The sequence below is a fragment of the Mesocricetus auratus genome, unplaced genomic scaffold (genome assembly GCF_017639785.1).
Source record: "Mesocricetus auratus isolate SY011 unplaced genomic scaffold, BCM_Maur_2.0 Super-Scaffold_100004, whole genome shotgun sequence".
In the NCBI taxonomy this organism is placed as follows: Eukaryota; Metazoa; Chordata; class Mammalia; order Rodentia; family Cricetidae; genus Mesocricetus; species Mesocricetus auratus.
Window position 1 is genome coordinate 96,251,250 of NW_024429189.1, and position 144,179 is coordinate 96,395,428.

At 42.8% G+C, this 144,179-nt stretch overlaps 1 protein-coding gene, 1 long non-coding RNA gene, 1 other non-coding gene and 1 pseudogene across 4 annotated transcripts; 2 read left to right on the plus strand and 2 right to left on the minus strand.

Annotated features, from left to right (window-relative positions):
- Positions 1–15,500: 15,500 nt before the first annotated feature.
- LOC101839810 lies at positions 15,501–16,221 on the minus strand (annotated as a pseudogene).
- Positions 16,222–65,470: 49,249 nt separating this feature from the next.
- Positions 65,471–84,725, minus strand: LOC121140518. The gene is made up of 3 exons (XR_005877404.1): positions 84,641–84,725; positions 80,734–80,844; positions 65,471–65,604 (listed from the first exon to the last, which is right to left on the minus strand). It is a non-coding gene; the product is annotated as an uncharacterized LOC121140518 (long non-coding RNA).
- Positions 69,950–70,055, plus strand: LOC121140643. The gene has a single exon (XR_005877560.1). It is a non-coding gene; the product is annotated as a U6 spliceosomal RNA (small nuclear RNA).
- Positions 84,686–115,904, plus strand: Stk35 (serine/threonine kinase 35). 2 transcript variants are annotated; one of them, XM_040746280.1, is made up of 4 exons: positions 84,686–85,142; positions 85,694–86,297; positions 94,661–95,410; positions 111,435–115,904. In XM_040746280.1, the coding sequence occupies exons 1-3, from the start codon at positions 84,837–84,839 to the stop codon at positions 95,371–95,373; spliced, it is 1,623 nt and encodes a 540-aa protein (XP_040602214.1). In that variant the 5' UTR covers positions 84,686–84,836; the 3' UTR covers positions 95,374–95,410; positions 111,435–115,904. The 2 variants fall into 2 exon arrangements, with proteins under 2 accessions (XP_040602214.1, XP_040602215.1); XM_040746281.1 differs by lacking the exon at positions 94,661–95,410 and having other exon boundaries at positions 84,697–85,142.
- Positions 115,905–144,179: the final 28,275 nt, after the last annotated feature.

The following is a 144,179-nucleotide window of genomic DNA, read 5'->3' on the forward strand; positions in this document are numbered from 1 at the left end:
CACATATCTGAGGTCCCAGATGAGCAAACACAAATGACCAAGGATTGTTATAACCTGGAGGCTTCACTCATGTAGTCCCAGATAGGAGTAACTCTAGCCCTGGGCTCAGTAGGTAATAACTAGAGCATTTACTTTTGGCCTCCCTAGCACAGGGGCTCAGGATTCTTAAAAGCTGGTGTTGCAGAAAAAAGTAAAAACTATACAACTTCTTATACTTAGCCCTAGAAGTCATATGTCATCACTTCATGTGAACTCATTGAGGTAAGTCCATCACAAGTCCACCCAGATTAAAAGGAAGGGACATATATCCTACCTCTCTATGGAAAGGATATATCTAGCCAAGTTTTGCTGGCATTGTGTTGTGTTTTGTTTAAGATCAACTCCAGACTTGTTATATAATCAAAGATGACCTTGAACTTGTGATCCTACTGCCTCTACCTTCCAAGTGCTGAGATTATTGGTGTGTACCATTGGTTTATTACGTGCTGGGATTAAATCCAGGGCCTCATGCCTGTTACAAAAGTACTTGGTTTTATTTAAGTAGGTAGATGGATTCATGAGTAGCTGGTTCTGCTATGGCAGAGGATCTCTTCAAAATTAAATTTCTGACTTAGTCTTCTTTATCTTTATCACATCCACCTTTTCCAGGGGTTGCCTTAAGATATCTACAATGGCCTTGAACTCACAGAGATCCGCCTGCCTCTGCCACCTGAGGGCTGGGATCAAAGGTGTGCACCACCACCACCTGCCTTGGTCATTCTTCACTTTATATTTTCATTACATTTATTCATGTATTTACCGCGTGTGTGTGCGTGTGTGTGTGTGTGTGTGTGTGTGTGTGTGTGTGTGTGTGTGTTCCTTGCAAACTCTAATTGGAGTCTGAGGGTCACTATAAGGTATTAAGAGTAGAACTTAACCCCAGCCCTTAGGAGGTCATTAGGATTAGACAAAACTAGCCCAATGGCATAGCTTAGTTGGAAAGCATGTTCTTAACATGCATAAGAATTTGTGCTCAATCTCCAGCACCAAGGGGAAAAAGGATTGGACTAAATTAGCAGGGTGAACACTCACCATCAAATACTGGTAGCTTCTTAAGAAGAAAGACCAAAGGCTCCCTGACTTTTACCATATTGTGGTAATATTTTGTTTATGATCTAATAAAGTTTGTCTGAAGATCAGAGTACAAAGTTAGTCACAGCCATAAAGGCCAGGCCATGGTTGTACACACCTTTAATGTCAGCATTCAGAAAGCAGATGGATCTCTGTGAGTTCTAGGCCACCCTGAGCTACATGAGAATGAATGGTCTAAATGAGAAACAGAGCTCACACCTTTAATCCCAGCACTAGAAGGTGGAGAAAGGAGTGATATGACTGGGAAGAGAGAGGACTATAGGGGGGAGGAGACATGAACTCACTGCAGTCTCAGTGAGTTCCAGCAGCAGTGCTGTGAGAGCAGCCTGAGGTTCGGTGGATCACCCTTTTGGTCTGAGCCTTGGTAGAGGTGAGAATTCCCTAGTGGCTTGGCTGCTTTGCTTTTCTGATCTTCAGCTTGAACCCTCCCCCCAAAAAAGATATCTACAGTTTCCTTGCCTGGATTCAGAACCCCCAAATCACCAAGAGACCCATTCTGATACAAAAGTAAAGCATCTTTTATTGTTGTTTAATGAGCTAACTGCATTAACTCGGGTCCTTTGTCTGTTCATCACAGAGAATGGTGTGAGAAGGACCTGGAGAAATGGTGAAGAGGGAACTTATTGGGCAGGGTAAGGGAAGTGTCTAGTAGTATGCAACAGTCTCGGGATTGGTGCTTTTCTGGGCTTGAGCGGCCTGTCCTGTGTTGATCGGTCAACTGGTTGCTATGGCCTATAGCCCTCCCAGGGTAGTTGCTATGCTCTGCATGTCACTAATGTGCTTTTTTATCATAAAGCATGCCCAGAGCCACAAAGCACATCCAGAGTCTGGCCAGTTAGCTTTTGATTAGTTCCTTGCCTCGAGGAGTATCTGACCTAGTGACTAGGGCAGGCCCAGTAAGGTCAGACATGGGCTGAGTCAGAGGCCTACATGTCTTTTCTGCAGTCTGTCATGGCTGCTAAAGCAGGGGCTGGTGGTCCCTTCAGATCTGCTGTAGGGAACATACAAAACATGGTTAAAAAGAAGTGCTAAGCTGATGTTCTCAATGGGTCATGGAATGAGGGATTCTAAGTAGATGCATTAAAGACATAGGCTTAGGCCAGCCTGGTCTACAGAATGTGTTCCAGGACTCTGTTACACAGAGAAACCCTGTCTCTAAATAAATAAGTAAATAAGAAAGAGACAGGCTTTTCCCTTTACTGCCTAACTGATGAGGTGGTTCCTGGAGCTTCCCAGGGGCTGTTGTGGCTAAAATGGGACCAATGTATGTTTGAGTTCTGTTTAGTAAGATTTGCTGATTGTGTTCAAAGAACTTAATAAATGATTTCAGAGAGCCAACAAACAACAAAAATGGAACAGAATAGGTACAGCTTCAGGTAGTAAAAAGAAGGAGGAAGAGGAGAAGCAGGAAGAAGAGGAGGAGGAAGAGAGAAAGAGGAAGAGGAAGAAGAAGAAGAAGAAGACTCAAGTACTAGGCAAGGAACAGGGCTGGGAGAACCAGGTCTCCACGAGCTGTAATCTTGAATCTGTCACCTCCAAAGCAAACCAAAACATGAACAAAAAATTAAATGTATCTTTGTTTCAATTTCTTGCTCTGCAGAAAGGGGCACAGAGCAATGGGTGCCAAGGACTCTTCTAGTTTGGCAGACATAAGAACCTCCTTGTTGATAGATTCAAAGGGCCCTTCTCAGTCCTTATCTTGACTGACCCCTTGTAAGTACTTTACACTGTCAATTACTCTCTCTCTCTCTCTCTGACTCATTCATTTTCTGGGTTTTCAAAAACAATTTTCTGTCTCTCTGAGCATCCCTCTCATACTGCAGACTCCTTCACCACTTGTCATTTAAAGGGGGTCCCTCTTTTCTTAATACTGACACATTCATATGCCGAAGTTTCGTTCGCCACTGTGGCTCTCATATCCCCTTGATGTTCATATGTCAGTCAGAACTCTTCCACTAGTACCATAGAGTGTTAGTTACTGTCCTGTTACTAAAATACAGCCAAGAAAACAGTTTAGGAAATAATGTTTTTATTTTGGCTGACAGTTCCAGAGGGTTAGAGCCTGTCATGGTGAGGAAGGAAGGTGTGGCAACAGGCAGCAGGAACAGGAAGCTGACTGACCACATTTTCATCCATACCCAGGAAGTGGCGAGGGGCAACTGGAAGGGAGGTGGGGGTATAAATCTCCAACCCCCCCCCCCGTGCCATACTTCCTGCTGCAAGGCTCTATGTATGAGAGCTTTGTTGTGTGGCATTTTCCTCCTAATTGAAGCATCCCCCTTTTGGAGGGAGGGGGATGCTCATGATACTCAAGGAGAAAACAAAATTCACATAGCCAGGAAAACATAAACTTGGGAAATTTGGGGGAGCCCCCTCCCAGCAGTGTAGAAATGAGTCAACAACTGCTGTGAGAGGCTTCTGGCCAACTGAACTGCACAGAGGAGGGATTGTCAGCCGGTCAAGTGGCCTGCGAGCTGCGCCGAGGCCTCCGGGTGGCAGAGGTGTTTTGTAGTTTTTTGTTTGTGAGTTCTCACCTGTGCTGGAGTGGGATTTTTAGTGATTCAGCAGCTTTTGAGTCATCCCTGCTCCTTGTAAGTAATCTCCCATACATACTCCTGTACTAACTCTAATGAAAACTCATTGGTTCCCCAAGTTGGATATTGGTATAGTTGTTACTTTGGTCTGTGATGGGTTACCTTTGTGGGTTGAATAGGTAGGGGTGTGCGTGTGGTGTGTGCGTGTGTGTGCGTGTGTGTGTGCGTGTGTGTGTGTGCGTGTGTGTGTGCGTGTGTGTGCGTGTGTGTGCGTGTGTGTGTGTGCGTGTGTGTGTGTGTGTGGTGTGTGTGTGGTGTGTGTGGTGTGTGTGTGTGTGCGCGTGCGTGTGTGTGTGTGTGCGTGTGTGTGTGTGTGTGGTGTGTGTGTGTGGTGTGTGTGGGTGTGGGTGTGTGTGTGCGTGTGTGTGTGTGTGGTGTGTGTGTGTGTGGGTGTGTGTGTGTGCGTGTGTGTGTGTGTGTGCGTGTGTGTGTGTGCGCGCGTGTGCGTGTGTGCGTGTGCGTGTGTGTGTGTGCGTGTGTGCGTGTGTGTGTGTGTGTGTGTGTGTGTGTGTGTGTGTGTGTGTGTGTGTGTGTGTGTGTGTGTGCTGCATCTTGCCAGGAAAAGTTTGTCATATAACAATGTTCCATAACCTCCCTCAAACAGCACCGTTAATCAGGAACCAAGTGTTCAAATACATGAGATTATAGGGGGCATTTCTCATTTAAACCATCACCCACAGCAAACAAATCAATATAATCTAGTTTAGGATACGTGATGTCTTAGTTAGGGTTTCTACTGCTGTGAAGAGACAACATGATCACAGCAACTCTTTTAAAAGAAAACATGTTTTTCTAGAGCATGTCTTTTTAAAAAATATCTATCTATCTATCTATCTATCTATCTATCTATCTATCTATCTATATGAGTGCTCTGTCTACATGTTCCTCTGCTTGCCATTATAGACAGCTGTAAGCCACCATGTGGGTTCTGGGAATTGAACCCAGGTGAAGGAATACATTTAATCGAGGTGACAGCTTACACTTAAGAGTTTCTGTCCATTATCATCATGACATAGGCAGACATGGTACTGTCTACATCTTGATCAGAAGGCAACATGAAGTGGACTGAGACACTTCATGATATAGGAGCATTGGAAATCTCAAAACCACTCCCACAGTGACACACTTCCTCCAACAAGGCCATGCCCACTCCAACAAAGCCACATCTCCTAATAGTCCCTCTCCCTATGAGATTGTGGGAGCCAATTACATTCACACTACCACACATGGAAACCACTGGTTCAAACAATTGAAAAGTCCAGAAAATGAGCACAGTTTGGTGCTGTCATGGGTGCAAGAATAGGCTCATCTGTGCCGATTAAATTAAAAGATGGGAAAGAAGAATTATGGAAAATTTTGGGGAGTCCCAGCAGAGACATCATATGGAACCTAGGAAATTGTGTTCCCCAGTTTGAAGTTCTTAGTCTCAACCAATAAACTTAAGAATAAGCACAAGCAAGAACTTTTAAACTGAAGGAATTTGAAATCATGTATCAAGTTAGTGAGAAACAATGAAAGAGGTGTTCAAATGAAAAATGTGTGTAATTAAGTGCTTATGTTTGAAAATAAGACAGTTGTCAAAAGTCTGCAATGTTATCTTGAAAAGCTAGGGAAAAAACTCAAAGCAAGCAGAATAATAAAGGACAGAAATTAATGAAATTGCTAACAGAAAAATGGTAAATCAAAACACAAGATGCATTTATGAAAAGGCCAGTAAGATTGCTAAATCTCTAATGAGTGTAAGCAAAACATGGTATTTACTCACTCATATATGGATTTTAGACATGAATCAGGGGAGTGCCAGCCTACAATCCTACTGCCAGAGAGTCTGGGAAACAGAACCTTCATCCAGAGACTGATGGAAGCAGAGACAGACACCCACAGCTAAACACTGAACTGAACTCCTGGAATCCAATGACAGAAAGGGAGAACTGATGAGCAAAGGAGTTAAGACTGGGCTGGTTAAACCTGAACAAGGGGGAGCTCTTGGACCCCAGATTGGTGGCTGAGTGGACAGCATGGGACTGACCCAGACCCCCTGAATGTGGGTGTTAGTGAGGAGGCCTAGGTAATCTATGGGGCCTTGGGTAGTATTTATCCCTGGCGTACAAATAGACTTTGAGTGCCCATCCCACAATGAGGGATGCTTTCTCAGCCTGGACTCTTGTGAGAGGGCCTAGACCCTGCCCTGGATGACATCACAGACTCTGGAGATCCACCACAGAAGGCCTCACCCTCCCTGGGGATCGGAGTGGAGATTGGGTTGGGGGACTGGGAGCCTGGTGAGGAGGGTGAGGAGGAGGGGGAGGAAGAGGGAGCTGGGGTTGACATGTGAAGCAAGTTCGTTTCTAACTTAAATTTAAAAAAAAAAGGAAGAGGGAAAAAAAGATTGCTAAATCTCTAGCTAGAATAACAAGGAAAGATAGAAGACACAAATTCCCAGTATGAGGGGTGAAAACGAGGCTGCTTCAGAGTGTAGTCACGAACCAGAAAGGAAATGCCAGGGTGGTCAGAGAAATGACTCAGCTCTTAAAGCACCTTGGCTTTCAGAGGACCTGGCTCTGGTTCCTAGAACCCACACAGTGGCTCACAACTCTCTGTAACTCCAGGGAATCTGAGGGGCTCTTCTGATCTCTGTGAACACCAGACACACATGACACACATGCATTTGTACAGGCAAAACACTTCTACACATAAAATAAATAAACATATGCTTTAATTTGAAGAGAAAATACTATGAACAGTTTTACTGCCACCGCTTTACAGGTGACAGGACCTGTGAGAATGGAGTTGATTGATAGTGAAGTGAACTAAAGTCTCATGCCACAGCCAATTTTATTCAGCTCAATTTACACTCCAAGGGTTAAGAAAGGTCACATAAGTAAAGTTCTCATGAGTTCAAGCTGTACACAATCACAAGGACGAGCCACATGTGGCCAAAACACGTTTATCCACAGAGGCATAAACATTTAATTGAATAACAGCTGCAAGCCACAATGAGTAATCTGAGGAAGACTCACTCCTATCCGATACACCTGGGAGGAGCCGAAATCACTCCAGGAACAATTCCATGGTAGAAGAAACTGAAGTCACAAGACTGTAGTTTTGTTTTCTTGGAGAATCCTCAGAGGCACTCAGAATTCTCCTCACACAACTCAATTCCTGGATTGTGTTCTCACAGTGTGTGACTAAAACCTACAACTTACTGGAAAGCAATAGATTTCTTGAAAGTCACAAATTATCAAAGCTCGCTCTATAATGCCTGAAATATTTCCAAGTCTACAAAATAATCAAAATAGTATCAAGTAGAATATGTTTAACCAGTATGAAAAAACAAATACAAACATAAAATCAGTAGTTAAAAATATTCCCAACAAATATAACTATAGGCCCATGCATATAATTTCAACAAAATAATAGAAAATCATTTATGTACATATGCAAATCTCCTTTTCTCTTTGGTCTCTCTTCTCCCTGTCCCTCCCCATCTCTTTCCCCTCCCCCACCCCCACAGAGACACCTCTTGACCTAGTGAGATGTGCCTTAAAAGTACAAAACTGGCTCAACATGTAAAAATCAATGTAATTAACCACATTAACACAGGAAGAGAAAAAAACACAAAGGTCATTTAAAAGTATTTAGTTATACTCAGAATCCAGCCATAATTCATTTTTAAGATCTTTCAGCAAGCTGGAAGTAGAAGAGAGCTTCCATAACCTGAGAAGTGTTTCTATAAAGCACACCACAGCTCACATCTCCCTTCGTAGAATGGGAGCAAAGCCCACACACACTGCACCATTTCAATGTTCTATTGTTAGCCTTAGCCACTGGAATAAGGCACATTGAGGAAATATAGGACACACATATTGGGAAGTATGTATGTCCCTATTCACAGATAATGTGTCTGCCTATATAAGAAATCCCAAGGAATCTATAAAAAGAAAAAGGTCCTGGAGCTAATAGGGGAGTTTGACAAGGTTATAAGACCCAAAGCCGCTGGGTAAAAATTAATCATATTTCTGTGTACTACCAGTGCATTATTAGAAATTGAAGATTATAAAATAGAAGCATGGGGGCTGGAGAGAAGACTCAGCATTTAAGATCATGTACTGCTTTTGCAGAGACCTGAGTTCGGTTCCTGACACCCATGTCTGGCAACTCACAACCACTTATAAATAAAATGCCAAGGGTTCTGACACCTCTGACCTCCACATCCACTGCACGAGCATACACACTCATACAACAGATGCACACACATATACATACTTTTAAAATAAATATCACATATTACAGTTTAAAACGTGCAAATACAAAGCATCACACAGCTAATTTAATGCAGCTCCTCAAACAAGAACGCGCCCATACCTCAAGTCAACACATCTCACCATACCTCAAGTCAACACATCTCACCATACCTCAAGTCAACACATCTCACCATACCTCAAGTCAACACATCTCACCATACCTCAAGTCAACACATCTCACCATACCTCAAGTCAACACATCTCACCATACCTCAAGTCAACACATCTCACCATACCTCAAGTCAACACATCTCAAGATCTTCCTCATGTTTTGAATAACCATTCTGAAGCCACGAAGCTTCGTTTGGAATTTTGTGGTTTCCCATTTTTATGTGCTTCTCTACCATACACAAAAGAGAAAAACCCATGACAGTTAAAACTAGAAAAAGTGCTTCATTCTTTTTTATAACTCATGTATCCTTTGCCTGCATCCTATCCTTCCTCATCATCTACTATTGATCCTTTTTTCTCCTTTCTACATGCTAGACTATACCCACACATGCATTTGTTTATGTCTATACATCTATACACGTATGAGGAACATTGGGTTTTTTTCTTCTGATATGGATGCCCTCACTTAGTATACCCACTAAGACTACCCATTTTCTGTAAATTTTGTGATTTCACTTTTCTTTAGAGCGGAATAGCATTCTATTTTATATGGCTCAGATTCCTACTGTCCATTCAACTATTGATGGACAACTAGGTTAGTTCTGTTACCTTTCTATATCCCCTTGCTATATATTTATAGAGCAGCAATAAACATAGAGATGCAACTATTTCTCTGGTAGGGCGTAGGATTTTTCTGGCTTTACACCCAGAAGCAAAATATCTGGTATACTGGCTGGTTTTGTGTCAACGTGAGACAAGCTTCAGTCATCGGAGAGGAAGGAGCCTCCATTGAAGAAATGCCTCCATGAGATCCAGCTGTAAGGCATTTTCTCAATTAGTGATCCATGCGGAAGGGCCTAGCGATGACATCCCTGGGCTGGTGGTCTTGGGTTCTATCAGAAAGCAGACTGAGCAAGCCAGGGGAGGTAAGTCAGAAAACAACACTTCTCCACGGCCTCTGCATCAGCTCTTGCCTCCAGGTCCCTGTTGTTTGAGTTCCCATCCTGACTTCCTCCAATAATGAACAGCAATATGGAAGAGTAAGCCAAATAAATCCTTTCCTCCCCAACTTGCTTTTGGTTATGGTGTTTTGTCCCAGCAATAGAAATTCTAACTAAGACAGCTGGGTCATATGGAAATTCTATTTTCAATTTTTTGAGGAATCTCCAAACTGATTTCTATAATGGCATTTTCACCCCCCAACTGCTTTCTCTACATATTATCCAACATTCGTTGTCAGATTTCTTAATAATAGCCATTCTAACTAGGGTAAGATGATATCTCAAAGTAGTTTAATTTGAATTCTGGATGGCTAGGGAAGCTGAACACTTTTAAAATAATTATTGGTCACTTATCTTTTTTTAAAGCTGTTTAATTCATTAACCCATTTGTTGATTGGCAACTTTAGTTCCTTGGTATTTAATTTCTACAATTTGTCATAAATTCTGCATATTGGCCCATTTGAAGTGTAGCTGGCAAAGTTTTTTTTCCACTCTGTGGCTGCCGGTGTTCTGCTGGTAGTTTTCTTTGCTGTGCAGAAACGTTTAAGTTCATATAGTTCCATCTGTTGACACTTGAGACTGGTGTCTGTGCTACTGGAATTCTGCTCAGAAAGTTCATGGCTACCCAAGGGTCTAAAGAGTAATCTCCATGTTTTCTTCTAGCACTCTCAGCATATCGGCTGTAAATTAAGGCCTTTGATGCATTTTTAATTGTTTTTGTTTGCTTTTGGGGTTTTGTTTTTCGAGACAGGGTTTCCTCTGTGTAGCTTTGAGCCTGTCCTGGCACTTGCTCTGTAGACCAGAGATCTGCCTGCCTCATTGTTGGTTAATTTTGAGAAACTCTGTTCTATCCACTGGTCTAGGTGTCTATTTTTGCAAGTACCAGGCTGTCTTTATCACTTAGCTATATAGTATAATTTGAGGCTGGGTACTGTGATAACTCCAACTGTGTTCTTACTCCCTAAAATTGAGTATCCACGCTCTTTTATGGTTCCATATGAATTCTTAGATTTTTGCTAATATCTCTGGAATGTGACATTGTATTTTGGTAGGTATCATATTAAATCTATTTGTAAGATTAATGTTGGTAGTATAGCCATTTCCACAATATTAAGTCTGCTAATCTGGGGGCGTGGAAGACATTTCCCTTACCTAGTAGCTTCTTTGATACGCTTATATTCAATGTCTTGAAGTTTTCACTGTAGGTCTTCTTTCTCTTCTTTGGTTAAATATATTCCTAGACATTTAATTAGTTTGGAGTTATTTTGAATATTTTTTCCTAATTTCCTTTTCTGAGAGTACATTGTGGGGATATGTGAAGGCTACTGGTTTCCATGTTGATTTTGTATCCTGCAACTTTACTGGGTTTATTAAATCTAAGTTTTCTAGTGGATCCTATGGGGTATTTCAAGTAAAGACTTAAGCATGCAGAAAGCAAATCCATATAGTTAGACTTCTTCCCTTCCTATTTTTACTCATTTTCTTTGTCTAGTCTAACTACTATAGCTAAGACTTCAATCACTAAATCAAATAAGAGGGAGTGAGTGTCCCCATCTCTTTTCTGATTTTAGAGGAAATGCTCTGAATGTCTCCATTTAGTGTAACACCGGCTATAGGTTTATTGTACATAGCTATTGTTAGTGTCTCCAGGACTTTTTATCAAGAAGACATGTTGAAGTCTGTTAAATGCCTGTTCAGCAGCAATAAAGATTACTATATTGAGCCAACTTTGCCATTCTTAATTGGATCTCATTTGGCCATAATATATAATCTTTTTAATGTGTTCCTAAATTCAGTTTATACTGTTTTATTGAGAATTTTTGCTTCTATGTTCGCAAAGGAAATCAATCTGTAGTTTTCTTGTTGTGGAGTAACTGGTTTTTGTATCAGAATAACACTGGTGTCACAGAATAAATTTGGAAGTGTCTCTTCTTTCTATGTTGTGGGGTAATTTTAAAAGGACCAGTTTGAGATCGTCCTTGAAAGTCTGATAGAACTCAGCAGTGAATCTATCTGGTCCTGGGCTTTTCTGTGAGGGCAAGGCTTTTGAATCTCACTTTCTTCTCATTGCTTATACTGAGCCTGGTTAAGTTATTTATATTAATTTTGGTGGATGATATACATTTAGAAAATCTTCTATTTCTTTTAGAATTTCAAGCCCTTTAGTGCATAATTTTTCATAGTAATCTCTCAGTTCTTTCTGCATGATATTGGGGTCAGTTGGATTGCCATCCTTTTTTTTTTTATTTTATTTTCCAGTTTAAATTTAGATAAGAATCAAGGTTGCTTCACAAGTCAGTTCCAGGTCCCTCTCCCATTCCCTCCCTTCCTCCCGTGCCCTCCCCCCCCCGTTATCCCCTCATTTCTCCAGGGAGGGTGAGGCCCTCCATGGGGGTGTCCATAGTGTCATTTCATATAGGGCAGGGCCTAGACCCTTTCCCAAGAGTTCAGGGTGAGAGTGCACCTCACATTGTTCTATTGGAGTCCAAAGTCCGTGTGTATACTTGGGATGGGTACTGATCTGCTGCCCAAGGCTCAATAGATTCCCTAGGCCTCTTCACTGACACCCAGATTCAGGGGGTCTTGATCAGTCCCATGCTGGCTTCCCAGGCTAATGCCTGGGATTCAAGAGTTAACCTTTGTCTGGTCAGCTGTTTCTGGGGGTTAAACCAGCCCAGTCTTAATCCCTTTGATCATCAGTCCTCCCTCTCTGTTACTGGCTTTCTTGAGTTCAGCTCAGTACTTAACCAAGGGAGTCTGCCTCTTCTTCGATCAGCCACTAAATAAAGTTTCTGTTTCCCAGACTCTCTGGCCATAGGATTGTAGGCTGGCACTCCCCAGATCTATGTCTAAAATCCATATATGAGAGATTACATGCCATGTTTCTCTCTTTGTGACTGGGTTACCTCACTCAGGATGGTTTCTTCTAGTGTCATCCATTTGCCTGCGAATCTCATGATTCCATTATTTTTTTCTGCTGAATAGTACTCCATTGTGTAGATGTACCACATTTTCTCTATCCACTCTTCAGGTGAGGGACATCTAGGTTGCTTCCACGTTCTGGCAATTACAAATAAAGCTGCTATGAACATAGTGGAACAGACATCTTTGTTGTATGAATGGGCATCTTTTGGATATATGCCTAAGAGTGGAGTTGCTGGGTCTTGTGGTAGGTTTATTCCCATTTTTCTGAGGAATCTCCACACTGATTTCCAAAGTGGCTGAACCAGTTGGCACTCCCACCAGCAATGGAGGAGTGTCCCCCTTTCACCACATCCTCTCCAGCATAAACTGTCATTGGTGTTTTTGATTTTAGCCATTCCGACAGGGGTGAGATGGTATCTGAGAGTTGTTTTGATTTGCATTTCCCGGATGGCTAAGGATGTTGAGCACTTTCTCAAGTGCCTCTCAGCCATTTTAGACTCCTCTATTGAAAACTCTCTATTTAGTTCTGCAGCCCACTTTTTAATAGGGTCCTTTGGTGTTTTGGAGACTTGCTTCTTGAGTTCTTTGTAAATTTTGGAGATCAACCCTCTGTCAGATGTGGGATTAGTGAATATTTTTTCCCATTCTGTGGGCTGCCTTTTTGTCTTGCTGACTGTGTCCTTTGCCTTACAGAAGCTTCTCAGTTTCAGTAGGTCCCATTTATTAATTGTTGATCTTACTGCCTGTGCTACTGGTGTTATGTTCAGGAAGCTGTCTCCTGTACCAATTCGTTCAAGGGTACCACCCACTTTCTCTTCTAAGAGCTTCAGTGTGGCTGGATTTATGTTGAGGTCTTTGATCCATTTGGACTTAAGTTTTGTGCATGGCGAAAGACATGGATCGATCTGCATTCTTCTACATGCCAGTCTCCAATTATGCCAGCACCATTTGTTGAAGATGCTTTCTTTATTCCATTGTATATTTTTAGCTTCTTTGTCAAAGATCAGATGTTCGTACGTATGTGGGTTAATACCCGGGTTTTCAATTCGATTCCATTGGTCTACCTGTCTATTTTTGTGCCAATACCAAGCTGTTTTCAGGACTATAGCTCTATAATAGAGCTTGAGGTCAGGGATGGTGATGCCTCCGGACGTTGCCTTGTTGAACAGGGTTGTTTTGGCTATCCTGGGTCTTTTGTTTTTCCATACAAAATTGATTATTGTTCTTTCAAGGTCTGTGAAGAACTGTGCTGGGATTTTAATGGGGATTGCATTGAATCTGTAGATTGCTTTTGGCAGGATTGCCATTTTTACTACATTGATCCTACCTATCCAAGAGCATGGGAGATCTTTCCATTTTCTGAGGGCTTCTTTAATTTCTTTCTTTAAAGATTCAAAGTTCTTACGATACAGGTCTTTCACTTGTTTGGTTAGTGTTACCCCAAGGTATTTTATGTTGTTTGTGGCAATTGTAAAGGGTGATGTTTCTCTGATTTCTCTTTCAGCCCTTTTATCATCTGTATATAGTAGGGCTACTGATTTTCTTGAGTTGATCTTGTAGCCTGCCACTTTGCTGAAGGTGTTAATCAGCTGTAAGAGTTCCCTAGTAGAGTTCTTTGGGTCATTGATGTAAACTATCATATCGTCTGCAAACAGTGAAAGTTTGACCTCTTCCTTCCCAATTTGTATCCCCTTGATCCCCCTTTGTTGTCGTATGGCAATAGCCAGAACTTCAAGTACCATGTTATTTTGTTAATGTTAATCTTACTAACTTTTTCAAAGAACTAACTGTGATTTTGTGTATTTTTGTCACTATTTCATTGATTTCTTCCCTAATCATTACTATATTCACTTTGGATTGGCTGCTTGTTATTTTGTGGGAGCTTTGAGGTGCATCATTGGGTCGCTTATTTGATATTTCTGATTTCTTTAATGTGAGTGCTTACCGCTGTAAACTTCCTCTTAGGGCTGCCTTGGTTGCATCCCAAAGATTATGCTCCCATTATCATTTGTCTCTAGGTTATGCCCCCATTATCATTTGTCTCCATGACTCTTGGATAACCCAATTTAAAAATGTATTGTTTACAAGTATTTTGTGATGTCTGTAGTTCCTCTTATTGTGGACTCCTAGTCCTATTCCAACATGGTCTGATAGGATGTAAGAAATTATATTAATGTTTTGGATTTTTAAAATTATTTTTATCTTATTTCATGTATATGAGTGTTTGCCTACATGTTTGTCTGTGCACTACATGTATGCCCTTGGAGGCCAGAAGGGGGTATCAGGTCCCCTGGAACTGGAGTTACAGATGGCTGTGAGCCACCATTTGGGAGCTGGTAATCAAACCTGGATCCTCTAGAATAGCAGTCAGTGCTCTCAACCACTGAGTCATCTCCTCAGGGCCTACTTTGTCTTTTTGACATCCTGACTATGATGTATCATGGAGATGTTCTTCTCTGGTCATGTCTATTCTGAATTCTTTTTTGTTTGCTTGTTTTATAAAATGTAGTTTTATTTTATGTTACTCTGCTGTTAAATAGGGCATAGCATTTTCACAAGGCTTTTTTGGGACTACAGTCAATGATTAGCAAACACAATATAGTGGGTCCCTCTCTCTAAAGAACAATCACTGGACAAACTGGACACCCTCTCACATGTGTATGAACCTGCATGGAAAAGTACTGAAGTTTAGACCTGGACTTGTGTACTTTATTTCCCCTTTCTAGGGTATCAAGAAAGGACATGCTCAAAGCAGTGCTTGTTTTCTGGCAGCAACATGCTACTTCTATTACAAGGTAAAGTGAATACCAGAGCTATGAAGGCAGGAAGTGTAAGTGAATTTTTATTGGGAAGGAAGTTGTCAACTCAAACAGACAGACGTAACCTCCAGAATGTGTGACATAGGAGATATTTTGATCTATGACCCCAAGACCGGATGCATTAAGAGCATCAACACTTCTGAATTCCTACAAAAATGGAATATGCAGTACGAGTATGGAAAAGTTGCTTCTGAAAGGAAACCCCCAAAGAAGGGTCAGAGAGGGAATGTAGAAATCAGGAAGTTATTATCACAATTACTTTAAATTGTGATGTACTACATTTCTATATCTTCACAGTAATACAAAACACAGCCACTTGCAGAACTGGTTCAGATTACTTAAATACCAAAGGCACTGCCAGTCCTCTACAAGTTACTAGTGTTTATATGAAATGAAGCTATTGACACTTGTCCATAGCAGTAACTGCACACCAGGAAGGCCGAGACAACACAAATCAAGGGATGGAGTTTCCCAAAGCTGCAGTGTGAAAAGACAATAAACAGGTGATCCTACATACATGGATGGGCTTCCTTGCTAGAGGAAATCCAAGTGGAGTAAGGAATGGAGATGTAAAAAGGTTTTCTTGAGGGATGGAGGACGGCGCCCTGCATTCCTTTAGTTTTCAGCCCCCTCCGCTGCATCACATTCTTCTCCTGCACTGATGTCCACAATGTTAAGTTGTCTCTAAGCAACCGCATGATGAGGGTGCTGTCTTTGTAGGAGTCTTCACTCAGTGTATCAAGCTCTGCGATGGCCTCATCAAAAGCCGTTTTGGCCAATGTGCAAGCAAGCTCAGGATTATTAAGGATTTAATACAGAAAAGTTAAGAGCCAGTCCCAGGCGGATTGGATGCGTAGTTTGCATCTCTTTCTTGTTTATATAAAACACCTCTTGGTACGCTCCTTGAGAATTATCTATCGTTTGTTTTCGATCGTCACCACATGCTACTTCAGCAAGATACCGGAAATAATCTCCCTTCGTCTTCAGATAGAAGACCTTACTCTCCGGATTAGTTGCATCGGCTATTAAATACTTATCCAACAATTCCAGGACCGTGGTGCAGATGGACCTCAGCTCCGACTCCACTTTCTCTCAATAGTCCTTGAGCTGTAACTTCTTGTCAGAGATGGTGGTCTTCTGCTCGATGCTCGAAATGACCCTCCAGGGGCATCTGCGCCCCCGACCACGTTCTTGTAGGCCACCAAGGGCAGGTTGCGCTCCTCGTTGGACAACTTGGTGCCCTGCTCCTCAAGGCTTTCATGCAGGTGGCCATGTCGTTGTAGCGCTCGGCCTGCTAGGCCAGCTTGGCCTTCTGGATCAGTTCGGTCTTCTCCATGGTGAAGCGAGGGTGAGCGCCGAACCGGATCCGGAGTCCTCCTTCTAGTCTCTGCGGCGGCGATGCGAGTCCCACCACTTTGATCTGCCTTGGGCTTTATTCTGAATTCTTTATAGATCTTGCGTTTAGCTGTCTACTTCTTTTCTAAGTTTAGGAAGTTTTCTGCTATAATTTCATTAAATAGTATCTCTACTCAGATTTTCTTTTTATCTCTGTTCCTTCTACACCATGGATTCTCATTAACTTCTTAAATTGATATTTCTCTAAATTTTTTTAACATAGTTCTATAAACTTTCATCTTACCACTATCTTCATTGAGTCCCATAGGTTATGATGTGTTGTATTTTCATTTTCATTCAATTCTAGGAATTTCTAAATCTTCCTGATTTAATTCTTCACCCATTTAATATTCAGTAATGTGTCTTTAATTTCTACAAACTCCTGTAGTTTCTGTAGTTTTTATCACTATTGCTATCCAGCTTTATTTCACTGTGGTCAGATAAAATTCAGGAAGTTTCAATTTTTCTATATTTCTTGAATATTGCTTTGTGTTCTAATATATAATCAACTTTGGGGACAGTTCCATGGGATGCTGAGAAAAACATGTTCTTTAGTGTTTGGGTTGAATGTTTTGTAGGCACCTGTTAAGCCCATTTCATTTATAGTGTCATTTATTTTCATAGTTTCTCTTTCAGCTTATTTCCAGATGATCGGTTTGTGAGAGTAGGGTATTAAAACCACTGTCACTCTGCTGGGGTACAATGTGATTTATATTTAACAGTTTTTTTAATGAAATAGGGCTCCCCTGTGTTTACTGCATTTATCTTCTGACTAGTTTTGATTTGAAGTTATTTTGTCAGTTATTAGAATGTCTTAGTTCCATTTGCTTAGAATACATTTTCCCATCCACTTACCTTAAGGGGATATTGCCTTTGTTGGTGAGGTGTGTTCCTTTGAGACAACCAAGATCCTGTATTCCAGCACAATCTGTTAGTCTGTGTCTTTTTATTGGGGGAGTAAAGAACCATTAGTATTCAGTTATCATTAAAAGATGTATATTAATTCCTGCCTTTTTTGTTCATACCACCTTTCTTCTTCCATTAGAGGTGTTTATAGTGTTCAGGATGGGGCCAATTCCAAGCAGGCTTGGATTCTCAATTTCTCTGTTTAACTAGTATTTGGGGATACAGCCTCTATCCAGGTCTTCAGTTTCTCAGAGGTTTGGTCAAAGAATCTGGAACAAGTTTCCTCTGGTAGTGTTTCCTGGTTATATTTTTCTTTCTGTGTGTTGTTGTTGTTGTTGTTTTGAACTGGGTGTCTTTGTGTAGCCCTGGATGTCCTGGAACTCTCTCTATAGACCAGGCAGGCCTCCAACTCCCAAAGCACCACCACCTGACTCTCAGATTATGGTTTTCAATGCTGGATGGGACAACTGAAGGGTCCCAGTCAGTCAGATGACAAGGCTCTCAGACTCTTGGTCATACACAATAGATGAAGGATACTGAGTTGGGATCTGATGAGTTCCAGAGGGAGGGGGATGGCTGAGAGGAGGTGGATGATTGTGGCAAGCAGCCAAGGGGCTTAAGCAACTCTAAGGAAGGGAAAGGGAAATAGAATGTTCATAGTCTGTCTGGGTCTGCACCACAAGATGGTAGCTACAAGGTCCCTGGTAGCAAGTGAAGCTGGGATCTAAAACTAAATCTTTAAAACTAATAATAAATAATAAATTGCCTTTCTAGTTTAAGCCACTAATATTTCAAACATAAACATCCTAAGTCATGCACTACATGCTGCCAAATTGTTTTTTAAAAGACTTGCCAACATTTGTAATTAGGGAGAAGTTTTTAACTGGATAAGACAGCTGCTTCTGAGAATTCAGTGGTTCTGTACATTAGATGTCATAAAGATACTAAAATACTGACCTACTCTGGCCTCTCACTCAATCAAGAAAATATGAAGCTAACCATATCTCTCACCCTATCCCCACCTGGAGAAACACGTAGACAGGAGAGAAAATTCAGTTCCAGGAAGGATCTTTCCACCAATGATGCTACTTTTTTCTTGGGCCAGTCCATGGTAGGCAGGCTCTTTTAGACAGTCACAAGAAGGACACAACAACTTGATACATGTATGGTCTTTGATACTTGAGCCTGTGAGTTTGAGGCCAGCCTGGTCTACAGAGTAAGTTCTAGGACAGCCAAGGCTACACAGAGAAATCATGTCTTGAAAAAAAACACAAAATAAAACCGAAAACCAGAAACATATGCACACACACACACATACACACACACACACACACCACACACACACACACACACACACACACACACCGCACACCTTACTGTTTTCAAATCATCTTCCTACTTCCACCCTCTTCTTCTCCTGCCTTGTTCTACATGTTTCTGCATTTCTTTTAATGTTAGCAGGCCATAGTCTCTTAATATCCCAATGTCTGTTGTACAAATAGACCTTGTTCCTAACTGGCACTTGAGAAACAGAGCTAGAGAGAACATCAGTCATGGGGATATAGTCTAAGAAAGGTAGGACCCTGAGACCCCTCTCTCCAGCACCCCAGTGCTCAGTCTTAGAAAAGGAAGACATGGGGCAAATCTGGAGCAGGGCAGGCCACCTGAGGCACAAGCAGAGATGAGCCTGCAGTACAGTTGACAACTGACTCATTCCTTCAACACTTTCCTATCCCCCAGCTAAGGAGGTGTCTGATGCGAACATGTTCTGCCTCTTTGTTTGCCTGCTGTTGGGGGCGAGGGCTTTGGATAGATTTTGAAGAGCAATTATGCTTATTACTAGTTAGGATTTCTCTGTTTGCTGAGTACATTAATTTCCAGCACTTTCTGTCAGTCATTCTTCCTGACAACCTCCTTGCCAGTTATAAATGTGTAGGTAGAGAGCAATAGAGGAAAACCACAATAACAACAACAAACAAACAAACAAACCAGCAGAGAGATACTCAAAGATGGCAAAAGAGATAGGCCCAAGAGGTATCTGTGGAATTCCCAAGGCTTCTTTCTGGATGTAACAGTTACAGGGCATCTCTCCTTTCAGCCAGCTGGAGATAGCTTTGTCTTACTTGAGCTCAGAAGGCACCACATAGTAGCAGTACCTTGGATGTCACATCTTTAAAAATGAGACGGATTTTTACTGTCTCTTAGTGTTTCACAAACTACAGAAAACATAGGATCAAACAAAGCTATTAAAAACTAGGTTTAAGATTAAGCAAAACCAGTGAAGCACTTGGTTGCCACTGTACCCTGTCAAATTTTCATTTTACAAGATTCTACTGATTTGCATTTGCCGCAATAAAAAGGGAAAAAGGGGAGTGCGATCCACCTGAGCCACTTGGGCAGGTGACTCAACCTCTCCAAGTGCCTCATCTTCCTTTGTTGAGGTGGGATAATAATAGAGCCTACCCTGTGAGGCTGTTGAATTAAGTGAGATGAGGCCTATGAAGCACACATGTCTTCACTCCTGACACTGTAAATGGGGACTGTCAGTGTCACCTACAGCATTCTCTTTAATGAATACAGAGTTACATTGTTTTGAGTTTCTCTTGGTTTGATGGCAATGTGCTCTGCAATTCTTTAAAGAACTATTTATTTTTATTTTATGTGTATGAGCTTTTTGTCTGCACACATGTATGTATATATGTGTGCATGTATGTATGTACACTAGTAAAGTGTCAAATCACCTACAACTGGAGTTACAGATGACTGTAACTGCAATGTGACTACCAGAAAACTAACCTTGGTCCTCTGCAAGAGCAGCAGGTGCTCTTAACCTCTGAGCCAACTCTCTAGCTCCTATTTCTGCAGTTGTTTAGTCAATGAGAAAATGGGTAGTGGTTGCTTGTCCTACTGGTTGGGGCGGAATGAAAACCTGCCTACTGACTAGGAAACCTGACATCTATGTTTAGAACCCTTCTCCTACCACACCATAGACTCCTCCATCACCACACAGATGACCCCTCTCCCAAACCCACTTAAAGTTCCTTAAAATTTTGGTTGGTCAAGTGAAAGAGAGAGAGAGAGAGAGAGAGAGAGAGAGAGAGAGAGAGAGAGAGAGAGAGAAGAAATACTTTGATAGAGAGAACCACAAGCATGACCCCAGCTAAGACTCCTAACAATAATGGAGAGGGTGCCCAAACTGGCCTTCCCCTGTAATCAGATTGGTGAATACCCCAACTATCATCATAGAGCCTTCATCCAATAACTGATGGAACCATATGCAGAGATCCACAACCCAGCACCAGGTCAAACTCTCGTAATTCAGTCGAAGAGAGGGAGGAGGGAATATATGAACAACGGAGGCCAAGATCATGATAGAGAAATCTAGAGACAGCTAAACCAAGCTTGTGGAAACTCATAAACTCTGGACCAACAGCTGTGGACCCTCCATAACACCAAACTCATGTGGGAGACAGTTGTGAAGCTTGGTCTATCTGAGGGGCCCCTGGCAGTAGAACCAAGATCTAGCCCTGGTACATGAGCTAGGTTGTTAGAGCACATTCCCTATAAGAGGATGCCATGCTCAGCCTTAACGCAGAGGGGAGGGGTTTTGTCCTGCCCCAACTTAATGTGCCAGATTTTCTTGATTTCCCATGGGAGCCCTTACCTATTGAGAGGAATGGATGGGGGGGGATTAGAGGGGGAGGAGATGGGAAGTGGGAGGAGGGTGGGAGTGAGAACTTAGGGTAGAATGTAAAATGAAATTTAAAAAATAAAAAAAATCTTATTTTACAAGTATGTGTGTATCTGTGTGTGTGTGTGTGTGTGTGTGTGTGCGCGCGCGCGCGCACTGTGGCACATGTGTGAAAGTCAAAGAACAACTGAACAACTTGCAGGACTCTTGTGTCTGAGGGTCTTTGGGGTCACCAAGTCTGGCAGCAAGTTCCTTTACCTGCTGAGACTCAGAGCTCCCATTGGAGTTACTGAACACTCGGGCACCATCCCAGACAACATCTTCCTGTAAGACTGGTCCTAAGGGAGCCTTAGAAAAAGAGGGACATAGCAGTTTTGCACATCCAAATCCTAAAAGTATCCCCAGAAAAAAAGGACCTTTTTTCTCCATTTCTTTGCCATCCTTTTGAATAAAACAGCAAAACTGAATGTCTCAGAACCCACTCTGTCTGCAAGGGCAGAGGTTTAAGGGTCACCCAGAACCACTTAGGGGAGTGATTTCCTCCTAGTACCACTGGATTCTCATCAATACCATCCCTTTGGGAAACCTTTAATAGAGGACAGATGGTAGCAGATAATAAGGTCAGAGAACCAGAGCTATGAAATGATGTCTGGAAATCCCCGAGGTTTAATGACAATGCTTTTCCTTTGAATCTCAAACTTCTTTTTATTTTTAAGCCCTCTCCAGTTATTTCATTTTATTGTACTCAGACCATCCTTTGACGCAAGTAGGACAAATATAGTCCTATCCATCTCTCTGATGGCAGAGGAGGTGGGCAGGGTGCCACTGAGAGAGACATGGGTTCTGGCGGCAGGCTACCTGAGCTCACTCTTGCCTCTGCCAATCACTACCCATTTTAAAGCTTCAGTTCCCTTGTCTGTAAATTGAGGGTAAAGTGGAGTTACCTCGTAGTGTGGGAGTAAGACTGAGGTGAGACAATGGACTTAGCACCTGGGAATGAGTTGGCAATAATCAGTCATCTCTGCTGTTGACAGACCAGAGTGATGATGGTATGCAGAAATGACAGAGAACACTCAGTAGAAGCACAGGGTAAGGCATGAGAGCAGACACCAAGACTAAGAGAATTGTCCCTGTCCTTGAAAATCACACAGCTAGGGTAGGGAAGGGGGACAAAATACAGGGGCATGTTTTTTTTTTTTAAAAAGACATGCATCTTAAGACACAGTCAGACTGCCACCACTATTCAGGACAGTATTAGGGCCTATGATGGAACTTCACAAGGCAGGAGAAGGGTCTCATTACTTCATCTGTGGCCAGGAATCAACACAGGATCCAGCCTAAGGAGACGCTCAGGTGACTATAGAAAAGCTCAGATACCCAGGGTGAGGACATATCTTAAAGAGAACCATGGTCTGACAAAGGAAGCCATGTTGTGGTGAGAGAGTTGTTTGCTCTAGAATCAAACAACTGGATACCTACATTCCTCATAATCCCATGATGGGTGGTAGGGAGATAGCATGGGGCACAGAATTTCTTTATACTTAAAGTGTTACAAAGTAGCATCTATACATTAGATACCATGTAGGATGAAGGAGGCATAAAGAAGCAAAGAAATGTCATCAGGTACTTCAGAGCCCAGTTACTCTGTATACAGTAACAGCTTCTGTGGGGCTGGAGAAATGTCTCTGTGGTTAAGAGCGTGTACTGCTCTTCCAGAAAATCCAAGTTCAGTTCCCAGCATCCACACTGAGCAAATCACAACCATTTATAACTCCAGTTCCAAGGGGATCTGACACCCCCTTCTGGCCTCCAAGGGTACCCAAAGACTCATGGTATACACACACACACACACACACACACACACACACACACACAATAAAAATAAATAAATATTTAAGTGGAAAAGGCTGTGGCTCATTTGATTGTGCTTGCCAAACATACACCAAGTCATGAGTTTGATCTCTAGTATTTATACATAGGGTGTGGTGGCATATGTCTGCAATCTCAGCATTCAGGATATAGAATCTGGAGGACCAGACATTTAAGCTTATTCTTAGCTACATAATGAGTTCAAAGCCAGACAGGGATACATGAAGCCCTGTCTCACTCCTACCTCACAAAGCCCAGCTTCTATTTGGAACACTAGGGGAAATTAGATGAGGGTAGTGGCAGATGGATGTCAAAATACATTATATAAATATGTGAAATAAATAAAAGTATTACTTAAAAAGCAACATAATGGATCTAGAAAGATGGCCCTGTGGTTAAGTGCCTTGGCTACTGTTGCAGAGGACCTAGGTTGAAGTCCAGCAACCACATGGCAGCTCACAATAGGCTGTAACTGCAGTTTCTGGGAATCAGATGCCATTGTCTGGCCTCTGTCGGCATTGCACACACATGGCACACATTTATACATACAGACAAAACACTCATACACAATTAATAAATAAATATTGCATCCCCCAAAACAGGATAATAGCTTCTAAATACTGGTCATTAGGAATGAGTACTATAATTCAGTTCTTACTATAGGCTAGGTCTGTGCTTTATTGAGATCCGTGCCTACTATCATCACAAAACTCAGACCATTCATCTCATACTGCATCAGAGAGGCAGGTCTGCAAGAAACACAGTCAGAATTAGAACTGAAACTCAGACTGAAGGAAACCTGGTGTTGGCTCTTACCTGTGTCACACCTCCGAAGTTTACCTTAATCTCCACCGAAACAGCTCATGACACCACCTACGAATCAGGGAGGATCTTCAGAGGAGATCCCAAAGCTGAGTGTTTCAGGTCAAGAAGGTCGCCTGGTGCGGAAGTCCTTCCCCAGATCTGGGGATGCTGAAACAGGGAGACCACAAGTCAAGGCTAGCCTTGGTTATAAAGGAAGGCCCTCTGGGAGGTGAGACTTTTAAGGCATAAAGAACCCTAGCACTGGAGTATGGGAGAGTAAGGTAGGAATAGAGATAAGGCTAGGTTTGTAGGTTCAGAGCAAATCCTGGCAGGCTTGAGTATCATAGAATAATTAATAAAAATATTACACGATGAATACTGAACTTGGCACCATCCTTTCATTTACAGAATTTCATCCACTTCTCTCCAATGTGGAAAATGGATAATGCTCAGCTCCATTGTGACTATGGAGCATCTTACTGGAGATGACACAGCTGATCATTACAGAGCCAATATATGAGCCCAGGTCTCTTTGGCCCCATAGTCAGTTACTCTGCCCTGAGTGAGCTTGGATTTTCTTCAATGCACACGGTTTCTTACTTAAAAGGGAGCCAAGGAACACAAGACTGGTACCTTCTGCCTGTTCACCTTTGCTGAGATAAGTTGTTTCTCATTTCCTAGGTCCCTGAAGAGTCCAAGATACTTGGTTCACTGTAACTTTCAACAGGCCCAGTTCCTAGGTAAAGTAAGATTAGCCTGGGCTCACAGGTCCCTAAGATCTTGAAGACTAAGGAAATAATGAGAGGACATTCTGATTACGTATCTATGAGCATGCACACTATACATGTAAGTGCCCTTGCCCTTGTGGGTACATGTGGAGGTCAGAAGTTGATGTTACGATGTCTTCTTCATTCACATTTCCATCTTATATTTTGAGGGGACTAAATGTCTCAATGAACCCAGAATTCAGTATTTCAGCCAGCCTTGCCGTCCTCTTGGATCTGCCTGTCTACCCCACAGTCCTGAGGCTACAGATGCCTACTATAGCATACAATATTTACATGGGTGCTAGGGACTCAAACTTGCTCAGCAGGCACTCTACCCATGGAGCTATATCCATAACACACATTAGAAGTTTTGTTTTGTAATACTACCCATTCAAAGATTCTTAAAACTTGATAGTTACCGAGAGTGGGAGAGTCAGTCATGTTTCAGGGTGTCAGCCCTGGTAGGTCCACCACCCTCTGGTAGAAGGCCACACATTCAAGAATTATGGGCAGCACAAGTTGTACTTGATGGGTTTATAAACAAGGGGACAAAAAGGAGGGAAAGGAGGGATCTGGGGGGAGTTGGAGGAAATGAGTGACTATGATCAAAATACATTTATGAAATACTCAAAGAACTAACACAAAGAAAAATTCTGAACTTTTGCAAATGCAGAAGAGACATGCAGTAATAAGGTCTCCACATAGGGTGAGTGTTAATACTTTGAAAAACAATTTTAGCACACTCTCACCATCTGTGATAGTTCATGGACATTGTCATCTTGAGAGGGTTTAAAATCACCTAGGAGGCAGACCTCTGTGTAGGTCTGTACCGGCATGTCCAGAGAGGTTTAACTGGGGTAAAAATACTCTCCCTAAACATGGGCAGCAGCATCCCACGCACAGGGGTTCTGGTGAACAAACAGAAGAACGTGCACTGTGGTGAAACGAACACTCTGGTAGGCAGATGCTGAAGAGGCAGTGGTAGAGGGATCATGAGCTTGAGGTTGATCTGGGCTACACCGTTTAGAAAAGGAAAGTAGATCAAGCAGCATCCATCGCTTCTGCTTGCTGACTGTGGATGCAACGTACCCAGCTGCCTCACACTCCGGCCGCCATGCTTTTCCTGCTGTGATGGACTGTATCCTCAAGCATGAACAAAACCACACCCTTTTTATTTAAATTGCTTGTGTGTGGTATTTTGTCACAGTAAAAAAGCAACTAATATACCATCCAACCCTGAAATGGATTTCTAAGACTTAAGTGAAATGCAAATGTGTGTCCACACACACACACACACACACACACACACACACACACACACACACACACACACTATAGGATAGTGTTTGTAGCAGCTTCCAGAAACTTGGAAGCAAGTTCAGGCCATTGACTAGAGAAAGCATCAGCAAACTCTCCATTAACTAGGTGGAATTCTACTTAGCAACAAGAGGAGCAAACAGTACCCAGTACAACATGGCTGGATAGAATAGGACTCATTTGGGGAATGCATGAGGCCATCTGTAAAGTACCCACTGCTGTAAAGAAATACTCACTATATAATTCTATTTTGCATGATATTTCTAAAAGGCTAATTCTTATGTGGATAGAAAACAGATAGGTGATTGTCAGTGCCTAGAAATGGAAAGAGGCACTTACTGCAAAGGGTTCTGGGAGAGCTTTTGGGGTATCAGAGTCATGCTATCTCTTGATGGTAGTGGTTATTTGACTGCGCTTGTCAAAATTCACAGAACTTCACACCAAAAAGTGAACTTTCTGGCCGGGCGTTGGTGGTGCACGCCTTTAATCCCAGCACTCGGGAGGCAGAGGCAGGCGGATCTCTGTAAGTTCGAGACCAGCCTGGACTACCAAGCGAGTTCCAGGACAGCCCCCAAAGCCACAGAGAAACCCTGTCTCGAAAAACCAAAAAAAAAAAAGGTGAACTTTCTGTATATAAATTATATCTTTTAAAAAATTCTCCTATGCAAGATCTTGTGAGCACATTGGGAACATCAGGGAGGGGAGAGGGAACCAAGAAAAAGAGAGGGGGATAAGAGGAGGGGGGAAGAAGGCATGGGGAGCAGGAAGGTTGAGTCAAGGTAAGAATAGAGAAGAGCAGGATGAGAGATACCATAATAGATTGAGTCATTAAAGGCTTGAGGAGTGAGCTGACTCTAGTGAGATCTCCAGAGATCTCCAAGGATAACACCAACTGGCAAACTAAACAATAGTGGAGAGACTACACTAATAGCTCCTCCTTGATGGTAAGGTTGATGACTATCCTATATGCCATCCTAGAACTTTCATCCAGGGACTGATGGAAGCAGAGACAGATACCCATAGCTAAAAACTGAACTGAACTCCTGGAACCTAGTGACAGAGATGGAGGAGTGGTGAGCAAAAGGGTCAAGACCATGATGATGAAATCCACAAAGACAGCTGACCAGATAAGGGGGAGCTCTTGAATCCCAGACTGATGGCTGAGATGCCAACAGGAGACTGATCCAGACTCCATGAATGTAGTCTCAGGGAGGAGGCCACAGAAATCACTGGGGCCTTGGGTAGTAGATCAGTGTTTGCCATGGTTTATGAATGAGCTTTGGGAGCCCATTCCAAATAGAGGGATGCTCTCTCAGCCTGGACACACGGGGAAGGGCCTAGGTCCTGCCCAGGATGAAATGACAGACTTTAGAGATCCCCCCAAGAAGGGTCTCACCCTCCCTGGGGAATGATGTGGGGATTGGGTGGGGTCTGGGGGGCTGGTGGAGGGACAAGGGAGGAGGGGTGGGAGAGGGAGCTGGGACTGACATGTGAAACATTCAAGTTTCTAATTTAAATAAAAACATATATTGAGAAAAAAATCTCCTAGAGGAGAATTGGTTAGACTAAAGGACAACTCCATCCTAGCCCCATGTTGATAAGAGACAAGATGGCAGCCAGGCAGCAACTGGGAGGCAAAAGCTGGAAGATATCTGTAAGTTCAAGAGCAGGCTGGTCTACACAGCAAGTTCTAAGCCAACCATGAATACATAGTGAAACACGGGGGGTGGGGGGAGACACACACACACACAGAGAGAGAGAGAGAGAGAGAGAGAGAGAGAGAGAGAGAGAGAGAGAGAGAGAGAGAGAGAGAGAGGACCAGGTATAAGAATAAGCGAGTGAAGATGGAGGTATAGGCAGAGTTGGGAGCTTTTTAGGAGAGGACTATGGTACAGGAAATACAATGTAGCACAGACTGCCACCTCATGGGCTCATACTCACATAAACCACATTTACAGGTGGATTACTTTCACATTTGTATGTCTGCAATTTCAGCAAATTACAGTATTTTCACAAGGGAAAGAAGGCATGGACATTAGCTGAGTGGACACAGACACCCCTGGAAACCCAGAGGAATAGGAAGTAATAGGACCACAGGGTAGGCTGGAATCTAGGAACAATGAAGGCATGAGCAGGGTCCCGAGTAACAGCTGCAAAAAGACAACCAACCAACCCATCTCCATAAATAAGGAGAACAAGTGATTCCGCTGAACTTTTGGGGCTGAATGATGCCTCCCTCTACCTGACCTTCTCATCCCTATATTTAGAACTCAGAAGAGAGCCATGAATCATGGTTAACTCTCTGGTCTAATTATTTCCTTGGTGATGTCACCTTCGAATCTTGAAGACAGGCAGTAAATCCTGTGCAGTGAGACCTACAAGAGGAGTCATGAGACCTGCGTCATCATCGCAGCTATGATTCTGTGTCTAGAAGTGATTGGTTTCATTAACTTCTTATTTGGAAAATAAGAAAGTTGATTACTTAAGGATCCATCCAACTTTAAAATTAAGTGTCCTCTGCTTAGGAGGTTTTCATTTATCTATTCTAATCTTGAGATTCGTGTTTTAAAATGAGATTTACTGAAGAGAATTCAACAGAGAAAACAAGCAGACTAGGAAATTGTGATTAAGGAAAGTGAAATGAAGCTCTCGTCCTTTGAGGAGTGCCTGGGCTCCGCTAGACAGCGACCTTGTCTTTGGCCTTGGAGACTGATGTGTCTGTTTCCAAGCTTCCCACTGACCAGCAAAGAGACAAGTATGAATCGTTAGATGAGCAAAGAAGGAAATTACACATTCTAGTACAGTAGCCACTACCCACATGAGGCAACTAAGTTCTTGAAATGTGGCCTTGTGTGACTAGATACTAAAAATATAAATGTTCATTTGATTTTATTGAATACGAACTAGAATGGCCATGTGAGGCTAGTGGAGCACTGTACTGGACAGTTCATTTTCAGATAATTCAGTGTTTGTTCAGTATGTCAATTCACTCTACTGTCTCAGATGCAAACTTATCCTTTCCTGCCAACTGTGTACTAGCACTGCTGGGCCTTGTAATAACTTCTCCTTTGCCAACTGATAAAATCTAAAGTTTGTCAGGAGCCTAGAGAGGCTCTGAAAGAGAAGCTCCATCTTCTTGCTTTGGGTAAGCCTCTCCTCTAGGCTGCTACAGCTTATGCATCTTCAGGCTCAGGTGAGCAGGAGACTGTGGGTACCACATGCAGCAGCATTCTGAGATGCTCGTGTGTAATATCTGAAGCACCCAAGCCCAGTTACGCACACAATTCCTCCCATATCCAGATCACGAAGGGCAGACACCAGGTCCTCAGAGTGCTGTAGCCAGCAGTTCCCAAAGGCAAGCAGATTCCCCCAAATTTCTGGTACCTTCAGGGGGGAATGTCATTGAAGAAGTACCTCCTTGTGAGAAACCTCTCACAGTGTCATGTCAGTCAGTTTTAAACAAGTTTCAAGGCATGGCATTTCTATGTTCCCTTTGGAATCCCACAGGACTGACTTCCCAAAGTACTGATGGTCGGTACCTTAAATGCATAACTATTTTGCCTGCCAGCAAACTACCATGCTCCTGCCAGCAAAGCCTTGGTTGCAGCTGCCGAGGGCTTAGGATCTCGTTCTTGGGCATGCTGTTTTGGTTCTAAGGGTAATGAAAACTATACAACTTCTGCTTCTACAGTTTTAATTTTACAATTCTTTGCTCCATGGTAAAGCAAGTCTTTTTTATTTCAGTTCTCTTCTAGAGTCAATAATGTTCATGTTAAACTTTCCTGACGCAAATTGCCACACATAAGAATATTTATTTGTGTGCATACATGCCACAGTGTGTATATAGAGATCAGAGGACAACCAGCAGGAACCAATTCTCTCATTCTACCAGGGATCGAACTCAAGTCATCAGACTTGACAGTAAACACCTTTATCTGCTGAGCCATCTCATCAGTCCTGCTATATGTGTTTTGTCTTTGAGTGAACTCTGGTTCATCTGAGATCAGCTCTGGGGATAAACCTGTAAGGTCCAGTTTTGAGCCCTGGCTGGTCAGTTTTAGTTTTATAATTCTTTGCTCCATATTTGCTGAATATAGGGACATCTGAGGGGACTTGAGTGAAACTGATAACTCCTAAATCATTGCAGGTATCCTTTCCTGGGCTTGAGCAGAATAACAAGTTCCCTCCTAGTAGGAAATGAAGCTAGTGTGATCCATGATGTGTAATGCCAATCAACTGATCATCTGTGCTGGGATCAAGAGACCCAAGGAGCCCAGATAGGTGCTTTATCCAGCTTCAGTGGTAGTGATGATGGCAGCAAGAACTGTGGTGTAGTATATATTCTTTTGAGTGTACTTGAATACTTACTAAGAGAACCTCTCGTTTAGTTTAAACCATGAGGTGAGAACCATAATGTTAAAAAGAATGAGTTGATTTATTATAGATAATGACTGATACTGCTGAGAACAGAATGAAAATTTAATTCTGTGAATTGCTGACTTTTAGTGTCAGTCAAATTACCCTTAGAAAGAAGCTCATGTGAAAATTATTAGGAAAGAATGAGGTGGCTGAATATAGGGACATCTGAGGGGACCTGAGTGAAACTGATAACTCCTAAATCATTGCAGGATTCCTTTCCTGGGAGAAGCAGATGGTTTCTGGTGCATTCGAACACCAGCATCTCTTTGCTTGACAAACTAAGGTAGCCTTATCTGAGGCAAATGGCTCCTGAAAAGACAGTTCATTCTGTTTCAAACACACACCTACCTACCCTTATCACTACTGGACTCCAAACTAAGAACAAATGTCAGCATGGTCTAAGTGAATGTAATGAACTTGAGGGAAATAGCACGAGACTTAAAAGAACTACAGAAATTTTCTAGTGTGTAGCAGCATAAACCTGGGGCCATGGTGAGGGCATGTTTGAGGGGTATCAGATCTACAAGGGTGAGTCATAAACACTATCAGGAGGAAATTCATCGTCACAAGAGAACTTAGCAGACACTCCGGATTTTTTTTGTCCAGCTGCTCAGTGGGTGGTTGACTAAGACTTGAGCTTCGTGTGACTTACATCTAGTGAGACCGAGATTTGGGGCCTTCCTGGGAATCACACGGAGGAAGAAGGTTCTATTCCATCAGGTGAACATCCAACAGTCAGGGGTGGCAAACTGCTGTGGAAGGAGATATACATATGCTCCTAGGCAGGTGTTGACTCTTGAGGGGCCGATGAGGTAAAGACGGGAACACTTAGGTGAGGGCCTGAAGTGTACGTGTACAATGCTGCAGCTTCCTTCTCTATGACAAGACAGGCCAACCTGAATGAAGATCAAAGATAACTTTGGTCCTGGTGTGTACTGTGCTGATTCCACTCCTTTCAAAATGTAGCCAAGTATGCTCCAGCTCGCCAGAGGCCGAGACAAGCTGATCTCTGTGAGATTAAGACCAGAAAGGGCTATGTAGTGAGACCATGTCTTAAAAACAAAGCCAGGCAGTGGTGGTGTAGACCTTCAATTCCAGCACTTGGAAGGCAGAGGTAGGCGAATCTCTGTGAGTTCAAGGCCAGTCTGGTCTACAGAGCGAGTTCCAGGACAGGCTCCAAAGAGAAACAGAGAAACCCTGTCTTGAAAAAACCAACCAACCAACAAACAACAACCAAAACAAAAATAAAATGAAACAGCTTCCCGTTCCCTAAGATCTTGGGCAGATGGTCCAACTTCACTCAGGCTGCTGTTAGTTAAGCAGTCACTGAGTCTGCCCTGCTGACAGGAGTAGCACACATTCTCCTCTTGAATTGAAAGTGGATAAAATAGCTTACATTCATTTTCACATGCTACAGCTGTTTTGTGTTCACACTCAAGGTCACTGGTTCTCAGTGTCCTACCTAGACATGATACACTGCTTCTCCAAATCTAGGAAAAGGCAACCAAAAGAATAGAGGGCCCTTCACCTAGCCAGCAAATCCTACTTATAACTAAGATTTAACAAAGAGGGATCTGAAGATCCATCTCCAAAGATCCCTGAATCAGGTACCTGCTCTCATCCAGGTGGCCCTGCTTCTCTCTCCCTGGAGCTTCTGGTCATCAGATAGACAACAGCTTCATTTTAGTATGTTCCTACATAGTAGATGCAAAACTGTAAGTCAGGATGGAGAGAAACACAGGCTGCAGATCCGGGTATGGTCTTCCAAAGTCTTCAGTATCTCACTGGGAACGGGGTCATGAAGCCAGGAATGGTACTAGATGTCTTGTCACCTCAGAACTCAGGGAGTTCATTCAAGTCCATCCTGGGCAACACAGCCAGACCCTGCCCGAGGAGGCAGGGGAGAGTGTCCCTATGTGTTGAAGTCATTCAGAGAATTGATATTACAAGTAGGTTGAGCAGAAGCAAGTCAACAAGTGACAATTCAGATGAAGTTTTAGAAAACAGAGTGTTGTTGTTATAGACACTGAGCAACTGTCCATCCTGGTAGGCTGTGGTAAGTCAGCAGTGGTCAGGAGACTTTAAATAGCCAGTGTAAATTATGCCTGAGATAGGAAACAGTGAAGAGTGTAGTTTTTCCTTGCCAATCACCTGGGCCCTGTTTTATTGCAGTCCCCCAAATAACACACAGGACACTATATTAATTATAAATCTGTTGGCCGTTTGCTTGTTTCTTACTGACTAGCTCTGACTTAAGTATTTAACCCATAATTGTTAATCTAAGTATTTCTCTTACCAGAGAAAGGGTCTGGACCTTTCACTCCTATGGCAGCTAAATCGTGTCTGCCTGTGTCTCTCTTTCCCAGAATCCTCCTCAACTCCTAGTCCCACCTATCTTGCTACCCTATTGGCCAACAGTGCTTTATTGACACATACACAGGACTTCCCCATCAAAATAGCATGTGTATTTAACATGATTTCAGTCAGACCAGAAAGAACAACACTCAAATGTTAACAATGGCTGCCATTAGCAGGTGGGGTCTCAGGCAATGTTCTCTCCTGCTGTTCTTGTATGGTACATCTTTACATCCAGTGATTTATGTGTAATTTTTATAATAAAACAGATGTAAAGGATAAATACGTGGCAGCACCTTGGGTGTGTACACCCACACACTCCCTCACAAGTACATCTTCCTACAGGACGATTGTGCACAGTCCTGGCAGACAGTCTGACCTTGGGATGAAGTGACACCAGGCTGTAGAACTCAGCCTCTCTGGCCCTGGCCCACTTCAATGCCAATAACACTCACCAGTGTCAACCAAGAGTGCCCCATAGCATGCAGAACTGTATGGTTGCTTTTTCAGGGATGCATGTGGGTGAATGTCAGGATATTTGTGATTTATTTCAAACTTCTTCAGAAAAGCAATTGAGTGCCTAAGTATGGACATCAACTCTTCATTGTCTTATTCTTTCCACTTTCCTGCTGGAGAGGTTCTTGAACATACTTTTAAAATACGCATGGTGTTGAAGAGATTGCTCAGTGGTTAAGAATCCTGGCTGCTCTTGCAGAAGATCTGGGCTCAATTCCCAGCATGCACATGTTAGTTCACAACTACCCTGTTCCAAGGGATCCAATGTCCTTTCTGAATATATGCAGGGGAAATGCCTATACACATTAAATAAAACAAACAAATCTATTTTAAACTTATGTATTTGTGTGTGTGTGCGTATGTGTGTGTGTGTGTGTACATTTCTTTGTTCAAGATGGCCAGAGAGGATGTTGAATCTCTTAGAACTGGAGTTCCAAGTGTTTATGGGAAACCCACCTACTATATGGGCAAAGAGATCCAAACTCCAGTCTTCATGATTGTGTGACAAGCGCTCTTAACAACTGAACTATTTCCCCAGCCCCTGCTTGAGTAATTTTGCAAGTTAAGAAAGCAGTGGGAAATGCTAGACCTGTTTCCAAGTGTCCTCTGTTGGTGTGGTTCCACTGTTTGAAGCCTAACTCTTCAAAATTGTGTCTGAGTATCAGCTTAAACACCTATAGATAACAGGGGTGATGTACATGCCTGTAATCCTGACTTGGCAGGAAATTTGAAGCCAGCCTGAACTACATATGGAGAATCTATCTAAAAGAATAATAATTAAAAAATCAAAAATCCTATAGAGCAGTGTCTCTCAACCTTCCTAAGGCTGAGACCATTTAATACAGTTCCTCATGTTGTGGTGACCCCAACCCATAAAATTGTTTCATTGTTACTTCATAACTGTAATTTTGCTACTATTAGAAATAATAATGGAGATATCTGTTTTCCGATGTTCTTAGGCTACCCCTGTAAAAGAGTTGTTTGACTCCAAAGGGTTGCAACCCACAGGTTGAGAAACAATTCTCTGCAGAAAACAATACATTTAGCTTTATTTGGATAATATTTATTTTTCTGGTGGTCTTCCAGATAGCTAGTGATGAATAGTCATGATTTACTATGCATAGAACACCGGCCCAAATATTTTACACACTGGTACTACTATTTAGTGACAGTTTTAATGTTATTGTTCCCATTTCACACATGAAGTTGAGGAATAGAATTGGAACAGCTTGTTAACAGTTACACAGGGAGTAAGTGACAGAATGTGCACTCAAACCTTGGGCTCCAGAGAGGGAAGCTTAACCCTCCCATACTGCCCCTGTTGTAGTCATTATCCTTGTAATGGATTACACAGAGCCCCAATGAAGCACCATGTCTTTTGTCTGCACATCTTAATTTTAGGAGGGCTTGGTGGGAATAGCTTGTCTCTGTGTCCCATAGCACCACTGGGTGGCTGGAACACTGGTCTGAATCATCTGGACAGACACTATTCTTTCACTTGTCTGGCTATTGTTGCAGACCCACATTTGGAGTCCCAGCTGGGCTATCAGCCAGAACATTTGCATGTGCTCTTCATGTGGTCTGGGTTCCTTACAAGGTGTCTGTAGTGGCAGGCTTCCCAGGGTGAACACTCCAGAGAAAAAATTCCAGGTAGCCAAATTACTTTTTTGTTCCATTCTGTTCTTTGAGGTAGAGTCTCATTATGGTGGTAGATGTCATTCTGTAAATCTGTCTCTCTTATTGGTTGTTGAATAAAGCACTGTTGGTCAATAGGAAAGCAAGATACGTGGGACTAGGAGTCTAGGAGGATTCTGGGAAAGAGAGGAACAGACAGACACAATGTAGGCTGCCAGAGGAGTAAGAGGTCTGGACCCTTTTCTCTGGTAAGAGAAATACTTAGATTAACAGTTATGGGTTAAATACTTAAGTCAGAGCTAGCCAGTAGGAAACAAGCAAATGGCCAACAGCTTCATAATTAATATGTCTTGTGTGTTATTTGAGGACTGCAACTGTGGCAGGGCCCAGATGACTGGCGGGGAAAACTATATGTTACATCATTATGTAGCCCAAGCTGGACTAAAACTCACTATGTAACCCAGGCTGGCCTTGAACTCATGATCCTCTTGCCTCAAATTCTCAAGTGCTAGGAAACAAAGAGTAAGCTACCATGGCCAGCCCCCATTATCTTTTGTGACCTTAGTATTCACACAGCCTCATATCTGCCACTACTATCTGTCAAGGCAATCACAAAGCCCTTTTGTGTGTATTGGTTACTTTTCTATTTCTCTGACGAAACAACATAGCCAAGGCATCTTAGAGAAGAAAAAATTATTTGGGTTTATGCTTACAGAACAGAGGCAGCAGGCAGCAGGCTGGAGCAGAAGCAGAAAGCTCACGTCTTAAACTGTGGCTGTGATATCCAGGGATTACATGTAATCAGCATTATGTCTTGGGTAGGAAAACACCTACCCTTTTCCAGTGTCTCTTTTTGAAGTGTTTTTAAAGTTTTATTTATATGTATGAGTATTTTCCCTGCATGTGTATATGTCCACCATGTACATGCCTGGTGCCTTCAGGTGAGGAAAACTCACCTGTAACTAATCGTCCTCCTCCTCTGTCTGTGTGGGTTCAAACCCCACTCCTGGTACCATATGTAACACGTTGTCTTCCCCGACAGCACCTGGGCCCTGTCTGAACCCCAAATAACACACAGGACACTATTTAATTATAAAGCTTTTGGCCATTTGCTATTGTTTCTGATTGGCTAGCTCTGACTTAATTATTGACCCATAATCACCAATATATATTTCTATAAGGACTTATCTTTCTGAGAATGCAGACTTGCATCCCCTCTTCCCAAGAATCACATGGTGAAGGCTCACTACATTTCCCAGAATCTTCCTAGACTCCTAGTCCCACATATCTTGCTTCCCTATTGGCCAACAGTGCTTTATTGACATATACACAGGACTTCATGGCTATCAATTTAGTTTTCAATGTTTCTTTGTATATAGCTCAACTTATATATTGTCCTAGTCTGGTTTCTGCTGCTGTGGTGAATGCTATGACCAAAAGCAACCTAGGGAGGAAAGGGTTTATTTCATATAACACTCCCTAGTAGCCGTCCATCTCTGAGGGAAGGAACTCAAGACAGGAACCTAAAGACAGAAACTGAGGAATATTCCTTAACACTGTGTGAATATATGTTGGTGTGATTGGTTTAATAAAGAAGCTGTCTGATCAATAACTAAACAGGATAAGATTAAGCAGGAGAACCAAACTGAAAATGCTGGGGGCAAGAAGGACGGAATCAGGAGTTATTGTTAAGAATAATGTGCGTGGGGAACCATGGCGGATTCCATAGCAGGTGAGGATGACTGAGGCAGAGGGACGAACATGCCAGGAAGACAGAGCTTAAGTGAGAAGTTTTATTAGAAGGGGGAGGGAGAAAAGAGGTGAAGAGACACAGAGACAGAGAGAGGACAGAGGAGAAGAGGGAGACAGGAAAAGTCCTGTGTGCCCCAGGGGAACAGCAGGAAAGAGAGCAAGAAAGAGAGAACAGAAAGAGAGCATAAGAGGGTGGAGATCTTTCTTTTAAAGGGGTCCTTTGCACCTGGGCTGACCAGGGTACTGCCTGAGTGCATTCTACCAGGTCACAGGTGCAGGCCACTATCATGCCTGAATCCTTACAGTCATGAACAGAAGCAGAGAGAAGCAAGAAAAGGTACCAAGGCACATGACAAAGTTCAGAGAGGAAATATGGGTTAATTTAAAATGTAAGAGTCAGCTAGTAACAAGCTTGAGTACCAGCTGAGCATTTACAATTTATATTGTTTCTAAATGATTATTTGGGAGCAGTTCTGACACAGGAAAAGTCTGTCTACAAAAATCCAAAGGGGAACTTTGGTTATAGGTTTGCTTTTCCTGGCTTACTCTGCTACCTTTTTTATATAGCCTGGGTCCACCTTCCCAGGGGTGACACTATCCACTGTGGGCTGGCCCTCCCACATCAATCAGCAATCAATAAAATGTCCCACAGACCAGTCTGATGGAAGTAATTCAACCGAGACTCTCTATTCCCAGGTAATTCTAGTTTGTGTTAAGTTGACAAAAACGACTTAGCACATATCTAATCCTACAGATATGCTGAGTATGTCAAACATGAGAATTTGCCTGTGCAACAAATGCTCTCCAGTAATTTTTTTCTAATAATCATGATAGTCTTTGGGTGTTTAGTGACCAAATGCTTTGAGAAACATGGCCCTTCATTTGGCTCCTAGGAGTGAGTTATGACCAATGAAAAGAGTGGTTCTGACTCTGCTGTCTTTCAAAAGAACCTAGAGAATTTTAAATGCCCACAAAACCTTGGTCCCACCTCGGGGTATGCACTACACTGTTCATTGGACTCAGGAATGAAGAGTTGGCAGATATTGCTAGTGTTCTGCTGGGTTGAGATCTACTTGCCACAACTCTTTGTGATCCTACGATTCCCTTCATCCCTGGCCTACTTGATAAAGGGGCATATGATCCTGTGCTAGCTGCAAGTGACAAAGAAGAATCTGACAGATGCCTTAGGAAAGTTGTCCCTAGTCTCAAAAAGGGGTGCAGTTAGGTCCTGTGATAGTTTGAATGTAGTTGGCTCCATAATCTCATAGAGAGTGACACTATTAGGATGTGTGACTTTTGTTGGAGGAAGTGAGTCACTATAGGGGCAGGCTTCGAAGTTTCCTAAGCTCAGGATACCAGTGTGTCAGTCAACTTCCTGTTGCCTTCGAGATGAGCACTCTCAGCTCCAACACCATGTCTGCCTGTACTCAGCCATGCTCTCTGCCAAGATGATAATGGACTAGAATTCTAAAACTGTGAGTGAGCCCCAATTAAATGTTTACTTTATAAGAATTGCCATGGTCATGGTGTCTCTTCATAGCAATAGAAAACCCAACTAAGACAGGTCTTTTTGGCCTCTTTATATTGCCAGTAACACAAGATTGCTGCAACAATGGCAGCCATTGTGGGTCCAGGGTAGCATGAGACTAAGAGGATGACCCTGTAACCTAGGGATAGTAAAGCAGGTATAGAAAGAACTTGACTATTTGATAATATACCATGAGGCTGAATCAGCCACCTCCAGAAACACTATTTCTGTTCTTAAATGAAAGAACATTTCAGTTTCACCAGTTGAGCTGTGCATAGCCAAAGCTTCCTAACTAAAATAGTATAAAATTTGTTTATGACATGCTTTTTAACTTAGTGTAAAGTGTCTCCCATTTAATGCCATTCAGATGTTTCTCTAAAAAGCATGTTCTTGGTAGAAATGCCAGAAGGGGACTCGTTATATTAAATAGGAAAAAATTATAATGTATTACATCAGTCAAAAATCTAGCCAATTTCTTAAAGCTTTACTGATATTTCAATATTATGCCTATAAATATTTTTTAAAAACCTATTCTATAAAGCACAGAGGAGTTTCAAGGCAGCAAAATTACACTATGTTCCTACTGAAGATTTATGCAAACCTTAAAGTCTGCAAACCCAACAGTGAAGACTAACATAGACCTCAGTTGATTAAGATGTCTCAGTGAAGATTCAGCTGTTATAACAAATACATCACCTCTGCCCTCCTCCCTCTGCTTGAGATGAGTGAGGGCTCTGCTCAGGGCCCAACTCCCACCATCCTCCCTCCTTGGATCTTCCTGGGCTTGCTCCTTGTGTAGAGTGGACACACCCCAGCAGGACAGACCACTCTGAGTCTAGCCACACCTCAGTCTTTGTTCCTCCTCTGCCCTCTGCCCTCTGCTTGAGTCTTGGCATCCCTATGCCCTCCACTTAAGTGAGAAGAACACCAGGAGAGGCCAGACCATCCAGAGTTGCAGACACCGAAGTCTTGGCCCACCTACACCACCAGGAAACAAGAGGAGAGAGAGAGACTCCACCTGCACCCACTCAAAGAAGTGATGGGAAGATGACAGCATAAGAACACACTCAACAACAGAAAGGCCAGTATGACAGCACCACAATCTAGAAACTCTATACCAGTAAGACCCAAACATCCCAAGGCAGATGAAACAGAAGAGAAGGATCTTAAAGACAACTTTATGAAGATATTAGAGACCTTCAAAGAAGAAACTAGAAAATCACTTAAAGAAATGGAAGGAAAAAACAAACAAAAAATACAGGAAATGGAGCAAAAGACAAACCAAAAAATTCAAGAAATAGACAAATCCATTAAAGAATGCAAAAAAAGCCAAGAAAAAACAACCAATCAAGTGAAGGAAACAATTCAAACAGTTCCAGGCTTGAAAGCTGAAATAAAAACAATAAAGAAAACACAGAATGAGGGGATGCTGGAAATAAAAAAACTGGATAAACTATCAGGAGCTACAGATGTAAGCATAAGCAATAGAATACAGGAGATGGAAGAGAGAATCTCAGCTGTTGAAGATTCATTAGAGGAAATACAGTCATTGACCAAAGAAAATGTCAAGTCCAACAAATCCCTAACACAAAATATCCAGGAAATGTGGGACACCATGAAAAGGCCAAACCTAAGAATAATAGGTATAGAAGAGGGTGAAGAAATACAGCTCAAGGGTACAGAAAACATATTCAACAAAATCATAGAAGAAAAATTCCCCAACCTAAAGAAGGATATGCCTATGAAAGTAAAAGAAGCTTACAGAACACCAAATAGTCTGGACCACAAAAGGAAGTCCCCTTGCCACATAACAATCAAAACACCAAACTTATAAATAAAGAAAATAATTAAGAGCAGGAAAGGAAAAAGGCCAAGTAACATTTAAAGGCAAACCTATCAGAATTACACCCGACTTCTCAAGGGAAACTCTGAAAGTCACAAGGTCCTGGATAGATGTTTTACAAATGCTAAAGTAAATGGATGCCAGCCCAAACTACTATATCCAGCAAAACTTTCAATCACTATAGATGGTGAAAACAAGATATTCCATGACAAAAACAAATTTAAACAATACATATCCACAAATCCAGCCCTACAGAAAATACTAGAAGAAAAACTCCAACCCATAGGCAAGAGAAAATCCCACATTATCAACCACCAAAAGAAAAAAAAGGGAGAAATCTACACACAATACAAACAACAACAACAAACCCAAAAGAAACAAGTTAACAATCAATGGTCATTAATATCCCTCACTGTCAGTGGTCTTAACTTACCTATAAAAAGATACAGGCTAACAGAATGGCTACAAAGACAGAATCCATCCTTCTGCTGCATACAAGAAACACACCTCAACTTCAAAGAGAGACGCTACCTCAGAGTAAAAGATTGGAAAAAGATTTTCCAATCAAATGGACCCAAGAAACAAGCTGGTGTAGCAATTCTAATATCTAACAAATTAGATTTCAAACTATAATCAATCAAAAGAGATGAAGAAGGTCATTTCATATTCATCACAGGAAAAGTCCATCATGATGAAGTCTTAATTCTGAACATCTACGACTCAAACACAAAGGCACCCACGTTCATAAAAGAAACATTGCTAAAGCTCAAATCTCACATAAAACCTCACACACTTTTAGTGGGAGACTTCAACACTCCACTCTCATCACTAGACAGGACCACTAGACAGAAGCTTAACAAAGAAACAAATGAACTAACAGAAGTTATGTCCCAATTGGGATTGACAGACATTTCATCCAAACACAAAAGAATATACCTTCTTCTCAGCACCACATGAAACCTTCTCTAAAATTGACCAGATACTTAGCAACATAGCAAACCTCAACAGATACAAAAACAATTGGAATAACCTCCTGTATCCTATTGGATCACTGTGGTTTAAAGTTAGAATTCAACAACAACACAAATTGCAGAAACCCTACAAACTCAAGGAAATTGAACAATGCACAATTGCAACATTCCTAGGTCAAGGAAGAAATAAAAAAAAAAAAAGAAATTAAAGACGTCCTAGAACTCAACAAGAATGAAGACACAACATATCCAAACGTATGGGACACTTTGAAAGTAGTGCCAAAAGGAAAGTCATAGCACTAGGTGCCCACATGAAGAACTGGAGAATAGTCATACTAGAGGATTAACAGCACAACTGAAAGCTCTAGAACATAAAGAAGCAAACTCACCCCAGGAGTAATAGACACCAAATTGAGGGCTGAAATCAATAAAGTAGAAACAAAGAAAACAATACAAAGAATCAATGAAACAAAGAGTTGGTTCTTTGAGAAAAAGAACAAGATACACAGACCTTTATCCAAACTAATTAAAAGACAGAGAGAGAGCAGGGCAGTGGTGGTGCACACCTTTAATCCCAGCGCTGGGGAGGCCGAGGCAGGCAAATCTCTGTGAGTTTGAGGCCAGCCTGGTCTACAGAGTGAGTTCCAGGACAGCCTCCAAAACAATACAGAGAAACCTTCTCTCAAAAACACAAAAAAAAAAAAAAAAAAAAAAGAAAAAGAAAAAGACACAGAGAGAGAGAGAGCATGCTAATTAACAAAATCAGAAATAAAAAGGGGGACATAACAACAGACAATTAGGACATTTAGAGAATCATCAGGTCATACTTTGAAAACCTGTACTCCACAAAATTCAAAAATGTGAAGAAAATGAGCAATTTTCTGGATAGATATCACTTACCAAAATTAAATCAAGAACAGATAAACCATTTAAATAGAACTATAATCCCTAACGAAATAGAAGCAATCATCAAAAGTCTTCCAACCAAAAAACAGTTCAGGGTCAGATGGTTTCAGTGCAGAATTATACCAGAAATTCAAAGAAAAGCTAATACCAGTACTCCTCAAACTGTTCCACACAATAGAAGCAGAAGGATCATTGCCAAACTCTTTTTACAAGGCCACAATTACCTTGGTACCCAAGCCACACAAAGACATAACTAAGAAAGAGAACTACAGACCAATATCCCCCATGAACATTGATGCAAAAATAGTCAACAAAATACTGGTAAATCGAATCCAAGAACACATCAGAAAAATCATCCACCATGATCAAGTAGGCTTCATCCCAGAAATACAGGGATGGTTCAACATACAAAAATCCACCATACAAACAAACTAAAAAAGAAAAACCACATGATCATCTCCTAGATGCTGAAAAGGCCTTTGACAAAATTCAACACCCCTTCATGATTTATCATGAAGGTCTTGGAGAGATCAGGAATAACAGGAACATACCTAAACATAATAAAAGCAATATACAGCAAACCAACAGCCAACATAAAACTAAATGGAAAGAAACTCAATGCAATTCCTCTAAAATCAGGAACAAGACAAGGCTGTCAACTCTCTCCATATTTTTTCAATATTGTACTCAAAGTTCCAGCTAGAGCAATAAGGCAACAAAAGGAGATTCACTATTTGCAGATAATATGATAGTTTACTTAAGTGACCCAAAAAACTCTACAGCTGATAAACACATTCAGCAAAGTGGTAGGTTACAAGATTAAAAATAAGTAACCCTCTACATATAGATGATAAATGGGCTAAAAAAAGAAATCAGAGAAACATCACCCTTTATAATAGCCACAAACAACATAAAATATCTTGGGGTAACGCTAACCAAACAAGTAAAAGACCTGTATAGCAAGAACTTTGAGTCTTTAAAGAAAGAAATTAAAGAAAATACCAGAAAATGGAAAGATCTCCCATGGTCTTGGAGAAGTAGGGTCAACATAGTAAAAATGGCAATCTTGCCAAAAGCAATCTATAGATTCAATGCAATTTAGACAGTGGTGAAGAGGCTGCCTTTGGTGCCCTGCCCCTATAATGAGACTGATGACTACCTTGGTTGCCATTCCTAGAGCTTTCATCCAGTGGCTGATCAAAGCAGAAGCAGGTACCCAGAGCTAAACACCGAGTCACACTCCTGGAATCCAGTTGTGGAGAGGAAGGAGGGATGAGCAAAGGAGCCAAGACTGTGCTGGAGAAACCCTCAGAAACAGTTGACCTGACCTAGTGAGAGTCCAGAGACCCTTGTTGCAAAGCTGGGGAACCAGCATTGAACCAAACCAAGCCCTCTGAATGTGGGTGCCAGCTGGGAGACCTGGGCAGTCTATGAGACCTCTGACAGTGGAGCCAGTGTTTTTATCCTTAGTGCACAAATGGACAATGGGAGCCTATTCCCTATGGAGGGATACTATTGCAGCCCAAATACACGAATCCCCCCCCCATGGAGGGCCTCACTATCCTTGGGGCATGGTTGGAGGTTGGCTGGGGGGGGTCAGTGGGAAGCATGGGAAGATGGGAGGATAAGGGAATGGGAGGATTGATATATAAAATAAGATTGTATCTAAGGGGCTGGAGAAATGGCTCAGAGGTTAAGAACGCTGACTGTTCTTCCAGAGGTCCTGAGTTCAATTCCCAGCAACCACATGGTGACTCACAGCCAACTATAATGAGATCTGGTGCCCTCTTCTGGCCTGCAAGCATACTTGCAAGCAGAACACTGTATATATAATAAATAAATCTTAAAAAAAATAATTCTAAAATAAAAAATTACTAAATAAATAAATAACAAGAAAACCCCAAACATGTCCCTCTACAGGGAACTGGCGATGATGGGGAAGCTTCACAATGTAGAAACACAGGATACCCAAGCCTAAAAGTTTTCTAAAAAATAAATCTATTGTGTAAACGCAACATACATAAAATTAAGCCATCAGGCTGGGGAAATGGTTTTTGGAATGAGCAAGCATGAGGATGTCAGTGTGGATTCCCCAAGATCCATATAAACACTGGGTGTGGCCACACATGCCTGTAATCCTAACATTGGGGGCAGTGGGGGGGGGGTGGAAACAGGAAGGTTGCTGGAGCTTGGGGCCAGTCAACCGAGCTGAAAACTGGCAATATTCAGATTCAGTGAGGTCTTAGCTCAAAGAAAAAAGAGAAAATGTGATAAAGAAAGACACAGATGTCCTCTGACATCTGTGGGCATATACATAGCCCTGATGTAGCCGAGGTCTGTGTGGATGTCCGTGGCTGCTGACACCACTGAAGGCCAAGAGGATAGGACTGTAAAGAATTGGTTCCACACCTCGATGGCTGCAACACTAGGGAGAACTGGTCCTGCCCCTCACTGGCTGAAGCACTCAGGAGACAGGGCGCTACACGTCACCTGGGAAGCATAATAGAGCTGAGCCTGTTTGCAGGTTCATGGACAAGCCGGCTCTGAGGGCGTGAGAATGGGAGAGTTGGTCATGCCGCTCTCGTCTGCTACGTGGTGGTGTGGGTGAGGGAAAGATGCAACTTACCCTCTCCCCTCACCACCTGCAGCAGATGGGGGACCTGACCCAACCCCTCACCAGCGGCAGCACTCAGGAAATGGGCCCTGCACCCCGATTTGGCAACACAGAAGAGCTGACCCTGTAGACTAGGGCATGGGTGAGCAGCCCTGAGGGTGTGAGAGGAACATAGCTGTTACTGCCTCACTTGTCTGTGGGGTGGTGGTGGGGATGAGGAAAAGATGCCCTCCCTCCCTCTACTGCGTCCGTCTGACAAGGGAGCTGACCCTCCCCTTTACCAGCTGTGACACTCTGGAAAGCAGGCTGCACCTCTTCTGGGCAGCACAAGTGAGCCGGCCCTGTTGACTGGATGCAGGTGAGCTGGCCCACAGAACCTGATTGTGGGAGCTCTGGCCCAACCCCTCATCTGCTATATAGTGTCATGGACAAGGAAGAGATGTCATTTGCCCCTACCCCTCTACTTCTGTGGCATGTGGGAGAGCTGGCCCCAAGGTCACAAGAGCAGGAGAGTTGGCCCCGCCCCTCACCAGCTGCCATACATGAGAGAGTAGCCCTTGTACCTTGCCTATGCAACACAGTAGAGCTGGCCCTGATGGTGTATGTGTGGGTGAGCTAACCCTGAGGGATTGAAGCAGGAGAATTGATATGCCCCTTGCTCATCACTGCAAGGGGTGAAATGACCATGGGCAATGCTGGAGAGCCCACCCTGGTGGCGAGGACAGAGAAGAGCTGGTATGCTGACCACCCCTGTAATTACCCAGGCCCAGAACTAGGGTTATGAGTTGGCCCACTCCAATATCCACCCCATCTATGATCTGTTGTAACACATTAAGGGGCTGGTCTTGCAGACCCAACACTGCAGGATCTCCACAACACAGGACAACAACAGGACACCCAGGAGGAGTCCTAGCGAGAGCCCATCATCAATATTGTAGTAGAGGCCTTGAAACAGACCAATGACTCTTCACAATGAACACTTGCAAGTAAAGATACAGGGTTAAAAGGGTTTACTGTGTGACTGAGTCCCACTGTAGTTTCCATGATGAGATTTTTCTTTTTCTTTTTTCTCTTAAATTTTATTTTATTTTATTTGGGGGAGGGATTACATGGACAGAGGGCAGATACAAAGGGATGAGGAAATGAGTGGGATTGAGATGCATGATGTGAATAAATAAAAAGAAAGTTAAAAAATAGAATTTGATCTGGGACCTGAAGAGCATGAACAAGGCGTGGTGGGCAGCTGGGACTGGAAGAGCAGAAACAAGGCAGCCAAGCATGAGTGCATCAGGCTGGGCAACAGCAGAAACTACCCACCCACTGGAACCTCAGCCTCAGCCCCACCTGCACATACAGGAGCTACAACTGGAGGTTCTACTCTGTCTGCCCTGAAGGAGAATTCAATGTAGCCTCCAGCTTCATCAATTGGAAGGAAGAGGGCTCCATGTGTACTGATTGGAGAATCAGATGGGTAGACAACAGTGTAAGAACACACTCAACAACATAATGAACAATACAGCACCACCAGAAGCCAGTGGTTTTACAACAGCAAGACTTGAACATCCCAACACAGATGAAGCAGAAGTAAGTGATGTTGAAAAATAACTTCTTAAAGATGAGTGAGGTCCTTAAAGAGGAACTGAAAAGTTCCCTTAAAGAAATAGAGGAAAGGACAAACAAAAAAATGGAAGAAATCAACAAATCCTTTAAAGAAAACCAAGAAAAAAATAATCAAACTGGTGAAGGAAATGGTTCAAGTCTTGAAAACAAAAACAGAGGCAATAAAGAAAACACAGAGGAAACTCTAGAAATGGAAAATTTGGATAAATGATCAGGAACTACAGATGCAAGCATGAACAATGGAATATAAATGATGGAAGAGAGAATCTTAGGCGTTGAAGATACGATAGAGGAAATAGATCATCAGTCAAAGAAAATGCTGAATCCAACAAATTCTTAATACAAAATATCCAGGAAATCCAGGACACCATGAAAATACTAAACCTAAGAATAACAGGGATAGAAGAAGGAGAAGAAGTACAGCCCAAAGGCACAGAAAATATATTCAACAAAATCATAGAAGAAAACTTTTCCAATCTAAAAAGGACATGCCTATGAAAGTATAAGAAGCTTACAGAACACCAAAAAAACTGGACAAAAAAATTCCGTCTCCACATAATAATCAAAACAATAAACATACAGAATAAAGAAAGAATATTAAGAGCTGCAAAGGGAAAAGGCCAAGTAACATATAAAGACAGACCTATCACAATTACACCTGATTTCTCAGTGAAAGCAGAAGGTCCTGGTCAGGAGTTATGCAGACACTAAGAGACCACAGATGCTAGCCCAGACTACTTTGCCCAGCAAAGCTTTCAGTCACCATAGATGGAGAAAACAAGATATTCTATGACAAAACCAGATTTAAACAATACTATCCACAAACCCAGTCCTACAGAAAGTGATAGAAGGAAAACTCCAACCCAAGCAAGTTAGCTATATCCACAAGAACACAGGCAATAGATAATACTACACCAGCAAATCCAAAAGAAGAGAAACACACACACACACACACACACACACAATACCAACAACAAAAACAAAAATAACAGGAACTAGTAGTCATAATATCCCTTAATATCAATGGGCTCAATTCGCCTATAAAAAGACACAGGCTAACAGATTGGATATGAAAATATAATCTTCCTGCTGCATACAAGAAACACATCTCAACCTCAAAGACAAATATTACCTCAGAGTAAAGGATTGGGAAAAGATTTTCCCAATTAAAATGAACCTAAGAAACAAGCTGGTGTAGCTATCCTAATATCTAACAAAATATACTTCAAACTAAAATTAGTCAAAAGACATGAAAAAGGTCATTTCATATTCATCACAGTAAAATCCATCAATATGATGTGTCAATTCTGAACATCTATCACCCAAATAAAATGGCACCCTCTTTTGCAAAAGAAATATTGCTAAAGCTTAAATCACACATCAAACCCCACACACTAATTGTGGAAGACTTCAACACTCCACTCTTACCATTGGACTGGTCTGTCAGACAGAAACATAACAGAGAAATAAAGGAACTGACAGATATTTTGACTCAACTGGGCTTAACAGACATCTATAGAACATTTCACCCAAAAACCAAAGAATATACCTTCTTCTCAGTACTTCATGGATCCTTCTCTAAAATTGACCACATACTCAGTAACAAAGCAAATATCAACAGATACAAAACAAAACTGAAAGAGTCCCCTGTATCTTATCAGATCATTATGAGTTAAAGTTAGAATTCAACAACAACACTAATTACAGAGAGCCCACAAACACATAGAAATTGAACAATGTTCAACTGGATCACCACTGGGTCAAGGAAAAAAATAAGAAAGAAACTAAAGACTTCCTAAAATTCAATGAAAATGATTGCACAACATACCCAAATTTATGGGACACAATAAAAGCAGTGTGAAGAGGAAAGTTCATAGTGCTAAATGCCTACATGAAGAAACTGGAACAAAATCCCACACTAGTGAATTAACAGAACAATTGAAAGCTCTAGAACAAAAAGAAACAAACTCACCCAGGAGGAGTAGATGGCAGGACATAATCAAATTGAAGGCTGAAATCAATGAAATAGAAACAAAGAAAACAATACAAAGAATCAATGAGACAAAGAGTTGGTTCTTTGAGAAAAATCAACAAAATAGACAAACCTTTATCCAACCCAACCAAAAGGCAAAGATAGAATATTAAAACTAACAAAATCAGAAATAAAAAAGGGGACATCCCAGCAAACACTGAGGAAATTCAGAGAATCATCAGATCATACTTTAAAAACCAGTACTCCACAAAATAGGAAAATGTAAATGAAGTGGACAATTTTCTGGACAAGTATCACATACCAAAATTAAATCAAGACCAGATAATCAAATTAAATAGACATAAGACCTATGGAAATAGAAAGTCATCAAAAGTATCCCAACCCCCCCAAAAAAAACCCAGGACCAGATGGTTTCATTGCAGAATTCTGCCATAAATCCAAAGAACAGCTAATACTAATACTCCTCAAGTTGTTTCACACAATAGAGACAGAAGGAACATTGCCAAACACTTTTTGCAAGGCTATAGTTAACCTAATACCCAAACCACACAAAGACGCAACTAAGAGAGAGAATTACAGACCAATCCCCCTCATGAACATTGATACAAAAACACTCAATAAAATACTGGCAAACCAGATCTAAGAACACATCAGAAAAACTAGCCACCGTGACCAAGTAAGATTCAACCCAGAAATGCAGGAATGGTTCAACATACATAAATCTGTCAATGTAATCCTCCATATAAACAAATAGAAAGAAAAAACCACATGATCATCTCATTAGATGCTCAAAAAGCCTTCAACAAAATTCAACACTGCTTCATGATAAAAGTCTTGGATACAGCAGGGATACAAGGAACATACCTAAACAAAAGAAAGGTAATATACAGCAAGCCAACAGCCAACATAAAACTAAATGGAGAAAAACTCAAAGCAATCCCACTGAAATCAAGAACAAGACAAGGCTGCCCACCCTCTCCATATCTATTTAATATAGTACTCAAACTTCTAACTAGAGGGCTAAGACAACAAAAAGAGATCAAGGGGTACAAATTGGAAAAGAAGTCAAAATTTCACTATTTGCAGGATGATATGATAGTATATATAAGTGACCCCAACAATTCTACCAGGGAACTCCTAGAACTGATAAACACCTTCAGTAACATAGCAGGATGAAAGATAAACTAAAACCAAAACAAAGCATTAAAAAAAAAACAGTAGTCCTCCTATATACAGATGATAATAGGCTAAGAAAGAAATCAAAGAAACACCACTCTTTATTGACAATAGTCACAAATAACGTATCTTTGGGTAGCTCTAATCAAGCAAGTGAAAGATCTGTATGACAAGAACTTTGTCTTTGAAGAAAGAAATTGAATAAGACATCAGAAAATAGAAAGAGCTCCCATGCTCTTGGATAGGCAAGATTAACATAGTAAAAATGGCAATCATCAATTGATGGGAAATGTCCTTCTGTATATATGTTTCTCTTATTGATTGATGAATAAACCACTGATTGTCCAGTAGCCAGGCAGGAAACAAAGGTGGGGATACCAGGCCAGGAGAAGGCTGGGGAGAAGAAGGCAGAGAGAGGCTGCCAAGAGACACCATGCTGCCAAAGGAGTAACATGCTGGATTACAGGTAAGCTACAGCCTTATGACAATACATAGAGTAATAAAAATGGGTTAATAATTAAGACACAGTTAGCCAATAAGAAGCCTGAGCCATCAGTCAACACTTTATAAATTAATATAAGTCTTCATGTGTTTATTTGGGGCTAAACAGCTGTGGGACCAGGTGAGACAGAAATCTCCATCTTCAATAAATACTCAATTTTGGGGGGCTGGAGAGATGGCTCAGAGGTTAAGAGCACTGACTGCTCTTCCAGAGGTCCTGAGTTCAATTCCCAGCAACCACATGGTGGCTCACAACCATCTATAATGAGATCTGGTGCTCTGTCTGACCTGCAGGCATATATGCTGTATACATAATAAATAAATCTTTTAAAAAATAAATACTCAATTTTGTATGGAAAAGCAAAAAACTCAGGATAGCCAAAACAATTCTTCACAATAAAGGAAAAATAAGAACAGACATTTACACACAATGCAGTACTGCTTGATGGGGGTGGGGGGAACAATGACATCTTGAAAATGGATGGAACTAGAAAAAGCCATCCTGAGTGAGGGGACCCAGACCCAGAAAGACAAATATAATATGTACTCACTCATGAGTGGATTTAGACATAAAGCAAAGGACAACCAGACTATAGGCCACAACCCTAGAGAACCTAGATAACAAGGAGGACCCTAAGAAAGACAAACATGGATCTTCCTAGGAAAGGGAAAAAGACAAGATCTCCTGAGTAAACTGGGAGTGTGGGGGGCAGGAGGGGGCGATGGAATGGGAGAAGAGAGGAGGGAAGGGGAATTGTGTAAAAATGTATAACTCAATAAAAAAATCAGAAAGCATAAATAAATAATTTACTGATGCAACTAAAATTTTTGGGAAAACAAGAACAGACCAAGTTCAAATCCAGTCAACAGTAAGAAATAATAAAAGTTAGAGTAGAAATCAGTGAACTAGAAAACAATACAGACAATCAATGAACCTAAGGACTTGTTCTTGAGAGACAAGTAAGATTGATAGATCTTTGGCCTAACTAACAAAAGAAAGAGAGGACCCAAAATTAGCAGAATTATATATGAACAGGGAAACATTATGACACCAAGAAATTCAGAATATTCTAAGAGAATATTTTAAAAACTTGTACTCCGTTAAGCTAGAAAACCTAAAAGAAATTGATCAATTTCTAGATTTAGCCAAGCCACCAAAGTTAAACCAAGAAGAAGCCAACAACCTGAACAGACCCATTACAAATGAGGAGATTGAAATAGTAACAAAAAGCCTACCAGATTAAAAAAATATCCAGGCCAGATGGATTCACAATAGAATCTACCAGACATTCAGAGAAGATCTGGGTCTATCCTTTTTTAACTATTTTAAAAAGAAAAGTAATAGAAGGATCTCTCCCAAACTCCTTCTATGAAGCCAGTATTGTTCTAAAGCCCAAGCCAGGTAAGGTCACAACAACCACAATAAAAGAAAACTACAGGTCAATATCACTGGTGAACATAGATTCAAAGATCTTCAATAAAATAGTTGCAAATGGAATATAGACATACACCAAAAAGACTATCCACTATGATGACCAAGTTAGCTTCATCCCTGAAACACAGGGATGGATCAACATTATTAAGTCAACAAATATGGTAAACCACATAAATGAACTTAAATAATCACATGATCATCTCAATGGCTACATAAAAAAGCCTTTGACAAGGGGGGAGGGCACGGGAGGAAGGGAGGGAATGGGAGAGGGACCTGGAACTGACTTGTGAAGCAACCTTGATTCTTATCTAAATTTAAACTGGAAAATAAAATTAAAAAATATATATATATAAAAAAAAGCCTTTGACAAAATCCAACATACCTTCGAGATAAAGGTCCTAGAGAATGTCAGGCTAGAGTGAACATACCTCAATATAAAAGTTATATATAAGAAGCCACTGAAGCAATCCCACTGAAGTCAGGAACAAGACAGGAATGTCCACTAGCCCTACTCCTTTTCAACATTGTGCTGGAAGTACTATCTGGAGCAATAAGGCTAGAGAAGGGAATTAAAGGGATACAAATAGGTTTAAAAAAGTCAAACTATCCCTCTTTGTAACAACATGATATATGCATGAGAGAGTTTCCTCCAAAAAAGTAAAAAAAATCCTTCAGATGTGTATAGTAACACAGCCTGCAGGGCCACAATACACAATCTGTTGGTTGTCATGAAGTTGATATTTTAATCTTTCTTTCATGTAGCTCATTCAGGAATTGAATATTAGCATGTGATACATAGTTATTGTTTGGTTTTAGAATGAAGGGGGAAGGGGAAATGATAACAACTCTACTAGGAATCATGTCATAACAAAGTGCATCAGTAAGTAAAAGCCAATGTGCCTCATGTCTGAAGCGAGGCTCTGCCCCTTCATTCCTCTCTGACAGAGTGTGAGGATGCTTGTCTTCAGGCCTTATACCCTGCAGTTGTGCAATGCCTGCTGTGCGTCTAGACTAGACACTAATGATCTAGATGGGAAGAACGGGGAATGGGCATCAGTTGTGCAATGCCTGCTGTGGGTCTAGACAAGACACTAATGATCTAGATGGGAAGAATGGGGAATGGGCATCAGGCCAAAGGAGGCAAGCCCGCAGGGTCCGCCCCGTCTAAAGGGGTCCTAGGAGTTTGATCCAGTTCAACTGTGCCCCTCTGACCATAATCCTTTGCACCTGAAAACCGCGGTTACTCAAACTATTTTCTCTCTTTCCATGCATAGTTGTGATTTTTCTTTTCCTTAAAAAATAACTTTTAAATCTTCTGAGTTTAGGATATATAAGTATATTTTTCTGTGTAAGCAATTGCCAAAGAAAGGCTTTGTTATTCTTCTCTCTCTCTCTCTCTCTCTCTCTCTCTCTCTCTCTCTCTCTCTCTCTCTCTCTCTCTCTCTCTCTCTCTCTCTCTCTCTCCTTCTTCCTCTCCCTCTCCCTCTCCCTTATCCTCTCCCTCTCTCTCTCTCTCACACACACACATGGGGGTTAGTATCAGAAATTACAAAAATTAAAGTGACCCTACATATACACCTGAACACTATAGATGTCTTTCCTTCCCTTATCTTTGCCAACAGCTGCATAGCAAGCATGCCATTGGGTAGACAGATCATAACTGATGTGTCCTGTGCCCTCTTTTTGGATACTTAGAATGTTTCCAGTTTTTCATAATTATCAATAAAGTTGTATTGAATACCTCTATACAAACACTTTTACCCATTTGCTCAATTGTTTCTTTCAGATAAATTAAATCATTGAAATAAAACCAGTGGGATATAGGCTCTACAAATTTAAATATTTGAGACATACAGCCAAATTGCTTTCCAGAAAGATTGTACCAATTCCACTAACTTTTCTGTTGCTGGGACATGAGCATGCATCACAGTGACACCGTGGCCCACTTATGAGGATGGATGGCTCTGTTCATACAGTCTTTAGAGGCCAAGAGCTCCATAATTCAGGTACCAATTACATTTGGAAATAAGATTAGTAAAAGGAATCTTCTTACTCATCTCTCTGGCAGTTTCAAGGTTCCATTGCTGAGCATATGAGACAATAAAACAAAACCAGTGAGATGAAGTCAGTGTGGACCCAGAACATTTACCTTGATAGATGCTTCCATTTAGGACCAACTTGCAGGGTAATTTGCTGGCTCTGGCTAGAAGAAACATCACTGGGCTCCAACCACAGTCTCTCCATTAATGGTCTTTATCTCTGTAGAACATACCTTGATGCTATCAATTCTGTCTTCTCAAAAGTAGGCATGAGTCTCTCTCTGGCCCAAACATATGCTGGAGAGTAGTACCCAATGTCTAATTGGAAAAATTGCGGGAACAGGCCTGGAGAGTTAGCTCAGAGCTTTCTGCTCTTGCAGAGGACCCAAATTCAGTTCCCAGCAGTCACATCAGGTGACGACAACCACCAGGGCATCAGACACCTTCTTCTGGCTTTTATGGGCACCTGTACTTGTGTGCACATACCCACATGCATCACACATGCACATAATCAAAATAAAAATAAATCAGGGCCTGCAGAAATGGTTTGGTAGTTAAGAGCACTGACTGCTCTTATAGATGACCTAAGTTCAGTTCCAGCATCCACATGGTGGCTCCCAACTATCTATAACTCAAGCTTCATAGAACCTGATACCTAATCTGGCCTATGAGGATACCAGGGACACATGTGGTGCACATACATATATTCAGGCAAAATACTCACACCCAGAAAATAAAAGCAAATAAAAACTGAAATATTACAATTTTTAATTTTAAAAGGTTAGGCATTGTGGTGCAAACATTTTATGACCGCACTTGAGAGGCAGAGGCCAGTAGATCTCTGTGAGTTCTAGGCCAGTGAGGGCTACATATCGAGACCCTGTCTCAAAATACAAACAAATAAAAATCTTTAGCAATAAAAGAAATTTGCAGTTGTTTACTACATAATAATTGCGATCAGTAATCAATAATACTATAAAGTTGGCACTTACTGGGGAGTTAGTATGGAGCACTTAATTTCCAGTTTGGGGTGATGGAAAACTTCTGGGGGTGAATGGTGGCAATCACTGGACAGCAGTAAGTGACACCACTGAATTAGGCACTACAAATAGCTAAATGGCAAAAAATTGTATTTCATATTTATGTTAAATATTTTTAGAAATGAAAAAAATTAAAATTCACTGGTTTCCAGTCCTGCACATAAGGAACTACAGTTAATCACTCAATCACCAGTGACAACTGAGCAAAGTCAGGTGTCAACCGCTCTCCCTAGTGGAGAAGTGAGATCATGACAGACGGACTGCTGTCCCAAAGCTTGAGAAACACAATGCAGACACAGTGAACCACAATTCCTAAAGCAAAATCACTGAATACAAAACAGTATGGTCTCCTGGGGGCTGGTGGTACGACCGACAAGCTGTTTGCTGCAGGCTCATTCCAGACAATAAGAGTTTAAAAAAAAATTCCAGGGGGCCCGATTATGGGGCAAAGAACTTTTTATGAGTTTCTCTCCAGGTTCCTGTCATGAATACTGAAGAGGAAAAAAAATCTCATTATTTCTGCATGGAGGTGGAGAAAAGAGCCATTTTGAAATACATTCAAGCATTCTTTTCTTTATAATAAAACCTACTGGTTGCTTCCCTGTGTATCAGCAATGAATGGGTGGAATCTGAAATTCTAATATGTAGTGCTATTTATATTAACCTTAAAATATAATAATCTAGTAAATCCAATAAGACATATATATATGTATATATATATATATATATATATATATATATATATATGTATATGAGGAAAACTACAGAACTCCCATGAAAGAAACCAAAGAACTAAGAAGAACTAAGTCAGAGGAGAAGTAGCTCTTAGCTCGTGTCCATTGTTAGAAAAGCTTAAGACTGGCAAGATGTAGTCGTTTTCAACTTGATAAATAGATTAAATACAGTAAAAATTAAAATTAGAGCAAATAGTTTTGTGGATGTCAACAAAGAGGCAAAAGACTCAGAAAAAGCAACGCTGTATTGAAGGAGAAAAGCTAGAAAACTAACCTTATTTGATTTCAAAACTTGCTGTGAAGTGGAAGTAAGTGAGACATTTGGCTGGGATTTAAAAATGTACAAACAAATCAAAGATAGGATCAAGAGCAGGGAAGTGGGTCCACGCTAATACAGTTGACTGATGTTTGACAAAAGCGTAGACAGTGCAATAGAGGGAGGGCATGAGAAGATTCCTCAGGGCTGGACGGATGCTCAGTGGTTGAGCTCTGGCTGCTCCTGCAGAGGACCCAGGCTTTGTTCCCAGCACAATCTGCAGCTCCAGTTCCAAGGGATCTGATGCTGTTTTCTGACCTCTGTGAGCACCAGGTACACACATAGTACAAGCACATACATTCCGACAAAACATTCACATAAAGTAAAAAGAAGCAAATCTTAGGAACAAAGTGATTTTCAACAAGTGATATTGAAACACTTGAACATGAAGTGAACTTAGACATAGAGCTTACATCCTTCATAGCAATTAACTCAAAGAGGATCCTCTGCCTGAGTGTAAAATACAAAGCTACAGAATTCTGAGAAACAGTGGTTGGCCAGTGAGGTACCATGGATCCTCAAACACCACAGACTCTTGTCCGTGCCAGTCATCACCCGTTAGAACTCGATGGTAAGATCCTATTGCTAGCCGCATTGGTGGCGCACGCCTTTAATCCCTGCTCGGGAGGCAGAGGCAGGCCAGCCTGATCTACAGAGTGAGTTCCAGGACAGCCTCCAAAACAATACAGAGAAACCCTGTCTCAAAAAACCAAAAAAAGAAAAAAAAAAGAAAAAGATCCTATTGCTAGACACCACATACTTGAGTCTCAGAATGTGCAAATAGCATGCTGATACTTTCTTGGAGTCTTTATCCCTCCTAGCTGGCTTTCAGAATGCTGGAAGAAGATATGCATGCTACCTGAGGAGAAATCTACTTATCAGTCTTACCAAGGTGTAAGCCTTGCAAGCTAATATAATGACTGACCTGAAAGACATACCCACTGATGCAACAGTGGTGTGAACATCGTGTGAGTAACAAACCCCTTTCTGGTTGAATTGAGGTCCCACTCCACAAGATGAAATCCATACCTGACACCGTTGATGGGCCAGCCAATAACCCACCGCTAGACAGGAGGAAAGTTACTACCTTTATTCTTCTAAATGAACATCATATTAAACTGACTCCTAATGACATTGTTATGCATCTCCCAACCTTCACTAGAGAAGCTTCCATTTGAAGTAGACAGTGATTAGCACAGAGTTAAGTAGTTGTGACTAACACAACTGGCCAAGGTGCAGTGAATAATACTCAGCCCTAAATGGAACATCTAAATTACACCCTCTCTTCCTTAGACTCATAGATCATTGGGTAGGGAAGAGGAGGTGGAAAGACTGTAAGAGCCAGAGATAGCGGGTGACTACAAGGAAACAGGGTCCTTCAGACATTACAGGGTAACTGCACGTATGAGCTCATAGTGGCTATGACAGCATGTGCATTTATGACACCAGTGTGAGCTCAAGCTTACAACCAAACCCCAGCATGTAGAGGGGATGTGGCGATGAAGTCCCACCCATAGCCACAACTCTAGGGCAACTGATAGTTTCTGGAGAGGAAGAATCCGTGTTCTTTAAGAGTGTCACCCCTAGTGAGTTGATCATCCTCAGCAGAAGGTCATATATCCAAGAATATATAAGATTCACAAATTAAACATGACTAGTGAAAAAAAGACACAAAGTTGGGTGGTTAGGGAAGAGGGGAGGGTCTGTGAGAAAGGAAGTAAGTGTGATCAAGCCATATCATGCAGAATTCTCAGTGAACCAATAAAAGATAAATAATCTTTTAAAAATCCAAGTGATGTTGGGTGTGGTGAAGACATTTTAGATACAACACCAAAGGAATGATTCGGAGGAGAAAGAATTAATAATCTGGGTCTCTTTAAGTTAAAAATTATACTGAAAAAAATTCCCTTCTCTTCAAAGCATGCTCTGAAGCCAGGCATAGTGTCACATGCCTTAGTTTCAACCCCTGGAAGACTGAATCAAGTGGAACTTTTTGAGTTTGGTGCCAGCCTGGTCTACATACAAGCTTCAGACTACCCAGGGTTATATAGTGAGATCCTGTCTCAAAAACAAAAAAAAATCAACATGAAAAGATGTTCCACATCCTATACCAATGGAGAATTGCAAATGAAAGGTAGATACAGCTATATTATCTCAAGTGGTAACACCAAACACTAACACAATAAAACTCTGTTGAGCTCTATTCATTGTTCTTTGAACTACAAAATTGTACAGTCACATTCGAAGACACTTTGCCAGTGTCTTACGAAACATACTCTTACAAAATGATGCAGCAATTATGCTCCTTATGTCCATGCACAACCATGTACATGGATGTTTATAGACACTTTAGATATAACTGAGAAATTTGAAAATAACCAAGATAGCTATTGGTAAGTAAGTGTGTGTATCCAAACAATGAGTTATTATTCAAAACTAAGAACTGAACTATCAACCTATGAAAATACATGAAGAAAATTTAAGCACATGTCACTAAATGAAAGAAGCAAATCTGGGGGTGGGTACAGACTGTGTGATTCCTTCCGGAAGGCATTGTATGGAAGCAGTTACAGCATTGTAGTTGGTAGGCATAAGGGGAAGCAGCAACAACCAGGAAGAACACAGAGGACATTTAGAGTAGTGAAACTACCCAGTAAGACCCTGTAGTGACAGATACATGTCACCTCGTCAAAATCCATAGAATGCATACAACACCAAGACTGCTCCTGAAGTGAATTATGATCTCTAACCAATAATGTAGCATCCATGTAGCTAAATGGGTTGTAGTAAATGTATCACCCCAGTCTAGAATGTTGCCAGTTTGCTGTGAACCTAGAAGTGCTCTAAAAAAATTATATTAGAACTCTAAGAAAAAGAAGCTAGCATTTGCTGCAAATGAGGCACTAAGTACATAGAATTTAATCTAAATAGCAGCACTATGATGTGGCTCTGTTATCAGGTTGGACTATACATCTTGGAATGAAACTGTACAGAAGCTGGCCTGCACAGGACCTCAGAGGTCTGAGAACTGACCATGGCTTAACCTGCCTAAAAAACAAGGGTATGAGGCAGGAGCTATTGACAGGATTCTTACACCTACGAGAACCATATTTCTACTTTGCTTTCTTTGGTGACAGTCTTGAGCTGGTTTTGCATTCCAAATGAAGACTTCTAACTTGTGCTCTTCCTGCCTCAGCCTCCTGAGTGCTGGAATTTCAGGAATGCACCATCATGCCAGGCTTCTGCAGTGCTGGGGCTTTGGGTCAGGCAAGCACTCTACCAACTGTGCTACATGCACAGGCCCCAGGTTTGAATTTTTGACGATTGGCCAGAGAATGGAATAGCTCAAGGGGCAGGCAAAGCAGGGACTAAGCAGGTGCCCAGGGAAGGGGTAGTGGTAATCTGAACCCAGCCAGTAGTTTCAGATGAAGGATGACTTAGAGGAAGAGTCAGCCAGTCTAGGACTAGCTGTATCACTAGCAGAGGAGACAGGGGATGATTTATTCAGCTGCTTTAGTTCCTCTCCATATCAAGACTTCAAGTCACTGATGCCAGCCCTGAGTGACGTAACATAAATAAATGTAAATGAGCTGACAAAATACTAGGTGGTACAATGGCCTGCCCAGAAGACCAAAGAAGCAGGTTAGAGGAGAAACTGATATGGGGAACATTTCTATTCACAGTACCATGTTCTACTTCAAGGGCCTGCTCCATCTCTGTGTTCCTACCTTGGAGCTTTCTAGAAACTTCAGGAGACTGCTGAACTCAGGCATAGAGATGTTGGGGGATATTCGATCACATTGTGAAACCCAAGTTTGCATTTGCATTAAATAAAATTAACCTTGGGTCAGGAGGTTGAGTTAGCAACTTGTTGACAGAAAGTAATCATAGAGCATCAGAGGGCATCTTGAAGAGAGAGAGAGAGAGAGAGAGGGAGGGAGGGAGGGAGGAAGGGAGGGAGGGAGGGAGGGAAGGAGGGAGGGAGGGAGGGAGGGAGGGAGGGAGTAGTAGGGAGGGACTTTGGGAGGCACAGCTGTTTTTGTTCTGGCAGAGCATAAGAATGTTCTCTTGGGGAGATGCCAGCAAAGAGGGAAGGTTAGTTAGTCACTAAACCTCTGTAAGCTACCAGGTTTTCATCCCAGTCTTCGAATCTCAGGTCCTAGTCATAAATAGAATGAAAGAGATTTTGTTAAAGCTACCTTTAGCAGCGGTGGAAGGGCTGGTGCCTATAGAAACAGAATTCCCGTCAGGCTGCGGTCTCAGTGTCCAGACCACTGCTAGAGAAGCAGGTCAGTAACTGCAGAGTCACAGTTGCTGGCTGAAATAGAAGTAGATTAAGGTGCAGTCACTGTGCCAAAATTAAAATGACATAGAGACTGACCAGAAATGCACAAACCTTATGGCTCCTAGGGTGAGCATAACGGGGCGAGCACAGAGCGTGAAGCCTTAGTGTTCCTCTTGATCTCCAGCGGTCCCATCAGGACTTGAGCATCCTATTTGCTGTTGCTTGTTCTAGGATATGCCTGGAGTGCTACCCTTGTGATTCCTCCTTCTGTCCTTCTCACTGTCCCTTACACATGCTTCACACTTAGGGGTCACCCCCCCCAAAGCCACCTCTACCTGTTTCTCATTTCAAGTTCTCCTTTTGGGAAACCCCATAGGAAGACAGGTGCTCTGCAGATTTCCAGAACATGCTGGAAATCAAAGTGTAAGGCTCATCTGGGAGGCCACTCCCCATCTGGAAAAGTGTCAGGCTTGGTAGATATACGACTGATGCTTCTGTGGCCTCACAGTTGTCCCTGCTGCAGGAAGTTAATCTCCTATGCCTGCTGCCCCTTCACTCAAGCCGTCTTTCCCCTCCTTTTCCTCGTGTCACTGTGCTGAACTCGGAAGAGTAATTCAAAGGGATCACTGATTTGCTCCTGTCCAGCTCTCAGCCCAATTAACCAGAACTTCATCCTGAGACAGAGGGCCCAGGTGCTGCTGGGAGGTGGGTGCTGAGCTCTGCAGCCAGACTGGAAAAAAAAATGAGCTTTTTCATCTGGAGGCAGAAGATGCAGTCTTTGAAGGAGATGGAGAAAGGACATCGATAGGTGGGGGATGGGGGGTGTGGGGGAGACAGACTAAGGAATCCTGTACTGCAAACTGGAGACTGAGTACCAAGAAAGACTTCCAGGGAAACCAGATGTTTCCCATGTGGCTAGCAGGAAGAACAGACATCAGCTTGACCTGAAAGAGAAAATCTGGTTCCATGAAAGGGTCTACATGTGCAGAGGGCTGAGGGCATGAGAGAACAGATGCACTTAAGGAAGGACGTGGGCAGAGTACATAGAGACTCAGCTAATAAGTCACTGCTTCGGGGCTCCCAGAGAAGCATAGGTTACCCCAGAACTAAGCCCGTCACAGAGACACAAACACAGGCTCCCACTGCCGAGGGGTGCAGGAGTTCCTAGTGTAAATCAATTCACAAACAGGCCCAGAAAGGTCGGGGCAGCAGCTGCAGACAAACTCTGACTCACAAGGATGTTGTACATGGTTTCTCTCGCTCAGGTTATATATTTGCCTCGAGTGACTGGTAATCTTTATTTCAAAGGAAGGCGAGTAAAAGCTGATTGGGAGTTTTTCAAACACCGAGATGGTGTGACAACTGGCACATATCATTGTTGAGCAACTTGGCATCCAGCAAGTTCTTTCACGAAGCGGCCCCCAAGGGCTATGGCTACAGATCCTTCATGTGGGGTAGTTCAATTTCTTCCTAAAAATGTTCTCCAATCCACTGCCCGTGGGTGCATGGGGGAGCCTAGACATGGTGTTGATGAGTTTAGATATAAACCTTCACCAGATCCTTCTCACCAAAACGGTTCATGTGTTGATGCCAGCACATTATATCCAATCACGGAGAAGCAAATGAATCATGAAGGCTCTTTTAGAGGCAGGGCCTGCTTGAAGGAATTAGATCACTGGGGAGCATGTCCGTGGGACTGTATCATTCTTCTATGTGACCTGACACCATGATGTAAGCAACTCTGTCCCCCTGTACACGTTATCACCATGATGAGCTACCTCACCACACCCATAGCAGTGGAGTCAACTGAAACCTCCAAAACTACCACCCAAAACAAATATTTCCTACTTTGACGCTGTCACCTTGAGTATTTCACACTGCAACGAATAAGACAGATGTGAAACCCCTGGAGCTGGTCTGTGAGTATTGGGGCATCATTCAGTAGCATCACATGGGAACCTGTCAGAAAACTGAATCATTAAGTTCTCCCCTAAACTGACTGCTTCGGTTCCCTTTCTTGTTGCTATGATAAAATACTCTGACCACAAAAGTTAAGGCAAAAAGGCTCACAATTCCAGGTTACACTCCATCATTATGGGAAAGTCAGGCAGCAAGAACTTGGAGTAACTAGTTATGTTATATCCACAGTCAAGAGCATCGGACAACAACTTAGTACTTGCACGCTAGTGGTTAGCTAACCTTTTCTGCTTTTATATAGCTCAGGATCCCCTGCCTAGGGAATAGTACCACCTACAATGATCAGGTCTTCCAGGTGTCACCACCATTTCAAGGCCAGCCTGGGATACACTGTATCAAAGAAACAGAAGTGTCTAGAGATTAAGCCCAGAGCAGCTAATGAGAACTTCATGACGTCAAGATGCCCCATCTCAAAGCCAGTCCTGTTGTTTGGGTACCCTACTATCCCTCCATCTCCTCAATATCTGGTTCTGCCAACTCCCAGGTCTTTCTAGCGTTCTAGATGAACTGAATGTTCCCCGTATCTTACCTTTCTGGGCCATCAGGGATGTTCTTTACCACTCTGACAGTGTTTACCATTCCACAGACTGTTGCCATCTTTATCCACCATTTCTGGGTTAGTAACTCCCACTGCCTTTATCAAAGATGGAAAGGGTGTTTCTGTTGCATGCCCCTGTTGCCTGAAGTACATTTAAGGAGAGGATGACAGAAACAAAACCCAGGCATTCTTTTATTTTTAATTATTTGTGTGTGAGAGAGTGCCTGCTCCCCTGAAGGCCAGAAGAGCCAGATCTGGAGTTCCGGGACATGGAGAGTGCTGGGAATCCAGCTCTGGTCCTCTGCAAGAAGAGTCTTGCTGTAACTGCTGGGGTCTCGCTAATCCCTCAAACTCAGACACTCGGGCATTCTTTTTTTTTTTTCTTTCTTTTTTTTTTTTTTGGTTTTTCGAGACAGGGTTTCTCTGTATTGTTTTAGAAGCTGTCCTGGAACTAGCTCTTTTAGACCAGGCTGACCTTGAACTCACAGAGATCCACTTGCCTCTGCCTCCCGAGTGCTGGGATTAAAGGCATGCGCCACCAACGCCAGGCCTCGGGCATTCTTAAATACGCTTAACACTAACTATACCAAAGAATGGTTAAGATGGTAAATTTTATGTTGTGTGTTTCTAACTATAAATAAAAAGACAAATAAAATTCTGCTATTTAAAAATTTCGCCATTAAGTTTCTATAAATTTCAGAAAACAATAAGCCATGTCCTTTTGAACCTCTTTTTTTTTTTTTTTTTTTTTTTTTTTTTTGGCTTTTCCAGACAGGGTTTCTCTGTGGCTTTGGAGGCTGTCCTGGAACTAGCTCTTGTAGACCAGGCTGGTCTCGAACTCACAGAGATCCACCTGCCTCTGCCTCCTGAGTGGGATTAAAGGTGTGCACCAACACCACTTGAGTCTGTCTCTATGCAGAATGTGTCACTACTTTTCCATTGCTGTGACAAATACCTGACAAGAGCACTTTAAAGAACAAAGGGATTAACCAGGTGGTGGTGGTGGTGGTGGTGGTGGTGGTGGTGGTGGTGGTGGTGGTACGCACACCTTTAATCCTAGCACTCAGGAGGCAGAGGCAGATCTCTGTGAGTTTGAGGCCAGCTTAGTAGTCTACAGAATTCCAGGACACCCAGGGCTACACAAAGAAACCCTGTTTTGAAAAACCAAAGAGGAGGAGGAGGAGGAGGAAAAAGGGCTCATTTTAACCAATGGTTTAAGAAGAGGGTTGGGTGGTGGTGGCACACGCCTTTAATCCTAGCACTCTGGAGGCAGAGGTAGGCAGATCTCTGAGTTCGAGGCCTGGCTGGTCCGACAGCCTCCTCCAAAACAATACAGAGAAACCCTGTCTTGTAAAAACAAAAAACAAAAAAAAACAAAAAGAAGAGGTACAGTCCATAGTCCAACATGGTGGGGAAATGAATGATGGTGGCAAAAGTGTGAGGCTGGATTGCCTTGCCCACCCTGAATACAGAGGAAGGTGCTTGGTCTTACAAAAGCTTGATATGTCATACCTTGCTGATCCCATGAGGGCACTGCCCATTTCTGAGTGAATATGAAGAAAGGGTGGATTGAGAGGGTGGGGGGAGGGAGTGGGAGGAGAGAAGGGAGGGGAAGCTGTAGTCAGGATGTAAAATAAATAAATTAAAAAAGAAGAAGAAAAAGAAAACCAGAAGCCCTCTACAACTGGTTGGACATCAACTTTGGAAAAAAGAATGAAATCAAGTGCAAACTGAACACCCAAGGGGAGTTCCATTCCCCAGCCTGGGAGGGAGGAAATGATGGAAGAAGGGAAGGAAAAGGTACTAGCATCCTTCCGGCAGCTGGCAGCTGCCAGGTGACACGCTCTCCAGTTTATGTACTTATCCCCCTTGTTAATTCTCGTGTCCTTGAAAAACCTGAAGTTTAGGGAAGGTAGGCTAGTTAGTTGGTTAAGGAAAACTAACCCATAAATCCATGAGTAGAACCTATTACTTCCCCAAAGGTCCCACTGATCAAATACCATTAATATGTGACTTCCAAGAATTTGGAACTCATGAAATTTGAGGGACACATCCAAATCATAGCAACATACAAAGCTAAATATGAATCTCAATTTAAACTCAAACCTCATAAAAATGTACTCAAACTGGATCAAAGATTAGGTGAAAATTTGTCACTATACTTAGAAAACAATGGGAAAAGATCTTCAGGAGTTAGAGCTGGATGAAAGTAGCTAGATGATCCCCAAAAACGTAATCTATAAAAGAAAAAAAAGATGAAAATTGACCATCCCAAGTGAAAACCTTTTGTTCTGAAAAAGATTCCATGAAAGGGTTAGACACATAGGGAAAGTGTTTGCAAACCACTGATCTGACAATGTACTAAAATCCCATAAAATACACAGAATTCTCAAAATTAAAATAAAAGCAATCTAATCAGAAAATGCACAAAGGCTATAAGAAGCTACGACACTGTAAAATATCATGTAAGTGTGTGAAAATATTTTCAGCATTGTTACACATTAGGGCAGTGCAAATTGAAGTTGGTGAGCTATCTATCCACTGAGCTACCAGAACTTTTTAAAAGAGGAGATAACTCAGAATGTTGAGAATAGAAACGTGAGACAAGCAAGAACGACTTTTTTGTAAAGTGCTGGAGATGTAAAAGGCTCAGCCAACTGGAGTAAGGCGTTTTCTCGTGATTACCTGAGTGTTTATAATACAGCCAGCGAGGGAGATGAATTGTTGATGAGTTGTTGAATACAAGCACACTCACATATTGTTAAATGTGAATCTGGTTGGACAGTGGTGGCACACACCTTTAATCCCAGCACACAGGAGGCAGAAGTAGGTGGATCTCTGTGACTTTGAGGCTAGGCTGGTCTATAAAGCAAGTTCCAGAACAGGCTCCAACACTCCAGAAAAACCCTGTTTCCAAAGACCAAAAATCAAACAAAACAACCAACCAACCTACCAATCAACCAAACAGAAAACATGAATCTGGAGAAAGTGGGTGGGTTGTTGCACCCACACCAGTACTAGTGGTATTACACTAAATGGATTCAAGGTGTTAATTCCAGGACAAACTGCTGGACAGGACTTCTTTGTCTTGTTTCTTTCAATTGAATGTCAGTGTACAGTGGTCTCAAAATCAAAAAGATGGTTTAAAAAATGGTTTGTTTTTTTTTGGGTTTTCGAGACAGGGTTTCTCTGTATTGTTTTGGAGGCTGTTCTGGAACTCATTCTGTAGACCAGGCTGGCCTCGAACTCACAGAGATCCACCAACTCTGCCTCCCAAGTGCAGGGATTAAAGGCGTGCGCCACCAATACCCAGCCCTAAAAAATGTTTTGAGAACTGCAATGATATTTACTGTATTAGAAATTAGGCTGGGTGGTGGTGGTGTTACACGCCTTTAATCCCAGAATTTGAGAGACAGAAGCAAGCAATCTCCAAGTTTGAGGCCAACCTGATCTAAAGCGTGAGTTTCAGGACAGCCAGAGCTACACAGAGAAAACCTGTCTCAAAAAAAAAAAAAAAAAGAAAGAAACAAAAAGAAAAGAAAAAGGAGAAAATAAAGGAAAAGAAATTTAGTAACTTTTTTCAATTAGCAATAAACACATATTAATTTAAACATTTTTATTAATTATAATTCTATTTGACATTATTCTTTACTTTTGTGAGTCTGTTTAATGTCTTTCACATAAAACTGGATCCTCATATCTTCTTCCACAAAATGTGATATCCATGTTGAGTAGCCTGAAAGGTTCTCTGGGGATGCATATATGGAGTGCGTAGTTCTGGGATAGAACAAAAGATAAACAATGCCTTATTGTTACTATAAAAATATATCCCAACCTCACAGACCCCTCGAAGTCTCGGCATACACATTGGCAAGCCCACTTCATTGTGACCTTTTGTCCTCATTTGCTCCTGCATGGGCAGCCGGTGAGGCAGACAGTGAGCTTTCATTTTCCTACTGCAGTGCCTTATATAATTCTTGGTGCTATGCAGATACCAAATAAACATTTGATGAACCAATGAAATATTAGTGACTTGTTTGCTAAGATTAGGAAGAGGGAGAGAGAGGAAGAGCGAGGGGGAGAGAGAGAGAGAGAGAGAGAGAGAGAGAGAGAGAGAGAGAGAGAGAGAGAGAGAGAGAGAGAGACTGTCAATCTGGTTGACAGTTTATTGCTGTAGACTTCTAGCTCTGAGTCAGAATAAAGGTCAGAATGTCCTGATCCAGCTTGGTCCAGGGAACAAACATTGTTCTGAGAGGCTCCTAGGGCATAAGAAACAGGGTACGTAGACAGAGTGGCCTTTTGAGAAAGGTCTCCCAACAGTTTACAGCTTTGTTCTTATGGCCTCTCCACACCATTCAGAACATGAAGAAAAGGGGCTCCACATGTTCTGTAGAAACATCAGAAATGGCTCTCTCCCTCTCATACTCCTGACACCTTGGGATGTCCCCCAAGGGTTCATTAGTGGCCAAGCTTGGTTCATTGGGCCGACAGAAGCTCTAGGAGAAGGAAAAGGACTCTGGGGTGCAGTCTGATTATGAGTTTATTATTAGTTCTCCTCTAACATATTAACCAAAATCCAGCTGGGGCTACAGGTGAGGGTGCTGGTTTAGAGCAGTACTTGTTAGGTACCCATTCTGCCCTGGACCGTGAGAGGGTCCTTTGGGGATGCACCAATCAGGCTGGCCAAGCTCAGCCCCTGCTTCAGTGAAATCCCCCCTTTGTAGGTGGGAGCTCAACCTTGTGACTGTGATACAATAATCCCCCAAAAAGCAAGGTGGTGATGATGCACGCCTTTAATCCCAGCACTTGGTAGGTAGAAGCAGGTGAGTCTCTGAGTTTGAGGTCAGCCTGCTCTACAGAATGACTTCCAGGACAGCAAAGACTACACAGAGAAACCATGTCTCAAAGGGAAAATGAAGCAAAACAAAAAAATCCTAAGAAAAGTAACTTTGGGAAGACAGGATTTATTTTGGTTCTTAGTTGGAAGGAAAAGTTCATCATATTGAGGAAGTCCTGGTAGTAAACCCTTGTGCCAGGTGGTGAAATCTAGTCAGGGCAGACAGCTGTGAATCCTATTGTTTCGTTGCCTTCTGTCCTTTTTATGGTCCAGGATCCAAGGCCAGGGGTGGAGGGAGTGTAAGGAAGTTGGGGAGTGTGGGGAGGGGGGACTCAGATATGGGATAGTGCCTTCTCAAATCATTTCACCCAATCAAGATTTGCCCTCTCAGGCATGCCCAGGGGCTAACAGCCTAAGTAGCCCTCCCAGGTGTGTGTGGAGGCTTGTCTCCTAGGGTATTCCAGATCCTGTCACATTGGTCATCAGCCCGGACCATCACAAACTCTGAAAGTGGATGGAAAAGAAGCCGAATCTCCTGGGATTGGGGAACAGTAACAAATTTGATTTTGCTATCAGATAAAAAAATCAGATAAACCAGGTGTTGGTGGTACACACCTTTAATCCCAGCACTTGGGAGGCAGAGGCAAGTGGATCTCTGAGTTTGAGGCCAGCCTGGTTTACAAAGTGAGTTCCAGGACAGTCAGGGCTATACAAAGAAACCCTTGTCTTGAAAAACCAAAACAAACCAACAGCAACAATAAAACCCAAAATCAACCAAACAAAAAAATTGTCTTAGTGTTCTATTACTGGGAAGAGACACCATGGTCAAGGCCACTCTTACAAAGGAAAGTATTTCATTGGGACTTGGCTTCAGAGGCTTAGTCCATTATCATCACAATGGGGAGCATGGTGGCAAGTGTGACACTGGGATAGTAGCTGAGAGTTCCATCCTTAGCTGCAGTCAGATTAAGATTACACCGGCGTAGGCTTTTGAAACCTCGAAGCCTACCCCCAGTGGCACACAAGGCAACACCTCCTAATCCTTCTAATCTTATAAAGAGTTCCACTCCCTGGGGACTAGGTATTCAAATTTGAGTCTGTGGGGGTCATTCTTATTTAAACAGCCACATTATATGAAGGTGTTCTGTAGAGAAGGTGTAAGTCATTTGCTTGAACACACATCTAAAGTAGCAGTAGTTCATGAAATGAAACCTTCCTTCCTTCCCTCCCTCCCTCCCTTCTTTCCTTCCTTCCCTCCCTCCCGCCCTCCCTCCCTCCCTTCTTTCCTTCCTTCCCTCCCTCCCGCCCTCCCTCCCTCCCTTCTTTCCTTCCTTCCCTCCCTCCCGCCCTCCCTTCTTTCCTTCCTTCCTTCCCTCCCTTTCCTTCCTTCCCTCCCTCCCTTCTTTCCTCCCTTCCCTCCCTCCCTTCTTTGCTTCCTTCCTTCCCTCCCTCCTTCCCTCCCTCCTTCCCTTCCTTCCCTCCCTCCCTCCTTCCTTCCCTCCCTCCCTTCTTTCCTCCCTTCCCTCCCTCCCTTCTTTCCTCCCTTCCCTCCCTCCCTTCTTTCCTCCCTTCCCTCCCTCCCTTCTTTCCTTCCTCCCTTCTTTCCTTCCTTCCTTCCCTCCCTCCCTTCTTTCCTCCCTTCCCTCCCTCCCTTCTTTCCTCCCTTCCCTCCCTCCCTTCTTTCCTCCCTTCCCTCCCTCCCTTCTTTCCTTCCTCCCTTCTTTCCTTCCTTCCTTCCCTCCCTCCTTCCCTTCCTTCCCTCCCTCCTTCCTTCCTTCCCTCCCTCCCTTCTTTCCTTCCTTCCTTCCCTCCCTCCCTCCTTCCTTCCCTCCTTCCTTCTACTATGGCCCCTGTTACAACTGTGACCTGATCAGTGTCTATTTTCAGGCTCCAAAAATCATCATGTTTGTATTCCAGGCAGAGGGGGAAGGGGAGATGAGCATGCTCTTCTCTCCTAAAAACAATTTCAAAGTTGCACAGGCCACTTTGCTAGCATTCCATGGACCAGATTATAGCTGCAATAAGAACCTGGAAAAAACAATTTTAAATTGTGGGCTTCATGACTACTTATGGTACCACATACCTGCTTCTTGGAAGATAGAAGCAGAAAGATCACAGGTCAGTCTGAGTGTCTAAGGGAGATGCCATCTCAAAAACAAAATCAGGCCAGGCGTTGGTGGCGCACACCTTTAATCCCAGCACTTGGGAGGCAGAGGCAGGCGGATCTCTGTGAGTTCGAGGCCAGCCTGGTCTACAAGAGCTAGTTCCAGGACAGCCTCCAAAGCCACAGAGAAACCCTGTCTCGAAAAACCAAAAAAAAAAAAAACCCAAAATCAAAGATTTGAAGTATGTAGCTTGGAGGTAGATGGCTTACCTACAGTGTACAAGGACCTGAGATTAATTTTAATTCCATGCATACACTTATATACACACTTAAGAAATTTAAGTGTTCTTTAGGTGTGAAATATACTCCTATAATCCCAGTACTCAGGGAAGCTGAGGCAGTAGAATCACAAGTTTAAGGCCAACTTGGAACCCTGGTGCAAAATAAAAGTGAGAAATGGGCTGGGGTTATAGTTTTGTTGTATAGTGCTTGCCCAGCATTTACAGTTCCCTTGGTTCAGTTATCTGTAGTCTACCTATAATCTATCCATTTTCTGTTTATCTACCCATCCACTCACCCATCTATCTATCCACCCATCCACCCATCCATCCATCCATCCATCCATCTATCCATCCATCCATCCATCCATCTTTGCATGCATCCATTCATCTTAAACTATGGGTTTTCATTGCTGAGGAACAACTAGGGTCAACTGGAGACCTCTGCTTGAGCCTAGATGTGAGGACAGGGAGTGTTTCAGAAGCTGAAGCCAGAGCATGCTCAGAACTTGTACCACGGAGGAATGAACTGGTAGGAAAGAAGTGTCAGGCACCTGATGGGAAGTGGCCAGCTGAAGTCTGTATTCTAGAAACCGTCTGTTTCCCTTGAAAGGCTGTTGACACCCCAATTGCTGGGCCCATACCTGGAGTCTCTGATTGAGTAAATCTTTAGGAGATCTGAAAATATACATTTCTACTAACTAGTTCCCAGGCGCTGCATGTGTGCGCGTGGGGGGGGGGGCAGGCACAGACACAGCGATGACAGTGCTTGCTTCAGCAGCACATATACTAAACCCTTTTATTAATTATAATTCTATTTGACATTATTCTGTACTTTTGTAAGTCTGACTTCACATAAGCTATTTTTATAGTAACAATAAGAAAAAAATGGCATGGGGGGCAGTGCTTGCTTCAGCAGCACATATACTAAAAAATTGGAACAATACAGAGATTATTAAGGCCCCTGCATAAGGGTGACTCACAAATTCGTGAAACATTTTGTATTTTTTTAAATGGGGGGGTTGCAGAAAGTTCTGGAAAGGAAGGTAATTTCTGTAACTCAGGAAGTGGAATCTGTAACTGACAACATGCTGTACTGCTGCTTCCAGAACTTCTCTTATCCCATGAGCTTGCACTCAAGAAAACAGGGCTAATAAAGAGCCTGCAAAGAAATAGCATAAAAGCCTGGTACCCAAGGACCTCCCCACTTCCTAGCAGGGTTACAGTACTAGGCTCCATCTCTACCCATCCCTTACCAGCTCTGAAGGCAAAGCTTAGAGATGAGTGATGTTGAGCAAGTCCTTTTCCCCACCACTCCCAGGTTTCCCCACCAGTAATAATGCTGGAGACCAATCTAGGTGTTCAAGGTGCCAATCACTATCAGTCCCCATAGAATAGCAATGTCTCACAGCCAAAAGAACTCAGATGCTTACCTAAACTGTCATTTAGAATGTAATCTGACACAGACCCTGGAAAGGAACCAAATCAAAATATAAAATGTCCATATTCTTTGATTTCATAGCTCCATATCCAGGAACTGAGTCTGTAGAAACACTGGTTGCTAGGCATGGTGGCACAAACCTGTAATGCCAGAACTTTGGGGGCAGAGGCAGAAAAGATCAAAATCAACTTGGGATACATAAAGACTGCCTCAAAACAAAAGCAAAATACGTGTGCTTCTGTGCAAATATAAGGCTATTCATTGTCTTAATAAGCTTTTCATTTTATAACTAAATACCTGAGGTAATTAATTTATAAAGAGAAAAAAGATTCCTTTGGATTCTAGTTGAAGAGTGAGGGCCTTGAGGCTTGCATGTGAAATGTGTTAGCCTCCAGAAGGTGACATCATTTGGGAAGATTATGGAACTTTAGGAGGAAATGGGTCACAATGTCTCTGAAGTCATGGGCACTAGGAATGCACACAGTGCACATGCATAATACATGCAAGTAAAACACTCCATACATATAGAATAAAAATAAACCTATTTGTTTTAAAGAAAGGGAAAATGACTGGGGGAGGGGTTTTGCTAAGTGGTGACTTTACAAATTATAAATTTCTTTAAAGACAGGGCTTCCTTTGTCTTGTTTAACCGTTTGATGGAAGAGGCAGCACATCTCAGTTACAGTTCTGTTGGGTAGATTGTTTCCTTACTCTGTTACTAAAGTCCCATCTGGAATGAATAAATGTTTGTTCACACATACGCCATAGCTCCTAATTACCTTCTTTTAAGTGATGAAATATAGTTTGGGGAAGACCACATAGATGCTACCTAGAGGAAGTGGATAGAAAAACAATGTCTGCCATAGCTGTAAGTCATCACGTTGGGAGCAGTCCTCACTGTTAACTCTTCACGCATGTGTTCACACATCTGCTGTTGTTGCATGTGTGTACACACATTTGTGTGCTAGTGCCTGAACATTCACGTAGAGGCCAGCGAACAACCGTGGCCATTCTTCCTTAGGTTCTACCTTGCTTTCTGAGATAAAAATCTCTCACTGGCTTGGCAGTAGACAAAGGCAGGTTAACCAGTTAGCCCCAGAAATCTACCTGCCACTGTGTCTTCAATCCTGGAACTATACAAACCTGTGCCACTTTGCCTGGCTTTTTTATGTGGTTCTGGGAAGTCAGATTCAGTTTCTTGTTACCAGAGCACTATGGTCCCTATCCTCCAATCAAAGGTTCATTATCTTTACAAGACAAGCTATGTCTGCTTGTGACTCTCCTCCATAGCTGGGCTTGTTGACTGGAAGATGGGGGTAGGATAGATCACTGGATCCTCACCTAAGTGTTCATCCATTCCTCCCAGCCATGTGTACATAATTCAGCTTTAATTGCACATGACCTCAGGGTCTCAGGAAAGTGCCAGAGTACATAGGCTGAGGAAGGCAGGGAAGGCCTCCATCTATGTGGCCACTGGGGAGCCAGCATCCATGTTCCACAGCAGACCTTCCTCTCAGGTTGCTTCAGGATCACCCACATTCTGGCCCATAACCCCTCACCCATACTCTGTTCAGTAAGTCTAATAAGTTTGTTGGTTCCCAGGGTGAACCTTGCTGGAATCATACTTTGGTTTGTCATTGGAAGAGAGGAAATGTTTATATCTCTTCAGAGAAAAAATTCTCACAACAGACCTGGGCCCAGCATGTTGCTGAGTGAGCTATTGCATCTGCCCTACACCCAAATTTTATGCAAATCTTTGGCAAGTTTTATGGGGAAAGTCTTTAAAAATATATTAAGGGAGAAAAGCTATATTGAATATTAGGATTCTGTTGCCATGAATATAAACCTAGAGGGGGAAATGGAAAGAAAAAATGTCTTCAGACTAAAAAAGCTAGATGAAGTAATTTGGAAGCCGTAGTAGCTAAATGCTGAAAAAGGTGCTGGATCACAATGTACACAGGATGAAAACGTTTACAATGTAGAAAGTGCCCTGAATAATGCAGAAGCCACCCCCCAGGAACAGTAAAGATACTGAGATCCCATAAAGAAAACCTTCCATTAATCTGGAACAGACCAGTGAATGGACAATTCCTCTTTGTGCCTTCACTGAGACTATGAGTTCCTGCAAGACAAGAGCTGGTTCCATTCATCTCAGTCCCTGGGGTGAAACAAAACAAAACAAAACAAAACAGAACTGGGGTTTAATGAGTACTCATTGTACAAATAAGGAAAATTCCACATTATTAGATAATATTTGTTATTAATTGAATTTTATTGTTTTTCATACCTGGAAAAAGTATTTAAAGTTAGTGCCCCAAATGTATACACAAAATGTTCAGGTCATATAACATTACATTGAATGTGAAGGAGTCAACTGAAAAAAAAATCTTCCTTGGCTTCCTTCCTAGAGCATCCATTATTTATCCAAATATTTCCTTTATGTCTGTAAACCTACCTGTAATTACAAAGGTACATGTGTCATGTAATTGCTCAAGATCATTAGCTTTGGAATTAGATACGCCTATATTTGAATCCATCCACTATTTAGTGCTGTGACCTTGAGAAAGTCACTTAACCTCTTACTGGCTCAAATTTCTTAGGGAAATTAAGATAATGATTTTTTAAAAACCTCAAGATTAACTAGGATAATAAGTCAGTTGGGCTAGAGGCGATGATTCAGAGGTTAAGAGCACTGGCTGCTCTTCCAGAGTCCCGAGTTCAATTCCCAGCAACCACATGGTAGTTCACAACCATCTGTAAAGTTATCTGGTACCCTCTTCTGATCTGCAGGCAGAACACTATATCCATAATCAATAAATAAACCTTTAAAAAATCAGTTAACACTTAGGATCGTCCTAATACATATATATCTCAATGCTAAAATAGTATATATATGTGTAACGTGTAGTTTTCCCCGCCAGTTGCCTGGGCCCTGCCAAGCTGTCTGAACCCTCAAATAACACACAGGACACTATATTAATTATACGCTGTTGAACATTTGTTATTGTTTTTCATTGTCTAGCTCTGACTTAATTATTGACCCATTATCATCAATATATATTTATATAAACACTTATCTTTTTTTTGGTTTTTCAAGACAGGGTTTCTCTGTGGCTTTGGAGGCTGTCCTGGAACTAGCTCTTGTAGACCAGGCTGGCCTCGAACTCACAGAGATCCGCCTGCCTCTGCCTCCCGAGTGCTGGGATTAAAGGCGTGTGCCACCAACGCCCGGCCTAAATACTTATCTTTTCGAGAATGCCAGACTTTTGTTCTCTGAGGATCACATGGTGACGGCTCAGTTCACTACATTTCCCAGAATCCTCCTAGACTCCTAGTCCCACCTATCTTGCTTCCCTATTGGCCAACAATGCTTCATTGACATATACACAGGACTTCCCCCATCATATATGTATATATTTTTTAAAGATTTATTTATTCTTATTTTGCGTGTATGGTGTTTTACTTGTTCCACATTCATGTAATGCCCATAGAGACCAGAAGAGGACATGGAATCCCCTGGGGTTGTGTCTGTAGCTAGTTATAAGCCCTGATGTGGGTACTGACATAAAATTTGGGTCTTTGGCCAAAGCAACAAGAGCTCTTACTCACTGGGCCATCTCTCCCATGCTTCCTTTACTTTTTTTTTTTTTGGAGATAGGGTCTCCAGTAACTCTGGCTGTCTTAGAACTTTCTATGTAGACTGAGCTGGCTTCAAACTCATAAAGATCTATCCATCTCTGCCTCCCAAGTACTCCTTCATGTCTGGCATTTGTTTTTCTATGCAGCAAAATATTACAAATATATATTCATACGTGAAGAGCAATTCATTCTTTTGATGGTTATATTGCATTCTAATATATAGGTCTACATAAGCAACACCCTGCACAAGTGTTCCTAATGTTTTATCACTATAAATAACCACAACTCTGCTGCACATACAGATTTTTACAGGGTTGTATGTGGGTGTGGGCAAGGCGTGAAGGGCAGAGGATAACAGCCTGCTAGAATCAGTTCTTTGCTTCCGCCACGGCTTCTGGGAACCAAACTCGATTGTCAGCCTTGAGTGGCAAGTGCCTCCACCTGTGAGTCAGCACAATGCCCCACCCGTTTTCACTTTTCCTTTTAATTTTGTGTGTATGCTTGTGTGTGGCGAGTGTGGGACTTTGAAGATTGATATACAGCCCTAGAAACGGAATTCATGGATCAAAGTGCATGAAATAAAGGAATTAAAATATTGTGTCTAAAAACTGTCAAGCTGTCTTTTTAAGTATTTTTAAAATATCTATTCTATGTGTATGAATGCTTACCACATGTGTGCCTGGTTCCTGAGGAGATCAGGGGTGGGTCTGAGATTCGCTGGAACTGGAGTCACAGATGTGGGTGCTGGAAACCGAACCCGGGTCTTCTGCAAGAGCAGCCCGTGCTTCTTCCCACTGGGGCATTTCTCTACCCCCAATTGTCCTTCTGAAGAGGTCTGTGACTTTCCACTTTCATCAGCTAACATACTTTGCTGCATTTTGATTGTATACACTTTGGCCAGACTAAAGTTTATCTCAATTAACTTACATCAAATGTCCAAGTAGTTCCAAAGCCAAAACTATACCTTGCTAGTTCTACTACATTTCAGTGCTTTATCTTCCTGTAATTTATAAGCAACCAAGGATTTTTTTTTTTTTTTTTTTTTGGTTTTTCGAGGCAGGGTTTCTCTGTATTGTTTTGGAGCCTGTCCTGGAACTCGGTCCATAGACCAGGCTTGGTCTGGAACTCACAGAGATCCACCTGCCTCTGCCTCCCGAGTGCTGGGATTAAAGGCGTGTGCCACCACCGCCCGGCTGCAACCAAGGATTTAGTTTGAGAGACCAGTGGCCACACCTACATCTTTGTTTTCTGCGACAGGCAGAAGGTAGGAATCAGCTGTACCTCTTGGCCAGAAGCTGGTCACCATCACCAAGTGGGAAGTCTACTTTACTCATAGTTAAGGCCTCTACACTGCTTTAAAAAATGTGTGTGTGTGTGTGTGTGTGTATGCGCGCGCGCACGTGCAGCGCACACTCGCACTTGCAGGTGTGGCCCACAAATGTGCAGGTGCTGGCAAAGGCCAGAAGAGGGTGTCAGATTCCCTTCAGCTGGACTTAGAAGCAGTTGTGAGTCTCTTGATATTAGTACTGGGAATTAAACTAGAGTCCTCTAGAAGAGAAAGCAAGAGCTCTTGACCTGACCACTGAGCAATCTCTCCAGCCCCTACTTTTATTTAATATCTATTTTAACTCGATAAATAAACACATAGAATTTAAGAGTTAAGTATCGCTGGACATCGGTGGCGCACGCCTTTAATCCCAGCACTCGGGAGGCAGAGGCAGGCGGATCTCTGTGAGTTCGAGGCCAGCCTGGTCTACAGAGCGAGTTCCAGGACAGCTTCCAAAACAATACAGAGAAACCCTGCCTCGAAAAACCAAAAAAAAAAAAAAAAAAAAAAAGAAAAAAGTTAAGTATCACTTTAATTTGGATACTACCAAGGAACTAGGAGTTAGATGCCCTGCAGGCAAACAGATAGGGAAGAAAGGCTCTAGGTAGATCAATATACCTTTTCACTTAAACATTTAAAATGGCTGAATTCCTGCTTCCTCTCCCTCTCCAAGACAAAGACTTGGAATGTATTTATCCAAAACCCAGAAGGAATTGTTGAATGGAACTTTCAAGCCTCCTGGGTCCTGTTGAGAGAAACAATTTCTTTCTTTGCCTGGAATATGCAATATTCTGAACTAACCCAAACAATCCAATTCTGAGAAAGGTAAGGGATTCACTCACTCTATGCCTCCAAAAGTTTTGGCTTTGCTAGATATTATCTTTGGGTTCCCTTCCCATTGGGGGAACCTGCCTCTTTGTGTGCTTTGGTGAGTGTGTGTTTCTTTATATTTTTCAGGGTTTATTGTATTTTATAAATATGAGTGTATTTCCTATATGTATGTATGTGCACCATGTGTATATGTCTGGTGCCCATGGATGTCAGAAGAGAGTACTGAATCAATCCCTTGGAACCAGAGTTACAGATAGTTGTGACCAGCCTGGTCTACAGAGCAAGTTCCATGACAGCCTCCAAAGCCACAGAGAAACCCTGTCTTGAAAAACAAAAACAAAACAAAACAGCAAACCAAAAACAAAAGCAAAAAACACCTCAAATCTCAGATAGGGTGTCCTTCAGTGGCTAGCAAGTGTCACTTCTAATTGCCTTGGTTTTTTTTTTTTTTTTCTTTTTTGCGGGGCAGTGATTTGAGGCAGGGTTTCTCTGTGCTCTGAAGGCTGTCCTGGAACTAGGTCTTGTAGACCAGGCTGGTCTTGAACTCACAGAAATCCACCTGACTCTTCTTCCCAAGTGGTGGGACTAAAGGCATGTGCCAACCCCCCCAAATTCTCCACTCTCCACTCCCCTACCTCTCCCTGCCCAGCTGCCTTGATTTGTTTTTTTCAAGACAAAGTTTCTCTGTAGATCAGGCTGGCCTTGAACTCAGAGATCCACCTGACTTTGCTTCCAAGTGCTGGGATTAAAGGCAGCCGATACTGGCAGCTTTTTTTTTTTCCCCTTGATTTGAATAATCACCTCAGGCCTTATTTGCTTAGTGGCTTATATGAGTTCCAAGTCAGATCCACATTTGTTGCCAGCTCTCAGACCCTCTGTAGTCGCCTCGGGTTTATACTCTGTCTAGGATTAAGGACATGTAAGGCATTCATTCTCAAAGTGTGATCCCAAGAACTAACAGGTCAATTTGGACGTCATTGAGACTGCAAATGATTGCAAGTCATCACACCTCATCTTAGTTAAACTTCTATTTGCTTTCATTAGTTCCTTAACCAAAAAAAAAAGTCAGTGGCAAGCAAATCTCAGTGAGTTTGAGACCAACGTGGTCTACAAAGCGAATCTCAAAAAAAAAAAAAAACCCTCCCTCAAAACAACAAAAACAAACAAAAATGAGCTCCGCATTGGTGTCACACGTCTTCAATCCCAGCACTTGGGAGGCAGAGGCAGGCAGATCTCTTGTGAGTTGGAGACCAGCCTGGTCTACTGAGTGAGCTCCAGGACAGGCTCCAAAACAATACAGAGAAATCCTGTCTCGAAAAACCAAAAAATAAAAAAAATAAAATAAAAAAAAACCAAATAAAAAAACAAACAAAAAACATTTTGACCAAAAGCAATTTAAGGGAGAAAAGCTCTATTTGGCTAAGCAGCCACCATCTTGGTGGTAATTCAGATTACCCCAGCTGGGTTTTCTGCCTATTGTCTCTCATGGAGGTCTGAGGGTATCATGCTATCATCACCAGAGAGAGTATCCATCCTCTCTGTTACATTGTATGCAACATTGCCTTTACTGCATGTGACCTGAGGGGCTCCATCTGTATGGCTACTGGGAAGCCTTCATCCCTGCTGGGTAAGGGCTTTCCAGACATGGCCTACTGAGGGGAAGGAACACCGTACCCCTGTAATTAACCCTGACCTATGCTCGGTAAGGAAGTGTAATAAGCTCATTGATTCTCCACAGATAACTTAGGTGGAATATCATCTTGATTTGTCATTGGGGCCTTAGGAGAAGGGGTAGATATTGCTTACACCTCCCGCTGGGAAAGAATTTTAACATCAGGCTTACTGGTTATGGTCCATCATCAGGGGGGAGACAAGAGAAGAATCTGGAGGCAGGAATTGAAGCAGAAGTCACAGAAGAACACTGCTTACTAGATTGCTTCCAGAGGCTTCCTCAAGCCTGTGTTCTTGCACCAGCCAGGACCACCAAGTAAACTGGCAACTCCCACATCGGTGTTAATCAAGAAAATGCCACACAAACCTGCCTACGGGCTAATCTGATGGAGGCAATCCCTCACCTGAGATTCCTTCTTCCCAGAGATGTCTAGGATTATATCAGATTGACAAAAACCACCAATATACATCCTGCCCTAGACTTACTGAATGAGTGGCTCTTTGGAGGACCTAGTAATCTGGGTTTAAACAGCACCAAGGGATTCTTTATTTCAAGACAGGGTTTCTCTATGTAACAGTGCTGGCTGCCCTGGACTCTGCCTTCTGAGTGCTCAGGATTAAAGGCCTGTGCCACCACTGCCCAGCCACTGAGGGATTCTTCTTTTTTAGACTATCTTAAACATTTTTTTTACTTATTTTTATTTCATGTGCATTGGTGTTTTTGCCTGCAGATATGTCTGTATGAGGGTACTGGATCCCCTGGAACTGTAGTTAGACAGTTATGAACTGTTATGTGGGTGCTGGGAATTGAAACTGGACCTCTGGAAAAACAGCCAGTGCTCTCAATTGCTAAGCCATCTTCCTGGCCCACTGAGGGATTCTTATGGGCACTCAACTTGCAAGCCCCAGTCTTTTCCATAAAATGGAGACACAGTCTCTTTCATGTAGCTTTATTGGGAGTGACATGGTGTTAGACATTATAGAACACTCCAGATTTCTCTGGAGACTATTCGCATTAATCTTGATTAGATTAAGAAACACCTAGTGCACCGGTTAAGTGGTTTAATACTGGCACTCGGGAGGCAGAGGCATTGGGATTTGGGAGGTCAAGGCCAGCCTGGTCTACAGAGTAAGTTCCTCAACAGCCAAAGATACACAGAGAAACCGTGTCTCAAAAACAAAATTGGACAGGAGGGGAGGGGAGGGAGAGAGAGAGACTGAGATTCCTAGGATATTAATGAGACACAACCTTAGGAATGCTTGCATCTTTCAGTTTTAACTGAGAAATGACCCATTCTGTAGCTGAGTGGCACTATTCTAAGAGCTTCCAGGTAGAAAAGAAGAGAGAGGTGCCGCTGAAAAGCTCATTCTCCTTTCTCTGCTTCCTGGTCAATACCTTGGCCCAAGCCACCTCCATCGCTGTGTCGTTCTTGTCATGGACTGACTGCATTCCTCTGAACTGTGAGCCAGAATAATAAATCTAGCCTCCCTTAATTTGCTTGGTCAGATTTTTGGTCTCAGAGGTGAAAAATTTGATAATATAGAGTCCACAAAGTTACAGTTTTGTTACTCAGGGGAGCTTCACAAACTAGCTGCTTGGTCTGCCCAGGCCCTTTCCAGGGTCTCTAGCTCGAGTATCACCCCATTGAGGTTCCCACCCCAAGCAACTGTCTTCACTATTCCCCCTGTATCCTGGTACTATTGTCTACCAAGGATGCAGACAGTAGACAGCCCACTCACCCTGTTACAGTCACCATTCCCCAGTGTGGCCCAGAGCAGCCTCCTTTATCCCTCCCTTAACTGTCCCCTAGCCTCAGGAGCTATCAGCTCTTGGTTTATCCCCACAATCTTTCTCTGCAAACCAGAACCACCAGTTTTTCAGGGAACCAGAACCAGGCCTGGTGTTTTTTTTTTTTTTTGTATTCGTAGTTCCTTGGAATGTGAGCATGGAGAAGAGAGGTGGCCGGGCGTTGGTGGCGCACGCCTTTAATCCCAGCACTCGGGAGGCAGAGGCAGGCGGATCTCTGTGAGTTCAAGGCCAGCCTGGTCTACAGAGTGAGTGCAAGGACAACCTCCAAAACAATACAGAGAAACCCTGTCTCGAAATGCCCCCCCACAAAAAAAAAGAGAGAAGAGGGGTGGAATCCCTGCTCCAGCTTCAACCTTCAGCCTGCTCACTTTGAGGGGCAGTTCTTAACATAATTGAGCCTCAGCTCTCTTACAAGAAAGGAGCAGCTATATGTAGTAGCCAGCTGCTCCTATTATCTCAGTAAACCCTAAATCTTTACCATGGTCTCTGTTCCTGCCTCATTGTGGGTCCCCAAGCACCTGTTTCCTGCTGCTCTTAGCTACCCCACTGGCTTCCTGGGGCACTCTCACCTCAGGGACTTTCATTTGCTCTCCTGTCTGGTATGCAATACTTTTATTGGGGTGGGAGGTTGAGGCAGGTTTCTCTGTGGCTTTGGAGTCTGTCCTGGAACTAGCTCTGTAGACCAGGCTGGCCTTGAACTCAGAGAGATCTGCCTACCTCTGCCTCCTGAGTGCTGGGATTAAAGCTATGCCTAGCCCTTATTTGTCACAAAAATCAAGATTTTCCTCGATGGGCGGTGGTGTCACATACCTCTAAAAACAACAACAACAAAAAGCAAAAGAAGATTTTGCTCAATGATCTCCCATTTCCCAAACCATCCATCCTAAAATGATACCTTGCCTCCACCCCTACCACCAATTTGCTAGCCCTAGGGAGGGTATAAAGAGCCTGGGGCTTCAGTTCCAAACCTCGTTGAAGAATTTGCAGCACCTTCGTTTTCATTGTCTGTAAAATGGGGCTGATGATAATAACCACCTCTCCACAATGTCGTGTGTTCTTTGCCAATCTTGAAATATTAGCTGTCAGGCACAATAGTAAATAAGGTTATGTTTGTAACTTAAGCAACTTCAAAAGAGTTTTATTAGGTAATATGACCACTGCAGAAGACTCACACCCACAGTCCTCTTAGGAACTTCACGCCCAGTCTCTCCAAATTCAGCGATACAGTCACTAGGAGAGAGGCTGACTTTTCTCAGACTGTGGACCCAAGGGCGGCAGGAGTGGAGCTAGGATGTGCCACACAGCACTCTGTCCTTTAAAACACAAATTTTCACGGCTTTGGGGCTTAGCTTTTGTTTGTCAGCTTTTTAAAATTTTTTTTACTTAGACTGTTTTCCATCTTTGTTTGTTTTGAGACAGGGTTTTTATGTAGCCATGCCGGCTGTCCTGGAACTCTGTAGACCATGCTGGCCTTGAATTCAGATTCCTCACCTGCCTCTGCCTCCTGAGTGCTGGGATTAAAGGTGTGCACCAATGCCGCCCAGCATTGTTTTTCAGTTTTTTGTTTTGTTTTCTGAGACAGGGTTTCTCTGTTCCAGGAGAAGCTCTTCTCCTGGAACTAACTCTGTAGACCAGACTGGTCTCAAATTCACAGAGATTCACCTGTCTCTGCCTCCTGAGTACTGGGATTAAAGGTGTTCACCACCACAGCTGTTTTTCAACTTTTTTTTTTTTTGGTTTTTCGAGACAGGGTTTCTCTATGGCTTTGGAGGCTGTCCTGGAACTAGCTCTTGTAGACCAGGCTGGCCTCGAACTCACAGAGATCTGCCTGCCTCTGCCTCCCAAGTGCTGGGATTAAAGGCGTGCGCCACCAACACCCAGCTTGTTTTTCAACTTTTAACTAAACTTTATTGTAGCATAATTCACAAATTCCATCACCCTTATGTCACTTGGCAGTTCATTCCTACCCTAAAGTCAACTACTGACATTTCTGCTTCCAAAGGCTAGTGAGTACACTTTATATTAATAGAATCATACACTATGTAGTATTCCCACCCCATTTTTAGAGGTGAAGCTAAAAGGTGAATAAACATAAACCAAACCCATGAAAAGGCACAATTTGAGGTATTCTACCATTTCCTACTAAAATCATCGCCACATAAAATATATTTTCACCCCAAAAAGATTTTCCCTCTATTTTCCATTACCCACTCTCTAACATAAATTTCTTTCCAGAACTGTGTAAGAGTCACCCACCACGTGTTCTTTTGTGCCTGGATTCCTTCACTCAGCATTAATTTGATCCATCCAAGCTGTTCACTCTCAATTCTACTTTTGTTCCCATTGTATGGAAATGATACAATTTGTCTTTTTATTTACTAATGAACACAGGAGTGTCTTCCAGTTTCTGGACTCTCATGGGAAGAGGCACTATGAATAGCTTGATACAAAAGTCTATTTGTGAATCTAAGTTTCATTTATCTTGGGCAAGTACCTAGTCATGGCATTAGCTGCACCACAGGCAGACATACATTTAACTTTGAAAGAAAATGACTTTTAAATTTTTATTTATTATTGTGTGTGTTTTGCTTTGTCAATCTCTGTGCTTAGAAGATAGAAAATGCTCATAAATGTTGGCTAGCAAGCCTAACAGGAAGTGAAGGTTACCTTAGTAATTTAAACAAGTTCAAAATAAAGAATAAAATCTGAATCCAGGGTTTATCAGGTGCTTCAGCAGCTGCAGAAGACTCACAACTTTCAATCCCCTGTTTTCACCTCCAATCTCTGTGTGATTGTGAGCACCAGGGTGGAGTTGATTTTCTTCCTACCTTCTTGTGGGCTCAGGGAATTGAAATCAGGTTACCAGGTTCACTTGGCACATAACTCTACCACAGAGCCATCAATCACCCAGGTTGTTTTACATTCTAGTAGTCTCTCTCTCTTTCCATAGACAGGGTTTCTCTGTCGCTTTGTAGACCAGGCTGGCCTCGAACTCAGGGATCCGCCTGCCTCTGCCTCCCAAGAGCTGAGATTAAAGGCGTGCGCCACCGTCGTCAGGCTTCTAGTAGGCTCTTTAATTGACTAAAGTTTAGTGCCAGTCTTGTTCTTATGGTATCACTTGTTTCTTCTCCCTGCAATGTCCCCACTAGTTACAGCATGATTCGATTCTTGTCATTGATTATGCAGACCAATGTCATTCTCCTGAGAGTACTACCAAATGAGTTACACTCCCACCTCAAAATCAAATAAAGTCACAACCCCCAATAGCTTATAAAGCCATATTTGGAGATAACACCTTTTAAAAAGATTAAATTATCAAATGTGGTGGCACACACCTTTAATCCCAATACTTGAGAGACAGAGACAAGCAGATCCCTGAGTTCAAGATCAGCATGGTGTACAGAGGGTGTTCCAGGACAGCCAGGGCTGCACAGAGAAACCCTGTCTCTAAATAATAGCAAGCAAAAAACCAACAACAAAGAAAAGAAGTTGAAATTAAAATAAGGCTGTTGGATAATCCTAATCCAAGGGGATGGGGACTGATGACTGGTATAATATTGAACTAGAATGGAAAGGAAAGGCATATTAAACAAAAACATGGTATTGTTAACGTTCCTGATCTTGATCACTGTATTGAGACTGTGCAAGAATATCTTTGTCCTCAGGAAATAAAATATATAGAGATAAAGGAGTATGACATCTAAATTTAACAGGATTTATAAAAGGATATACACATACATAAACGTATACATTCTTATGTTCACAGAACATGAAAATATAGCAAAACAATGCAATTCTGACAAAAAGGGGGAGACTTCTCTACTATTGTTACACTTTTGTGTACACTGACACTGAACATACACAAAGTTAGAGGTTTTCTGTGCTCGTGGTATCTTAAGACGTCTGCCCCCAAATTCCAGAAACTCTAGTTCATTCTTTTATGGTACATTTAATCTATCATGTTTGACTACAATGTTTACCATTTATTTTGCAAAACTCTGTTCTGGTCTCAGTACTTTAACTCTGTAACCTCTATGAAGACACAGGTTGACTGTCTCCTCCAGTGGCAAAGAACCACAATTAAGGCAAAGGATGTCATGCCCACTGCCCTTTCCCCAGACTTAAAAACAGCGTGTAGCAGAAACTCCAGTTATGTCCTTCAATATTTGGAGATTCAGCCACCAAATATTGGATGTCTTCTAGGCACTGGGGTACAAAGCAGGGCACAAAATATTTAAAAGCCCAAGCATAAGGGCTAGGGGTGTAGCTCAGTTGGGAAAGTACTTGCCAAGCATGCACAAAGCCCTGGGTTTGATTCCTAACACCGTTTAGGGTGTGGCGGAGCAGGCCTTTAATCTCATTACTCAGGAGATGAAGCCAGGAGGAAAAGTTCAAGATCATTCCTTTTTGTTTGTTTTATTTTTCGAGACAGGCTTTTTCTGTGGGTTTGGAGGCCGTCCTGGAACTAACTCTTGTTGACCAGGCTGATCTCGAACTCACAGAGATCCACCTGCCTCAGCCCCCAAGAGATGGGATTAAAGGCGTGTGCCACCACCCACTCGAAAGATCACAGGCATTGTGTGCTCCCTCCCCCTACAACAGGCGACAGGGGTGGAAGGGATCCCAAATCCAAGCCCAAAGCAGCTTATATCGGGGCACTCAGTTAGTCAGTCATCATATTTCACTTGGTCTTTTGCAACCTGGGAAGTGAGGACCACCCTGTTTGGCAGAGAAGGATATTGAGGATTACGAGCGGCTGAGATCTCTGGGATCATTAGTGGGCGTGAGGATCAGTATTCCAACCCAGGCCTGAGCTGTGATCAATCAAATTTAAGCCATTCACCCAATCAATATAAAGTGCCGGCGTGGAGCTACCATGCAAGTCAGACGCGGAGACGAGTTTGCAGAGCGCAGACGACTCGCGAGGGCCCTCAGTACAGGTCGCAGGATTTTGGCGCGCTCTTTTTGTTGGTTGGGTGTCCTCGCCGGTGATTGGTTCCGTGCTGTGGCGGCTGCTGGGTCGACCTCGGTTGCACAGAGGCCGCGCAGCCCTCGTCTGGCCTCCTGGGGGATGGGCCACCAGGAATCTCCACTGACCAGAGCAGCGGCGGGAGGTGCGGCTTACATAAAGAGGTTACGTAAAGCGCTCAGCTGGCGCGAACTCGAGGACAGACACGGGGATCTGGAAGCCGGGGCCTCCCCCGGGAGCGTTGCTGTCACCACAGGAGCCGCGCTGCGACCGAACACACGTCCCGCTCGGGTCTCCGCCTCGCGCTCTACTCGGCTCCGTAGACAAGCCCGGCTCGGAACGGACCATCCTCGGGCGCGGGCTCCAGGGGGGAACCGGCCCGCCCGGAAGTGGAACAGCGCCGGCCAGGTAAGGGCGAATGGAGAAGCAAGGGACGGAGCGGGAGAGCCAGCACCCCTCTGGGCTCGGGGAGGGCAGTCGGGGTCGCGGTTTGCTCTCGGAAGCCGAACTTTTGCCAGTCTCCACCCGCTGTCCCCAGGGGCTTGGGTCGACCCACTGGGCTCGGTTAGGTTTAATTCAAAGGACTGTTTACACCGGGAGAACTCCGGTAGGACGCGGGGAGGGGCTGTCGGGAGGGAGCTGAGCGCCCGGAAAGCTTAAGCAGGCCGAACCGTCTCTGGAGACGGTTGTCTTAGATTGGGAATGTCCCCACTGCTTTTTTCCCCCCTACTGTTGACGGGTAAATCAGTGGAGAAAGTGGACGGTTTGTGTTTCGGCTTCCGGTCCTCCCTCTGTACTTCCCTGTGGTTCCGTCTTTCCCGCTTTCCTTTCCCCTCCCCCGTTCAATCCGAGGCGGTGGCTCCTTCTTAAAGGGGCCGCGACCGGCGGCGGAGGTGGGACGCTGGACACTTTCAGCTCCTTGTCTGCCTAGTGGCTTTAACTGATTGTTTCGCCCTCAGATCACAATCCAAGGTACCGCTCCTCCACATCTCGGGGCTAGACGGAGGGATGAGGCAGGGGGGGCCCGGGCGGCGCCGTTGCTGCTCCCCCCGCCTCCCGCAGCCATGGAAACGGGGAAGGAGGACGGAGCCCGCAGAGGGACAAAAAGCCCGGAGCGGAAAAGGCGAAGCCCAGTACAGCGGGCGCTCTGCACGAAGCTGAGGCCGGCGGCCCAGGCCATGGATCCAGCTATGGTCGAGGCCCCGGGCGAGGCCTTCCTGGCCCGGCGGCGGCCGGAGGGCGGCGGCGGCGGAGGTGGTCCTGCGCGGCCGCGCTACAGCCTGTTGGCGGAGATCGGGCGCGGCAGCTACGGCGTGGTTTACGAGGCTGTGGCTGGGCGGAGTGGGGCCAGGGTGGCAGTCAAGAAGATCCGCTGCGACGCCCCCGAGAACGTGGAATTGGCACTAGCTGAATTCTGGGCCCTGACCAGCCTGAAGCGCCGTCACCAGAATATCGTGCAGTTTGAGGAGTGCGTCCTGCAGCGCAACGGGTTAGCCCAGCGCATGAGTCACGGCAACAAGAACTCACAGCTGTACCTGCGCCTGGTGGAGACTTCACTCAAAGGTTAGAATACAGGAGGCAGCCCTGCCCTCTCCTGGACCCCCTTGTTCTCAGAACTTCACAACTTGACTTCAGCACTCAGGTCCTTGCCCAGGCTTTGGGACTGTCTCTTCTCTGAATGCTGCAAACATCAGTCTGCTCCCCTAAACGTTAGCTGGCATTCCATAAAGTACTCACTTAGTAGGTGTGAGCCATAATTTACAAGTCTAGCACTTTAAAGATGGATAAAGAGTAGGATTCAAAAGTTATTGGCAGAACTGTAGAGCCCCCTCATGCCTCTTTTCAAAACATTGAGGACCCACCCATGCTCTCTCCTGGTTTTTAGTTTCCTGATGTCTTCCATCCCCGTTCCCGAACTCTTACTTCCAAGTATGGTTTCCTCTGAGAACCCCAGCCCTTCACCCTAGGGCAGACAATCATTCAGTTGGTTCTCCCTTAGTCCCAGAGGCATGCCTAGAGTAATAACCCCCACAGGTGGGCCAAGAGCTTAGGATAACAAAACAGGTTACATCTTTTCCTGCCACTTTACAATCCCCGTAGTTTTCATAACCTCTAGGGATGACTGAGAAGTGGTTTTGTAAAAAACAGGGCTACTTGAGGCCAAAGGGGCTTGCATTCTTGGGTGAACTACATGAGTTAGTCCAGGGCTTCCTGGGAGAGTCCATGGGAAAAATGACCAGTCAAAATCCCAACAATAATGTGAGCTCTAAACAATTTTAGTTAATATCTGTAAAAGTAAATTCTGTCTCCATCCTATAAATAGAGGAACTAAGGCTTAGAGGGGAATAGATACTTGATTAACCTTAATCAGCTTGGAAGGGGTGGGACTCTCTAGCTTCAAATTCCTATGTCCTTGAAGCAGAAATGTTTTCAACCCAGACTGCTCTGAACTCAAAGATCTTAGCAGATGTAATGCTGCTTTCCCTACCTCAGGATAGGTAGGACTGGATAGGGTGATTTCCTAAAGCCTTTTTGGAGAAGCCCATGTGGAGTTTTGAAGTAATTTCACAATGAATTGGATGGTGTGATCTAATTCTCTGGGGGCTCTTTCCCATACTGCTTGTGTCTTCTGAAAAGGCTATCACTTCTAGGATGGTGGGTGCTTTTTCTTTTTTAAAGGCTTCTAGGGAGAGTTCTATTTTGCCTGCATTCTCATCACTTACTTTCTTAGTCCTTTATACACCAATTTCTTCATAGAGTACAAATGAATGAAATATACTTAATGAATGGTGGTATTTTCATATTTCAACACCCTGGAGTTTGGGGCTTACATACAGTCCTGGCTTGTTCTGAACTGATACATGACACTGGACAAGTTAAACCCATGAAGGGAGTGACTTAATACTAAAGTGGGGTATCTCTGTCATGAGGTCGTTGGGCATGCTGGGGATGTCAGTAATAGTCCCAAAGGAATTTACTCACTGCCTATTAAGTTCAGACTACTTCTGGATTTCTTCCATATTCATCCTCTTAGAGATTGAAGTTCTTACTGAAGTTTCCCAAACTTTGACTGTGGGGTCAGAATAATAGGTTGAAAACAATACTCGTTTTTTTCAACCTCCCGTTGTGAGCTAAAACTAGATAATTTCATTATTCATTGGGCCACATACTTAATATTTATTCGTTTAAATTTGGAGTCTTAATATGCATTTGCCTCTTATGAAAATGACAGTTTAGCTTATATGTCAAATGTCAACTTAGCAAAGAAAATAGTACCTAGCCAACTTTAGCTTACTAACACTAAAAGTATGTGTCTTATTTTCCTGGGTTTTTAAGTATGCTGTCCAGTGATAGCAGACCTGAAAGGATTTCTAGAGATAACCCAGGGATAACTTTCCTTAAGCACAGGAAAGTTCTTTACAGCCGTTCTTTTGCCCTCTTTCTTACAAATTCAGAATTATTTTGAGTTAGGCCAAAATGGTTATCTACATTGGCATCTTTTCAAACAAACTTTTTTACTGCACGCCTCAGGTAAAATTGGAAGGGAAAAAAAAACAAAACACATTTTATAGCCTTTATGGGTATTTGGAAAGTTTGAAGGCATGGTGATCAGGGTCACTCTTCAGTGTGAAGGGTTAACTCATTAACCAGGGCTTTGTAGAGAGAATTAAGAGAAAAAGAAGAGTTAGCAGAACAGGTGATCTTGAGAGGCTAGTGCCCATGCCTCGAGTGGAAGAGTATTAGACCAAGAGAATAGTTTATTTCCCCTTTTACTTCAGCTTCTAGCGAATACACAGAAAGCATTTTTGTAGTGTACAGAAATAACTTGATGTACAAATAAGTATCCACAATAAATAGATTATAGAAAACACAATTAGAAAAACAATGTTCTTGGTCCTATCCCACTCTGTTAGCTTCTGTGCCTCAAATTCATCTCTTCTGAGCATGGACGGAATGAGTCCCACCAAGAAGTACAGTGTGGTCAGAATAGCTTATATCTCCTTTGACCTTTTGTGGGGGAGCACCTTATGGGGGTAGCTCAGGCTGGCTTCAAATTTACTTTGTAGCCAAAGATGACTTTGAACTAATGATTCTCTGCCTGGAGTACTAGGACTAAAGGTGTGTACCAAAATTCTTGGTTTATGTGCTGTTGAGGAGGAAACGGACGACTTTTGTGCATGCTGGGTAAATACTTTCCGAACAGCCTTCTGTCCCCAGCCCTTAGCCTCTGTTTCATAGGATTTGCTAAAATAAAACACTGGCACAACACTGGCTCTAGGGCTTTAAAAATGTATTACCAACCCTGTAAATTTGGGTTATTAACTGTCTTCAACTTTGAAGTCCTTCAAAAGTCCTTCAATGAAAAGGGGAATAAAGGCATCAGCAGTTGCTTTTATCACCTTGTTTTCCATCCGGAGAAACCTCTGTCCTGAATGTACCTAAAACAAAGCTTAAGGTCATTGCCACTTAGAAAATAGCAAGCAAGCCTCACTCCTTTTCACACTCAGAAACTTGTTGCTCTAGTCTAAATCCTTCTGACAAACAGGTGAAGATTGGCCCCCCCATGTACCCTAAGCACTGGTTCTCATAAAACTAGAAATTTAGAAGAGCTGGGAGACCAGCTTAGTTATTTGATAAGCTCTGATGTCTACCCAAAATGCTTTAGGTAGCTGAAGATGGGTTTGACCTAGGCAGTCTTTACTGCATACCAATGCTGCTGTAAGCCGGGTTGCTGTATAAGAGGCTTTTGCAGGCTTTCCTTTATAAGTCCTGTATATCTAAGTGATTATGCTGCAAGGTCACAAGTGGTGGCATCCTAATAAACAGGTTCTTGTTGAGAGTTTCATTAGTGGTGTAGCAAGGCAGGACCAAAAGTAGCTGACATGAGACTTAGTGTAGGGTTCCTGAGTCTGCAAATGAATTAACTGCAAACTTCCTGGCCACTAAGTGCCTAAGGAAACCAACCTTACGAGCTCCAACCAGGGTAGTTATCTTTTGCCCAGGCTTCAACAAAGCAACTCTGTGGCTTGGCCTTAGAATTTAGAGACCTTTCAGGTAGACAGAATTGTATGGTCTTCGGCTATTTTGACATAAATAAAAGTGGCATTGGTGACTTTCAAAATTAATGGGATACAGTAGAACATGGATTTAGGGTCCAAAGGTCTTGTTCCCAATTTTACTAAAATTTACTGGATGAAGCCAACTGTCGTGGCTCATCTGTAATCTCAGCACTTGGAGGATGAGGTAGGAAGATTGCTTTGAGCTCAGGGTCAGCCAGGTCTACAGAGTGAGTCCTAAATCACTTGGACTGAGAGTGAGACTGTCTGAGGAACAGATAAAACCTTGACGCTGTGTCAAGTGCAGTTGTAAAAGCTTCATAACAGCTCATTCTGCCTTCATGACCATCTTTTGAAATGGATACTGTGAGTGTCTTTTGCAGGTGATGTATCCAAAACTACTGAAGTGGATAAAGCTGTATAGTGTAGAATAGCTAAACAAGTAACACAACCAGCATTCAAGTACAGACCTTCTGAATTGTCTTGCAACTGCTAAGGGGGTATGCCTGAGATGTGGCTTCAGGTTCAGAGTTGTGTTTTGTTTTGCTTGTAAAATATGTGTAATTATACTTTACTAACAGGATTTAGTACTAATGTATTAATAATTCCTAATTGCTGCTGTTTGTGTTGAATTATGTTTTATTGGTGCTTATTGCATTACTTTCTCTTGGTGTCTTCTGTATCTCAGCAGCCAGATATTGCACCTGCTTTCTGACCTGTTCTTGGATGCCTTTGAGGCAATTGTACAGACTTTTCTCACTACCAAGTGTTTTCCTTCTATGTGTAGGGATTTTAGGAGCCAGCCCCAGGAGATAGAAGCCACCCTGTGTTAATTGAGAACATTGGTTAATTGGGGTGGCATTAGGTAAGGTTTTTTATAGGGTAAACTCTCAGGGAGAGCCTAACTTCCCTTGTAGAGTATCAGTTCACCTTGAATTTGCCCTTCAGCCCTATCCTTAGGGCTAGGAATCCTCCTGAGTGACTCAAATTCTCCATCCTCATTTAGTTGCATCCTGATGAGTAGCTCTCACAAAGCACATTTAAGTCAATCAAAATCCTGTACCATAAAAAGGAATGTGTAGTTTCTGTAGTTGGATAATCCAGCACTAGGAACTTGATGAAACATGTTTGGTGTATGCAAGAGCCTTCGTATAAGGAGCTCGCTCGTGTAGCAAGGAAAATAGAATATTCAAGTGTGAAATTGCTGCTAGCACCATGAAACAATAGAGCTTTGATTGAGAACTTCTGAATCCTGCCCCCAATTAGCTTCAAGACTCAATCTTTTGAGCCTCAGTCTTCTCACCTGAAAATAGGGTATAGTTGTCAGGGTTAAGGGTGTAGTTATCAGGGTTACAGTGTGGAGTGGAGACAGTTGGAGAGAATGCTTTGAATTCCTTGATTATCACAGGAGATTAGTTAACTAAATTCTGATGTAGACCGTAATCTTTTACCCCGTCTCTTTACAGCTTCCTCCCTTGGCTACCCTCACGCAGTTTCAGAGCCTCCTAGTGAATGACTTCTTAGCTGCTCATCTGTGTCTTTGTCTCTCAGCCTTCACAAGGAACTTGTTCATCCATTGTCCAAGATACGCCCTTGCACTTCTTGACCTCTGTGGTCTAACTAGAATGTAGACTTCAGCTGTCACAGCCCAGGAATGTGGTGTTTGTAGGTGGAGCAATCTACCTTTTTGGTTTCTAAATTTCCTGTTTTGCATAACATGTCACATAATTTATGAACTATATAGTACTGGGAAATTATTTCCAAGCTGAGTGTGGTGGCACACCTGTAATTCCAGTACTGCCCATACCTGGGCTACATAGCAAGACTGTCTTAAACAAAACAGATTTCAGGGCTGGAGAGATGGTGCAGAGGTTAAGAGGATTCTTCCAGAGGACCTTAGTTTGGTTCCTAGCATCCATGTCTGGTGGCTTACAGCTGCCTGTAACTCCAGCTGGGGGGATGTGATGCCCTCTTCTGGTTTCTGTAGTTGCATGCCTCCCCCACCCCCCCAACACCCACTAAGGACCTAAGTTTGGGTGGTAATGAGGATGTTAGTGATGGTCAGTAGCTAATTCTCTGAAAGTATCTTATGATCTGTAAAAGTTCCATACAAGTGTCTTAGTTTGTTACTTGTCAGGTAATGTTAAATTCTCAAATTTGATGGATAAGAATTCTGAAGTTCAGAGTTCAGGGATTTCCCCTAAGGTTCTGGTTGCCTTTCATTTGTGCCAATGAGCGAATTCATTAGACCAAAGGGGTAGAGTTGGGGTCTGCAGTCACTCAGACTCTATTTCCTGGTCTGTGCTTTTCCTGTTTTCATTTTGGCTTGCTTCTCCATGGAAATTCACTTAATATCAGACACTGTGTCTTCTCCCTTGATCTTGGTCATGGGTTAGCAGAGGCCATGCAGGTAGTCTACTTGAAGAAAGGACAGTATCCTAATGTCTCTTCTGTGTTTTCATGTGGGCAGTTCCAGGAGAGCATGCTTCCCTCGAAGGAAGCCCAGACTCGTCTGCTCAGAGAAGTAATCCCGCCGTTTTTCCATTCGTCTCAGTCATTGTTGTTGCCCGGGTTCTGAGAATGCTGCTTATGTCCAGCATTTCTGTCAAAGTGCTCCTGAAACATCTTTAGACTATCTGGCCCACCCATAGACTAGCTTAGAGCAATTTTTATCTAACTTTTCTTTCCCTAGATTCTTCCCCCCCCGCTGAGACAGGGTTTCTCAGTATGACAGCCATAGCTATCATGGAACTCCCTTTGTAGACCAGGCTGGCCTTGAACTCAGATCCACCTGGGATTAAAGGCATGTCCTACCAACGCCCCAGCCTTTTCCTGGATTCTTACAACCTAGATCTGTGTTGTTGTTCCTTTGGCCAACTTGTTTTCTTTTATTCCCTTTAGTTACCATAGTTACCAGCTTTGTGTATAAAATAATAATTTCCCTATCCATGTCTCCTATTAGGAGTTTAGTTGCTATCTGATGTGGTCTTTGCAGAAGGAATTTGATGGCTTTCTTCCATGGCTGTACTGTGGGGAACATTTCTTGCTGTCCCTTTTCTGTCTGTTTCTCTTACCATATAGATGGGTTTGGGCTTCAGGTTGTGGCTTCATTTTTCAGTTTTTTGTTTTTTGTTTTTGGTAGACTCAGCCTGCTTTTGAGTGACCAAAAGAGGATTATAGAGCAGTGATTGTGGGGGTGAGGGAACAGTTCAACACTGATTGTAAAAAGTGCCATGTGCCCTGAACTGGTTCTGTCAGTATTACTTTGCTTATGACTAATATAAACAAATTGTACAACTACAAGGGAAGTGAAGTCTGTCAGATTGTGGTTAAAACCAAAAACTGTTGTCATGTCTCCTATCTGACTTTGGTAGACTTTGTACCTTATTGATTTAAGGGCTACTGAGGAAGCAGAGACTCATCTGGCTTATTTATTGAATCACTGTAGTGTGGTACTGTAGTAAATGACTAGGAAAAAGACTCCTTCCAGAGGCTGAAGATATGTTAGCCTTGTCTTTTGGGACATAGCATATGCTGAGCCAAAGGGACCTGTTTTCTTGACTTACTTAACAGATGACCAGTCAGTCTATAGTCTGTCTTACACCTTTTTTGTTTTTGAGACAAAGTCTCAACTATAGCCCTTGGCTGTCCTAGAACTTGCTGTGTAGACCAGGCTGACTTCAGATTCTTAGAAAGCTGCCTCCCTCTGCCTCGCAAGTGCTAGGATTAAAAGCATATATCCGCACGCACACAATAGGATCTGTCTTTTCTACTGTCAAAATAAGACACCTGTTTGTTTGTTTGTTTTTTGTTTCTTTTTTTTTTGGTTTTTCGAGACCGGGTTTCTCTGGCTTTGGAGGCTGTCCTGGAACTAGCTCTTGTAGACCAGGCTGGCCTCGAACTCACAGAGATCTGCCTGCCTCTGCCTCCCGAGTGCTGGGATTAAAGGCGTGTGCCACCAACGCCCGGCTGACATCTGTCTTTTTGTACTTAGTTTATAGAGCATTTATTATCCAATAACTTTCACATAAGAACTCAGCATTTCATCAGGTGCTTTATAAAGAATGTTGGGAATGACATGCAAGTGCCAGTCATGGGCTTTCCTGGTTTTGAACCCACACAACCCAGTACTGCCTTATGTGTCTGCTTCAAAATTTTCCTACTCATATCTCCCATTTAGACTTTCCTGGCCCACTTATCCACAGTGTCCATTGTCCTTTTCATCTCTGCCTGGAGTTCTTGCATGTGTGCCGATCTTCGATAGAAGTTGACCTTATTGCCAACATTACACTTACGATAATTGCTGTCAAGTACCTGTGCCAGAGGCATGTAGACCTGGCTAGAACTAGACATATGGTGAACTAGCAGAAGATGTGCATGAATTGGAGTGTACATCTGAGATAAAACCATAATGTCCTTGTGTTAAGGAGAGCAAAGAATACGGGCCTGGTATGGATTAGCAGTCGTAGAAGCTGGGCCAGTAATTAAATGGCAATAGCAGAAACAGCACACACTTTACAAAGCTCATCTTGTATTCTTTTTATTATCATTCCAGCAGCCCTGCAAAGAATGGATAGACTTGTACACCAGTTTGAAAAAATAATAAATAAGCAAAATGGCCTCAAGGCCAGCTAAAATAATAGATGGCAGTAAACTTAGGTTCTTAAATTCCAACCCTAGGTGCTTGACACCAGTCCCTAATGCCTCTGCCATGCCTTGACTTGTTCTACACGGGTAGAAGTGGACTGTGGGCATAAAATTTGCTTGGTGCCAGTTGTGTAGGTCCTCTTGGCACAATTATTTATCACTGTCTTCTTTAATCTAGTGATGTGAATGTCCACTCAAGCTCTTTCCTGTCCTTTGGTTTAGGAGAAAGGATCCTGGGCTATGCTGAGGAGCCCTGCTATCTCTGGTTTGTCATGGAGTACTGTGAAGGTGGAGACCTCAATCAGTATGTCCTGTCCCGGAGACCAGACCCAGCCACCAACAAAAGCTTCATGCTACAGCTTACAAGCGCCATTGCCTTCCTGCACAAAAACCACATCGTGCACAGGGACCTAAAGCCAGACAACATCCTCATCACCGAGCGGTCTGGCACCCCCATCCTCAAGGTAGCAGACTTTGGACTGAGCAAGGTCTGTGCAGGGCTGGCACCTCGAGGCAAAGAGGGCAATCAAGATAACAAAAATGTGAATGTGAATAAATACTGGCTGTCCTCAGCTTGTGGCTCAGACTTCTACATGGCTCCTGAAGTCTGGGAGGGTCACTATACAGCCAAGGCGGACATCTTTGCCCTGGGCATTATCATCTGGGCAATGATAGAAAGAATTACTTTTATTGACTCTGAAACCAAGAAGGAGCTCCTGGGGACCTACATTAAACAGGGGACTGAGATCGTCCCTGTTGGTGAGGCGCTGCTAGAAAACCCAAAGATGGAGTTGCACATCCCCCAGAAACGTAGGACTTCCATGTCTGAGGGCGTGAAGCAGCTCTTGAAAGACATGTTAGCTGCTAACCCACAGGACCGACCTGATGCTTTTGAACTTGAAACCAGAATGGACCAGGTCACATGTGCTGCTTAAACTCCAGGGCTGACCGTCTTGGGTGTTTTTAAACTAGGTGAGTGCTCTCTTGTTATTGTGCACACACTCTCCCTGGGCTGGCTGTGTGTGCTGTACTGGGTTGGACTCTGGTGTTGTAGAGAAAATACAGATACCAGTCTTGATGAGTAGACATTGGTCAGATTATTTATTTGAGTACAAAGTGGGAAGTGAATTTTTTAAGAGGAAATTATAGAGGCAGAATCTCCCAAGATCTTTAGAAATACCTTTTCTTATTATCAGGTAATACATTCTCCCTGTAAAATGGTGCTGAAAGGAATACAGTTTTCAGAGAAGGAACTTTGTCCCAGCTGTGTTTTAGCTGTTCATGTACCCAGGACTATCCATGTGGGACCTGATGCTGGAGGACTTGAGAGAATACACCAGTTTGGTTTAGGGTGGAATATATATTATATAGATATTAGAGATAGAAGAGGACAGGAACCAGCTAGGATAAAGAACAGTATCCAGAGATGATTTTTCTACCCGGAACAGTTAGACTAGATCAGAGTCTGAGGTGTGGATAAGACAGCGTGTTAGAAATTGACCAACATATATGCTAGATATTGCACATACTGTAAGTCACTTATCCCGCTGCCCATTAAATTAAGGGTAAGTATATCTTACCTGAATTTACCTGCCCTCTTTTCCTGGATTATCAAGATGACAGAAATAAACTGTACTTAGAGTTTGCTGATGTCTTGATGCAGTGATGGGGTAGTGTTGGTTTCATTCTAACAGGGATAGGCTAACAGGCACAGGGCCTGCTTCTCTGTTCCTCCATACCTCTGCAGAAGATGACTTGTGCTGAGCCAAGCAGCTTACACCTGTCTTGTTCTCAGTGGAGATGGCTGGCTAGTGCTTTAAGAGTGTTTCTTACCTTAGCTTTAAGCTTCTATCTTAGCCTTTGCATTTGAAAAGACCTCTTGGAATTCAAATTTTCCTTGTATAAGAGGTTGTCATTGGGAAGGAAAAGAACCTGAATTTAGGTGAGGATTATGGGAGTGCCTCATTAGTTGAGATCTGGGCCTTTATTTGGATCATTGAATGAGATTTGTGTTGATTACAGGGCAAATTATAGCTAAAGAGTAGTGACTTCATCTACAAGAAATAAGTGACTTTGAGAGGAGCAAGGAAAGGTTAGGGACTTCTTCTGGGTGTGTGTCCTTTTGCTGTCTGACGACTAATGGGTGCAGTGCTTGTGGTGCCAGTTTGACTGGCCTGCTTTGCCCTGTCCTTGCAGAGCACTTTGAATTGTGGGCCTGGGCCCAGCTGTGTGACTGGTGCCTCAGGCTTCAGTGATGTTGTCAGATGAGCAGTGTCTACTTAGCTAGAGAATCAGAGGCTAGAGCTAGAGTGAGTAGTTATTGTTTGTTGCTGCTTTTGTAACAATGAGAAGAGGGAGAAACAGCACTTTTTTTTGGGCTAGAAGGTAGCATTCCTTCAGAGAGGTAATTGGCTATAAGCAGTGGAGGGATTGGGTCTTATTTCTGTGGTTTATTACCTAACATGCATATTTTATAGGGTTTATCAAAGTGCCCCACACAAATTGTTTCAGTGAAACACTAGTTTTAGGTGTGTATTTAGCAAAGGTGAAGGCATCCTGGTGTTAGTAGCTTTCTTTAAGAACATTAGGTAGTTTGTCTTTAACACAAAGCCAACTTGCCCTGTTGATTGTTCTAGAAGGGCATGTCTGTATTTAACAAGTGCTCAGTAAGTCCTATTTTAGTCTCTTATTTGTCACTTTTTTTTTTTTGTTTTTGTTTTTTCGAGACAGGGTTTCTTTGTATTGCTTTGGAGGTTGTCCTGGAACTTGCTCTGTAGACCAGGCTGGCCTAGAACTCACAGAGATCTGCCTGCCTCTGCCTTCCACGTACTGGGGTTAAAGGCATGCGCCATTAATGCCTGCCCTTATTTGTCACTTTCAGAGGAGTAATTTTAGTGAATCCTATCAGTCACAAGCCTTATCTCATGCCGGAATCCATCCTGGTGCTATAACTCACTCTTTACACCTCTGTGTTAGTAACCAAACCTGTAGTCCAGTACACAAATTTCTGTTTCTAGGGCCTTTTGAAGCCAAGCTCTTGGGTGACATACGTTAAGAATTGACAGCTAAAGCCTGCTGAGGGAAATCAGATGTTGATGTGACCCAAGGTATCTGTGGAGGGTAGGGGTCATAGAAAGTATCCTTCACTCCATATGAGGTCTTGGTAGTTGCTTCTTAATATTAACAACTAACCCTGGTCATAGAGCCAATAAGGTATAGACTCTAGATTTTAACTCAGGTCTTAAGATAGATATCTTCATAATTGAATCCAGTGAATAATTTAGCATGGATCAGCCTGACTTTGGCTGTCTAGCTCTAAGCATTCTTAAGTGCAGAAAAGGGCAACAGACTTGGTTAGAGTTAGGGTTAGGGTTAGGGTGAGATAGTTTCTTCTGTGAAACTTAGTGTCTTGGTCCAAGACAGGCCTCAAGGAAAGGTGTGTTGCTAAAGGTCCAAGGCTTCTGGTTTCTATCCCAGAAGCTGATTTTAACCTCAGTCTCTGGAGCACTGAATTGGATGCAAACACGCACATGCACGCAGCCTGAGGGACTTGCCACTCAGAGGGGTGTGGGGGTTCTGTATTAACTTCTTTTGAGCCCCTATCTATATAGCAGGGGCAAAGACTGTGTCTTACTGGGTCTCACTAGCATTTCAGAGCTGTGCCAAGAGAGAACTTTGAGGGAAGATGCTATATTTGGTTCTTTTCTTGTCCCAGGAAATAAAACTTGCCTTTGACTTGATGACTTTGGCTTAGATACCAGTGCATACACATGTCCCTTGCGGCCTTATCTTTCTATGTTTTAGAGTTTTTCTTCACAGATGAGGATGGCTGGTATGAGGTCCAGGCAACTTCTCTTGCCACCTCTTGATGGCAGGCAGCAGGAAGCTGAGCTGTCAGTTCTGTAAAGGATAGTGTACATACCCAGGGGTCCTCTGTTCCTGCAAGCTAGATGGATATGCCAGCATCTGGAAGGAATAGGCCTGGTCTGGAGCTGTTGGTAGCAAGATCCAGATGCTGGTCATATAAGGCTGTCTATGGCATCCTTGATTCTACCTAGCAGAGAGTGCATTCCTTAGCCACCAAAGCTGCTTGAAAGTTTAGCTTTCTTCCGACTCCCATTTCCTAGGACCGATGTAATAACTTCATGTTACAAAGAAGCCTGCTTTGGGGGGATGGGACGGGACTGTGAGTTGGGGGGCCAATGACCCTTTCTCTTCATCTCTATCCCTGAATTAACTTATTCAGGGAATAAGTTATTGTTGTGCACTTACTGTCCTACATCATCTGTCTAGTTATGTGCTTGTTCTCATTCTGTTAGAATTTGGTACAATGTGTGTTGGCTGGAGGTTTCATCCTTCCATTCTGCCTCCTGCCATCTCTTGACAACCGCCATCTCTTGACAACCACGTCTGTGGGTTCATACCTTAAAGCAGGTAGTGGGTTCTCTTCCAGAAGCACTGCCCTGATAGCCCTGTTAGCTGTCCATACCACAGCAGGATGACCAGCCTAGCCATTGTGGATGTCTGCCTGTGTACAGATTCCTTTGGGTTACTCTTGACACGACCCTAGACATCAGCAGGGGAGGCCGGGGAGGATAGAACCATCCATCTAACCAAGGAGTGTTCTCTTTGAAGTGCAGCAGCAGCTTGAGAAAAGAGTCCTGGCTGAAGCCCTTTCCCAAGAATCAACCAGAGATTTCACGTAGATGAGGACCCAGGGCAGAACAGCAATGTTGCTATAATTCTCAGTGACAGATTTCCCAACCCAAATCCTGACTAAAGCCTCAGATGTCATCATTTTTGTCTGCTCTGATGGATGAGGCTGCCTGCCACACTGGAAAAATTCTGGGGCCAAGTCAGGTTTGGTAGGGGAGTCATCTTAGTACTGGACAGGCTGCTGCCCATTGGTGACATTGGCCATTTAGAATTCAGTGTCTCCTGAGAGTTTGCAGTTTAGTTACAGATGATGGTGCTGCAGAGCAGGGAAGCCTTTTGTGGAGGAACATTTATTTAGGACTGTTTCTTGAGGGAGTTTAGGAATATCTTATCATAGTTGATATGAGGAGAGCACATGGTATGTACAGGGGAGGCTTTGTTCTCCCAGGACCAAGACCACTCTGTTGTGAAAGGAGGGATGGAATTCCCAAGCGGTGATTCAGGCCTGGGTAGAGCACCCAAGATTTTGCCTTGACAAACTGGGGAAGAACATGTAAGTGCCAGCCCCTCCTCATTTCATCTAATAGCTCATGATATTCCAAATCAGAGGAAATAGAGACCTCTTTCCGAATTTCTAGGGCTCAGAGGCATGGCAGGTCTTAAAAATGCCAACCAAGTTTAAAATAAATCAATACTGTAAAACACTGTCGTAAATTTCCCAACTTCAACTGAATTTCACTTTCAGTAAGAGGTACCAGGGGAAAGCTGTAACTCAGCCTGCAACATAAACAGGTCAGAAAGAATTCTGTATTTTGTTTCTTTGTTAAAGGAAATGATGTCTAGGGACTTGGGAAGAATGTATTAGAGCCACCCAGGTACCTCATAAGGTGTAGCAAGAAAGATGGAAATGGTTGTTTTCCAACTACAAAACTAATCTTGATTTGAAGCAGGGGAAGGAGTCTCCGTGAATGATGGCTGCATTTTTTTAGTTTTCTGAACTCGGGCACGGTACTATAGTAGTGATGGGGAAAACAGATTGGCTAATACCATGCTGGATTTTAGTATTTATCATATTGTCCATTGATTCTTCATTTCGGTCCATCTTCTGGGGAAAGGGACACCCTTAGCGACCAGATATAGCACCCCTTTGCGTTTCCTTTTCTACTTTTTATTGGACATGCCTAAGACATGCCTTCTAGAAAGCTGATGTCTAGGACAAATCTTAGGCGTAGAGTAGGAATGTGCTGCTGTGAGATCTTGGCAGATCTGCAGAGACATTGCCAGCAGGACCCAGCCCCTTGTACCAGACATAAAGAAAACTGGAAGTCACAAGTAAGGAGCCATTTGTTGTTAGTAACCAGATTGCCTGTTTGGATCTGGTGAATGTTTGGAAGGAACTCTCGGTTTGCATGGGGCAGCAGAAATGGGTGTGAAAAATACCACACCCTGGACAAACAACAGGGTGACTTTTTACCTTTATAAAACTTGTTCTGGGGTTTAAGCCAAGAACCTAAAGTGAAGTACAGCTGTCACCACTGACATAGTCCAGACATCCTCCCTCCCTGGCTACCTCAGGTTCATTCTAGTGTGGGATAAAAGTACATAGCTCCATCCCATTGTTACAGAAAACCAGAACCCCACTTGCCCACCTGCTCTTAGAACTGGGGTTGAAGCTGTGGGAAGACTAAAGGGGAGTCTTCTGCAATCCTATTCTGTGACCTCAGTGAATGGAGCCTTGCTGCAAGGAAATTCCAATTGAGCAGTGGCAGGAACTAAAGATAGCCATAAGCAAGGAGTTTCCTACTAACTAGATTATAATTCTGATCAGATAGAGAGCTTCAAGCCAATGTCACAGTCCTCTCAACTGTCTATAGGACTTTAAGTACAATTATCAAAAGCTCAGGGGTGTCTCCATAGCTTTAATTGGACCTCTATCTGGTGGAGATTCTGTCTTTCAGTATCTTTTCACACCTTGGTTTGAATGATTATGAGGTACAAAGGAGAGGCAGGTCTTGGCAGTAGAACCTAGGAATCCCTAGGTCTTTTCTCTTTGCACATAGAGCGTATGCATACCCATAGCCCTGTATTTTCTTGTTTGCTTTTGCAGAGGGGCAGGCCTGGGACAAGCTGTGGGAAACATCAGTGGCATCTAAAAGGGAACCCTCCCTCGGCTTGCTGAGCTTGCCAGACGCAGGACTCCCACAGTTTATCTTGTTAAATACTTGTGTTGTTGGTATTATTACCTTCTCCATGTTCTTGCGTCCATTCCAGAGAGGCAGTGATTTGGTCATGTGAGTGACAAGTGCTAGGTCAAGGGCTAGGGCTCCAGCCCAGGGCTCTCCATTGAGCACCCAAAGAGAAACCATAAAGGCAACCCCAGGGGGAACCTGAACAGCTCAGAGAAGAGTGCTGTCTTTTGTTGAGATAAGTGCCATCAACATTTGGGTCTCACATGTCTAGATGGACTTGGAGAAGGGCATTCTGACAAGACTCTTGCATTGTCAGGAATGTATGTTAAGAGCTTAGCCTAAGCCGGGCGTTGGTGGCGCACACCTTTAATCCCAGCACTTGGGAGGCAGAGGCAGGCGGATCTCTGTGAGTTCGAGGTCAGCCTGGTCTACAGAGTGAGTTCCAGGACAGCCTCCAAAATGATACAGAGAAACCCTGTCTTGAAAAACCAAAACCAAAACAAACAAACAAACAAAAAAAGAGCCTAGGATGGCTCCTGCAAAGGTTATTCACCTCTGAGCTGCCAGGGACTTTGTCAGCCTAAGGAAGAACTTCATCTTGCAAATAAGGTGGGGCTGGAGAGTGGTTGGAACAGTGCAGGTAGCGTTTTAGGAGGGTGGATCAGACAGTAGCACACCTGGCAGGATGCCTCTGTAGAGGGCATGAAACTACATAGTTCCTAACCATGTCACAGCATGGAAGCCTTGCTTCTACAGTTGTGACATTCAGGGATATGCTATGGAATCTTCACTTAAACCACACTCCACTTGCTTGTCAGTAGCTTTGGGCAGCCCCCCCCCAATGTGAGATGCAGGATGGTGCTCACAGTTGTCCATTGTAGTTCAGCAAGCAAAGAACTCGGCAGTGGCAGCATCATGTTTTACACCCATCTTGGTATTTTGTTTTTGTGAAACTTTCATGGACTAACCATGAGTTTCATTTTATCTCTGTAATAATGTGTGGAGGAGCCCTTCTTTCCCCCGAGAAAGCCACAGACTCCTTAGAAAGAACCCCAGGAGTTTCCCTTGGCATGCTCAGCTTTGAGCTGTAACCAAAAGACCATATGGTCTTTTTGCCCATACCATTCTGGCCTTCAGTCTTTTTATAACCACAAATTGTCCTGTCACCACATGGAAGAGTGACCTCGCCCTTAGTAACAAGGACTTAGATGGCTTCCTAATGGGCAAGTGTCCTTTGGGGAAATCCCAGGATCCCTGAATTTTCCCTGGAGCCCTTTCTCTGCTAATCATAGCAGCTACAGTTGAACCTGGTTCTGTGGGGTCCAACTGAAGCAGTTGGCAGCTTGAGTTCAGCCTCACACTTAAAAAGCTTAAGGAGGGGTATTTATTATAATATCTACCTGTCTAACTGCTGATTCTATCAGAGCTGTTTCTAGGAACAAAACTTGTCTCTCTTAGTCCTACTTCATCTAGGTACCTGTTTCCTAACTAAAGTGCTAAGAAAAACACCAGCCCCAGCCCCAAGACCTATTGAATTAGTCAAGGCCAGTTCAGAGGTCTCAATGGGTCCAAGTTCTTAAGCACATTCAGCATGACTCAGCGGGCAGCTCTGCCTACTGTTAGGTCACCATGGAGCCTTTTAAATCCAGAATCTTCCATCTTGGCCAGTGAGTCTTCTTTTTGTACATTTGTGAACTTTTTAATACTGTTAATTTTGGCAGCACACTTTAAGAAATCAGATGGCTTAATATAGTATTGTGAGTAACACAGTCAATGTGACCACTGTCATGTTATGACTAAGTCTTCATGTATAAGAGCTTCCTGATGGTACATTTGTTACAGACTCACTCATGGCCCGTGGAGCTTTCTGACACAGTAGAGGAAAAGCTGATGTGTGTTTTCAACAGCGTTCTTTCCTGGCTTTAAATTCTGTTCATGTTCTTTCTCTCACTGAGTCCTGCCCTGATTGATGTCCATTGGGCCTGGCAGCTGTGCTTCAAATCTGTATGGTGGCTGTGGATCTGGCTTCAGATGATGGTAGACAAGCCCATGTCTCTCAGTGGTGGTGTGCCCATCAAGAAGGGTCCCAGGGTCTGCTGGAAGACTTCAGAGAAAAGCATCTCAACCACAGATCATACTGTTTACTTGTGCCCAGAGCAATGGGCACTTCCTCTTGGCATCCATAGGCTACCTCTGGTTAGTCAAGCTGGTTTTCACTATACATTGTGTCATGGATGCATCTAAGAGTCTGAGTTGTGAGACAGTCTACCAGAAAACCGTATATGACTTGACTTGTGAGAGTTTGAGGCCTTTCATGGCACAAATCTGAGATTAGAAGAGCCTTGGATTAAAAATCCCCTCCCTGTTGTCATTGAGCACTCAAGGGAAAATGAAGTCTCTAGAGGACAGAGCTGTGGCACTGGCAGCCAAGCCTCTAGTCTCCCCTTTTTGTCTCCCGCGTGCTACCATGTAGAGATGTGGTTCTTCCTGGCTTCTGAGTAGCTTCCACTTAGGAATCTATGCCCAAGACTAACTGTGCCGTTACAGCCTTGGGGGGTGGGGTATGGTGCCTTTCAGAGAAGTCACGAGGCCAGATTCTCTGAACAAAGTGGGTGCGTGGGGTATCGGAGATGGAGTGTGGGCTCCCTGGACAAGATGAGACTCCTGGGAACTAGTGGATACTGCTTGTTTCCTTGCCGCTGTCCACAGCCACCCCTCTGACATTGAATTATGGAGTCCAAGTCCTTCTAGCACTACCAGAGCTTCATTGTCACTTCTGAGCTACTTGCAAGCTTAGAGTAAAGCCAGTTTTTAAAAACTAATTACCATTTACATATTTACCATCTTACAAATAGATAGTTACCAGGTTCTAATTCTGCTCCTGACATGAGCCGTGTACTATGCCAGGGACAGTCTGAAGCCGGCTGTTTTCTTAGCTTTGTCACACCTGGGTTTCAGGAGTTCTTTCAACATGCGCATTGTGTGGGATCTGCTTTCCCTTTGAGGGAGTTTCTCCTGCTGAGAAGTTGGGAAGAAAAGGGGAAACCAGGAACCCCTTTCTATAACCAGGAGACTGTCTAAATGTCAAAGTCCATGATTTCCATATGCTTCATTTCTCCTGTCCGGCTCTGTTGAGAGCCAAAGAATGGTTTAGCTTGGTTCCACAGTAGCGGCAGGCATCAGGGTTGGGCACAGCCCCAGCTCTGTCCCTTGACAGATGTCAGATGTGGAGAAGCAGCCCACCCTTCACAGGTGTGAATCAACTTTCCTTGAGCACTGGCTGCTCAGATGCTCACTGTGTGTGTGAGTACTGGGCCATGGGCTAGGAGCTGAGTCACAGGCGGAAGTACTTATAACCATATTTTCCCCTTCAAATGCTGGGAGTTTTATATTGCCTTATATACTAATTAGAGTTTCTATCAGTCATTCAGTATGTGAGCTCATTGTACCATCCAGCACCACTTGGTAATGTGATAGTCCTAAGAGACTTGGACTGTAGTAAGCAGTAGTGAGGTTGAGGCTGCCAGGCGCACTGCAAAGCAGGCTCCTTGCACAGACTTTTCTTGGGACACGCTTTCTGGAGGAAGCAGAAGAGTGGCAGCCAAAGCCTAAAACGGAAAGGAGGCTCTCACCTCATAAGACTGACTAGAGACCAAGTCGTAAGTTTTGCTTTAACAAAAAAACTTGGGAAGCTGGACATGGTGGTGTATGCTTGTAATAATGCTAGCATTTAAGAGGCTGAGGCAAGAGTATTGTCTCTGGGACCATTATGACAGAGACCCCTCATTCTCTCACCTCCACATAGATGATATAAACTAGTTCCTGAATTAAGCCTCGAAGAGTGAATTCCAGGCTTGTCATGACGACTCAGGCCTGTAATCCCAGCATTCAGGGAGGCTAAGATGGGAGGATTGCCTTAAGAGACAGACCAACCTGAGTCTAAACCAGAATGAGATCCTGTTTCAGTAAAACAAAAAAGTTAAGTTCTAGTTAGTCCAGTCTGACCTGAGAGCCAAACTGACCGTCAATACATGACGGTTTGGTAGTCTGAGTGCCTGCCCGCTCTGGCAGCTGAGCAGTGGATCGATAGGTGAGTGTGAGTGAGTATGAACTGCTGGCAGTGTACCGGGGTTCCTGCCCCTCACACCAGCACTCAAGTGTTAACTGCGCTGTCTGCATTTTCAAAACAAGGGAAGGGAGGGAGGGAGGCAAGGATTATAAAGCAGAGGCCAGCTTCAAATCCTCAGGTGTTTCCTGTGAAGCCTGTGGAGTTGGGGAATGAGAAAACTGTATTTTACATGCCATGTTTTTAAACATATTTCATAAGAAATACAATTTATCAGTAAATTAGGGGCCACTGGAGGGGACCAGTTTTTCAAGCTATCTCTACTGTTATCAACAGTTATTTAAAGAAATGGCACAGACATATAGGGAGAAAGACTGTACTTACAGTAAGGGACATCTTTTATTCTGTGTGAGTTTAGGAGTTGGGAGGAGCCGGAGATGGACACAAGCCTGTTCTGTCTCTAACCACATCTTTCCATCATTCGCTCACCTCAGCTCTTTCTGATTTCTGTGCTTTAGGTTGCTAATGGTTTGAATGGGGTGCAGTTTGTTTCCCCAACTCACTGAATAGAACAAACTACTTGCTCAGCTGGTAAAGGAACTGCTTGAGCCGGGCGCTGGTGGCGCACGCCTTTAATCCCAGCACTCGGGAGGCAGAGGCAGGCGGATCTCTGAGTTCAAGACCAGCCTGGTCTACCGAGAGTTCCAGGACAGCCTCCAAAACAATTAGAGAAACCCTGCCTCGAAAAACCAAAAACTAAAAAAAAAAAAAAAAAAGGAACTGCTTGAGTTCCTGGTTGGCAACACATCCTTCTACCTCTTGTACCCTGGGCATAAGGCAGTTGCCTGCCAAGTTCTTTGAGTTCTCTCTCTAAATATAAGTGTTAAGCTGTAGCACTTTGCTCTTGTGTCTCAAGGAGTAAACTTCATACTACAAAGTTACAAAGTAGAGGCTTTGGAAAGAAACTGACCTTGGTATAGACCATTTGCCCTGGTGCTTGGTAACCATAACAGCCCTTCTTTGAGCTGCAGTTTGTCTTTAAGGCCAGGGTGACACTATCTTCTACTTCTTAGTTGCCAGAAGATATAAATTATGATTGGAGGGTTGAAAGTTACCTCACTAGGCAACCCACAAAGTTACAAGTACCCAGAAAGAGTTTGTGATATTATATAGAGAAATTAGGTTGCACTGAGGGAACTTAGTCCAAGATCTGAAATAACAGAGGTAAGGATTTAAAAAAAACAAAAACAAAAACAAAAACACCTGACAATTCACCCATCCCAAGGCCATACCTACTACTGTAAAGTCCACTATAGATGGTTAGTTACCAATCTTTGTTCTGCTTAGCAGATTTGGTGTTGACTTTCAGGAAGGCTCTGTGCTTAGGGGTCCCTCTGAGAGCAACAAGAATACACTGGCTGATGCTAGAAACCAGACCCTGGTGTTATGACCTGGTCAACAACAGAACCATGGTTGGTATCTTCTAGGATGAAAGGTGATGAACAGGAACCCACCAAGGCTGGGACCTGCCCTGCTCATTGTCTGACAAGCATAGTAAATGGCTGGCTGCTTTACACCAACCAGATGGTCTCTACTGTTCTTGTTGTATTAAAAAGTGCTCCCTCCATCTTCCTGTAAGCACACTGTTGCTGTTACTGTGGCTTCCCTGGGGAAGCTGTACCTGTCTGTCTTCTGTTTTATACCTCCTCATCTACTGGAAACACAGGCAGAAACGCTATGGCTTCCTTGGTGAAGGTGTAGCTGTCTGTTCTGTTTCACCTCCTCATCTACTGACAACACAGGCAGAAAGCAACAGGGGAAAGCTACATGAGGCTGGCATGGCTGCCAAGTCATCAGGGAGTGGATGAATTTTTTCCCAAGTTAAACTGGGAAGAGGTCTCCAAGTGGATCTTTGGGGAATCTGAATTCCTATTGCTAGTATGGGAGCAGAAGCATCCAGTGAAAGAGTAGATAGACCTCAAGACTCAGATCTGAGCTGTCTTCCAGGGCGTATGCTCTTTATGTTTAGACTTTAATTCTGGTTAATTTTGGTGTATGCCGCTTTTGTTTGGTTTTGATTTTTTTTTTTCTAGACAGAGTTTCTCTGTGGTTTGGAGGCTGTCCTGGAACTCGCTTGGTAGTCCAGGCTGGTCTCAAACTCACAGAGATCCACCTGCCTCTGCCTCCCGAGTGCTGGAATTAAAGGCGTGCGCCACCAACGCCCGGCGTTGATTTTTTTTTTTTAATTGCAAACTTTTTTTCATACAATATATTCTGATCATGGTTTCCCCTTTCCCAATTTCTCCCAGATCCTCTGCACCTCCTCACCCACCATACTCCACTCCTTTTTTTCTCTTTAGGAAACAGACAAAAACAAAACAAAGCAAACAAAAACAGGAGAAACACACACAGAGAGAGATACAAGCAAAGCACAAAAAACCCACAAAATTGTAAACTATAATGTGCGAGCAAAAGACCAGTAAGGTAAAAAGAAAACATGCCCAAACAAAGCAGTATGAGAAAAAAAAATCCCCCAAAATACCATTTTGTTTGTTTTGTGTTGGCGATCTACTGCTGGGCAAGGTGGGGCTCAAAACTCCATTGGAGAAAACTAGTTTGTTTGTTTGTTTTTTGGCAAGCCATTGTTAGTTGAAGATAGCTTCTTGGTAAAGGATGGAAGCTCACTCTGGTTCTCCCTTTCAGTGCTGGGCCCCTACCTAGCTTGGACCTGTACATGTTAACACAGTCTGTTGTGTATAGAAGACCTTGTTTCCTTGGTTCATCCATATCCTCTGGCTCTTAAAATCCACCTCTTCTTACACAGAGAATGATCTCTCATTCTCTGTGCATGGTCCAGTTGTAGTTCTCTTTTGGTTCCCATCTACTGCAGGAGGAAGCTTCTCTGATGGCTGAGGAAGATACCAATCTGTAGGTATAGCAGAATGTGTTAGGAGTCATTTTATTGTTGTGTTTATTTGGTTTTCTTTCAGGCCCCTGGCCTGCCTATCTAGTCTTAGGTTTTTGACTACCCAAGCAGTGTCCAGCATGGGTTCCATCTTATGGAGTGGGTCTTAAATCCATTCAGATAGTGGTTGGTTATTGTTGGGAGTGATCATTGTTATTTAGAACCTCTTGTAAATATTGTCAGTCTTTTTTTAATAATCACCCCCTCCCCAACCCCCTATGAGTAAAACCTGGGCTCACAGGAATATTTATCATAAGATGTCATCTCCAATGACAGGGAGGGGTTTTTAAACACCCCTGGTCCATGAGTCCCCCTGACCTAAGACAGACAGGCCCCCTCATGGCCTTTTTATTTCATACTTGTAAGGGCCCTAATATAAGAGTGACATATAAAAAGCCATCTTAATACTTCCAAGATCCTAATAACTAACACCTACTGCCTATTCCTTTACCAACTCTCAGACCTACAGTCCAGACCCTTTTCCTTCATTAGTAAAAAGTAAGGGAGGAGATGTTGAGAACAAGGTCACTGTAAAGGCACTTCCCAAAACACAGGGGCCTTCCCACAGATGGCCTGGCACCATAGAGATAACCCTTAACACTTAACAATGCTTCCCTAACACCTACACACCCTAGTGAGATCTCCTGCTCTCTGGCATATCAAATGCTTCCTGAGCCCCCTGCCTCACTTCCCAGCATCTCTGGTCTAACAACCCTGTCCCATGGCCAATGCCACATTCCCCTATTTAAGCCTGTACAGAATTCTCATTAAACAGCAGCTTGTCGAAGGTCTGTCTTGCTGTCCATCTCTCTTATGTCTCTAGTCTTATTCATTCCAGGTTCCCATGGGCTGGAACCCGTTGTGCCCTGCTGGCCAGGTCACTAACCCACAATGTTTCTTCCAGTTGCACCAGTATATTGTGCAGGCTGGTTACCATTGTAGATCATGGGATCTATAGCTGGGTATGTGGTTCCCTTTCTCCTCTGGTAGCATGCAGAGTACCTGCCAGTATCTTGAACACTTGCCAGTAGGGGTGAAGGCTCTAGTTAGGCACTAGTTAGGCACCAGGGTAACTTCTCTGTGTTCAGAGAGAGATGTGAGTGTTTTCTTTAATAGGGCCGTACCATCAGTTTGTAGAAAGCAATGTCTTGAGTTGTTGGGGCTTTCCATGGGGCTTCTTTAGCCAACAGCTCAGTTAGATGTAACCCACTCCTGACACTGGTAGTTTTGCTTAGTGGAGAAAAATGTCTAGTGAGGGCATTTCCATTATTTGACTCCATTTAGATTCCTTTCATATGTATATAAGAAGCTTCTACAACAGTAAGTTTCCATATAACCCCCTCCAATGGTCCTTAGTGTTAGTTGTCCCTCCCCATATTCCCTTCCTTATTCCCTTCTTCCCTCCTCCTCCCCCTTTCAGTTTAATCCTCACATTTCAGCTCCTCCCCAAGTCTCCATAACTATATATTCTATTTCCCCTTCCTTGGGAGGTCCTTCACTTACTCTGTCTAACCTCTTTGCAGAATGCATGCTTTTATGTATAGACAATGGGTCTGGTTAATTTTGTGTGCTTGCTGATTTTTATATGCAAGTTTTGTTTTAATAGTTTATTAAAAGTAAGGAAAAAGAGTGATTCTTGGCTTTAGTCATTAGATGTGAATCTCTGACTCAGGACCCATTGTACATTCAGAGTCTAGCTGGAGATACAGGCTCATTGGAAATGTCAGAATTTATACTTATTCTACTCAGAGCCCAAAAGAGATTGAAGACTAGAGGAAGAGACTTTTGTGATGAGCTGGGGCACCTGTAAGACTTCAGTCTATGGGCCAGTGTTGTCTGACTGGACTGACCACAGCTCCAGGGGAGAAGGCTCACACTGGTCTGGAACCAGGGCACACTTCTCAAACTGCAGACAATGGGCTCAGTGTGTCCATGAGCAAGGAAACCACCGAAGGGTTGCAAACATACAGGGAAAGGCTTGTTTAGGTCTGCCATCTTGGGTGAAACTAGGCATTTAAAAAACTTTAGAACACTGCTGCCCAGATGACCTGCCCTGTCTAAGACAAGGCTATACTTAGCTATGTGATTAAGTGGCTCAGAATATGGAGCTGACCCAAGACTAATCTCTATAGGCATTGTGTGCTAGGTTTCCTTGAAGGGCAGCTTCTTGTCTTATTCCTGAGGCCTGACACCAAAGGAGTTCTCAAATAGCAGCCAGTGCTCAAGGGACCAGGCATTCTTCTAAGCCCCCCCCCCCCCAGGCTGGCCTCGAATTCAGAGATCTGCCTGCCTCTGCCTCCCGAGTGGTGGGGTTAAAGGCGTGCGCCACCACCGCCCAGCCCAATCACACACAACACGATGTTGTAGACAATAGGCAATGGTGGACCAATAATACTGTTCAAGCAGCTCTACATTTCTTAGATCATTGCACAGCTGAATTTATGTAATCTTCAAAACAGCTTGTGACATAGGTGTAGATTAGGAGACCAAAGAACAAAGGGCTTGAACTTGTATACAGTCTGTCCAGAACACTGTTACAACCTGAGTAGGAGATGGTGTGGACAGAGTGTGGGACCTATCTTTCGCTTCTGGGAAACTTTTGCTCTGAGTCCACCTGACCCAGGAGGAGAAGGTAATGTGGTGTCTTTAAAACTTGTTGACTAACTTAGTATAGGTTCTCAGATGCTGAATACCATTTTATCATATGTAAAGGATATGGAAATCTTGCAAGGGTTGCTGTGAGGCTTATGATAGTCATGGGTGAGGGTGGAGAAGAAAGGCTAAATAGAACCAAGGCCATCAGGATCTGTTGGGGACATCCTATCTGGAATGGGTCCTGCAGAGTACTGGAAAGCTGGAATGGGAATAGCTGGAGCCAGCAGCATGCCTAAGTCCCCTCTTCTAGAGTCTGCCTTTGGGCATTATGACCTTGAACACATGAGCTTCCTTTCCTTGCCCGAGAAATAAGAGCATATCTTTACAGGTGTCAAGGTAATTAGTGGCTCAGCTTACTCCACATAGAAAAGCCAGCACACACAGCTTCAGGGTCAGTTTGGTTTGGGCTCTGTACCCTCACCCACTGATCCAATGTCCACTCCTTGCCTACCTTCTGTCTTCCAGGTCGATCCTTCGGGACCCACAGTCTCACCATGTCTCACAGGATGGCAGAGGGTGCAGGTGGTGGCGACCTCCTGACAGCCGGACCTCCCACAATGTGAAGCTTTTGCTTGGGTTTCCCATGCTACCCTTTTCTTTTTCCTTTATAATAATAATAATAATTAAACATTAAACCATCAAGACTTCTGAAGAGCAGAAGGCTACACTCTGGACAGGCACCTTTTTATTGTTTGGTTTTTCTTTTGTTTTGTTTTTAAGAACATTGAATGTGGGAAAAACTTATGCATATATTCACCGTTAATTTCTTAAGTTAGGAAGCAATTTTGGTTTTATCTTTCATGTTCTGTTTTTTCTTACACATCTCAGTTCTGCTTTAGCATCCCACTTCCCAAAGCTCTGGTGTTTCTCCTGGAAAGGGATACGAAGATAGAAGGAAGCAGCCTCTGCGTTACCTCCCTATGAGACGTGGGAACTCTTGGACTCCTTGGTCCTGGCCAGCCTTTGGCCAGCCCTTGGGCCTCAGACAGGATCAGAGGTGAAGAACCTCTCAGCAGAGGAAGACCAGGGTCCAGCCAGAAGGACTTTTAAAGAAGACCATAGTCTGGTTCTCTTTAAGCTCTTGGGAGCCCCAGGCCACACCAGGACTCACTATAGTGGGAACAGCTTCCTTCTGCCCTTTCCAACCAGGGTCTCTGAGCAAGGAGACCAAGAGTGATCATCCCATCACTGGGGATAAAAAAACCCACCCTCTCTAATGTTAGGACTGTTGTGCCAACCCTCTATCAGACTTGGTCTTCCTTGGCCTCTTGTCACTGCTATGAGGCCAATACCTTTTATCCTCTGTCTCCTGAATTGTCTTCCCAGTGTGCTGCAAGTCCAGCCGGTCACAGAGACTACCTAGGCCCCAAGAGCCAGTTTTGACTGTTGCAGAGTACCCTCTACTGGCTGCTGCCATGATTTCCTTACAGTGAAACGTGTACCCTGTGTACCAGGATCCATGGTGTCACTCACCATTGGGTGACACTGTCAAGCGCCATCTCTCTTAACCCCCAGGGACTTCATATTAGGTGGTAAGCTTTGTTGTAACTTGTCTGAGAAGAGAAAGGACCTGCCTTGCATAGGGAGGTGTGAGGCAGACAGGGATGCCCATGTGGTTATTAGAGGGCCCTTATAGCAGCTAGGCTGTCTTAAAGCATCCCCGACCTAGATCCCGTGACTCTGCTGCCTCTGTTTGAATAGCCTTCACTCTAACTCCCTTGCAGAGTTCTTATAGCTTCCCAAGGGAGGATCACTTCCCCCCAGCTGCTCCATGGACCGCATCATCCTTTCTGGCGCCCTCTACTTGGATGCAACCTTTGGTTGCTCCAAAACTTTTTCCTATTTTTCACCTTGTTCTGGCCACATGGGATGGGGTTTCTAGACAAGGGAAGAAGGTATCTGTTCATTCTTCCTAAACTAGCATAGGAGGGATAGGGAAGCAAGAGGTCAAGGGGGGGCTTTTCTGCAAGCAGCTGTCCCTTGGTCCTATAGTGTGGGGAAGACCAGCACAACATTGAACCATGCTTAGCTGTGTCCACTTGCATTTTCCAGCCTTCTCTCAGGCAACTCAGCACCAAAGTTTTTTTCTCCTCTTGGCCAGAGGTAAGCTGCTGTTCCTGTGGGTACGTGGCTGCAGGTGGTATGTAGGCCCTTACCTTGTACTATTCTGTGATAGCATCTTGTCTCCTTGAGTGACTTTTTAAGCAGCCTCCTGAGCCTAATCAGAGTGGCACCTGGGAGGGTGGGAACAGCAGCATCCCATAATTGCAAAATCCATTCCATTTCTTCTGTTTCACTTCCTTCCTTCCCTTGGGTACTGCTGTGTCTTTGCCTGAACAAATGGGAAAAGCAGTCTCCGACCCACTCTTATTGCCCTAGTCCTGCTCTGGGTTCCTGGTAAAGGCTCAGGCCTAGCAAATCACTACTCTACCTACCATTTCTTTCTCTTTTCCGTCTCTTAGCTCTCTACAATCAAAACTTACTTGGGTGTATAGTGCTTTCCCACCGTACTTTTCTAGGTGTCAATGTAAGCCCCCATAGGTTGTAGGTGGGTAGCCTGATGAGGGGCAGCCTGTTTCCCTGCACCTTATTTTCCACGACTCCCAGCTGGTTCTGGCCTGGTGATTGCACCTCTTCTCTGGCTCAGATGAGAGCCAGGTCTTGAGCCCCAAGTGCCTGTTCCTGTTTTTTTCTTCCCTGTTTTTCTCTTGTGATCTATGCTATCACCTGCCAGCCAGTTGGAAGCTGGCTGGGTGACATGCTTGCTGTGCTGTGGCCGGTGAGTCAGCCCCTGGTGGGCTCTGTAGTCTTCTCAAAGCCCAGCTCCCTTGTCCCTCTTGAGGATCAGCGACTGCCTCCTCTGTTGTTTTCCCCTTCTGCCTCTGTGTGGGTTGTAGACCTGCCAGTAGCTCTGTGGGGCATCATCTCAGGTGCCTCCAGGTTTATTAGATCTGCCCACATTCTAGAAGTTTGCAGAACTTCCAACTAACATTTGTACTTTTCTTGGCTGTGAGGATTGCCTGTTGGGAGACCGGCCTGAACTGAGTTCTTTCTCTGCTCAGAGCTCAGCTCCCTGTGTGTGAAGGGAGTCAGCAGGACAGATTATAGTGCCTTATTCCATTGTCCTCCCCTGTCCAGACTCTGCCGGAAGCAGGTGGCTGTCTTCTCTTTGTCCATTTGTCACTTATATTCTCCCACCTGTACATAGCCACAGGGGAGGAAAACCCTGGGCCCCACCCACCTCCTGTGGGCTGTATCCAGACACCTGCCTCCTGCCTCCGTGGCCCTCATAGCAACTCTAGACCAGGACCAAATACTGCTCCCCACATGCACATGCCTTTGCCCCTCCCTGTTAACCTCAAGCAGGAAGACACCCGCCGCACCATCCAAACTGGCTCCAGCTAACTAACTCCCTTCTGGTCACAGGAGACTAAGGTTTAGTAGCCTCGCCTAGCTCTAGGGCATTGGGGCAGGGACTAGGAACTCTATTCCCACCTAGTAGGGTTGCCCTTAGGCTGCCCGAGGGATGTTTTAATGTTTACTTAGAGAAATACCCTGTTTACAGCTGGAGAAGTGCGCCCACACTAGGTGAAAATCGGACTCGGGATAGGGCCTGGCATCCTTTGTGGCACTGCCAGCGCTAGCTCCAGTGGCAGTGAAGGCCTGGAGTGAGTAGAGGCCCTTAGCTCACTCTGCTTCCGAACCCCGTGGTGCTAAGACCACTCCCTAGCTTTCTCCTAGCCTTCTTGCCCCAACAGTCCCCATCATTCCTTCCTCCAAGATTCTCAGCTCTCTGACATATCACTATTTTAGAAAAACCAGTGTTTGCAGCAATAAGGTTACATTGTTTTTGCGTGAATCTTTTTCCAAGAAGAGCATTGTGGGAATCTGTTTATGCTGTTAGCTGTTTTCTGTTTTAGAAGACAGCTTAAAGGATGGATTTTATGTGGGTTTTAACCTATAAGTATCTTGGAAATTTTGGAAGAGCCAGACTGCTATCCTCGAAGGATGGGACTGTTACTGCCCTGCCTTATTCTGATGCCCCTTCTAGCCCTGCCCACCATGAGTCCTTCCCTCCTGTCTCTTGCTCGTTTGCCCCACCTTCCACATCTGGGAGCACTAGTGACTTAACTCTAGGTGGGCCTTTGGGTTATTCCTCCCCTTGACTGGGTTCTCTCCGCCCGGCAGCTCCAGACAGCTGCTGGGAGTCTACCTCAGAATTGGCTAAGCTTGGTTATTCAGCTATCCAGGCCAGCAGACTCTGGAGGCTGATGCCTCTGCCTTCCCTGATTCTGAGCTTGTCCTACGGTCTAACTTGGAGGGAATGGAGCCTTGGCTGGAAACATGCTCTGGGAGGGGGCCCTGCAGGTACCATATAGCATTGGCTGTTGTCAGCATCCACAGCCATCACGGAGGGACAAGTCTGCTGCCATTGGTTGCCTAGGGGCCCCTAGGACTGGGGAGAGTACCAGAAGGAGTGAGCCTTTTTTTAAGTCCAGATGAGATCATAGGAAGAAGAAAACCTACTTAGGGAACATTTTTTAAAAAAAAATTGTTCCAAAGGCTACTTGCCATCAAAACTGGAGGATATTTCAGTTATTCTTAATGCCCATGTGGGTCAGACTTGGTTTTGAGGGAGGTTTAAAGCCAGGCGCAAGGTTAGTTTCAAATATTAGTTAGTCTAATTTTCCCTTTTTTTTTTTTTTTTTTTTTTTTTGCACAGAAGCTGGTAATATAGGACCTATGTGTGAACAACTTTATATGAATATTTTTTGTACTTGGCTTACTTGGGCTGGTATGATACATTATATTTAAGTTCTTTGAACACTGTGGATCCCCTGATGTGTATGAATGACTGAAGCTTTGTAAATTAAGGGACGTTTGTGTGAATAAAGTTATTGCTGGGGTCAAAAAAAGCCATATGTTATTTGTAAATGAGTGTCTTGTGATTTTATTGCTTCCAGTTATCACTTGGGTTAGAGCTGGGGTCCTGGCACCTTGGACAAGCTAGACTTGCTGGCCTGCCCTCAACAGAGCAATTAAACAGTAATAATGAAAAGCTTGCCAGCTGGGGCAAATAACAGCCTTGATGCATGCATGTCTGTCTTTCCATGTGTTGTGGAAGTTCTGATGGCTGCCTTTAGAGGAAGCAAAGACAGGACAGGAGCCCAACACTGGGGCCAGCATGGCGTTGGTTCTCAGTACCATGTAGTTCCTTTTCTTGAAGACTCGGCTTTGGGATTCTAGTAGAGTCTGGAAAGCCAAAGCTCTAACTTTTTTTTGGCACTCTGCAGCACTTGTTGAAGCTGACCTGTCTAGTAAAGATTAATGTTTGATATACAGCCTACCATTATGGGTCTTTCTCAATGATATCTGTGAATCCCAGAAGAAACAACAAAACAAAAGCAAAACACAAGGGATCAGGACACACATATTAGAGGAAAAGACATATAAATTTGAACTATGTAAACTTCATTCCAGACCCTGGATCCTTTGTCCCTACAAAGCAAAGGATTCTTCTGTCCTTGACCCTGCTAGTGAGTTGGCACTTGAAGAGGGTAACCCCCAAGTTTAGTGGGTTATGTCTGTGTTTCTATGTGCTTGTTCTAAGATTTGTTTTTATTTTATGTGTATTAGTGTTAAGACCTGGCCTTTGTCAAAGTTTCAAAGAGGCTGTATCATTTGTACATTTCCAATAAATACATTTTGCCATATCCCCTTGTAGTTAGTTGAGAAGGAATGAAATGTAGGTGCCTGTCCCATTGGGCACTGAAAGGGAGGGAGAATAGCCAACAGTCTTCATATTGTGACTAACCTAGGAAGTAGGTGCACAGCCCTCGCCTGGCAGTACTAACGGGACACAGGTGGGCCTGCTGTTTACTAGTCCTCTAACCCTCGGGTGCCTCTCTCCTACACTTCCTCATGCACAAAGTAGTAAATAACCGTATAATAGGATGAATACAAGGACTAAAAAGGCCTTTTAGCCAGGAAAACATGATGATGCCCCTTCTTTCTCTTCATGAGCATTCTCTCCGAATCTTGTATCTTCAACACTGGAGTTACAGCAGTATTTAAAAGGGAAAGAGGAGGCTGTGACAAGTGTGTGGGCACCTGTAACAGGAGTAAATCACTCTGTTCCAAGGATTAGAGCTGTGCCATTTAGACCTTTTGGGGATAGATCTAAAATGCCCAATGTCTTAGTTACTTACCTGGCACTTTGATAGAGTGCCCAAACAGAAGCAACGTAACAGGGTGTGGTGGTGCACACCTTTCATCACAGCACCAAGGAGACAGGTGGGTGGATGTCTGGCTTTGATCCAGCCAGTTCTGCATAACGAGTTTCAGCTAGCCAGGGCTACACAGGGGGGGTGGGACTGGCACAGCTGAAGGGGAAAAGGCTATTCTGACTTAGCTTAAGGGTCGGAAGTCAGGATGCGAGAGCTTCAAGCAGCTGACATCTACAAAGGCAAACAAAGAACAATGGATGTATGTATGCAAAGACTGTTTACTCCACGAACAAAGTTCAGGATCACTAGTTTGTTAGTGTAATCAAGAAAATCCCTCCCTGGGATGCCCGGAATCCCATTTTAGTTGATTCTACTACAGTCTGGCAAGTCTACACTGATCCCAATTCTACCTCTTTGAAGATTGTGTGTGTGTGTGTGTGTGTATGTGTGTGTGTGGAGGCGCACACATGTACATATCCCTGTCACTATACATGAAGAGCAAGTAAAGACCTATTAAGCCATCTCATAGCACCCCTCATAGCCCTCAAAGCATTTCAATGCTTTAAAAGTCTAACCAACTTAGAATGGCATAGAATAAATATTCTAACATAAGGGAAGAAAGAGTCTGGGTGTAACAAGGAATGACTACCTAGTGTCTGAGGCTGTAATGAAATTGGCTGATCTCCAAAAATACAGGTAGCCACACCCCTTCAGCTCTGTGGCCTTCAATTGGTTCCAATCCATTTTTACAACTTGCCTTGGCTGACATCCCCAGTCCTAATATCTCCAAAATCCTGGGGGTCTTCCTTGCTTCACTTTCATAATTGCACATAAATGGCCTCTCAGGAGCTCTTTGCAGGGAGTCTGACCCTGTCAGAGATTACCTGGCCTCAGCTGCTCTCAGCGACTCCTTCCGTCTTGTGTTTTTCATACCTTTAAGACTGGTACCCCTTGGACAACATTGCCAGCAGCTTGGTTTGGAGCCTCCAATGGGACACCTCTGCTGTGGTTCCAGTGCGGCACAGGTGTCTGTTAGTGGCTCTTCTAACAATTACAGCACTTTTCTGTCTGCATTCTGCCTGAAACTTTGGAGCTTGCTCACACACCTTTCCTCTGCCAAACAAATGAGTGCATAGTCTTTACACTGAACTTCATTCAGCTTCTTAGGATATGGACAAAACATAGCCAGACTCAGCCAAAATATCACATGAAAGGCCCCTAGCCCAGTTCCAGATAGATTCCTTTGTCCCCTTAGAACTCATGAGATAGGTCGCAACTGGCTATGTTTCTCCATATTTTGGTCTTCCAAGCTCCCATCAGAAGAGCCCATTTTGCTTTTAGTACTTGAGGGCTTTCTAGTCCCAAGGCCCCAAGTTCTTACATATTTATACCATAAAACAGTTTGAGAGGCCTAAGAACTACAGGGTCAGGATTACCACATCATTGGCCCCACTTGGTGCCAGTTTTTGTCTCACTTTCTTTTCTGTTGCTGTGATAAAATAGCCTTGAGAAAAGAAACTTAATGGAGGAAGTTCACAGCTAGTTAGAAAGCCAGGGTGGCCAGAGACTGAAGCTAATGATCGTATCGCATCCACAGCCAGGAGCAGAGACAGTGAATGCATACATGCTGGTATTCAGCTGTTTCTCCACACAGTCTAGGATCTTCTGCTCAGAGAACGGCCCCACCCACAATTAAGATGGGTCTTCCAACATAAAATAATCCCTCACAGGTATTCCCAGAGGCTCATCTCCCAGGTGGTTCTAGATTTTGTTGACGCCACTAACCATTGCACCCAACTAAGTAATGCTCATGTTTGTTCTGGAGTTAACCAGAACCTCACTAATCCTGTCCCTGCCCCAGCTTCTGTCTGCTGTTCAGCTTCAGCCTCCAGTTTAGTGAAATAAATGTAACAAATACATGCATAAATAAAACTACACACCAGAATGGTCCAGAGGTTGCTTTTGTGATCAGGATCTGTGATCTACATAAATGGCTTATCATAAGATGGGGTCAGGTCTCGTCCATGGGTCAGGTTCACAGGAATGAGGACGGTGTCTGTGCTGGTTAAAAGTTGGGAGGATGATTCTTGCCCTGAGATCTGATTCGTGGCCACCTGGTTCCTTAACTACAACTTGGAATAAGGACAAGGGAAGTAGATGGCACCCACTGAACTAGTTTCATTCTCTGTGTGTGGCAAGTACCATGACAAAAAATAACTTCAGGGAGGGAAGAGTTTGCCTTGTTATACTTCTAGACTCATCACTGAGAGAAATCAGGACAGGAAGTTGAAACAGTTCATTGGGGAACACTGCTTTCTGGCTTGTTCACTGTCTCCTACTTACCTAGCTTTCTTATACAACCTAGGAACATCTCAGGGAATACCACAGAGGCCTAGGCCCTCCCTTTTACACTAACTATCAAGATAATCCCCCACATGGGAGATTCAATAATTATTATCGTTCAGTATTATTATTATTTAATAATAATAATAATCAAGACATGCCAAAGGGTAATCTGATTTAGGCAGTTCCTCCACTGAGACTCTCTTCTCAAAGGATTCTCGGTTATGTCCAGTTGACAAGCTAACTGGGGCACTTGCCCTCTGACATAGCTGCGTCTAGAAGTAAAGTGAGAAAAAGCAATCAGAAGAGAAGTCAAAATTCCTGACTCTAAATCCATCAAGGCCTGCTGGCAACTTCTTTGGATCTAGTAGTATGGTAGATTCAGTAACCAGGGAGTAGGTGTTTAGGTTACCACCCTTCAGAGTGTTGATATCTTGGTACATTACTCTCTGGCATGATTCTTCTAAAACATGGCAGCAAGTCCACTTTGTGATTTTTTTTTTCCTGAGGATTAATCAGACAGTAAACATATAATTCGTACTGTAGGATTGGGGATGTGGTAATTAGTTACCCTTACAGAGCCTCTGTTATAGTCATATTTTATATTTCATACATATATAAAATTCATCTTGGTCATATCCATTCCCATTCTCTCCCACTCTCCCCAGCCCCCTCAACATATCTCCCATCTCCCTCCCAATTTCTCATCTTTTTACTGTATGACTCACCAAGTCCAAATAGTGCTACCTATATGTGTGTGGATGTGGGATCATTCGCTGGGACATGGGCAACCTGACAGTGGTCACTCCCTACTCCTGAAAAGAAAAACGACTCTCCTTCTCTCCACACCCTCAGCTGCCCACATCCCTGCTTTCCAGCAGGGGCGGGGGGCATCAGGAAACCCTCTCTCCTTCATGATGAACTTTCTAACTATTTTGATCTTGCTAAATACAACTTGTTCAGATAAATACAGCTACTGTTAGTTTGTATAACATCCATGCCATGTCCAAAGGCCAGCCTTTCACAGTCCTATTCTGCAGTGTTCTCTGAGCCTTGGGTGGAGTGCGGTGGTATAGGTATTCCATACATGGCTGAGCCCTCACACTCACTTGTTCCTAGCTTTTTCAACATTGTGAGTCCTAAACTCACCACTATCTCTGCAATAAGTGTCTGACTAAAGTTGAGAACAACACAACTCTGTGGATAGAAACATAAATATTTAGAAGAGAGTTTCACAACATGACCATTTAATAGGACATCAGTAGTTTCTTCCTTAGGGCGTATGGCTTCCTTAACCATGTTTATGGTACCAGGCATGAATTTCCCCTGAAAGCATGTGTCAAGTGTAATCAAGAGAGTAGTTGGTTGGGTCCGTAAACGTGCCATTATTGCACCAGTGGACACATCTTGCCTAGCAGGCCGTTATTGTAACATCAGGATCCAGCACTAGTTAAAACCATTGATGTATTTTTGCCCTCGCACCCTTGTCATCACTGTGAAAGCTAGGGACAGAGTTTGCTGGTCAGTTCATTTGATTTCTCTGTCCCACATCCAAAGTGAGTGTGTCTTCAACAGCAGGATCTTAGCATCTAGTTATGAGGGGCAATCAAGAGCCACGGCAATAGCCTGTCCTGTTTTGGATGACTCAGAGACCTCCCTGACAGACAACTCATAGGGAGGTAACTTGTGCCTGATGTTGAGAGTTTCACCTAATTACCTGTTTTCTGGGAGTAGAATTGTTTAACTCCTTTTAAAAATTATGCTTAAATTAGCTTACAAACTAGTGGGGTTTCATGAAGCTTCTTCATACATTCTTAGTTTGGGTTAATCCAGCCCCTACCTCTCAGTTCACCCTGTCATATCTCCACTTCAACCCTTACTCCGTGTCTCCCCGTATTCACTCCCACTGTTCTTCTGTATCACCTATGTTCTGCTGTCTCCCCCACTCTCTCCATACACATATATACATATACATACATACATACACAGATACATACGTACATACACAGTTTCTTCATGCTCATTTCCATTTGGTTGGTCCTCCCCGTCCCCTCATTTCCCATCCCATCACTCCAGGCTTGAACCTTTCTGCCTCATCTCTGCTTTCATCTTACCTACAATCCATGACCCCCACCTTTTTTTTCTTTTTTTTTTCTTTCTTTTTTTTTTTTTTTTAGTTTTTCGAGACAGGGTTTCTCTGTATTGCTTTGGAGCCTGTCCTGGAACTCGCTCTGTAGACCAGGGTGGCCTTGAACTCACAGAGATCCTCCTGCCTCTGCCTCCCAAGTGCTGGGATTAGAGGCGTGCGCCACCACCGCCCAACTCCCACCTTTCAAAGTGTGTTCCCCCACCTGCTGACCTGACACTAATTTTCTGACTTCTACGTATACTCCACACTACAACACAAGATTTGAAGCTACCACCAACATATGAAAGAGAACACGCAACATTTGTCTTTCAGGGCCTGAGTAACATTACCAAATAAAAAATTTTCCCAGTGCCATCCATTTAATTGTAAATTTAATTGCATTTATCAAAAGCTGAGTAATAGTCCATCATGTATATGTACCATGTTTTCATTTTCCATTTTCCATTGATTAACATCTAGGCTGATGTAGTTTATTAACTATTGTGAATAGAATGGCAATAAACATGAATGTACAAGTATCGCTATAGTAAAATCGAAGGTTTCTTGTGTATATACACAGGATAGCTGGGTCATATAGTGATTTTCTAGTTTTTTTAAAATTTAACTTTTTACATTCTCAGTTCCCTCCCCGTCCCGTCCTCCCCTCCTCCCCCAGTCCTCCCAATCTCCCACCTCACTCCACTCTATCCCCCCTCTGTTCCCTAGGGAGGATAAGGGATTCTATGAGGGATTTTCAGAGTCTGTCATATTATCCCAGGCAGGGTCTAGGTCCTTCCCCATGTATCCAGGCTGAGAGAGCATCCCTCCATGTGGAATGGGCTCCTAGAGTCTATTTGTATGCCAGTAATAAATACTGATCTACTTTCCCAGGTCCCATAGATTGCTGAGGCCTCTTCTCTGACACCCAGGTTCGGCAGGGGGAGGGGGGTCTGGGTCAGTCCCATGCTGGCCTCTCAGTCATCAGTCCGGGGTTCATGCGTTCCCCTTGTTTAGGTCAGCTGCCTCTGGGGGTTTTGCCAGCATGGTCTAGATTCCTTTGCTCATCACTCCTCTTTGCAACTGGGTTCCAGGAGTTCAGTTCGGTTTTTCGCTGTGGGTGTCTGCCTCTGCTTCCATCAGCCACTGGATGAGGGTTGTAGGATGGCATATTAAGTTAGTCATCAATCTCATCATGAGAGGGCATTTAAGGTAGCCTTAATGCCAGTTGGTGTCATTCTTGTAGATCTGTGAAGATCTCACTAGTGCCAGATCGCTCCTCCAACTTATAATGGCTCCCTCTATTATGGCATCTCTCATCCTTCTCTCCTCTGTTCTTACTCTGGCTCAACCTTCCTGCTCCCTGCCACCCTGTCCTTCTCCCCTCCTCTTTTCCCCCTCTCTTTCTCCCATCTCCTTCTCTCCTCCTCCCCTCCCATAACCCTTCTCCGGGTTACCATGCATGTCTCTCTTAGGGTCCTCCCTGCTTCCCAGACTCTCTGGTGGTGGGATTGTAGGCTGACACTCCCCTGCTTCATGTCTGAAATCCATATATGAATGAGTTCATACCATGTTTGTCTTTTTGTGACTGGGTTACCTCACTCAGAATGGTTTCTTCTAGTGCCATCCATTTGCCTGCAAATTTCAAGATTCCATTTTTTTTTCTGCTGAGTCCATTGTGTAAATGTACCACATTTTCTCTATCCACTCTTCAGGTGAGGGGCATCTAGATTGCACCCAGGTTCTGGCTATTACAGATAATGCTACTATGAACATAGTTGGGCAGATGCCCTTATTGTATGAGTGTACATCTTTACATGCCAGCATCCAGTTACTCCAGCACCATTTGTTGAAGATACTTTCTTTTTTCCATTGTATAGTTTTAGCTACTTAGTCAAAGATCAAGTGTTCAAAGGTGTGTGGCTTGATATCAGGGTCTTTGATTCTATTCTGTTGGTTTACCTGTCTGTTTTTGTGCTAATACCAAGCTGTTTTCAGGACTATACCTCTATAATAGAGCTTGAAGTCAGGGATGGTGATGCGTCCGGAGGTTCCTTTATTGTACAGGGTTGTTTTGGGTATCCTGAGTATTTTGTTTTTCCATATAAAGTTGAGGATTGTCCTTTCGAGGTCTGTGAAGAATTGTGCTGGTGTTTTGATAGGGATTGCATTGAATCTGTAGATTGCTTTTGGTAAGATTGCCATTTTTACTATGTTGATCCTACCTATTCAAGAGCATAGGGGATTTTTCTGTTTCTGGTATCTTCTTTAATGTTTTTCTTTAAAGACTCAAAGTTCTTATTATACAAGTCTTTCACCTGTTTGGTTAGAGTTACCCCAAGATATTTTATGATGTTTGTGGCTATTGTAAAGGGTGATGTTTCTCTGATTTCTTTCTCATCCCCTTTATTGTCTATATATAGTAGGGCTACTGATTTTTTTTTAGTTAATTTTGTATCCTACCACTTTGCTGAAGGTGTTTATCATCTCTAGGAGTTCCCTTGTGGAGTTTTTCTGGTCACTTATGTAAACTATCATATCATCTGCAAATAGTGAAAGTTTGACTTGTTTATTTCCCATTTGTATCCCATTGATCTCCTTTTGTTGTCTTATTGATCTAGCTAGAACTTTAAGTACAATATTGAAGAGGTATGGAGAGAGTGGGCAACCTTGTCTTGTTCCTGGTTTTAGAGGAATTGCTTTGAGTTTCTCTCCATTTAGTTTGATGTTGGCTGTCAGTTTGCTGTATATTGCTTTTATTATGTTTAGGTACGTTCCTGTTATCCCTGATCTCTCCAAGACCTTAATCATGAAGGGTTGTTGGATTTTGTCAAAGGCTTTTTCAGCATCTAGTGAGATGATCATATGGTTTTTCTTTTTCAGATTATTTATATGGTGGATTACATTGATGAATTTTCTTATGTTGAACCATCCCTGCCTTCCTGGGATGAAGCCTACTTGATCATGTTGGATGATTTTTTCTGATATGTTCTTGGATCCCGTATTTTTCATCAATGTTCATGAGGGAGATTGGTCTATAATTCCCTATCTTGGTTGTGTCTTTGTGTGGTTTGGGTACTAAGGTAGTTATAACCTTGTTAAAAAAAAAGTTTGGCAATGATCCTTCTGCTTCTACTGTGTGGAACAATTTGAAGAGTATTGGTATTAGTTCTTCCTTGAATTTTTGGTAGAATTCTACTCTGAAGCCATCTGGCCCTGGACTTTTTATGGTTGGAAGACTTTTTATTGCTGCTTCTATTTCTTTAGATCTGTTTAATTTGTTTGTCTGTTCTTGATTTAATTTTGGTAAGTGATATCTATCCAGAAAATCATCCATTTCTTTAAATTTTCCAATTTGGTGGAGTACAGGTTTTCAAAGTATGACCTGATGATTCTTTGGATTTCCCCAGTGTCTGTTGTTAAGTCCCTGTTTTCATTTCTGATTTTGTTAATTAGCATGTTCTCTCTCTGTCTTTTGGTTAGGTTGGATAAAGGCTCGTATATCTTGTTGATTTTTCTCAAAGAACCAACTCTTTGTTTCATTGATTCTTTGTATTGTTTTCTTTGTTTCTACTTTATTGATTTCAGTTTTCAATTTGATTATTTCCTGGCATCTACTCTTCCTGGGTGAGTTTGCTACTTTTTGTTCTAGAGCTTTCAGGCATTCTGTTAATTCTGTAGTGTAGCAATTCTCCAGTTTCTTCATGTGGGCACTTAGTGCTATGAATTTTCCTCTTAGGACTGCTTTCAAAGTATCCCAAAGTTTTGGAAATGTTGTACCTTCATTTTCATTGAATTCTAGGAAGTCTTTCATTTGTTTCTTTATTTCATCCTTTACCCAGGGATGATGCAATTGAGCATTGTTCAATTTCCATGAGTTTGTGAGGTTTCTTCAATTTGTGTTGATGTTGAATTATAATTTTAAGCTGCGGTGGTCTGACAAGATACAGTGGGTTATTCCAAATTTTTTGTATCTGCTAAGGTTTGCTTTATTGCCAAGTATGTGGTCGATTTTAGAGAAGGCTCCATGTGGTGCTGAGAAGAAGGTATATTCTTTTTTGTTTGGGTGGAATATTCTATTGATGTCTGTTAAACCCAATTGGGTCATAACTTCTGTAAGTTTTATTGTTTCTTTGTTAAGTTTCTGTCTGGTGGACCTGTCCAATGGTGAAAGTGGGGTGTTGAAGTCTCCCACTATAAGTGTGTGGGGTTTAATGTGTGATTTGAGTTCTAATAATGTTTCTTTTATGAATGTGGGTGCCTTTATATTTGGGGCATGCATGTTCAGAATTGAGACTTCATCCTGATGGATTTTTTCCTATGATTAATATGAAATGACCTTCTTCAACTCTCTTTTTTTTTTTAAATAGCTTGTTTTACATGTCAATCCCAGTTCCCTCTCCCTCCCCTCCTCCCGCACTCCCCTTCCACCCTCCCTCCCACCCTATTGCCAAATCCTTCCACATAGGGGATGTCTAGAGTCTATCATTTTACTCTTGGTAGGGTCAAGGCACTCCCCTAAGAGTCCAGGCTGAGAGAGCATCTCTCTTTGTGCTATAGGCACATGAAGACAGATTGTATACCAGGGATAGACACTGATCCACAGCTCAGAGCCCCATAGGTTGTCCAGGCCTTCTCACTGACACTCACATTTGGGGGGGTCCAGATCAGTCCCATTCTGGCTTCCCCACTGTCGGTCTGGGGTCCAAGAGCACTCCCCTGTTCAGATCAGCTGTCTCTGCTGGTTTTGCCAGCCCATTCTTTGCCAATTTGCTCATCACTCCTCTCTCTCTGTCACTGGGTTCCTTGGGTTCAGTTCAGTGCTTAGTTGTGTGTTTGCCTCTGCTTCCATCAGTCCCAGGATGTAGGCTCCCGGATAGTTATAGACATCAAGTTCATTATCAGGAATGGGCATTCGAGGTGGTCCTTCCACTATTGCTTAGCTTGCCAATTGATGTTATACCTTTAGATCACTCGAGGTCACTCTGGTGCCTGATCTGTCTTCGATCCTATGATTCCCTCTTCCCCCTATTCTACCCCCACCCCCTCAACTTCCTGTTCCCCCATGACCAACTCCCTTCCTCTTTACCCCCTCTATTCTTCCCAGGTCCCACTACCCCCCCTCGCCCTGTTCCCCATCCATTCAGAGGATCTTGTCTCCATCCTCTTCTCTTGGGTACTATGCATATATGCATATCTTTTAGGTTCTTTCCTGTTTCCCAGACTCTCTATCTGTGGAAGTGCAGACTGGCACTATCCTGATCCATATCTAAAATCCATATATGAGTGAGTACATACCATGTTTGTCTTTTTGCGACTGGGTTACCTCACTCAGGATGGTTTCTTCCAGTGCTATCCATTTCCCTGCGAATTTCAAGATTCCATTGTTTTTTTCTGCTGAGTAATACTCCATTGTGTAAATGTACCACATTTTCTCTATCCACTCTTCAGTTGAGGGGCATCTAGGTTGCTTCCAGGTTCTGGCTATTACAAACAATGCTGCTATGAACATAGTGGAGCAGATGCCCTTGTTGTATGAACCTGCCTCATTTGGATAAATGCCTAAGAGTGGAATTGCTGGGTCTAGTGGTAGATTAATTCCCATTTTCCTGAGGAATCTCCATACTGATTTCCAAAGAGGCTGTATGAGTCGGCATTCCCACCAGCAGTGGAGGAGTGTTCCTCTCTCTCCACATCCCCTCCAGCATAAATTGTCTTCGGTGTTTTTGATTCTAGCCATTCTGACAGGAGTAAGATGGTATCTCAGAGTTGTTTTGATTTGCATTTCCCTGATGGCTAAGGATGTTGAGCACTTTCTTAAGTGTCTCTTGGCCATTTTAGCCTCCTCTACTGAGAATTCTCTATTTAGCTCTGTACCCCACCTTTCAAGTGGATCCTTTGGTGTTTTGGAGACTTGTTTCTTGAGTTCTTTGTAAATTTTGGAGATTAGCCCTCTGTCAGATGTAGGGTTAGTGAATATCTTTTCCCATTCTGTGGCCTGCCTTTTTGTCTTTTTGATTGTGTCCTTTGCCTTACAGAAGCTTTTTAGTTTCAGAAGGTCCCATTTGTTAATTGTTGATCTCAGTGCCTGTGCCACTGGTGTTATGTTTAGGAAGTGGTCTCCTGTACCTACTCGTTGAAGAGTATCTCCACCTTTCTCTTCTAAAAGTTTCAGTGTGGCTGGATGTATGTTGAGATCTTTGATCCATTTGGACTTAAGTTTTGTACAAGGCGATAAACATGGATCTATCTGCAGTCTTCTGCTTACCAGTACCCAGTTATGCCAGCACCATTTGTTGAAGATGCTTTCTTTTTTCCACTGTACAGTTTTAGCTTCTTTGTCAAAAATCAGGTGTTCATAGGTGTGTGGGTTAAAATTAGGGCTTTCGATTCGGTTCCATTGGTCTACCTGCCTATTTTTGTGCCAATACCAAGCTGTTTTCAGGACTATAGCTCTATAATAGAGCTTGAAGTCAGGTATGGTGATGCCTCCTGAAGTTCCTTTATTGTATAGGGATGTTTTGGCTATCCTGGGCCTTTTGTTTTTCCATATAAAGTTGCTTAATGTTCTTTCCAGGTCCTTGAAGAATTGTGATGGAATTTTGATAGGGATTGCATTGAATCTATAGACTGCTTTTGGCAAGATTGCCATTTTTATTATGTTGATCCTACCAATCCAAGAGCATGGGAGATCTTTCCATTTTCTGGTATCTTCTTTGATTTCTTTCTTCAAAGACACAAAGTTCTTGATATACAGGTCTTTCACTTCCTTGGTTAACATTATCCCCAGATATTTGATGCTGTTTTTGGCTATTGTAAAAGGTGATGTTTCTCTGATTTCTTTCTCAGTCACTTCATCATCTGTATATAATAGGGCCACTGATTTTTTGAGTTTACCTTGTATCCTGCCACATTGCTGAAGGTGTTTATCAGCTCTAGGAGTAACCTTGCGGAGTTTTTGGGTCACTTATGTAAACTATCATATCATCTGCAAATAATGAAAGTTTGACTTCTTCTTTTCCTATTTGTATCCCCTTTATCTCCTTTTGTTGTCTTATTGCTGTAGCTAGAACTTCAAGTACAATATTGAAGAGATATGGAGAGAGTGGACAGCCTTGTCTTGTTCCTGATTTTAGAGGAATTGCTTTGAGTTTCTCTCCATTTAGTTTGATGTTAGCTGTTGGTTTACTGTATATTGCTTTTATTATCTTCAGGTACGTTCCTGTTATCCCTGATCTCTCTAGGACCTTTATCATGAAGGGGTGCTGGATTTTGTCAAAGGCTTTTTCAGCATCTAGTGAGATGATCATGTGGTTTTTCTTTCGCAGATTGTTAATATGTTGGATTACATTGATAGATTTTCTAATGTTGAACCATCCCTGCATTCCTGGAATGAAGCCTACTTGATCATGGTGGATGATTTTTCTGATGTGTTCTTGAATCCGGTTTGCAAGTATTTTATTGAGTATTTTTGCATCAATGTTCATGAGGGAAATTGGTCTATAGTTCTCTTTCTTAGTTGTGTCTTTGTGTGGCTTGGGTATCAAGGTAATTGTAGCCTCGTAGAAAGAGTTTGGCAGTGAGCTTCCTGCTTCTATAGTGTGGAATACTTTGACGAGTATTGGAATGAGCTCTTCTTTGAATTTCTGGTAGAATTCTGCACTGAAGCCATCTGGGCCTGGGCTTTTTTTGTTTGGGAGACTTTTGATGACTGCTTCTATTTCATTAGGGGTTATAGGTCTGTTTAGATTATTTATCTGTTCTTGATTTAGTTTTGGCAAGTGATATCTATCCAGGAAATTGTCCATTTCCTTTAAATTTTCAAATTTTGTGGAGTACAGATTTTCAAAGTATGCCCTGATGATTCTCTTGATTTCCTCAGAGTCCGTTGTTATGTCCCCTTTCTCATCCCTGATCAACTCTCTTGATTAATTTTAGTTTGAAGTCTATTTTGTTAGATATTAGGAAAGCTATACCTGCTTGTTTCTTACATCCATTTGATTGGAAAATCTTTTCCCAACCCTTAACGTCTGTCTTTGAAATTGAGATGTGTTTCTTGTATGCAGCAGCAGGATGGATTTTGTCTTTGTATTTGTTCTGTTAGCCTGTGTCTTTTTACTGATGAGTTAAGACCATTGATATTCAGGGATATTAATTACCCTTGATTGTTGATTCATGTTTGCTTTGGATCTGTTTTTGGTGGTGGTTTTGTGTGTGAGGTTTTTTTCCCCCTATTTCTGACTTCTGGTAAAGTAAAATTATCTATTATTATTATTTTGAGTGTAGTTAACTTCCTTGGGTTGGAGTTTTGCTTCTAGAACTTTCTGTAGGGCTGGATTTGTGGATTCTTATTGCATAAATCTGGTTTTGTCATGGAATATCTTGTTTTCTCCATCTACAGTGATTAAGAGTTTTTCTGGGAATAGTAGTCTGGGCTGGAATCTGTTGTCTTAGAGTTTGTAGAACATCTATCTAGGACCTTCTGGCTTTCAGAGTTTCCATGGAGAAGTCGAGTGTAATTCTCATAGGTTTGCCTTTATGTGCTACTTGGCCTTTTTCCTTTGCTGCTTTTAATACCCTTTCTTTATTCTGTATGGTTGGTGTTTTGATTATTATGTGGCAAGGAGACTTTTTTTTTTTTTGGTCCAATCTATTTGATTTTCAGTAAGCTTCTTGTACTTTCATAGGCATCTCCTTCTTCTGGTTGGGAAAGTTTTCTTGTATGGTTTTGTTGAATATGTTTTCTGCACCATTAAGCTGGACTTCTTTGCCTTCTTCTATACCTATTATTCTTAGGTTTGGTCTTTTCACAGTGTCCCATATTTCCTGGATATTTTGTGTTAAGGATTTGTTGGATTTAAGCCTTCTTTTTGTCGATGAATCTATTTCTTCTAGTTTATCTTCCGTGCATGAGATTCTGTCTTCCATCTCTTGTATTCTGTTAGTTATGTGTGTGTGTTTTATTGTCTCCATTTCAGTTTTCAGGTCTTGAACTGTTTGAATTGTTTCCTTCATCTGTTTGATTGGTTTTTTCTTGGCTTTCCTTGCTTTCTTTAAGAGATTTGTTGATTTCTTGAATTTTTGGTTTGTGTTTTCTTCCATTTCTTTAAGGGATTTGCTCATATCCTTTTTGAGGACCTCTATCACTTTCATGAGGTTGCTTTGAAGGTCATTCTTTTCTGTTTCATCTGTGTTGGGATGTTCAGGTCTTGCTGGTGTAGAGTTTCTAGACTCTGGTGGTGTCATACTGTTTCTTCTGTTGTTGACTGTCTTTTTATATTGCTATCTTCCCATCCCTTCTTCCATTGGGAGCTCATAGGGTCTCTTACTCTCATGGTGGGTTTGGGTCTAAGGATCTCTTTCAGTGTTTTCAAGCAGGTCCAATACTCCGATAGGTCTCATGATGGGTGCAGGTGGGTCTGAGACACTCTCAAGCACAGAGTAGAGACCCAAGGGGACTGACGACTCAAGCACAGGGCAGAGGCCAGAGGGAGCTGAAGACTCAAGCACTGGGCAGGAGCTGGAGGGGACTGAAGACTTAGGTGTGGCCAGACTCAGGGTGGTCCTTTATGGTGGGGCAGGTCCTCTCTACGCACAGAGAACTCCCAGGGAAACGGAAGCAGGGGGATGTTGGGAGTTGGGGCCCAGAGCAGGGCCCCCACTCACCTCAAGCACAGGTCCGGGACTGGAGGGCACTGAAAGTTGATGTGTGGTCAGACACAGGGTGGTCCTTTCTGGCAGGGCGGGCCTACTCTCAAGCACAAGGCAGGGGCCAGAGGGGACTCAATTTCCTAGCATTAAGAAACCTCTAGATTGATTTCCAGAGTGCTTTTATTTGTTTAGACTCCTACAAAAAAGGTATAGTTTCCTTTTTCTCCACATTGATGTATTTGTTATCATTTGTATTCCTGATGGTGACCATTCTGACTGAGGTGAGCTAGATCCTCGTTTGTTTTGGTTTTGGTTTTTGAGACAGGGTTTCTCTGTGTAGCCTTGGCTATTCTGGAACCCACTCTGTAGACCAGGCTGGCCTTGAACTCACAAAGATCCACCTGCCTCTGTCTCCCAAGTGTTGAGATTAAAGGTGTGCACCACTACCTCTCAACCAGATAGAATTTTAACATAATTTTATTTCCCTGATGCCTACTGATGCTGAACACTAATTAAAGAATTTACTAGCCACCATGGTTTTTTGTATGTTTGTTTGTTTGTTTTGTTTTGTTTTATTTTGCTTTTTCGAGACAGGATTTCTCAGTGGCTTTGGAAGTTGTCCTGGAACTAGCTCTTGTAGACCAGGCTGGTCTCGAACTCACAGAGATCCGCCTGCCTCTGCCTCCCAAGTGCTGGGATTAAAAGCGTGAGCCACCAACACCCGGCTGTGTTTCTTCTTTTAAGGATTTTCTGTTCAGTTTTGTAGCCTAGTTTTTAAATTAAGTAGTTTGTTATAGTTTTGTGAGTGCTTTATATATTCTAGACACATCTATTACATGCATAAGTGGAAAAGATTTTTCTCTCTATGTGCTGCCTCTTCGCTTCATTGGCTATTTCCTTTGCTTTACAGGGCTTTTAGTTTCATAAAACCTCATTTGGTCAATTGTTGATCTTATTTCCTTAAGTATCTGAGTTCTATTTATAAAGTCCCTACCTATTCCTAGAATTGAAGCCTCTTACTTCATTCATTTGGAATTGAGTCTTATGTAGGGCGAGAGGTGAGGATCTAGTTTGCCTTTTCTGCACGTTGATACACAGGTGTCCCAGAACCATGACCACAAGCAACTTAAGGAAACAAGTTTATTATGACTTATGACTCAAAAGGTTAGAGTCCGTAGTGGTGGAGGAGACATGGCAGGAGACAGCTGAAAGAAGAAGCTAAGACGTCAGCATCTTAACAGCATAGACGAAGCTGATGAAGTGAACTGGAAGTGGAGTGTGGCTATAAACTCTCAATGCCTGGCCCCAGTAACACGCTTCCTTCAGCAAGGCTGCACCCCCTTCCAGGACCCCCAAAACAATACCATCAGCTGAGGGTCAAGTGTTCAATTACAGGAGCCTATGTGTGTCATTTCTCATTCAAACCACACCTTTATTTTATGAAATTGGAAAATCTAAAATAAATGGACAAATTACTAGAAGCACACAACATACCAAAATTAAACCAAGATGAGATAAACAGATCCACAACCAGCAATGAGAGTTGTAATAGTCTCAAAGCAAACAAAACAGCAGGGCCAGATGGAGTCACTGCAGAATTTTACCAGAACTTCAAACAAGAGCTAACACCAACACTACTAATTATTCCATGAAATAAAAAAGGAAGGCAGACTTTCAAGCTTTTTTTATGAAACGAGTATTACTCTGGCTGACAAAGGAAAACTGACAAAGAAAACCTGACAAAGGAAAAAAAAAGAAAGAAAAGAAAATTGCATATTTTTTGATCAACATAGCAAAAACTCTTAGTAAAATACTGGCAAACCGAATTTATGCTCATCCAAAAAAGTTTCATCTACCGTGATTTAGCTTCCCAGAGATTTAGGAAAGGGTCAACATACATAAAACCATGAATGTTAGCCATCATATTAATGGATTAAAAGGCAGAAAAACATGATCATCTTATGAGATGCAGAAAAAGCCTGTGACATTGATTTCCCTCTGACAAAATCCAATTTTACATATTGAAAATGTGGAGAGGCTAGAGATGAAGGGGTTAGTAGCTAAAGATTAAAAGGCTATTTACAAATCATGCTAAACAGTAAAAATCCAGAAGCATTCTCACTAAGGTCAGGACTCCCATTCTCTCTATTCCTTCTTAGTATAGTGCTTAAAGTTTTAGCTAGAAGTGAAAGGATTACATTCTATACAGGAGATCCTAGAGGCTCCACCACTTTAGAGCTGATAAATACACAGTTAATACACAGAGATCAGTAGTCTTCTTATATATCAATGACAAACTTACTAAGAAAAAAATCAGGTAAACAGCATCATTCATCATAGCCACAAAAATAAAAGGAAAGGCCTGCAAGTAAATCTAACCAAGGAAATGAAGGATTTCTACAGTTTAAGACACTGAAGGAAAAAATTGAAGAAGATGGAAGATACCACAAGATGCAAATACCTTCCATGCTTCTGGATTGGAAAAATTAATGCTGTGAAAACACTCACCACACCAAAGACAAGTAAATTACAGATTCAGTGCAATCCCAGTCAAAATATCAAAATACCTTTCTTCACAGACACAGAAAAAATATTCTCAAAATTTATATAGCAGCAAGAAAGACCAAGGAGTGTCTGTAGTGGTTTGAAAAAAAAAATGGTCCCCATAGGGAACACTATTAGGAGGTGTGGCTTTGTTGAAGGAAGTGTGCCACTGTGGAGGTGGGCTTTGAAATCCCCTATGCTCAAGCTGTGCAGTGTGGTGCACAGTTCACTTCCTGTTGCCTGCAGATCAAGATGTAGAACTCTTGCTCCTTCTTCAGCACCATGTCTGCCTGCACACCACCATGCTTCCCACTATGACAATGATGGACTAAACCTCTGAACTGTAAGCCAGACCCAACTAAATATTTTCCTTTGTAAGAGTTGCTGTGGTCATGATCTCTCTTTACAGTAATAGAAAGCCTAACTAAAACATAGTCAAAGCAATATTAAACAAAAAGAACACTGCTATAGGTACACTGTACCTGATTTCATATACTACAGGGTCATAGAAATAAAAACAGCATGGTACTAGCACACACACACACACACACACACACACACACACACACACACACATCAAAGCAATAGAATAGAAGAATCAGATACAACTCTACATAACTACATCTATCTGGTCTTCGACAAAGATGTCAAAAATATACATTGAGGAAAAGATAGCATCTCCACAAATAGTAAAGCAGAAAAATAATTAATACAAGATGTTTTTAAAGTCTGTCCTTACTGTTTTCTGAATATCTCCCTTTTAGTTCCTAATAGTATTGATTTAGGTCTCCTTTTACTTTTGGTTAATTTGTCAAAGAGTTTGTCGGTTTTGTTTATCTTTTCAAAGAACCAGCTCTAAATTTCTTTGATTCTTTGTTGTTTGTTTGATTTCATTCCATCACTTTTCACCTTAATTAATTAGTTCTTCCCATTTGGTCTTTGGGATTTGTTCTTGTTTTCTTCTTAAGGTTTTTCTTTAGGTGCATCTTTAAATTATTAATCTGAGATCTCTCAAAGTTTTTGATGTAGGTACTTAGTGCTATAAGCTTTCCTCTCATGACATCCATTGTGTCCCACAGATGTTGTGTTTTCATTTTCATTAAAATCTAGGAATATTTTTATTTCTTTCCTGATTTCTCTAGTAACCCAATTATCATCCAATAGAATGTTGTTTAACCTCCAATAGTTTATTTATTTTCTGTAGTTTTTATTGCTGTTGATATCTAACTGTATTCCATTGTGGTAATGCAGAAGTTATTTTGGTTTTATGTATTTGTTCAGGCTTATTTTGTGTCATAATATGTCATCAGTTTTGAAGAAAGTTCTATATGCTGCTGAGAAGGATGTATGTTCCTTAGTGTTTGGGTAGCATGTTCTTTCTGCAAAGGTCTGCTAGATTCATTTGACTTGTGGTTTCTTTTCTCTGCTTAGTTTTTGTCCAGATGACCTGACTATATTAATAATAGAGTGGTATTAGATTTTCTGACCATCATTGTGTTAGGCTTAATATGTATTTTTTATACCTTGTAGTATTTCTTTTATGAAATTGGTTGCACATGTGTTTGGTGTGTATATGTTTAGAACTGTAATATCCTCTTAGTGCCTATTAATTCCATGAGTATGAAATGCCCTGCTTTATCCCTTTTGACAGACATTAGAAATAATTAAACCTGCTTGTTTCATATATTTGGAATATTTCCCCAACTTTTTATCCTAAGGAGGTGCCTACCATTAATGGTGAGGTGTGTTTCTTGGAGGCATCAAAACAATGAATTGTGTTCTCCTTTTTAACTTTAATTTAATTTGTTTGTGAAGCATGTGCATGACTGGTGCCTAAAGAGGCCAGAACAGGGTGCCCTGTTCCTTGGAACTGGAGTTACAGATGGTTGTGAGCCACTATGTGGGTACTGGGAGTCAAATTCAGTTTCTCTGGAAGAACAGCTAGTGTTCTTAGCTGCTGAACCATCTTTCAGCCCTGGATTGTATTTTCTAATCCAATCTGCTAGGTTGTCTTTTTACCAGGGGTGAGGGGGTTAGGGGAAGGGATTAAGATCATTAATATTAATGTCTTCTTTGAGCTGTTTGGATGGAGTTAAAATCATCTGTTTGATTTTTTTTTGTCTGAGCATTCTTCCATGTCATTCTCATTGGGGTCCATTATTGTTTGGAGGAGACATGTTGTCTTGGATTTTTGTGTTGTTTTGTTTCTGCACTTGGACTTGTACATGTGGACTTGGTTGAGTAGAAGGGTAGCCCAGAGGCTGAGTGTCTGTGGTTGCTTACCTGTTGGTACTGGGAGTGAGTAGGCTTTGGAAGTCTCAGATCTGGGAACACCTTACTTGTTAGTGTTGGGAGTGGGTGGAAGGCAGAAGTTTAGGTTAATTTCTCTGGGTCTCCCTGCTTGTGAGTACCTGGAGCTTGGGAGAAAGTAGACATTTGGGCTAAGTGCTCATGGTCTAGGGACCTCTTCTGTGTCCTAGTTTTGTTTTGTTCCTTAAGCCAAAAGGCACCCTAAAAGATGCTCTTAAAATAAAAAGCTTTAAGTTAAAAAACTTTAAAGGATGCTGTTTGTTTCACTTCCCTTTTGGAGCTTCCCCTGGGCACCTTCAAGGCTCTGAGGAGTCCTGTACTAAGTGCTCTGCTCGAGCTTCTCACATCACTGATCACACATTGAATGCCACCTGCTAACATCTCCTCACACTAATTCATGAGAGAATTGCTTTAGAGTCCATGTTGGGGGATGCTGAACTGCATCTCTGCACCTCTGATATCCCAGTTTCCATCCAGGGGACTTCAGTTGCCCCATCTTGTTTCCTATGAGACTGTAATCACATCCCTCTTACAAAACCTTCAGTCATTTCCTCTGCTTGGTCTTCTGGTTCCCCGAGGGCAGACAAATAATATTGGGAATTTAATAACCATAATCTAGGTTCCCCTGCCAAAATACTTTTGGAGCACTGACCAGACAGTTTGAATGTGGGAAGAGCACAGAGTGGTTGCACCAGACAACATACCAAGTATGTTGCCAAACCCACACATTCCTGGCCCCACACTGCCAGGGCCTGGCTCTTTCGCTTGTATACCTAAAACCAACACCCATTCGCCTTTGCCGGGAGGCACCTGTAGTTCAGTTGTTCTGCACGCTGGCTCTACTGTGAGACAGCCTGAGTTCCAATCAAGTTGCTCTACCTTTCAAGAACTCAGTTTCCTCATATACAAATGAGGCTAATAACTTCCTATTTCTGTGAGGACCGGTCACTGCTGCACAACGGGAGATTCACAAACAGCAATTGCTGAAACAAGACAGAACTTGTCTTCTTTCACACACAGAATGAGATCACACAAGACTCCTATTGAATATATCAAGTCAGAGAATCTTGGTCTTGTTTTCAGTTCATGGCTTCCAGTGCAGATAGTAGCAGTGGTGGTGCATGCCTGTAATTCCAAAAGACTTCTGCAAGTTCAAGGTTAGCTTGGGCTACACAGTGGGTTCAAAACCATCCTAATTTACATAGAAAAAACCTACATCAAAAAATTTTGCAGATTTAGCTTCAAAACAGAGCAAGATAGTTTAAAAACTGCAAAAAGGTTTGTGGTAGGAGTGAAGAAAAGAGAAAAGAAATATCTAGGCCATTTTCAATCTCCAGGTCTATTCCTGGTTGTGTACTCTGTATTCTAGTCCAGCCTGGTGAATCTACCTGACCCTCTGTGCCATCTCAACCCACTGAATTCACTCAAATTTATCCTGCCCACAATATCCAGACCTAATCAAAGTCACACGTCCTGAGCTCTAGTCCAACCAGGTGAATCTTCCTGATCCTAGTACACCTGCACTCTCCCAACCCCCAGACCTACCCCAGTTCCCACATCTTGTCTGCATCAGCTCAATCTAGTGAATCCTGCTCACACTATTCCCAAGCTCCAGACTTGGCCCCAGGGTTGTACCTAGTCTAGCCTCCTGAATCCACCAGACCTTAGACTACCCATGCTATATCCAACCTCCAGGCTTAGCACAGGTAACGTGTACTATTACTGGTCTAGTATGGCGAGTCCTCTGGACCTTAGCCAACTGTACTACACCCAACTTCCAGGCCCAGGCAGGGAAACACATCATGTACCTATATAGCCTGTTGAGTCCCTGGAAATTTGGATCATTTCTTAGTTGGAGTTTCTATTGCTGTAAAGAGATACCATGACCATGGCAACTCTAATGAAGGATAACATTTAATTGAAGCTGGCTTACAGTTCATAGGGTTAACCATTATCATCATGCTTCCCACCAGCAATAGAAACCTCAACTAAGAAACTAAGAGAGTTCTACATCTGGATTGACAGGCAACAGGAAGAGAATTCCATACTGGGCCTAGCTTGAGCATTTGAGATCCAAATCCTGCCCCCAGTGACACACTTCCTCCAATAAAACCACATCTACTACAACAAGGTCACTGTGTGGGCTATTTTCTTTCAAACCACAAACCATAGATAATCATACAGGCCCACCTCCCAGATATAGCCTGAGACACACAGCCTGTATGCTGACCTGGTAAGTATCCAAGACCCTGGTCTACCCAAATCTTTACACTCTCAGGCAAAATGTGGGTAGCACAACCCAAGCAAATCCAGTCATTAGTCCCATTCTGGTTTCTTGATTACCACTGAATTGGAATTGCCCCCATTCCTCCAATTCTAAAGCAAAACTGGCCCTCCAGAGGATTGACCTACCAAGTTCTCATATGAGATCTGAAATAAACCAGGCTTGAGTAACAAAAACACAACCAAACTTCTACTCTATAAAGGCAGCCTAGAACCTCACATCAGACACACAATCAAGAAAAAGAGTTCACATGTCCCGGTGTCACCATACAAACACAGACATGAAAGGCCAAGACAACATAACTTTCACCCCAACCCAAGCCCACCAGTTCTATAGAAATGGTGTCCAATGAGAGTTACCTAGGTGAACATCAGGCAACAGGGCTTAAAAGAAGACATCATGAACTTCATCAACAAACAAGGGGTCTAAAGAAAATACCAGTTCCAACATCTGTGACAGCTCACCTTAGTTCTCAGCTTGACTGCATATGCAATCAAGGGGGTGGAAATGGCTTGAAACACAAGACTGGCTGCTCTTCCAGAGGCTCTGTGTGTGATACCCAACACATGTATGAATGTTTGCGACTGTGACTCCAGTTCTAGGAGATCCCATGCCCTCATCTGTCCCCTGTAGGCACCAGGCACACTTGTGGTCTATGGACACACGTGCAAGTAAAACATCCATACATGTAAAACCAAATAAAATGTATTTATTTATTTTCTGAAACAGAGTTTCTTTGTGTATACCTGGCTGTCCTAGAACTTACTCTGTAGACCAGACTGGCCTTGAACCAGAGATCCATCGATCTCTGCCTCCTTACTACTGGGATTAAGGGTGGGCACCATTACTACCTGGAAAAATTGAATGAGATTAAAATTTAAAGCAGGAAGGCCCCCCCAAAAATGGACAAGTTTCTGTTAGTTTCTAGAGGCATCCACATCACTCAAGTTAAATCAAGAAGAGTTATATATCCTAAATAGACTGATTTTATACATACATACATACACACACACACACACACACACACACACACACACACACACACACACACACACACACACGAAGATTGAAACAAGATAGGCAGTGGTGGCACATGCCTTCAATCCCAGCACTTGGGAGGCAGAGGCAAGTTCTAGCCATTCTAGATTTCAAGATTTATTACAGAGCTGTAGTAATAAAAACAGCATGACATTGGCAGAAAAAGAGACTTGTAGACCAATGGGACAAAATAGAAGACGCAAGATGAGTACACATAACTATAGCCACCTGATGTTAACAAAGATGGCAAAAGCACACAGTAGAGGAAAGACAGCATCTTCAACTAAGAGTTCTGGGGAAAATGTCTGTCTACCTATAGACAATGAAATTCGACCCATATCTATCACCATGCATAAAAATCAACTCCAAATGGATCAAGACCTCAGTGTGAAACCTGAAACTACCAGAAGGAAACACAGGCAGTACCCTGCAAGATATATGTGTAGGGAAGGCCTTTATGAATAGAGTTCTATTTACCCAGGTATTAAGGCCAACAGCTGACAAATGGTACCTCATAAAACTAGGAAGCTTCTATAAATCTAAAGAAACAGTGGAATGCAGAGGAGGCCTACAGAGTGGGAAAGAGTCTTTGCCAGCTATATATTTGAAAGAGGATTAATATCCAGAATGTATAAAGAACTAAAAAAAAGTTAAGAAAACACATGACACAAAATGGCTATGTGTGGTGATATATAATATTATGAAAACACATCTCTTGCATTCTTTCAGCTTTGCTGGGCCTCAACACCTGGTAAATAATACACTTAAGGTCACTTAGGACTGCTAACCTACTGTGTGCTCAAGCTGTTTGTTTAACCTGCCTTTAAGAGAACAATGTAACAACCAACCTTACTTGCTTTGGACTTCCCATGTGATCAACTTTTAAAACCTAAGCCAATGCCTAGCTATAATCTTAAATATGCATTCTTTTGTGCCCTTGACCTAGATAATGCATGTGTGTCATTTGTTGAAAGCATCAAATATGGAAGCTGAGAGCAACTTCTAAAATTAAAGTGGAAAGCAACCTTTTATGGATATTGGCTGATAAACAATGACGTTTGTTATCTGGGTCAATTGGAATCAGAAGGAGCCAGTGATTTAATCCTTGTATGATTCTGTTAAAGATTTCTGTGAAGCATCCCATTCCTTCCCCTTGTGATGCTTTCTGTTCTGTGCTGTTCAATAAATACAGAGTGAAGCCCTTTGTTAGGGACAGACAGACACACAGGGCCAGACACAGACATAGGGACAAACAGATTCACAAAACATCCTTCAGCTATTAACAAATCCAGTCTCATGCAAACAGATAAAGAGAATGGAAGGGATATAAAAAGATGTAGGGATATATAGAGAGATACAGGGGTATAAAGTAGAGAATTCAATCCTAGACTCATTCTAGAAGAAGTATTTTGATTTATTTCTTTAATGTGACATCTGTGCATTACTGGTAACTAATCACTAATGAGTATAATTCATGCAGCTAAGAATTATTTCCAGAAATGTTCATCATTCTTAGCAACCAGGAAAATACAAATCTAAAATGCTTTAAGATGAAAACAAAACCAAAAACAAGTAAACAAAAATGTTGAGAACAAATGTTGGCAAGGATGCCAGGGAAGGGAACCCTCATTCATTAATGGTGAGATTGCAAACTGGTGGAACCATTCTGGAAATAAGAAGTGTAGAGAATTCTCAAAAGGCTAAAAATAAATCTACCATATGACCCAGCTATGCCATTTCCTGGTGTAAGTCCAAAGGACTTGACATCCTACTCCACAGATACTTCCTTGGTCATGTCCATTGCTGCTGTAATAGCTAGGAAATGAAAACAATCTAAATATCCCTCAGCTGATGAACGGATAATGAAAATATGGTATGTAAACACAATGGTGTACTATTCACTCATAAAGAAAAGTAAATGAAGGTAAATGGATAGAACTAGAGTGTATTATACTGGCGGAGTTAACCCAGAGCTAGAAAGACCAACATTACATGTTCTGTCTTACTTTTGGATCCTATCTCCATATTTTTGATGTGAGTATATGTAACCTGGAGTGGCCACAGAAACCAGGAAAATAAAAAGAGACTGGGTGGAGTGGAGAAGGAACTGTAGACTGGGGGTAGTGTTCACAAGTTGCTGTTAAGGGGGTAAATGGGAAAAAATGGGAAGGAAGTCTATCTGGGAAGAGGGGAATGAGGGAAAACCCAAGAATGAGGGTGGAGGAAGAGTAAAGAACAGGGATGATTGAAGAAGCCACAGGAAAATATGCAATTTTATATTTACTTAAAGTTCCCTTAGTCTTTCACAGTCTCAACACTGTTTAAAAGTCCAGACTGCTGAGACTCAAGGCAGTCTCTTAATTGTAACCCCTGTAAAATCCAAAAGCATATTACATACTTCCAACATAAAATGGCCCAGAATATACATTACCACTCTAAAAGGGATTAATTAGGGGCATGGTGAGGAAATAGTTAACCAAAGCAAAACTGAAACCCAGCATGCCAAACTCCAGATCCTGTAGCTCCAGGCCTGATGTCAGAGGGCTTAGATGGCTCCGCTCCTCCAGCTTCATTGCCTCTGATACACTTCACTCTCTTGAGCTGGCACCATTGAGCTCCCTTGGCAGATACCCCATTGCTCTGGCATCTCTAACATCTTTGGGGATCGTACAGCCAGGCTTCATTTTCACTGTTTCGTGCAGCGGCCACTCAGGACCTCCATGCAGGGACTGCCCTGCTAGATACCTGATCTCATCGGTGTTGTGTAAACATGGGGGAAGATTTCATAACCCTTTTATTCATGTATCCTTCAGGAAAGCCAGAACCACATGGATGACACTGCTGAGAGGGGGATAATCTGTCTCCTCCAGTGACAAGTGGCCACATACACTGTCCAATCCCCAGTGGTCAGCCCTTGACACATGTACACATGAATAAAGCTAAACTGACTCAGCAGATTATATATACATGTTGCAGTACGTATGCATATGTAATAATGAGGGATGATAACTAAAGAAGAGATTATGAATTTGAGAGGGGAAACACAGAAATTGGAGCGGAGAGGGAGAGGCAGAAGTAAGGTGTAGATCTAATACTGATGTATGAAGTTTTCTAAAAAATTATTAAACAAACAAAAATGAGCTATCTTAGTTCTTTCTTACAAAAGTTCTCTGGGTCACTGTGTGTGTGACAAAATTTTACCTGGGGATACATAGCATAAATGTCTACTCACCCTAGGGAGGGAACCCCCAACAGAACATACCACAGATACCACCGAAGTCCAACATGGTTAACAATGAGTTTTATTGGGGTTACTTACAGGAATATGGGTTATGGGTTACTTAAAGGACCAGGCATGACTCAAAGACAGCTGCATCACCAAAGGCCAGCCCAGCATGGGTGACAGCTCACAAAACTGGGAACCTGAAGCACACTGCACAGCCTGCAGGCAGCTCATCAGGTTAGAAAGTGTGCTTTCCAGGTACCTCTGTTGGTCTAAACCTCTTCCAGGCAGGCCAGTTGGCTTGCTTCTGCTAGGCAAAGCTGACCTGATCGCAGAGTCTTTGTTCAGCTTGGCTCCGCTCTTCTGAGAGGAAAGCTAAGCATTTATTGCTTACTCTGGCAGGTTTGAGCCTAATGAATTTGTTCAGTTTCAGGGACTTCCTGAAACTCTTGGATTTTCTACCGTCCTGCTTTAGGAGTTTCCCTGCAGGCTGGAATGCTCAGTCTCAGAGGAACTGCTATACAGATGCAGTGATGATTGTCAGCTCAACAGGAACTGGCATCCTCTCAGCGACAAACCTCTGCACACCTGTGTGCTTGTCTTCCATTAATCTAGATGGGAAGACCCACCCTAAAAGAGGGCAGCACCCTTCCAGGACTTGGTCCTAGACTGCATATAAGAAAGTTATTGCTTGCTTCTTCCTAGCTCTCGACACACTGTGACCAGTTGCTTCAAGTTCCTGCCACCTCTCCTAACCCCATGTTCTTCTGTGGCCTTGATTTGTGAACCAAAAAAAACAAAAAAAACTTATTTTTTTTTTACCATAGCAACAGAAATGAGCCTCAAGAAGATAATAGTACACATCTAATAGACGGACTAATTAAAGCTGACCATATGAAGGCTGGGAAGTGTGTGGAAGAACTAAAAGTCTTACACCTGCTCATATGGATGGAAAATGATGCTCCTGTGGTTTTTCAATTGTTAGAAATCCATGTAGTCACTCATTCCATCTTTTCTGTCCAAAATAAAAGGCAGTCAGTACCCATACAAAGGTCTACACAAATGTTCATAGCAGTCCCCACTTTGGAATAGCCCAAAACAGGACCAAATGTCTGTCTGTCTGAAAATCAGCACCTGAACAATCACATTGTGTGTACACACAGTAGAGGTCTATTCTTGACAAAAAGGAAGGAAAAAAAAACTATTTGGTTCACACAGTAACCCAGAATAGTCTTGAAGCAATTATGCTGAGCAAAAAGAACTTAAACTCAAGAATCACAACTACATTATTCTACACAACCCTAGAAAATGCAAACAAGTGTGCAATAACTGAAGGCAGGTCAGCGGTTGCTTCAGGGAAATGAAGGGCTAGAAGGCAGACTACAAGGAGTAGTGGGTGTGTTCCTTATCTTGTGTACAGTGATGGCTTCATGAATGAAACATGTCAAAACATATTAAGCTACAC

Bases quoted from the DNA above. Each gene is read 5' to 3' on its own strand.
- Stk35 (XM_040746280.1), top strand. From the start codon at position 84,837: ATGGGCCACCAGGAATCTCCACTGACCAGAGCAGCGGCGGGAGGTGCG. The intron at 85,143-85,693 runs GTAAGGGCGAAT...TTTCGCCCTCAG, and splicing joins AGTGGAACAGCGCCGGCCAG to ATCACAATCCAAGGTACCGC. The intron at 86,298-94,660 runs GTTAGAATACAG...CCTTTGGTTTAG, and splicing joins GGTGGAGACTTCACTCAAAG to GAGAAAGGATCCTGGGCTAT.